Source organism: Helianthus annuus, chromosome 2 (assembly GCF_002127325.2).
Source record: "Helianthus annuus cultivar XRQ/B chromosome 2, HanXRQr2.0-SUNRISE, whole genome shotgun sequence".
In the NCBI taxonomy this organism is placed as follows: domain Eukaryota; kingdom Viridiplantae; phylum Streptophyta; class Magnoliopsida; order Asterales; family Asteraceae; genus Helianthus; species Helianthus annuus.
In genome coordinates this window covers 68080110-68224288 of record NC_035434.2, presented here as the reverse complement: position 1 = coordinate 68224288, position 144179 = coordinate 68080110, and the positions used below count along the sequence as shown (strand labels likewise).

Here is a 144179-nt window from a genome sequence, read left to right as displayed (position 1 = left end):
GAATTGAGTGAGTTGTGCTCATTTTCGTGAAGAGGTGTCAATCAGCTTGAACCCTTGCTTTCAGCTACAGTTTGGAGGATGTTTTGAGAGTTTTTAGTTTTGCAAAAGTGGTAGGGAGGCTGGTTATAAGTGGTATTTATAGGGGGAAGGATTAGGGTTTCAATGGGTTGGGCTTTGGAAGTGTTTAGAAGGGGGTTAAACCTTGAAACAAGCCCACAAAACCCAACCATATGGGGCTGAATTTTGCTGAATTGGGGCTGCCATATTTCTTTATTTTTTTATTTTTAAAACATTATAATGAGTAATTTTGTTAATTAAGTTGTGTAATAATATGCAACAATATTTCCCCTAACTTGTAACAAGGTAAAATATGAAATAAAACATGATTTAACTAGGTAAAAAGTGTAATGTATAAGTATGTAACATGTTTGTAAGTGACAAGTATATGTCAGATATTAGATGATTAATCGTTGTATAAATAAGCATATTATTAGGGGTTTTTAAGTGTCAACAATTTAAGGACAAGCATGGACATGTATCGTGAATAAGTATCGTATGAGTATGAATTACAAATAAGGATTCGATGTACAATGAATTCGAACATATGAATATGTATGAATATGTAGAAGGTGAATTTAAAGAAATACGAATTTTATTTATGATCCAAGTCTCGGATTTTACAATGAAAAGACGACTACAATAATACAAGATTTCCAAAAATAGCATTACAAGGCGAGCTTTCTAATTATGGAAAGTATAAAAAAACAGGGCGTTACACAAAAGATCAACTTCACGAGGCTTTGCGTTCTATATCGCATCGAAGATGGGATATACAAACCAAACCCTCCAAAAATATGGATGATATCTATACTTGAAAACCCAAAAACTTGTAGATAATGTCGCACCAAGATCCCTTCATCTTCCTGAAATACATGTAAGTTGAAAAATCAACAAAAGTTGAGCGAGTTCATGCGTTTTATGTGTATGCGCATCAAATAAATCTTAAAACATTTGAAAGTTTAGTTGTAAGTAGGTATGTAAAGCGTCTATGAACGTGTTGATCGTTAATGTTTGGCAAGGACATTACATATGTGACGACATAGGAAGTACTCAACCCGAGTAGACGATTTTTAGTGTCGAATCACCTCGACTGGGACACAACAGCACTCTAAGTGGTCACCCATGGACCGTGAGTGGGGCTCGCCTGTACCAATTAGATCTAACCTTTGTTCCGTGGTCCTTAAAAGGATTAATGGCACTTCAGTTTCAGCCTATGCTCACATGATTTAATAGTTCATTCCTTAGCTAAATCATACCCAAATTGACATGTATTTCACCCCCGATAGTTATAAATCCATAAACAGTTAAGAGAAAAGGGGGACATGAACTCACAAATTTGTGTCAGTAGCCTCATGTGCTCAAAGTCTCTATCCACGTGTCGTATCACTACCTATGCACGTGCTATGTTTTATTAGACACTTAGGTCGTGTAACGACTCTTAGCCTTAGCTATTTATTAAGACTTATTTTGGAATTTTGGTATACTTTGAGTTACATCTTTGGTGTATCTTGTATATGTAATTGTATAATTCCAAATTCTTATAAATATTAGTTAAAATAAGGATATTTTAACTTAAATTACTTCCATACAATTATTCGGAATATTGTTAAAATTAATATATTTGTAACTTGTTTTGTCACATGGTTCTCACATACGTATTTTCAAGTATAGATATACTTGTATTATGTGTATGTTATTTTGGTATTTTCGTATTTGTGCATAATACTTGTATATGTGTATTTTACCAAGTGTTGGTAGTGTATGTCGGTATGTATTTATACGTATAGGAATACGTATTTTTCTTGTATTTATTAAGTATTCTATACTTAATTTATGTATATTTTTTCCGGAATATTGTTTTTGCGTAGTTTAAAAATTACCAATTTTGTATTCTTAATATATATATATATATATATATATATATATATATATATATATTTTAAGAGAATTTTATAGAAAAATGTCTATAATTTTTATTTGGTAAAAATATGTATGCATCCCCATATATCTTAAAAATAATATATTTTTAAGATCAAGCTAGAAAAATATATATTTTTAGTTTTCACAAAAAAAATATATTTTTGAGTTGTTTATGAAAATATATAGTTTCTTCCACTTCAAAAATAATATATTTTCTATTTTGACAAAATATGATATATTTTATAATAGTTGTAAAAAATCATACTTTGCCGTTTCTTCGTTTCAAAAATACCGTTTACCAAATTTGTCAAGATACGAATTTATTTCCGGAATATATATATGGTCCAAAGTGTCCATTGTCCGAATCGTCCAATATTTATGTGTAAGTTATATATTTATTTTCTTGTGATTTTTGTAATATTTCAAATTACATTTTTAGTATTTTGGTGTGGTATATTATTTTTCAAGTTCCTAATTTTTAGTATAACTAATACAAGTAATATACATGTAGCACATAATTTTGTGACTTCTAAATATATATTTTCCTAAATATATACTTAGTCATTTTTATTCTTGAAAATCAACCTCCAATCCAATACTTGTAATTTTTATAACAAAAATTATGGCAATTTTATATTTAAAACTATGATAAAAAATCACTTGTAAAAACCTGTTTAAAAAAATATTTTTCTAAGTGTTGAATTTTTACAAAAATTTTGCCATAGTTTCCTTTGAAAATGGAGGTTTCCATGCTTATTAGCATATCATTTTCTTTTTCAAAAACTCATCATCAATCATCAACAACATTCTACAACTTACCATGAGCCATAAACATATTTCTACATGAAGGTATGAACTTGAAGATTTATAAAATCTTATGGTATTTTAACATAGTGTTTAACATGATTTACTAATACTAAAACCATTGTTTTTATTTCATAAAACTCATTTTACAAAATTTCCATCTTCACAACTTGTAACTCACTTTTACAAAAATTCATCTTCTTGAATTTTTCATGTTTTCCATATTTTAATGGTTCCATTTTAACACATGAAGCAAGTTTATTTTCTCTTAAAACTCAAACAATGTTAATCTTTAAGTAAACTTGTTTCTCTTGAAACTTTCATGTTTGAAATCCCATACTTTTAAGACCTACAACTTGTAAGAACCATCATCCTACACAAGATCAAGTTTACTTTCAAGTTCATACTTAACATAAAGGGTGATTAACATAGATCTTTCAAGATTCATCCTCATACTTGCTAGATCATGTTTTAAATCATCATCTAGCAAGCTTTTATGTGGTGATCTACACCATACACTCAAGAAATCAACAAACAAGTTCATCACATACACTAAACAACTTAGATCTTCATGATTTTGAGCTTTATACTCATGTTCATCTTCTTGTTTTGGTGTGATCTTTAGATTTTAAGTTACATATACTCTTTAACCGCTAACATAAAATGTAAAATCATGATCAAGAAGACTTACTACTAGCACAAAGGCTAGGGATGAACAAGATGCAAGATGAAGAAAAAAAGTGATGGTTAATAGCTCCTCAAGATGGTCCTTCAAGTTTCCTTGCTTGCACCTTCTTAACTATGCTTGATTCACCTTAGAATGTGCTTAGATTATGTAGAAATGGATTGAAAAATGGAGATGAGGAGAGGGGGTGTTGGACCGTAAGTTTGTAGGGAGAGGGAGGAGGTGTTTTGTGAGTTTGAATGATATGATGATAAGAGATGAAGTGTAACAACCCGACTTTCCAGAAAGTCAAAGTCAAGGTCAAGTCATGTCAGTATTCAGATCTGACATTTCTTGCTTAATTATTGCTTAATTGACTTGTATTCTCGAGATTCGATAAATAGTTAACCCTTTGCGGTAATCGATATATTAACTATTTTAAACTATGATTTACTAAAAAAGTGAAGTAACAATGGGATGTCATATGGATAACAAACGCACGCATTTCCAAAACACGGAAATCAAAACTAAACGTTATGTTACTCCATGCTATCACAACGCAACGCAACGCAAACTCGAAACGCAACTACTGGTATTGTTCCGTGTCGCAACCCCCGACCCCTACCTCGGGAGGCGGGCGATCGTGACCTACTCAGAGATGGTGGTATCGATGTTTATCATTATTTGGCAGTGGAATTTACATCAGGACCGTAGTTAGGAAATATTTTATCAGAGTAAAATACCACATTTTTATAATATTAAACACATGGGAAATTCTCAAGTTTCCATTACACCCATTTTATAGGGGTAAACCCTATTTTATTAAATGAAAACATCTTCTTTATAATATTAAACACATGACTGCTGAAGCTCCCAATTCATAGGAGCTGATTCTGGCTTTCTCGCGGCCCGCGTAAGAAACATAAGGGGCCTTCGCACCCCGCGACGTAGGCCGGGTAGGCCCTAGCTTGGTCAGGTCACCGATCTAGCTTCAACACGTGTTGACACATGGCGGCTCCGGGGCGTGCCTCATGTCCACTCGCTCGCGGCCCGCGTAAGATGAAGAATAAGTCTTCGCAGCCCGCGAGAGACTTTAAAAACTGATTTTTATTTAATTTTTATAAAAATAAAAGGATTCAGGGCCATTTTACGTACACGGGGTGTATTTTAGGACGTGTAGGGATATTCTAAATATATTAGGGGTGTCGGAAATATTTTAGGAGGGTTGTTATATCCTCCCCACCTTGTTTTAGAACTTGTCCTCGAGGTCTACTAGAATAGGTGTGGGTATTTCCTTTGCATCTCTGATTCAAGCTCCCATGTATATTTTGGTCCTCTCTTGGAATCCCATTTTACTTTGACTAGAACCAATCTCTTGTGTTTGAGATTTTTAACTTTTTTGTCTTCAATTTTTAGAGGTCTTTCCACAAACTTTAGTTTCTCATTTACCTCTATGTCCTTAAGAGGTACTACTAATGATTTATCGGTTAAGCACTTTTTGAGATTGCATACATGAAATACATCATGTATTCCTGCCATTTCCTCTAGCAGTTGTAGCTGATAGGCTACAGGTCCTATTCTTCTAATAATCTCAAAAGGTCCAACATACCTGGGGCTTAACTTTCCTCTTTTGATGAATCTGACTACTCCTTTCCATGAAGAAACTTTTAATAATACCTTGTCACCTACCTGAAATTCTAACGGCTTTCGCCTGTTATCAACATAACTCTTTTGTCGACCACGTGTTGCTTTCAGTCTTTCCTTGACTTGAATGATCTTGTCCGTTGTTTTTTGTACTATTTCTAGCCCAGATAGTTGCTTTTCTCCAATTTCTGCCCACAAATTGGAGTTCGACACTTTCGTCCATAAAGTGCTTCGAATGGTGCAGCATTGATACTGGTATGATAGCTGTTTGATGTGCGTTAGGTGTAATATAATTTAGGTGTATATTTTAAGCCCTTTTTACACTTTTTAGCGAAGTTTTAAATTTATAAACACGATATTTACTAACACTAAACACACATATGGGCAAGTGCACCCATCGTGGACGTAGTATAGTGTTGGTAAGATACCGAGGTCGTCCAAGGACGCAAGAGCTTTTAGTACCGGTTTATCCTCAACGTCTAATCAAATCAAAATGTTAGAAAAAGATTTTTAAACTAGAAATATAAAACTAACTAAAATGCTGAAAAAGAAAATAAAAGTAAAAACAGATAGACAAGATGAATCACTTGGATCCGTCTCGTGTGTAGTAAAACCTTTGATTACTTTCGCACTTTTGCACTTGTTTAAGAGATTATCTTAGTTATTGTAGTAGGCCCCTCTTTTGAAGGTGACGTTACCCTCAACCCAGTAGTTTGAGTCAGCAAGGATACAATCCTAAAGGGTCGGATTATTGAAAGATAATTAATTAAGTTATTAATGCATAATGTGGTAGACCCCTTTTTTGAAGGCGACGTTACCCTCGGCTAAGTAGTCTGAGTCAGCAGGGATACAGTCCTAAGTAGCCGGGTTAATGTTTTAATAGTAGTTTAACTTATGAGGGGATCAAAGAGTTTGGACCCCCGCCATCCAATACCGTTGGTATTGAAGGAGGTCCTACTAAATTTGACCCAGGTCCTTTGCAGGATCTGTACACTGAACAATGGCAAGACTCTTACCAAACCGTTCCCTTAACCCCCGACCAGGTAGCCAACATACCTCCATATAGACCTTGGAGATATGAATGGTGAAAATCTTTTATTTTATATAGACAGTAAATAATGCCAAGACACCACGGACAAACGATAAGGAAGAATCACCTTCAACATAAGAAACTAGTAATTAAAGTCATTAATACAAAACCAATTAAAAAGTGCAAAAGATTAAAAATAAAAAGTATTACACTAAACAGTTGTCTTCACCAAGTGATGTAAGAGACTTAGGCAAACATGGCCTTTGATTGTCAAGAACTCTTACGATCAATCTTGGATCCCGAGACGACTCACACACTCTATGATGGACAATGGATGATGGTGGTGGATGATGGTGTTGTGATGGTGGTGGGTGGTGGGTGAAGTGTGAGAGAGGTGGTGTGCCAAGGGATGAGTTGCAAGAGTTCCAAGCACTCCTATTTATAGGCTAAACAGAAGCCTGGGCACGGCCCCGTGTCCACTGGGCACGGCCCCGTGTCCATCCGAGTCTCTCTCTTCATTAATTGCAATTCGCAATTTCATTAAATGCGTCTGCAACAGTTGACCACGCCCCCGTGTCCGCTGAGCACGGCCCCGTGGTGGGCAGTAGAAGCTTCCATCACTTTGTCTTTTCTGCTGACACTTGGGCACGCCCCCGTGCTCACTGAGCACGGGGCATGTTCAGCCTTCTGTCTTCTTGTTTTGCTTTGGGAAGATGCTGTCGGGGGGTCGGGCATGCCACGTTTGTTCCTTTTCTTGTATTTATGTTAAATTTAGCTGTATTTTTGCCTCTTTTGTTCATTTGAGCTCATTTAATCCTAAAAATACAAAAGGAAGACAAAAGCACACTTTTTCCAACATTAGTACTAAAAAAAGGGTTAGTTTTATACCACAATTGATGTAATTTATATGTTGCATTTTGTGCACATCAAATACCCCCACACTTGAATCTTTGATTGTCCTCAAGCAAAACTCTTTATAATGTGGCTTTTTCACTCCCAAATGGAATGGGTAGAAGAGAAGGTTTTTGGACTTGTCATAGAGTGTCGGGATTTCCAAGATTCTTTATTTAAGTTTTATTTTTATTTTTATTTATTTACAATCCTATTCGTCATGATTTATTAAAAACGTTTCATAAGATAAATTACTTATTAGGGCATAACATGCCTTTTTAAAATTCCATTTATATACAAGTTCACATACCTCACGGGGGATCACTCAACACTCGGCCGAAGATGTATTTTTAGTGAATCACTCGAGAGCGGCATGGAACTTACTCCTACCATAGGCTTGCCAAGCAATCAATCCTCATCCTTTTTAACTATATAGCTTTGTAAATATCAAGAGGACTTTTTGGGTGAAGGGTTAGGCTTGGGCTAAAGGTGGGTGGTTGGGTTAGTGGTTAAAAAGGCGAAAAGTGTAAAAAGCATCGGGTTTTTTAAAGACTTTTTATTTTTATTTTTTTATTTTGATGAACCATTTTTTTCAAACAAGGTTAATTTTTTATGAACTTGTTTGTTTATATGGTTTCATCTAAACTTTTTTTTGAAAAAGTCATAAAAAAACGAGCTTTGTTACTAAAAGAAAAGGGTTAAAATAAAAAGGTTTAGGTGGGTAAAAAGGGTGATTGTTTTGGGTTAAGAAATGAAAATGTTTAGGCTCAAAGTGTGACAACCCGCAAAATTTCAGGTACTGTACAAATTAATTAACCCTAATTATGTGCTTAATGACTGTGCTTGACTACATCTGACACTTTAAACTACTTACTGATTTATGTTATATACATACATGTGCATTCTTTACATACAGTCACTCCAATTATTTCATACAGACTCTTAGTGACAAACCGGATGCACAAAGCACAGTTAGCACCGTAAGCGGATAACTCAGACACATGCTGACAATGCCAGCACTTAGACAGATACTATTTTTAGGCCAGTATGGGCCAGAGATAAATCACTACACCAGTATGGAGTGTAGGGAAGTGAGAAATATAAGACTATGTCACTAGGTGATAGTTTGAGTGTCGGAAAGTGCCTAAAACGCAATTTAATTACAGAATTCCACATTTTTAATAACAATTCAGTTCGTGACACACTCATATTATACAGAGTATTGACTAAATGGTCCTGGACACTTTCCTAAGTGTTGGAATTAATTTCGTTACAAAAAGATGCACAAAAGACGCTTTACGGGTCAATTAAACGCTTTAACGGAACGATGCGAAACCGAACAACCAGACATTACCCGGGACATGAAAATATTGTTAGAAATATTATTTTATTATTTTAAATTAATCATGATCACAAAAACCCCCATGCACCATGCAAACATGACATACACCCACTATACTTGTAAATACCCTTAACCCTTTTAGTAATTACCTACTAATTAACAAAAATCTTACACTTTACCCCCCCCTAACCGAATTCAGCCCCATCATTACAAATATATTTTGTTTTGATTTTGTAAACATCTCCTAATTTGTGGATTGGCCAAGAGATTCCAATCATAACCTAGATTAGGGTGGCTCTTTGATTTCCAAGAAATTTATCATCATTCCTCAAGATTTACCACTTCTCTCTCCCTCCTCCCTCTAAAAATCGGCCCACATACCCCTCCCCCTCTCACCACAACTGAATTTCATCATCATCTTCCTTCACAACTTCATCTCTTTCACTAACAAACCCTATTCCAAGCTCCAAGATCCTCCATAGAAGCAAGAAGTTGAAGTGCTCTCAAGAAGCTTTGTTCAAGGCTTTTCTCACCATCATTTCTTGTCATCTCATCCTAAGATTACAACCCTAGCCTTGTGCTAGTCGTAAGTCCATTCATACTCTTGTCTCACTTCGATTCTTGTTCGATTGTTGATTGTTCTTCACACACAAAAACTCAAACAGCTTGCTGAGTTGGATTTCCAGCCAACTTCAACAGGCTGTAACGGGGTCATTTTAAGTCGAAAAACGGATTTTCAAAAGCCTAAAATGAATGTTTTGGAATAAGTAAACAAATGGCACTGGAATCATAATTTTTCGAGACCGTTTACTATTTTTAAAAGGTTATTTTTGGACAGCAGCTCAAGCTGCATTTTTACTGCAGAAAAAGTGGGTTACTTTCGGAGTCATAACCTAAAACCTGGATAAAATCAACTCATGAAATTTTTACAGTAGATAGACACCATTGTCAGGACGACCCTCCAACTGGAATTTCGTCAAACGGACTTACGGTTGATTTTTAGCGAATATTTCCGTAAACTGTGATCAGAAGGTAACAAATCTGATTGCAGTCAAGAAAATGATTTTTTATAAAATATGGGTAACGAATTGGACTTTGATATTTTTACACAATAAACTTTGGAACATATGTCATATTCTGTAAAAATTTGGTGATTTTTAGAAAAGGGTAACTATTTTATAAAAATCCTCGAAAACAGCCCTGTTTCGAGTAATAAAGCTGAAATGAAGTATGTAAAGTTTTGTATGTCTATATGTTGGTTTGATTATTGTAAATGAACTATTGGTTTTATACAAAAGAAAATGATATGCTATTAAAGCATGGACACCTCTATTTACAGAGGAGACTCTGCCGAAATTTTCCGAGAATCCGAACACTTAGTAAAATATTCGAGAAAATAGATACGAAATAGTTGTCTAACTATTTTTCTACGAACGCTATTTAAGTTAAAATAATTATTATTGTTTTAACGAAATAATACCAAAGTAACATAAATCAAAACACTAAACTCTAAGCCAAGGCACGGCCCGTTCGTCTAATAGACATTAGTACGTTGTAGGTTGTCGTGTAGCGGGAAGAGTTTAAGTTCGAGTCAAGAAGCACTACGGTGAGTTCATGACCCCCTATTCCTTTACTGTTTTCAGTTTTATACTTCGGGGGTGGAATACATGTTTACAAATTATTTCAGACTTTTATATACATGGTATGGATAGCTTAGGGAGGGTTTTACACTACTAGATCATGTGAAGGGTGGGCACAACACTTGAGGCCATTAATCCTTGTTATAGGACCAAGGGACACAAGAGTGATAGATCTATTTGGGTGTAGCGAGCCCACACCCGTGAGGCCGGGGCGGCCCATAGTGGTGACTGTGTCTTCCAGCCGGAAGCCCGGTAACAAATATGCTAGGTTTGAGTTTCCCTGCACCTTTTCACACATACCAGTGGCTTTGCAAACCATTGGTGATCTCTATTTCCTTATTGCTACATACCAGGGACAAATTTTACTTACAGACATACTAAACGGTTTTATATACACAAGACTTACTCATGAACTCGCTCAACTTTTCGTTGACTTTTTTAAACTACATGTATTTCAGGAAATTAAGTTGGATCTGGCAAGTGATGCATGATTAGCTGCGTACTAAATAAGGATGTCATCCGGAGTCGTAGGTTTGGGAAGTGTAACTCTTTCCTGGACGAGTTGCATTGTCTCAAATCCTTGTGTTGTTGGTAGCTTTTCGTCGAGTCTTATGAACTCATTTTTTTTAAACAAGTCATGTTTTGTAAACGTATCGTGTGGTTGATGTTTTTGTTTCAAGACAATATGTTATGCATTTTCAATTATTTTAATGGATGAACATCAAATATTTTATCATATAGCATGTTGTGATTGTTGCTATGGTATTAAGAAGTCACACCAAATAAACCCACGCTTCCGCAAAAGCCAGGGTGTGACAGCTTGGTATCAGAGCCTCGATCATAGCGAACTAGGATTCATTCTCGAGTCTAGACTATGATCACTAGGGCTCTCACGAAAATGTTTTCAAACGTTTTTACAGTTGCATACACTAAAAGTCCAGATCCAGGGCACAAACATTTTTACGGACAAAAGGTCACAAATACACTTTTCAAAATTTTTGTATCAGTCTTAGAGACTGAGGGAGTTCAGTCTTAGAGACTGAGGGATTCAATCTTAGAGATTGGGGATGTTTAGCCTTGGAGGCTGGGGGAAAATTTGAGTCTTAGAGACTGGGAGGTTGGTCTTAGAGGCCAGGGAGTTAGTCTGAGAGACTAGGGAATTCAGTCTTAGAGATTGGGTGGAATAGCCTGGGAAGACTAGGATGCATACATGACTTCATTATTATTTGTTTACATGCTTATCTTACTTGTGTGCATATGTTGTGGATGTGTTACAGACACCATGGCATCATCCGGTAGCGGAGTATCCGATGCGAGTGACCCGAGGACTTTTACCTCTGACGACGAGATGGCTACCGATTCGGGAGTTTTCACCTCAGACTACACAAGCACTGATGAAGACGACTTTCAGCCTTTTGCCCTACCAGACTTCGGAGATGATGTGCCTTTAGCTGACGGCCCACCTGGAGAGGACCTACCTCTTGTTCCCATCCCTGCCCCTCTCCCCTTCGCTGCAGTTCCTTTTGAGGAACAACTTCTCGACGCGATACCTGATGATGACATCGACCTACTCATCGAGGGTCCCCCGGAGGGAGACCAGGATGGTGGGGCCCCGATAGAGGGCGGTGTTCAGCCTGTTGATATCCCAGTTGTTGATCATATTGTTCCCATGGTCGAGCTTCCTGGCATGGAGGTTCAGTCCGATTCGTCCGCTTCTGATTCCATGGAGTCGATCGCTTCTCATATCCCACCGTTGGGATTTGGTTACATTCCTCGCATGAACGCTGATGAGGAGATGGAGATTGAGCAGCCTGCTGAGGCTCCTGCTCACCCAGATGATCCGATTCCAGCCGTGCTTGCCGATTATCAGCCCGCTCCAGTTGTTTCCGAGCCTGTTCCTGACATTGACCCTATTCCTGTCACTGATGCACCCGTTGTTGCACCACCAGCCATTGAGATACCCGATCCCATGGCTATCTTTGATGACCTTGCACCATTTGCTACACACATGGACCCGAGGTACGCCAACTCCAGCAATGGATGGATTGAGGATGATGACTACCCTTCGTACGTAGTCCCAGTCACTCCCCCTCCCGCACCTACCGCTGTACCCTTCGATGCTCCCTTGTTTCCTCCGTCCACATCCGATACTCACCGCACTGACCTTCCTATCACATTCCTTCAGGACATTCCTCCGCCCCAACCTGGGGAGGGATCGTCGAGCCAGCTTTTCGGGCACACCCCATTCATGCCAGAGGTTAGCCAGTTTTTACCGCAGGTCCCTCATTCAGACTTTGTTCCACCAGTGTCACTTCCTGCACCTTTCGAGACCCAGTTACCTCATGTCACTTCACAGTTTGTTTTTACCCCACACATTACACTTCCGGTTTCAGCCCCAATGGGTGAACCATCCCTATGGTCAGCACCCCAGGTCATGCCTACATCTGACACTTATCATCCATTTTATGATGGATTCTCTGTGGAGGACACGCTCATGTCGCTGCAGTTACGGCGGGACGCCTTGAGACAGTGTGTCCAGCGATTGGAGAGAGCTCCACATCCTCACTGTCCCTGTCAGACATAGTTTTCAGCATCGCACACTTCTTTTCCCTCATTTCAGGATACAGACGTTCATTTCCTCCCTCTCGATCGACAGGTTGCCTTCGTGCTACGTTTTGCCTACGCACTTGAGGAGGACTTGGTGCAGTTGCGCCGATTGGTTTTCTCTCATTTCCCACCTCCTCCTCCACCGTCAGCTTAGGGGTATACTCGGCAACAGGGATTTCAGACCATCGACAGACCAGCTACGCTTAGTGGGAAGACAGCGCTAAAGTCGTGATTATGAAGACTTTTTTTTGGAGACCACGATTTTGATTTTTGGTTTATTTGTTATTGTACACAGACATATATTTTGGCACATGGTAAAATTGTGAAACTCTATTGATGGTTTGTTTATGAAACATTAATCGCAAGTCTTTTAATTTCATGCATTGTTGATTATTTGTTATGGTTATGACATGAGATGTTACGTGGATGATGAATGTTACAATATATACGTATAATTACTATACCTACTATGACCTGACCAATATGGAACATCCTCTAGGAAATGCCTCCTCGACGTGACGCGCGCATGCCGACTAACCAGGCAGAACTACAAGGAATCATCGCTGCCGCTATTGCGCAGTATGCTGCTTCTCAAGGAGAAACAAGCGGCAACATTCCGAACAGCAACAACAACCCTCCCAACGGTTGTACCTACAAGCAATTCCTGGATTGTAAACCCTTGAACTACGACGGCACTGGGGGTGCTGTTGCTTTCGTTAGGTGGACAGAGAAGACGGATTCTGTCATAAGGATGAGCAAGTGTGCTCTCGAGCACCAAGTTACGTACATCTCAGGGCTCTTTCTTGACGGTGCCCTATCTTGGTGGAACCTTCAAGTACAGACCCTGGGGGAAGCAGCGGCGTATGCTATGACATGGACTGAGCTGAAAGAGCTCATGAGGAAGAAATACTGTTCTCGGGCCGAGATACAGAAACTGGAGACTGAGTTCTGGCACCTCAAAATGGACGGCCCAAAGATTGCTGAATATGTGCAAAGGTTTCACGACTTGTCACGCGTTGTGCCGTATATGGTTGAGCCTGAGTTTAAACGCATTGAGCGTTTCATCTGGGGATTGGCACCCCAAATCATGAGCATGGTAACGACGTCCAAACCCCCAACGATTACCGAAGCCATTGATCTCAGTGTGGCACTTACAGAGGAAGCCATCAGATTGGACAAATTTTCAATCTCTGAACCGAAAAAGAAGGAAACACATGTTGAATCATCGCCAAGTGAGAACAAGAGGAAGTTCTCAAATTTCAAAAAGGGCACCAGCAGTGTTAGCAAGAGGGAAGAAGGAAGCACACCAGCCAGGGCCGGAAATGGTACCGAAAACAGAGGAAGAGGATACATGGGCACTCTGCCCAAGTGTGGTACATGTCAGTTCCATCATCCCGGCCCGTGCCGACTCAGAAAGTGTGAATCTTGCGGAAAGACAGGCCATTCGAAGGAAACATGTTGGGTTGGATCAGGCCAAGGTGGCCAAAGGGGTTACAATAACAACAACCGCGGTAATGGAAACAGGCCGCAAGGAAATAATGGGGGAAACGGAAATCGCGGGAATGCCCCGAATCAAGCTGGTAACCGGGGAACCAACGGAAATCGAAACGGGAATGGCAATGGCAATGGCCGAGGGCCAGGATGCTTCAACTGCGGGGACGTTGGGCACTTCAAGAGGGAATGCCCAAAGTTAAATCAAGCTCAAGGCCGAGTTTTTAACATTGGTGCGAGGGAAGCACGCCAGGATCCGAACGTTGTCACTGGTACGTTCCCTATAAATCAAAGCTATGCATCTGTGCTTTTTGATACTGGTGCCGATTATAGTTTCGTATCGTTAGACTTTAAGAACATGCTTGGGTTAACTGCTAGTAAGTTAGACGTTCCGTACTCTATTGAATTGGCGAATGGGAAACTAGTAGAAACGGGTGAAGTTATTAGGGGATGCATGATAGAACTCGGAGGACACGAATTTACGCTAGACCTACTGCCAGTCGAGTTGGGAAGCTTCGACGTGGTAATAGGGATGGATTGGCTGTCTAGCAACAAAGCCGAAGTGGTTTGTCACGAGAAGACCATACGCATCCCAATGGCCGATGGAGAGACGATTGTAGTTCACGGAGAGAAGCGCGATACGCCACTGAGGATTATTAGCTGCTTGAAAGCTAGGAAGTGTTTGAAGAAAGGATGTGTTGCCTTCTTGGCACATATCGTTGATAAGGAGGCCGCTGAACCAAAGATCGAAGACATTCCTGTCGTAAGGGAATATCCTGAAGTCTTTCCAGAAGACTTGCCAGGATTGCCGCCTCCAAGACAAGTCGAGTTCCACATTGACTTAGTTCCAGGCGCCGCGCCTGTTGCTAAGGCACCCTATCGACTTGCACCTTCAGAGATGCAAGAACTGTCAACGCAACTCCAAGAGCTGTTAGATAAAGGATTCATCAGACCAAGCTTCTCACCTTGGGGAGCTCCAGTTTTGTTCGTTAAGAAGAAGGATGGAAGTTTTCGCATGTGTATAGACTACCGCGAGCTTAACAAGTTGACTGTCAAGAACAGATACCCTTTGCCAAGGATCGATGACCTGTTCGATCAACTTCAAGGTTCAAGTTTTTACTCAAAGATCGATCTAAGATCAGGTTATCACCAGTTGAGAATACAAGAGGAAAGTATTCCCAAAACTGCTTTTAGAACTCGATATGGACATTACGAGTTTCTGGTTATGCCGTTTGGGTTGACAAACGCTCCAGCAGTTTTCATGGACTTGATGAATAGAGTCTGCAAGCTGTACCTCGACAAGTTCGTAATCGTATTTATTGATGATATTTTGATCTACTCGAAGACGAAGGAAGAGCACGAGCAACACTTGCGAGCTATTCTAGAGCTGCTTAAGAAGGAGAAGTTGTACGCTAAGTTCTCGAAATGTGAGTTTTGGTTACGCGAAGTCCAGTTTCTTGGACATGTGGTTAATGGAAGTGGAATCCATGTGGATCCCACAAAGATCGAGGCAATCAAGAATTGGGAGTCACCGAAAACGCCAACCGAGATTCGACAATTCTTAGGTTTGGCTGGGTATTATCGTAGATTCATTGAAGATTTTTCTAAAATCGCTCAACCTCTCACCGCACTTACACAGAAGGACAAGAAGTTTGATTGGAGCGATAAACAGGAAGAAGTGTTTCAATTGTTGAAGAACAAGCTTTGCGACGCACCAATTTTAGCTCTACCCGAAGGCACGGACGACTTCGTGGTATATTGTGACGCCTCACGTCAGGGTTTAGGCTGCGTGTTGATGCAGCGACAGAAGGTTATAGCTTATGCTTCGCGCCAGCTGAAAGTTCACGAGAAGAACTACACCACGCATGACTTAGAGTTAGGCGCCGTAGTGTTTGCATCGAAGATCTGGCGACACTACTTGTATGGAACAAGATGTACAATCTTCACTGATCATAAGAGTCTACAGCACATCTTCGATCAAAAGGAGCTTAATATGAGACAGAGACGCTGGGTTGAACTGTTGAACGACTACGACTGTGAAATCAAGTATCACCCAGGAAAGGCGAATATAGTTGCTGACGCCTTGAGTCGAAAAGAAAGGATTAAGCCCATAAGGGTTAGGGCTTTAGAAATGATTGTCCAGACAGACCTCTCGTTGCGCATTCGTGCCACGCAGAGAGAAGCTTTGAAAGAAAGCAATATTGAGGATGAGTATCTCCATGGAATGGAGAAACAATTAGTGCCAAACAAGGAAGGAACCTTGTGTTTTATGAGACGAATTTGGGTTCCTCTGTTTGGAGGATTGAGAAAGGTTATTTTCGATGAGGCTCACAAGTCACGGTACTCGATTCATCCAGGAGCGGATAAGATGTACCAAGATCTTAAGGATTTCTATTGGTGGCCTAGGATGAAAGGCGATGTTGCAGTATATGTCGGCAGATGTTTAACGTGCGCCAAGGTTAAAGCCGAGTACCAGAAGCCTTCAGGACTCCTGCAACAACCTGTAATACCCCAATGGAAATGGGAACAGATTTCCATGGACTTCATAACGAAATTGCCAAAGACGCCAAAGGGCCATGATATAATTTGGGTAATTGTAGACCGACTGACAAAGTCTGCGCACTTCCTGCCGATCAGGGAAAAGGACAACACAAGTAAACTTGCTGAAATATACATGAGGGAGATTGTTGCACGCCATGGAGTGCCTCTCTCGATTATCTCTGATAGAGATGGACGCTTCATATCAAGGATTTGGCAGTCCTTCCAAGAAGCTTTTGGTTCTCAGTTAAACTTGAGTACAACATTTCACCCACAAACGGACGGCCAGAGTGAACGAACGATTCAAACATTGGAAGATATGCTGAGAGCATGTGTAATGGACCTGGGTGGTAGCTGGGACAAACACTTACCCTTGGTCGAATTTTCATACAACAATAGCTACCACACCAGCATTGGAGCAGCACCGTTTGAAGCTCTTTATGGGCGCAAGTGTCGATCACCGCTATGCTGGGCTTATGCGGGTGATAGACAGCTGGTTGGCCTCGAAATGGTTCAGGAAACAACCGACAAGATCTTTTAGATTCGAAAACGCATCGAGGCAGCTCGCGACAGACAAAGAGCCTATGCGGATCCAAAGAGGAAGCCCCTGGAATTCCAAGTTGGGGATATGGTTTTGTTAAAAGTTTCACCCTGGAAGGGTGTGGCACGCTTTGGAAAGCATGGGAAGTTGAATCCGCGTTACATTGGTCCTTTTAGAATCCTGCAAAGGATTGGGCTTGTAGCCTACAAGTTGGACCTACCTGCTGAACTCAATGGTGTTCACGATACATTCCATGTATCAAATTTGAAGAAGAGTCCGACTCAAGAGACAGTTGTCATTCCTGCTGACGAGGTTCATATTGACGACACACTCCACTTTGTGGAGGAACCGGTTAAAGTTACGGATTGGAAGATTAATAAGACACGTCGGAGCAGTGTCAAGCTAGTCAAAGTTCGATGGAATGCACGACACGGCCCAGAATTCACGTGGGAGCGTGAGGATCGTATGAAGGCCAAGTACCCACATTTATTCCCCAAGACCCCTGCAACTAGGAGTAGGACATAAAATTTCGGGACGAAATTTTCTTAACAGGGGGAGAATGTGACAACCCGCAAAATTTCAGGTACTGTACAAATTAATTAACCCTAATTATGTGCTTAATGACTGTGCTTGACTACATCTGACACTTTAAACTACTTACTGATTTATGTTATATACATACATGTGCAATCTTTACATACAGTCACTCGAATTATTTCATACAGACTCTTAGTGACAAACCGGATGCACAAAGCACAGTTAGCACCGCAAGCGGATAACTCAGACACATGCTGACAATGCCAGCACTTAGACAGATACTATTTTTAGGCCAGTATGGGCCAGAGATAAATCACTACACCAGTATGGAGTGTAGGGAAGTGAGAAATACAAGACTATGTCACTAGGTGATAGTTTGAGTGTCGGAAAGTGCCTAAAACGCAATTTAATTACAGAATTCCACATTTTTAATAACAATTCAGTTCGTGACACACTCATATTATACAGAGTATTGACTAAATGGTCCTGGACACTTTCCTAAGTGTTGGAATTAATTTCGTTACAAAAAGATGCACAAAAGACGCTTTACGGGTCAATTAAACGCTTTAACGGAACGATGCGAAACCGAACAACCAGACATTACCCGGGACATGAAAATATTGTTAGAAATATTATTTTATTATTTTAAATTAATCATGGTCACAAAAACCCCCATGCACCATGCAAACATGACATACACCCACTATACTTGTAAATACCCTTAACCCTTTTAGTAATTACCTACTAATTAACAAAAATCTTACACTTTACCCCCCCCTAACCGAATTCAGCCCCATCATTACAAATATATTTTGTTTTGATTTTGTAAACATCTCCTAATTTGTGGATTGGCCAAGAGATTCCAATCATAACCTAGATTAGGGTGGCTCTTTGATTTCCAAGAAATTTATCATCATTCCTCAAGATTTACCACTTCTCTCTCCCTCCTCCCTCTAAAAATCGGCCCACATACCCCTCCCCCTCTCACCACAACTGAATTTCATCATCATCTTCCTTCACAACTTCATCTCTTTCACTAACAAACCCTATTCCAAGCTCCAAGATCCTCCATAGAAGCAAGAAGTTGAAGTGCTCTCAAGAAGCTTTGTTCAAGGCTTTTCTCACCATCATTTCTTGTCATCTCATCCTAAGATTACAACCCTAGCCTTGTGCTAGTCGTAAGTCCATTCATACTCTTGTCTCACTTCGATTCTTGTTCGATTGTTGATTGTTCTTCACACACAAAAACTCAAACAGCTTGCTGAGTTGGATTTCCAGCCAACTTCAACAGGCTGTAACGGGGTCATTTTAAGTCGAAAAACGGATTTTCAAAAGCCTAAAATGAATGTTTTGGAATAAGTAAACAAATGGCACTGGAATCATAATTTTTCGAGACCGTTTACTATTTTTAAAAGGTTATTTTTGGACAGCAGCTCAAGCTGCATTTTTACTGCAGAAAAAGTGGGTTACTTTCGGAGTCATAACCTAAACCCTGAATAAAATCAACTCATGAAATTTTTACAGTAGATAGACACCATTGTCAGGACGACCCTCCAACTGGAATTTCGTCAAACGGACTTACGGTTGATTTTTAGCGAATATTTCCGTAAACTGTGATCAGAAGGTAACAAATCTGATTGCAGTCAAGAAAATGATTTTTTATAAAACATGGGTAACGAATTGGACTTTGATATTTTTACACAATAAACTTTGGAACATATGTCATATTCTGTAAAAATTTGGTGATTTTTAGAAAAGGGTAACTATTTTATAAAAATCCTCGAAAACAGCCCTGTTTCGAGTAATAAAGCTGAAATGAAGTATGTAAAGTTTTGTATGTCTATATGTTGGTTTGATTATTGTAAATGAACTATTGGTTTTATATAAAAGAAAATGATATGCTATTAAAGCATGGACACCTCTATTTACAGAGGAGACTCTGCCGAAATTTTCCGAGAATCCGAACACTTAGTAAAATATTCGAGAAAATAGATACGAAATAGTTGTCTAACTATTTTTCTAGGAACGCTATTTAAGTTAAAATAATTATTATTGTTTTAACGAAATAATACCAAAGTAACATAAATCAAAACACTAAACTCTAAGCCAAGGCACGGCCCGTTCGTCTAATAGACATTAGTACGTTGTAGGTTGTCGTGTAGCGGGAAGAGTTTAAGTTCGAGTCAAGAAGCACTACGGTGAGTTCATGACCCCCTATTCCTTTACTATTTTCAGTTTTATACTTCGGGGGTGGAATACATGTTTACAAATTATTTCAGACTTTTATATACATGGTATGGATAGCTTAGGGAGGGTTTTACACTACTAGATCATGTGAAGGGTGGGCACAACACTTGAGGCCATTAATCCTTGTTATAGGACCAAGGGACACAAGAGTGATAGATCTATTTGGGTGTAGCGAGCCCACACCCGTGAGGCCGGGGCGGCCCATAGTGGTGACTGTTTCTTCCAGCCGGAAGCCCGGTAACAAATATGCTAGGTTTGAGTTTCCCTGCACCTTTTCACACATACCAGTGGCTTTGCAAACCATTGGTGATCTCTATTTCCTTATTGCTACATACCAGGGACAAATTTTACTTACAGACATACTAAACGGTTTTATATACACAAGACTTACTCATGAACTCGCTCAACTTTTCGTTGACTTTTTTAAACTACATGTATTTCAGGAAATTAAGTTGGATCTGGCAAGTGATGCATGATTAGCTGCGTACTAAATAAGGATGTCATCCGGAGTCGTAGGTTTGGGAAGTGTAACTCTTTCCTGGACGAGTTGCATTGTCTCAAATCCTTGTGTTGTTGGTAGCTTTTCGTCGAGTCTTATGAACTCATTTTTTTTAAACAAGTCATGTTTTGTAAACGTATCGTGTGGTTGATGTTTTTGTTTCAAGACAATATGTTATGCATTTTCAATTATTTTAATGGATGAACATCAAATATTTTATCATATAGCATGTTGTGATTGTTGCTATGGTATTAAGAAGTCACACCAAATAAACCCACGCTTCCGCAAAAGCCAGGGTGTGACACAAAGGGGTTAACTAGGGGGATTTTGGGTAGGTGGTAAAAAAAATGAAAAATAATGGTGTAGAAAGAAAAAAGGTTAGTCCTAATGCCTCCATCATTTACTTACTCGGGTTTAAGTTGGTAAGGACCGGGAATGCATTGTCGTGGCAAGTTCTAGAGTCGTATGAACCAAGCGGCTATTCACACAAGAAACGAAAAATGAGAATTTAGTGTAAAGATATGTATTTGTATGCTCAATTAAAGGCTCAAAACTCACTTTTGTGGGAATGGGTTTTATGTGATCATGTATATATAATCAAATTTTAATTAAGCTTGTCATGCCGTTTCATAATTTTCTTATGTTGGTTCTTTTTATCACGACGCTATCGGTTGTAAACTTGTAAAAATATAACCTTGTTAGAACTTGAAATTCCCAACTTAAACTTAGACAAGTAAAAAAAAATGAAAAATATTTTTGAAAAAAATTTGGGGTGATTAGCGGTTCCAATAGAGTTTTGTGTAAGGCTTGTTAATTAGGACTTGCAAGATTCAAAGTTTTAGCATCCCCCCACACTTAAATTACACATTGTCCTTAATGTGTCCCAAAAATAATTTTTTAGGTTGATTGAATGTGTAAAAGGGTGTTAAAAGCAAAATTTTATGTTACTGGCACTCTGGACACGGCCCCATGGTGACCGGGCACTGTGACACCCCAGGAAAACCAGTAACGATACAACTTACCTAGCTTCCTCAGTAACCGCATGCTCTAAATTTCGGGACGAAATTTCTTTCAAGTTGGGGATAATGTGACAACTCGAGTTTCCGAGATTTCCACCTTCGCATTTATTGCACGTTAATTGTTTAAGTGTTTGTTACACGACTTGTTTGTTTTACAACTGTACAAGTTGTAATTTGTGAAATCGTACTGTGATTGATAGGTTATATTTGTGGTGTGCCTTATATTTGAAGTGTAGATTAATGTTATACTCGGAATTAATATTTTGCTGTTTAATTGAAGCATGCCAAGCACCCCCTCACGAAATCACCCTTAGCCGAAAACACTAGAGTGTTTTCGTCCGTTTAATGTCCGGTGAAAACAGGTTGGGCTTCGGCCCAGTTATGGTTACGTTATAAGTGTGAGATTGTTGGTTAGAATGCTTTTAGAAAACCCTACCCCTTCCTCTTACTTGCGACGGCAGCCCCCTTCCTTCCTCATCTTCGAGAACCCTTATCCGCAAACCTTCTATTCCGGTTAGTATTGTAATTTGTTAATTAAAATTCTTGAACGTTTGTTGTGTTGTGATTATTCCATATTGTTTATGTTGAATTGATGTTGACTTGCAATCCACTACAAGAAAATAGGTCCAATAGGAGAATATGTTGAATATAGTTGTCTGCTACAAACTCCCATGTGCATGTGATGGCATAATAAACTGTCAGCTAGTTTGCATGTAATCACCATATTCATATTCGGCTAGATTATTCTTGGTCATTGGGTGTGATGAGTGTGCCACTAATTGTTATTGAATAATATCATATATGTGTACATGTTAATAGTATGATCATTGGGTGATGAAAAGGCTATGATCATTGGTTGATGAAACGGCTGATATAAATGATAATAATTATTTGTTTTGATCGAGTATTTGTAAAGAATTACATAGAGTCCGAGTATTATACTTTGTATCTTGTCCGAATTATTTGAAGACTACACATGATGTCCGAGCTTTTAAACAGGCACATGGGTCCGAGTTTCTATATGTTGGATGGTCCGAGTTTTAGGTCCCAACCCAATGGTCCGACTTTTTGTTAACCACCTGTCCGAGTTTTTAAGAGCAGTAGTCCGAGTTTTATTGTTGTGGGTTGTCTGACTTTTAAACCCCCACACCCCTTGGTCCGAACTTTAACCCCCATACCCCCCTAGTCCGAGTTTTGAACCTTTACCTATGATTATCCGAGTTTTAACCCCCCATACTTCTTATCAGACTTTTAAACAGGGGAAGCCCCCCCCCCCCACACACACACTTGTCTGAGTTTTAAGAAGAGCATGGCTCTGTCCTACTTGTGCGGGATTTAAATTGAAGCTAAGTTGTATGATAAAAATATGTCGACCTGTTAACGGAACCAAGTTAATATTAAATGAAATATGATGATCCTATCACCACTATATGCATGTTACTAAATGCTACTTATTGTATGATGTCTGTACATTACCGTATGTTACTGTAATTGCTGCATATAACTGTATGACTCCATATGTGATTGTATAATACTAAAGGCAACTGTATGATCCTGTATGTGTGAACATCCTATGTGATATTTACATGTACACAATAAACACACAAAGCACAGTTGCATGAAAATCAAGGACTTGTAAACCCTAATTTGACGCAATCACTTACACCATATCATGTGCAACATATCCTAGGTCGTGTGTAACAGACTTAGACGTTTGATAAATCCTAGAGCATAGCATACCGAGCAAACCAAGGTGAGTTCACACTCTTACTAAGGCATGGGATTCCCAGGGCACGGGAATTGGGATTGAAGGATTGAGATTGAATAGAACTGTACTTACACTGTTACTAGACTACCATACCATTGTCCTCGGTTGTGCAGGACACATACTTAAGCTATTCACTGTCCTCGGTTGTGCAGGACATACACTTACGCTACTCACTGTCCTCGGTTGTGCAGGACACATACTTATGCTACTCACTGTCCTCGGTTGTGCAGGACACATACTTATGCTATTCACTGTCCTCGGTTGTGCAGGACACATACTTACAATCTACGTAGACTTATACTTACCACTATCCTCGGTTGTGAAGGATACTCACGTAAAACCTACGTGTAATTATACTTACTACTATCCTCGGTTGTGAAGGATACTTATGGTTACGAATAGTCTAGTGGTTATACAACATGGGAAGCCCCCACCAATAGAACGTACTATCGGCCCAGTAGAGCCACCTGTTACAAACAAACTTACTCTTACGCATTTACTTTCTGTGAACTCGCTCAACAAATTGTTGATCCTCTGTTACATGCCTTGCAGGTCGTTAGATACATGGAGCTTGCACAGGGAGGAGCTGGTCGTTGTGGGCTTGGATCGTGATCGTTTTGTTAAACACTTATGACATTTGATACTTCATTATGATGGGTTTTATTTATACGTTTCCGCTAAACAATGATAACTTACTTATGATTTGGAACACCTTTCATATGGATTTGGTTTGGTTTAAATGACAATTACTTTTACTATATGTATCGTTCTATATGATTGGTGGCTTGATCCTGGTCAGTCACGCTCCCAAGCGGTGATACTCCGCAGGTGGATTTTGGGGGTGTGACAGGCACGGCCCCGTGTTCAGGTGCCAGTGACAAAATTTAATAAAGAGGAACAGAAGCCTGGACACGGGGGCGTGTTCAGTGAACACGGCCGGTGTCCAGTTACCTGAACTGGGCGATTGCTACAGATTGTGCAGCACGGGGCCGTGTTGGGCGGACACGACCCGTGCTGAACTTGCTGTAATGAAGAAATTTTTGTCGGATGGCCCTGTTTTCGTGCATGGGGTGATGTTTCTCGTTTCCCTTGTTATCCTTGACCATCCCGAGTGTGTTTTATTTATTACAACATCATCCAAACATTAAAACCATCATTTCATTGAAGTCATAGAGAGAAATACATAATCCTAGGAAGTTAATATTTTAGATAAGCGAGCACAAGAAGCTTAAACCAAGGAGTTCTAGCCTAAAAGTTATTCTAATTAGCAAAATTTCCAAAGAGATAATTCTCTCGGTTAGATGGGGCTTCAAAGAACTCCTTCCTCCGGGCATGGTTCCTCATACGTCGGCGAGCCACTCCTCTATCTCTCTTGGGTGGAGGAAGGCGGGCTCGTTGGCGTTGGTTTAAGGAGGTGCAACTTCCACCGGGACTTCTTGTAGATCTTCAAGGGGAGGCTCAGCTGGAATGTCATCCCATCCGGTAGGGTTGTTGACTCCAAGTGCTAGGTTCCAATCCTCTTGAGGGAGGTTTAGTTCCATGGGAGGTGTTACAAGAATATTTAACCTCTGGTGCAAGAGGTTAATTTCTTGAAAACTATTTTCCAGCCCCACCGTAAGATAATTTATACGGTCTATTAGGACCTCCTCCACCGAAGTCATTTCATCGAGAGCTTCCCGTAGTGCCATGACGTAGTGTACAAGGGTAGCTTCAATGGAAGGCCTTCTCCCTCTTCGACTGTTTCTTGAATGTACAGAAGATGTTCCACTGTTTTCACTTGACATTCTACGAAAACAAACCAGAAATAGCTTATTTTAATGAAACAGTACCTTGGACATGGCCCCGTGTGTCACACCCCCAAAATCCCACCTGCGGAGTACTACCGCTTGGAGGCGTGACTGACCAGGATCCAGCCACCAATCATACTGAACAAGCATATAAGTAATTATAAAAGTTTAACCAATACGATTGGTGTTCCAAAACAAATAAGTTTAAGTTGTAAGCGGAAGCATAAGTTTAAAGTTATAACATAAGTTCCAAAAGTTTCAAGTTTAACATAGTCTTGTAGCAATCCCTGTCCCACAACGATCCTCCTCCATGCAAGCTCCCACTGAGTACCTATGGTCCTGCAAAGCATGTAGTAACGAGTCAACAACTAGTTGAGTGAGTTCACGGGTGGGCGTTCGTTTTAGTTGTTTCGAAAACAGTTTACATTATCTGGCATCCTGCCGTGGGGGTTACCCCATAGTTTTAAAAAAACGTGACCAGTTCGTTCCCAGTTACTCCGGCACTCCGGCCGTGGGGGCTACCCCATGTAGTTATCAGGCATTTCGGCCGTGGGGGCTACCCCATGTACATCATCTGGCTCTCCAGCCGTGGGGGCTACCCCATGTGTATACTAGACTCGTTACCGTATCGATTGCTGACTGTAGTCATGTTTATGTGCCCTGAAAACATCAATGTCTATCATCATTGACGTGCCCCAGATCCATTAGTTCACGCCCGTCCTCTGCGGCACGGTGTGAGGCTTGTCAGACCTAAATAGCGCTATCTAACTAATGACCCGCTCGCCATTGGCCCGGCGATTAGTCGATACAAAAAGGAGGGACTTCGTGATAGAGTTTTAGTCTAGTACGTTTATCCGTCCATCCGGACGAGGAATCACATTCCTGAACCACTGACGTCCTACCCAAAGGTAGACGAGGAACCCACGTTCCTGAATCCCGTTCCCAACCCAGGGAATCCCATGCTTTGTAAAGGGTGTGAACTCACCTCGGTTTGCTCGGCAGTTAATCACAGAAAGTCAATCAAGTCGCAAGTAGTCAATAACGTCCTAACATGGATATCACGTATAATCAGATTCGAACCAAGTAGTGTACAAATGTTCAACACGCATGGAAATCACGTATAATCAGTAACAGTTCTCAGTTAACAGTCAGACATAATCCAAAGTCCAAGTGTGAGGCCCAAACAGTTGGGCTTGTGATAACAGGCCCAAATAACACGTTAACAGTAGCACAGAAGTTCATATGTCCGGCCCACTAACTTAGGCCCAAAGTGTGGTCTCGAGTCGCAACCGGACTCGCAAGCATGGTCTCGAGTCATGCTGTGTGTTGATCATGGATGGTTGCGAGTCGCAACCGGTGTCGCAACCGTAGTCTCGGTTCATCATGCTGAGGTCTCGAGTCGCAACGGGACTCGTAACCTGTGGTTTCGGCTTGTCCTGTTATGGTTGCGAGTCGCAACCGTGTGGTCTCGAGTCATCACGCTGTGGTTGCGAGTCGCAACGGGTGATTGCGAGTCGGTAACAGTCGTTTTCAAGTTCACGTGTTGATGCAGATGTAGTCAGATTAGTGGTACAGTATAATCAGGCCCAAATCCGGAAATAACCAATAGAATTCCACTAACATATTTCCTAATCAGGTTATTAGTCAAAGATGGATCAAAATCACAAGGGTTTTCAATCTTCAACTATCATTCAAAGTGTTCTTCCTATGTTCAAACACATATTCATCAAGTATTCATCCTTTATTCAAACAAAACTATGAACAAGCATCAAAACACTAAACATAGCACACAACTCGGTTTTTATATATGTCCGATTTCATGAGAAATGCAAATCCGATTTCATGTATCATCAAGATCTAGTAGTTTAACTCTATTTAACACAAGATGTCATGAGTTCTTTAGCAACACATTCCAACACTATAACTTGTTAACATACATAAAACTTCATCTCATTCATGCATCCATTTAAACACAAACATAACATAAACTAATCAATAATCATCAAGAAATACTAACAATAAACATCATCTCATGCATTTTATCATTTAACATGATTAACATAAATCCATAAACATTAAAAGCACTAACCGGTTAATGAAGTGTGTGTGTGTGTCGATCCGAAGTTCCAAGCCCGAGAGTTCTTGTGCTAACCGATTAGATCCGAGAGTCTTGGAGGTGGGTTTGTGTGCTTAAGGCTTAGAGAGAAAAGTAGGAGAGTGTGTGTGTTGTATTGTTCAACAAATGGCAAAAACTAACTAAGGGTAGTTTATATAGTCAAGTTCCAAGAGTGTGCACCCTTAGTGGGTTTCGAGTGGGGGTTCACGGCCCAATGGCCCAACCGGCCACAAGGTTCTCGGCCCAAAGGCCTATTCGGTCACTATTCACTCGAGACCTCTTGGTCTCGAGTCGGGTCCGTTGTTTCGTGTCGGGTTCTCGGTTCACATATAACACGTACACATATATATATATAATACACACGCAACAAAGCACTTATCATATAAAAAGGTTCACGTTATCATTTTAACTAGTCACATAACGTACAAGCAAGTTACAACGAAAGGTTCTAAATTTCGAGTTGTCACATCATCCCCAAGTTGAAAGAAATTTCGTCCCGAAATTTGATGGCACTCACTGAGGAAGCTAGTTAAGTTGCATGGTTTTCCCGGTTATCCTGGGGTGTCACATCCACCCCCCGTTGATCTGGAATTTCGTCCCGAAATTCCGTAGCTTCAACCTCATTAGCGTTTGTACTGTTCTCAAACAGTTGGGGATACTTTTGTTTCATTCGATCTTCGCGCTCCCAGGTAAACTCTGGGCCGCGACGTGAGTTCCAACGAACTCGTACAAGAGGTATTCTAGAGCTCTTGAGGACCTTAACATCCCGGTCCGTGATTTCGACAGGTTCTTCGACGAATTTCAACTGTTCGTCGATCGTGAGTTCCTTCAGAGGAACTACGTGCGTCTCATCTGACAGACACTTCTTCAGATTTGACACATGGAAAACGTTGTGAACTGCACCGAGTTCTGCTGGTAATTTCAGTCTGTAGGCCACCTTGCCTATTTTCTCAAGGATTTCAAAAGGTCCAACGTACCGTGGGTTGAGTTTGCCGCGTTTACCAAAACGAACCACACCCTTCCAGGGTGAAACTTTGAGTAATACCCGCTCCCCAACCTGGAGCTCAAGTGGTTTCCTGCCCTTATCGGCGTAGGCCTTCTGACGGTCACGAGCCGCCGCCATGCGTTGTCGTATTTGAGCAATCCGCTCAGTAGTGTCTACCACATGTTCTGGACCAGTGATTTGACTATCCCCCACCTCTGCCCAACAGAGGGGTGACCGGCATTTACGTCCGTACAATGCCTCAAACGGAGCAGCTTTAATGCTGGTGTGGTAGCTGTTATTGTACGAGAATTCTACGAGTGGCAGATGCTTTTCCCAGCTGTTGCCAAAGTCGATTACACAAGCGCGAAGCATGTCTTCTAGTGTTTGGATAGTACGCTCGGACTGCCCGTCCGTCTGCGGGTGGTACGCTGTGCTCATATCTAAACGTGAGCCAAAAGACTTGTGCATTGCCTGCCACAGTTCCGAAGTAAAACGTGCATCTCGATCAGAGATGATAGAAGTGGGCACCCCGTGCCTCGAAACAACTTCCTTGAGGTATATTTCCGCTAGAGTGGAGAACTTATCCGTTTCCTTGATTGCCAAAAAGTGTGCGGATTTTGTGAGTCGATCCACGATCACCCAGATAGTATCGTTTCCGCGCTGTGATCTAGGTAAGCCAGTAACGAAATCCATGGAAATTTGCTCCCATTTCCATTGTGGTATCTCTGGTTGCTGAAGTAGGCCTGAAGGTTTCTGATATTCCGTCTTGACTCGCGCACAAGTCAAACACTTGCTGACGTACGTTGCTATGTGGGCCTTCATGCTAGGCCACCAATACGTGGTTTTAATATCGTGGTACATCTTGTCCGAACCAGGGTGTACCGAGTAGCGAGATTTGTGCGCTTCATCCATCACAAGTTCTCGTAAGTCGCCATAGAGTGGGACCCAAATGCGTCCTGTTACATAATAAGCACCGTCTTCCTTCTGTTCTAAGCGTTGCCTTGACCCGCGTAGAGCTTCTGCTCTAACGTTTTCTGGTTTCAGTGCTTCTATCTGAGCAGCTCGTATTTGCGAAGGTAGACTAGAATGTATCGTGAGTTGTAAAGCTCTTACGCGCTTAGGCGTAGTGTCCTTCCGACTCAGGGCGTCTGCCACAACATTGGCCTTGCCCGGGTGATACCTGATAGAGCACTCGTAGTCATTCAGCAGCTCGACCCATCGTCGCTGCCGCATATTCAGTTCCTTCTGCTTGAATATGTGTTCTAAACTTCTGTGGTCGGTGTAGATGGCGCACTTGGTTCCGTACAGGTAATGCCGCCATAACTTAAGTGCAAAAACAACAGCTCCCAGCTCTAAATCATGCGTAGTGTAGTTCTTCTCGTGAACTTTAAGTTGTCGTGAGGCGTAAGCTATGACTTTATCTCGTTGCATCAATACACAACCAAGACCTTGAATTGATGCATCACAGTAAACCACAAAATCATCTGTGCCCTCTGGCAGTGAAAGGATAGGTGCACTACAAAGTCTATCCTTTAGATGCTGAAAAGCTAACTCTTGTGCATTTCCCCAATGATAAACAACGCCTTTCTGTGTTAACAAGGTGAGAGGCTGCGCGATCTTAGAAAAATCCTTAATGAATCTCCTGTAATAACCTGCCAATCCCAAAAATTGGCGAATTTCCTTTGGTGTGCGAGGCGCAGGCCAGTTCTTAATAGATTCCACTTTGGATGGATCAACGTGAATCCCATCCTTGTTCACCACATGCCCTAGGAAATGGACTTCACGAAGCCAGAAGTCGCATTTCGAGAATTTTGCGTAAAGCTGTTCCTTCCGAAGGAGTTCCAAAATAAGTCGTAGATGTTGTTCGTGCTCTTCTTTGCTCTTGGAATAGATCAGGATGTCGTCGATGAAGACTATAACAAACTTGTCCAGATACGGTTTGCACACTCGATTCATCAAATCCATAAAAACTGCCGGTGCGTTCGTCAGCCCAAACGGCATGACCAGAAACTCATAGTGCCCATATCGAGTCCTAAAGGCCGTCTTAGAGACATCCTCTTCCCGAACTCTCAGCTGGTGATATCCCGATCTCAGATCGATCTTTGAATAGTAGCTCGACCCCTGCAACTGGTCGAACAAGTCGTCAATACGCGGTAGAGGATAACGATTCTTCACAGTCACTTTGTTGAGTTCGCGATAGTCGATACACATTCTGAAGGTACCATCCTTCTTCTTCACAAATAACACTGGAGCTCCCCAAGGCGATGAGCTAGGACGAATGAAACCCTTATCCAAGAGTTCTTGTAGTTGCGTGGAGAGTTCTTCCAACTCTGATGGCGCTAAACGATAAGGTGCACGGGCTACAGGCGCGGCTCCAGGAGCTAGATCAATCTGAAACTCGACTTGGCGATGGGGCGGAAGACCAGGTAATTCCTCAGGGAATACCTCAGGATAGTCGCGTACAACCGGAAAATCTTCTAGCTTCTTCTCTTTCTCTGTGGTATCAGTAACTAAAGCCAAAATCGCAGTGTGGCCCTTTCGTAAGCATTTCTGAGCCTTAAGAAGAGAGATGATGTTCTCAACAGCACTTCTCTTGTCGCCACGAATCATGAGAGGTTCACTACCTAAACCAGGAATACGAACGATCTTCTCGTTGCAAAGAATCTCTGCTCGGTGTTGGGATAACCAATCCATCCCAATGACAACGTCGAAACTACCCAAGACAATAGGAATAAGATCGATAGAGAAAGTCTGGTCATCGAGGATAAGCTGGCAACCCTTGACTACGTGTGAGGCTTCCAAACTCTTACCATTAGCTAGCTCGACAGTGTGCTTGTCGCTCAGGGGTGTAGGAATACGCTTAAGCATCTTACTAACTTCTAGTGACACATAACTAGTATCGGCACCCGAATCAAATAAGACTGTAACATAAAAGTCGTCGAGAAGGAACTTACCCGTCACCACGTTGGGATCATTCCTTGCTTCTCCTTGACCAATCACGAACACACGTCCCCTAGCACCATTGTTGTTGTTGTTCCCATTGTTACCATTCCCCTGATTGTTGTTGTTCTGGTTCAGTTGGGGACAATTCTTCTTGAAGTGGCCTTCAGCTCCGCACTGAAAGCACCCTTTGTTGTTACCCTGCTGCTGTCGCTGGTTCTGCTGAGGTTGCTGACGATTCTGGTTGACGGGGTATGCGCTTCTGCAATCCTTTGCAACATGACCAGGCTTGTTGCATCGATGACAGTTGCCCCTGGTGCATGGCCCACTGTGGTGTAGGCTACAACGATTGCACTTGGGGTGATTTCCTTTGTACCCACCATGACTTTGACCACCAGACGATTGCTGACTGGGGCTCTTGTGATCGTCCGTCTTTCTCTGCTGAGACTGAGTTTGCACCGAAGTTGAACCCCTGCTTGAAGTTCCATCCCATTTCCGTTTATCCCCACTAGAAGCACCAGAAGTAGTTGCAGCACCTATGCGCTTCGGTAACTTGTTCTGCTCCACCGCTTGGTCAGTGAGACGGTGAGCCAACTGTACAACCTGCTGGATAGTAGTCAACCTCGCTGAAGTCACATGACTTTGGATCTCTGGCACCAAGCCCTTGAGATAGAGTTCAATTCGTTTATACGGAGGATCCACCATAGTAGGACACAACAAGGCAAGCTCATGCGATCTCTTAGTGTATGCCTCGATTTCTGATCCCGACATCTTAAGATTGTAGAACTCATCTTCCAGTTTGTGAATGTCGTCACGACTGCAGTATTCCTCCCTGATCATTTCCTTGAAGTTTTCCCATGGGGTGGCATTGGCAGCAACCAACCCTAACATCTGCACTTGAGCATTCCACCACGTGAGAGCCAAACCCTCGAGAGTACCAGTAGCATACTTCACCCTGCGCGCTTCAGGGCATTCACACATTTCGAACACAGACTCCAGTTTCTCAAACCAGTGTAGGAGACCTACTGCTCCCTCAGTTCCGCTAAAAGTAGTGGGTCGACAGTCCATAAAGGTCTTAAAAGTGCACACCGGTGCCTGAGCATACTGACCTAAGGTAGGTGAAAGAAAAGACAGAGTTTAACACAAAGGTTGGTTCACGAGAGTAGGATCCAAATGATCCTAGAACAATTTCGGACTGCAGGATATACCTCCTGCGTGTGCAGCTGCGAGCGCTGCGGCAACTCGCTCGTTGATCAAAGCCGTCAACTGGGCTTGTGTCATGTTAACGCGTCCAGACATGGTTCTTCATAATAAAAGCAATACGTGTGAGAGAGGTTCGCGAAAGCACGATAGTAGGACAGAGTAAGCACACACGTGTTCAAACAACAGTAGTTATACTAATCAAGCATACCATGAGCAATGTACTACGTAACTAACAAGTAGGCAATATACATACATTATATTACCTAGAACGTCGAGCCTTGCATGAGGAGCGAAGTGTCGTTGTGGACCGTTGAGCACTAAACCGGTTATAGTCTGGTTTTAACAAAAACGTTTCTCCTTTATTAAAACCAAGTTCACTATAACCAATGGCTCTGATACCAATCTGTCACACCCCCAAAATCCCACCTGCGGAGTACTACCGCTTGGAGGCGTGACTGACCAGGATCCAGCCACCAATCATACTGAACAAGCATATAAGTAATTATAAAAGTTTAACCAATACGATTGGTGTTCCAAAACAAATAAGTTTAAGTTGTAAGCGGAAGCATAAGTTTAAAGTTATAACATAAGTTCCAAAAGTTTCAAGTTTAACATAGTCTTGTAGCAATCCCTGTCCCACAACGATCCTCCTCCATGCAAGCTCCCACTGAGTACCTATGGTCCTGCAAAGCATGTAGTAACGAGTCAACAACTAGTTGAGTGAGTTCACGGGTGGGCGTTCGTTTTAGTTGTTTCGAAAACAGTTTACATTATCTGGCATCCTGCCGTGGGGGTTACCCCATAGTTTTAAAAAAACGTGACCAGTTCGTTCCCAGTTACTCCGGCACTCCGGCCGTGGGGGCTACCCCATGTAGTTATCAGGCATTTCGGCCGTGGGGGCTACCCCATGTACATCATCTGGCTCTCCAGCCGTGGGGGCTACCCCATGTGTATACTAGACTCGTTACCGTATCGATTGCTGACTGTAGTCATGTTTATGTGCCCTGAAAACATCAATGTCTATCATCATTGACGTGCCCCAGATCCATTAGTTCACGCCCGTCCTCTGCGGCACGGTGTGAGGCTTGTCAGACCTAAATAGCGCTATCTAACTAATGACCCGCTCGCCATTGGCCCGGCGATTAGTCGATACAAAAAGGAGGGACTTCGTGATAGAGTTTTAGTCTAGTACGTTTATCCGTCCATCCGGACGAGGAATCACATTCCTGAACCACTGACGTCCTACCCAAAGGTAGACGAGGAACCCACGTTCCTGAATCCCGTTCCCAACCCAGGGAATCCCATGCTTTGTAAAGGGTGTGAACTCACCTCGGTTTGCTCGGCAGTTAATCACAGAAAGTCAATCAAGTCGCAAGTAGTCAATAACGTCCTAACATGGATATCACGTATAATCAGATTCGAACCAAGTAGTGTACAAATGTTCAACACGCATGGAAATCACGTATAATCAGTAACAGTTCTCAGTTAACAGTCAGACATAATCCAAAGTCCAAGTGTGAGGCCCAAACAGTTGGGCTTGTGATAACAGGCCCAAATAACACGTTAACAGTAGCACAGAAGTTCATATGTCCGGCCCACTAACTTAGGCCCAAAGTGTGGTCTCGAGTCGCAACCGGACTCGCAAGCATGGTCTCGAGTCATGCTGTGTGTTGATCATGGATGGTTGCGAGTCGCAACCGGTGTCGCAACCGTAGTCTCGGTTCATCATGCTGAGGTCTCGAGTCGCAACGGGACTCGTAACCTGTGGTTTCGGCTTGTCCTGTTATGGTTGCGAGTCGCAACCGTGTGGTCTCGAGTCATCACGCTGTGGTTGCGAGTCGCAACGGGTGATTGCGAGTCGGTAACAGTCGTTTTCAAGTTCACGTGTTGATGCAGATGTAGTCAGATTAGTGGTACAGTATAATCAGGCCCAAATCCGGAAATAACCAATAGAATTCCACTAACATATTTCCTAATCAGGTTATTAGTCAAAGATGGATCAAAATCACAAGGGTTTTCAATCTTCAACTATCATTCAAAGTGTTCTTCCTATGTTCAAACACATATTCATCAAGTATTCATCCTTTATTCAAACAAAACTATGAACAAGCATCAAAACACTAAACATAGCACACAACTCGGTTTTTATATATGTCCGATTTCATGAGAAATGCAAATCCGATTTCATGTATCATCAAGATCTAGTAGTTTAACTCTATTTAACACAAGATGTCATGAGTTCTTTAGCAACACATTCCAACACTATAACTTGTTAACATACATAAAACTTCATCTCATTCATGCATCCATTTAAACACAAACATAACATAAACTAATCAATAATCATCAAGAAATACTAACAATAAACATCATCTCATGCATTTTATCATTTAACATGATTAACATAAATCCATAAACATTAAAAGCACTAACCGGTTAATGAAGTGTGTGTGTGTGTCGATCCGAAGTTCCAAGCCCGAGAGTTCTTGTGCTAACCGATTAGATCCGAGAGTCTTGGAGGTGGGTTTGTGTGCTTAAGGCTTAGAGAGAAAAGTAGGAGAGTGTGTGTGTTGTATTGTTCAACAAATGGCAAAAACTAACTAAGGGTAGTTTATATAGTCAAGTTCCAAGAGTGTGCACCCTTAGTGGGTTTCGAGTGGGGGTTCACGGCCCAATGGCCCAACCGGCCACAAGGTTCTCGGCCCAAAGGCCTATTCGGTCACTATTCACTCGAGACCTCTTGGTCTCGAGTCGGGTCCGTTGTTTCGTGTCGGGTTCTCGGTTCACATATAACACGTACACATATATATATAATACACACGCAACAAAGCACTTATCATATAAAAAGGTTCACGTTATCATTTTAACTAGTCACATAACGTACAAGCAAGTTACAACGAAAGGTTCTAAATTTCGAGTTGTCACACCGTGCTCAACGAGCACGGCCCCATGTTCGCCTTTCTGCAGAATTTTGGATCAAGGAACCTTGAAGTTTTAAGTTATTTTTCCAATTTGTGAAGCCTTTTTGAGCAATAATAACTTAAAACAATGTTATGCAAGTCATTTTTAACAAGATTCCTTGAACAAAACTTCAACAATCCTTACAATAAAGCTTGAAATCTCAAGCTTTAATGGAGGTTTTGGAGAAAGATGAAGAAGAAGGAAATGGATAAAAGAGAAAAGGACAAGATGGTTGTTGGAACCTTCTTTTAGAACATACCTAGGATGGTAGGAGAGAATATCCCTTCAAATCTCTGTCCGTGGATGGTCCAAATGTGCAGGATTCTTGGCTGCATTTATAGAAAACGACAGCATGCTGGACACGGCCCTGTGTCCGCTGGACACGACCCCGTGTGCAGGCAAGATCCTGACACATTTTGTCCGTATTCTGACGTAAAGTCAGAAGGGAATCTTTTGGTGGACACGGGGGCGTGTTGGCTGGGCACGGCCCCGTGTCGAAAGGCTGATTATGAAGATTGTCTATTTTCAAGGAACTTATCCGGATCGGTGGTTCCTTACTGGATGGAACAACCCCAAAGTGCCTAAGATACCTTAATTGTTCTAGATTAAGACGAGAACGCAAGAGGTTGTCGGTGAGGGTGATTCCTATGCTAAATGTAGGTGGACAAGTCCAACCCTTTTCCGGGCTCTTGTTAAAGAAGGTGTATGCCGAATCACTCAGGTCTATGTATGCATCGAACGAAGTCGATGGGGAGTCCTTCACGGCACAATCGGCACAGGGACGACTATCGTCCAAGTCCTTGCTAGAGTGGAAGGTATTGTTGGGAGCAACGAGGTTGTTTTTATTTGAATGCGAACCCAACGATTCTTCTTGGTCATTGTCTTGAGATGAATTAAGGAAATCCATCTTAAGTTCTTTTAACCAATTAAGAACTAGATCTTTTAGTTGAAATAGTTCGTCGAGGAGCATTTCTCCTAGAATATCTGGTTGAGCGCATTCGAGGGAGAGATACGTATTATTTTTACTTTCACCCCTCTTAAGGCTACAGGAAAATGATGGGTCCATATAGTGGGGCTTATAGTTTAGAAAATAGCATTCTAATTCTTTATGACCGCCACCACATAATTGACACCACGTACCATAAGAGTGCCGAAAGTAAAAAATATCATTATCACTCATGTTTGTGTCAGAAATTACCAACCGTCGGGATCTTACGGTTCTGTTTTCAGTAACTGAATCTTGGGCACGGGGGCGTGTTCACTGGGCACGGCCCCGTGTTCAGCTTACTGTCTGACTTAAAACAGGATTGCCAGTTCCAATGATTGGGCACGGGGCGTGTTCAGCGGGCACGACCCATGCTGAGTTCTGTAGAAGCTGAAAAACTAAGAAAATCCCAAAAAAGTAAAAATAAAATAGAAAAAAAAATGATTAGGCCACTGATTCCTAACTTTCTTAAAATCCTTGTGTCCCCGGCGACGGCGCCAAAAACTTGACGTGCGTTAGGTGTAATATAATTTAGGTGTATATTTTAAGCCCTTTTTACACTTTTTAGCCAAGTTTTAAATTTATAAACACGATATTCACTAACACTAAACACATATATGGGCAAGTGCACCCATCGTGGATGTAGTATAGTGTTGGTAAGATACCGAGGTCGTCCAAGGACACAAGAGCTTTTAGTACCCGTTTATCCTCAACGTCTAATCAAATCAAAATGTTAGAAAAAGATTTTTAAACTAGAAAAATAAAACTAACTAAAATGCTGAAAAAGAAAATAAAAGTAAAAACAGATAGACAAGATGAATCACTTGGATCCGACTCGTGTGTAGTATAACCTTTGATTATTTTCGCACTTTTGCACTTGTTTAAGAGATTATCTTAGTTATTGTAGTAGGCCCCTCTTTTGAAGGTGACGTTTCCCTCAACCCAGTAGTTTGAGTCAGCAAGGATACAATCCTAAAGGGTCGGATTATTGAAAGATAATTAATTAAGTTATTAATGCATAATGTGGTAGGCTCCTCTTTTGAAGGCGACGTTACCCTCGACTAAGTAGTCTGAGTCAGCAGGGATACAGTCCTAAGTAGCCGGGTTAAAGTTTTAATAGTAGTTTAACTTATGAGGGGATCAAAGAGTTTGGACCCCCGCCATCCAATACCGTTGGGTATTAAAGGAGGTCCTACTAAATTTGACCCAGGTCCTTTGCAGGATCTATACACTGAACAATGGCAGGACTCTTACCAAACCGTTCCCTTAACCCCCGACCAGGTAGCCAACATACCTCCATATAGACCGTGGAGATATGAATGGTGAAAATCTTTTATTTTATATAGACAGTAAAATAATGCCAAGACACCACGGACAAACGATAAGGAAGAATCACCTTCAACATAAAAAACTAGTAATTAATGTCATTAATACAAAACCAATTAAAAAGTGCAAAAGATTAAAAATAAAAAGTATTACACTAAACACTTGTCTTCACCAAGTGATGTAAGAGAATTAGGCAAACATGGCCTTTGATTGTCAAGAACTCTTATGATCAATCTTGGATCCCGAGATGACTCACACACTCTATGATGGACAATGGATGATGGTGGTGGATGATGGTGTTGTGATGGTGGTGGGTGGTGGGTGAAGTGTGAGAGAGGTGGTGTGCCAATGGATGAGTTGCAAGAGCTCCAAGCACTCCTATTTATAGGCTGAACAGAAGCCTGGGCACGACCCCGTGTCCATCCGAGTCTCTCTCTTCATTAATTGCAATTCGCAATTTCATTAAATGCGTCCGCAACAGTTGACCACGCCCGCATGTCCCCTGAGCAGGGCCCCGTGGTGGGCTGTAGAAGCTTCCATCACGGTCTTTTCTGCTGACACTTGGGCACGCCCCTGTGCTCACTGAGCATGGGGCGTGTTCAGCCTTTTGTCTTCTTGTTTTGCTTTGGGAAGATGCTGTCGGGGAGTCGGGCATGCCACGTTTGTTCCTTTTCTTGTATATATGTTAGATTTAGCTGTATTTTTGCCTCTTTTGTTCATTTGAAACTCCAGTATCTGATGAAGGCATGATGTCTGTAACACAAACACACATATGCACAAACAATCAATCATACAATCAAATAAACATGTTAGTCACCAATAAGCAATCAAATAGTTCTCCTAGTCCCACTAGTCCAACCTCCCAGCCTCTCAGACTGAACTTCCTAGTCTCTCAGACTACCCTCCCAGCCTCTCAGACTGAACCTCCTAGTCTCTCAGACTAATTCCCTGGTCTCCCCGACCAAAACCTCCCGAATCTTAAAGATTGGCCCCTCAGTCTCCCTGACTGAATCCCTGGTCTCCCGACCAACCTCCTAGTCGATAAGACTGAATCCCTGGTCTCCCTGACCAACCTCCCAGTTGATAAGACTGAATCCCTGGTCTCCCTGACCAACCTCCCAGTCGATAAGACTGAATCATAATTTTTGAAAAAGTTCTCATACTTTTTGTTTTTAAAAATGTTTTGTATCCGGGATCTGGACGTAATGTATGCAATGTAAAAATGTTTTCGTGAGAGCCCTAGTGATCATAGTCTAGACTCGAGAAGGAATCCTAGTTCGCTATGATCAAAGCTCTGATACCAAGCTGTCACACCCTGGCTTTGCGGAAGCGTGGGCTTAATTGGTGTGACTTCTTAATACCATAGCTTAATCACAACAAAGCTATATGAAAGTAAAACCATGATGATCATCCATTGATTCAAGTTTTAAAAGTAAAATACGACAACATTGTTTTCAAACGTCGACACATGCAACAGAATTACAACACACAAAAAAAAAACATTTTTCATAAGACACAACAACATAACATGAAATAACATAGTTTAAGACTTGTGACTCGTCCAGGCAAAAGTCACAACCCCTAAACTTGGATGACATCACTCCTCCTACGCAACATGAAGACATAGCATACCACGCCAGATCCCTAATTCCCTGAAATACATGTAAGTTGAAAAATCAACAAAAGTTGAGCGAGTTCATGTTGAAGTGAGCATGTAAAAACCTTTGTAATACATTTGTAAGTATAAAAATCCCTGGTATGTAGCAAATAAGGAAAAAGAGATCACCATTGGGTTGCAAAGCCAATGATATGTGTGAAGTGCAGTAGGAAGACTCAAACCTAGCAGATTTTTGCGTCGGGCTCAAAGTCACCCCGAGGTCCGTTCAGTTGGGCCTGGAGTTGGGCTCGCTACACCCAGATAGATCTACCGCTAATGACCCTCGGTCCTACAATGAGGATTAATGGCCTCTAGTTTCCGCCTACCCACTCACATGATCTAAGTAGTAACCCTCCTTACGCTAACCATACCATGTAAGAAGTATTCGTAATCATAGTAACATGTATTTCACCCCGAAGTTTAAAAACTGAAAACAGTTAAGAGAAAAGGGGGACATGAACTCACAGAAGTGCGTCTTGAAATAGTAAATCCCAATCAACCTGCTGCGTGACGACCTACACGTACTAACTTCTATTAGACGGACGGCCGTGCCTTGGCTTAAGGTTTAACGTTTTTGGGAAATAGTTAGACAACTATTTCGTATTTACACTTCTTAATTATTTAATAAGTATTTTTCCTTCCCAAGGATGGGGGTATTAATACATGTGTATTTTGTAATTCCGAAAATATATTTTTAAGTCTCACTTAATAAAATATATTTTAAATCACGTGTCTAATATATTCCATCTCCAAAATATACATATTTTTTTCCCAAAAATATTATATTTTACTTCATACAATTTCCAAAATAATACTTTATCAAAATACACACTTAAGAGTATTTTCCGAAAATACATAAGTTACATTTTAATGTTCGTGTGATAATAACAGTACCGGTGTAACTTAAATATTTATTTGTGAGGGCTTTGGTATTATTTTGGAGTCGTATTTTCATGATATTCCAAGTAATATTATTTTTATTCTAAAAATAATATATCTCTAGTTCACAAAATAATCATATCATCACACAAGCGTTTTACCATGAAATATATATTCTAAATATATATTTAACAAGTTTTATTTACGAAAATCCACCTCCGACACTTGGTTATTTTGTAAAAAAAATCATGGCGAATTTTATTGGGAAAAACAAATTAAAAATATTTTTATAAACACTTGTCACAAAAATATTTCTAAGTGTTATTTTCTGGAAAAATTTCGCCAGAGTTTCTCTGTAACTGGAGGTGGCCACGCTTACTAGCGTATCATTTTCTTTTCAAAATTCAATCAACAATTTATCAATCATCAATATACAATATTTAAACATCAAACTTGTCAAAATAAGTCTAAATCGCAAACTCATGAACTTGTAAGTCTTGTAAAAATACGTAGTTACTTTCCAACGTATTTAGTAGGTTTCTCTATCTTTTAAAATAACTTTATTTTCTTAAAAACCTTACTTTTAAAGAATTTGAAGTTTTACAACTTCTAGTCAATATTTACGAAAATATTTCTTTGTTAAATCTTGTTACACAAGTGTTTACACACTTGTTTATTCACTAAAATGCTTGTAGTTTATGTAAAATCCGGGTTTTAAACAAGACTTGCATCTTACACTTGGTTCTTCCGAAAAACCACTTGTAGATCTTTAGATCTACTAGTTTAGAACTCTATTTTACAAGAAAAATCACTTTTACACAAGTTCATGTTTTGTGAGTGGAAGGATTCATCATCTTACAACTTTTACACTTAACATATTACTAGTTCATGTTCCATGAACATGATCTAGTATGGTTAGATGATGATCCGTTAAAGTGCTAAATAAGCATTTAAAGTGTCTTTTATAGTGTTTTTAGTGACACAATAAATTCCCGACACTTTGGAAAGTGTCTAGTATTATTTTCCCAAGTTTTTGCACTTTACTAGTTAAGTTAAATGCTGAATTTTGTAATAAAGTGCAGAATTTTGTAGTTAACATCCGGTCACTATAACTATCACTTAGTGACGCAGTTCTACAATTCTCACCTCCCTACACTCCCTACTAGTGTAGTAATCTATTCCCGGCTCATACTGGCCTCAGAGACAGTGTCTGTCTAGTGCTGGCTATGTCAGCATGTTTATTGGGTTTTCCGTTCACTGTGCTAACTTTGCTTTTGTGCATCAAGCTTGTCACTATAGTTTTGTGTAATAAATGGAGTGACAGTAATAAAGTATGATGCATGAATATGTATGTATCAGAAATCAAGAAGCAGTTTAACCACAATTGTAAGCAAGCACAGTAATTAAGCATTAATTAAATATTAATTAATTTGTACGGATACCTGGTTTGGGGAAGGTTGTCACATTCTCCCCCCCGTTAAGAAAATTTCGTCCCGAAATTTTAGGTTCTGCTTCTGGTTGCAGGGGTCTTAGGAAATAAATGGGGGTACTTTTCTTTCATTCGGTCCTCACGTTCCCAGGTGTATTCTGGACCATGTCTTGCATTCCAACGAACTTTGACGAGTTTAACACTGCTCCTGCGGGTTTTGTTTATCTTCCAATCTGTAATCTCAACTGGTTCTTCAACAAAATGGAGCGTGTCGTCAATATGAATCTCGTCTGTGGGAATGACAACAGTTTCTTGCGTTGGACTCTTTTTCAAGCTTGACACGTGAAATGTATCGTGAACACCATTAAGCTCGGCAGGTAAGTCCAACTTGTATGCTACTAACCCAATTCTTTCCAGAATCTTGAATGGACCAATATATCGCGGATTCAACTTCCCACGCTTTCCGAAGCGTGCCACACACTTCCAGGGTGATACCTTTAACAAAGCCATGTCTCCTACCTCAAACTCCAGAGGTTTCCTTCTTCGGTCCGCATAGCATTTTTGTCGATCGCGAGCCGCCTTGATGCGCTCTCGGATCTGTGCAATCTTATCCGCGGTTTCCTGGACCACATCAGGACCAACCAATTGTCTATCACCTGCATCAGACCAACAAAGTGGTGATCGACACTTGCATCCATATAGAGCTTCAAATGGTGCGGCTCTAATACTGGTGTGGTAGCTGTTGTTATACGAGAATTCGACCAGTGGTAAATGTATATCCCAACTACCACCCAGATCCATAACACATGCTCTCTGCATATCTTCTAATGTCTAAATAGTTCTCTCGCTCTGGCCATCAGTTTGCGGGTGAAATGCCGTACTCAGGTTCAACTGTGAGCCAAAAGCTTCTTGGAAAGACTGCCAAATCCTTGACACAAACCTTCCATCTCTATCAGAGATGATCGAGAGAGGCACTCCATGGCGTGCTACAATTTCTCTCATGTATATTTCAGCCAACTTGCTCATGTTGTCCTTCTCTCTAATAGGTAAGAAGTACGCAGATTTTGTTAATCGGTCCACTATTACCCAAATAGTGTCATGACCTTTTGGCGTTCTTGGTAACTTTGTTATAAAATCCATTGAAATCTGTTCCCATTTCCACTTGGGAATCTCAGGTTGTTGCAGAAGTCCTGAAGGCTTCTGGTATTCAGCTTTTACCTTGGCGCACGTTAAACATTTGCTAACATAAACAGCAACATCACCTTTCATCCTAGGCCACCAATAATAATCCTTAAGGTCCTGGTACATCTTATCCGCTCCTGGATGGATAGAGTACCGTGATTTGTGAGCTTCATCAAAGATAAGCTTTCTCAAACCACCAAACAGAGGAACCCAAATCCTTTTCATGAAACATAACGTTCCTTCCTCGTTTGGTACTAATTGCTTCTCCATTCCACAGAGATATTCCTCTTCAAGGTTTCTTTCCTTAAGAGCTTCTTTCTGCGTGGCACGAATGCACAGGGAAAGATTTGTCTGGATAATCATCTCTAAAGCCCTAACCCTTATAGGCTTGATCCTTTCCTTTCGACTTAGGGCATCGGCGACCACATTCGCCTTCCCTGGATGATACTTGATCTCACAGTCGTAATCGTTCAATAATTCGACCCAGCGTCTTTGTCTCATATTTAGCTCCTTCTGGTCGAATATGTGCTGCAAACTTTTATGATCCGTGAAGATTGTACACTTCGTACCATATAAATAATGTCTCCAGATTTTTAACGCAAATACCACTGCGCCTAGCTCTAAATCATGCGTGGTATAATTCTTTTCATGAACTTTCAATTGGCGTGACGCGTAAGCTATAACCTTCTGGCGTTGCATCAACACGCAACCCAAACCTTGACGCGAGGCGTCACAGTATACCACGAAATCATCTGTTCCTTCCGGTAGCGATAAGATCGGCGCATTGCAAAGCTTGTCTTTCAGTATCTGGAATGCTTCTTCCTGTTTGATTCCCCAATCAAACTTCTTGTCCTTCTGCGTGAGGAATGTCAATGGTTGAGCGATTTTTGAGAAATCCTCAATAAATCTTCGATAATAGCCAGCCAAACCTAAGAATTGTCGAATCTCGGTTGGCGTCTTTGGAGTCTCCCTATTCTTTATTGCTTCGATCTTTGTGGGGTCCACGTGAATTCCGTCTCCATTAACCACATGTCCAAGAAATTGGACTTCACGTAACCAAAATTCGCACTTCGAGAATTTGGCATACAACTTTTCCTTCTTCAGCAACTTCAAAATAGCTCTTAAATGCTGTTCGTGTTCATTCTTTGTCTTTGAATAAATCAAGATGTCGACAATAAACACAATCACGAACTTGTCGAGGTACGGTTTACAAACTCTATTCATCAAATCCATAAAAACAGCTGGCGCGTTTGTCAACCCATACGGCATTACCAAAAACTCGTAATGTCCATAACGAGTTCTAAAAGCGGTCTTAGGAATACTTTCCTCTTGTATTCTCAGCTGGTGATAACCTGATCGCAAATCGACCTTCGAGTAGTAGCTTGAACCTTGCAGCTGATCGAATAAGTCATCAATCCTTGGCAGAGGATATCTATTCCTGATAGTCAACTTGTTCAACTCCCGGTAGTCAATACACATACGAAAACTACCGTCTTTCTTCTTGACAAACAGAACTGGAGCTCCCCAAGGTGAGAAGCTTGGTCTGATAAATCCTTTGTCTAGCAACTCTTGAAGTTGTGTCGACAACTCCTGCATCTCTGAAGGTGCAAGTCGATAAGGTGCCTTAGCCACAGGCGCGGCGCCTGGAACTAAGTCAATGTGGAACTCCACTTGCCTTTGGGGTGGCAATCCTGGAAAGTCCTCTGGAAAGACTTCAGGATATTCCTTCACGACAGGGATGTCTTTGATTTTCAGCTCAGCAGCTTTCTTATCCACGATGTGTGCCAAGAAGGCAACACATCCCTTCTGTAGACACTTTCGAGCTTTCAGGCAGCTGATGATTCTTAGAGGTGTATCGCGCCTTTCTCCATGAACTACGATCGTTTCTCCATCTTCTGTTGGGATGCGAATGATCTTTTTGTGGCAGACAATCTCGGCCTTGTTGCTCGATAACCAATCCATCCCTACTACCACGTCGAAGCTTCCCAACTTGACTGGTAGTAGATCCAAAGTAAACTCACACTCTCCCAACTCGATTACACAACCTCTGACAACTTCATTAGCTTCAACCAGCTTTCCATTAGCCAGTTCAATTGAGTATGGGATATCTAATTTACTAGCAGCTAACCTAAGCATATTCTTAAATTCTAACGACACGAAGGTATAGTCGGCACCAGTATCAAACAAAACGGATGCAAAGCATTGGTTTATAGGGAACGTACCAGTAACAACATTGGGATCCTGGCGTGCTTCCCTCGCCTCGATGTTAAAGACTCTTCCCCGTGCTTGGTTTCTTAAAATGTCCAATGTCACCACAGTTAAAACAACCCAATTTTTGCCCATTAACACCTCCGTTCCCAGCTTGAGTGTTGTTTTGATTTCGATTCACATTACCAGCTTGATTTGCATTGTTTCCTCGGTTTCCATTGCCTCCATTATTCCCTTGTGAACGATTTCCATTACCACCACGGTTATTGTTCCTATTACCAAAACCTCCTTGGCCTCCCCGGCCAGCATTAACCCAGCAAGTATCCTTCAAATGGCCAACTTTTCCACAAGCTTCACATATTTTTGGCCCACACCGGCCAGAATGATGACACTGGCAGGTGTTACACTTGGGCTGTGTACCCATACAACCCTTCACTTTCTTCTCAACACCGGTTGCAGCCTTCGCCGGTGTGCTTGATTCTCCTTTCTTGCCAACACCACTTGTACCCTGCTTGAAGTTCGAGAATGTCCTTTTGTTCTTGCCAGATGACTCTACGTGAGTCTCCTTCCTTTTCTGCTCAACATTCAAAAACTTGTTCAAGCGGATAGCTTCCTCAGTAAGAGCCACACTAAGATCCATGGCTTCTGTGATTGTCGCAGGCTTGGAAGTAGTGACCATACTCATGATCTGAGGTGCTAAACCCTAGATAAAGCGCTCGATTCGTTTGAATTCTGGTGTAACCATATAAGGTACCACACGAGACAAATCGTGGAATCTTTGAACATACTCCGCAATTTTGGGACCTTCCATTTTCAAGTGCTAGAATTCAGTTCCAGCTTCTGAATCTCCGTACGTGAGCAGTACTTTCTTTGCATGAGCTCCTTCAGCTCATTCCATGTCATTGCATAAGCAGCAGCTTCTCCAAGAGTTTGCACTTGTAAGTTCCACCAGGATAGGGCTCCGTCCAGGAATAGCCTAGAAATGTAGGTCACTTGTTGTTCTGGAGCGCACTTGCTCATTCTGAGAACAGACTCAGTCTTTTTAACCCATCGTACAAAAGCAACAGCACCTCCGGTGCCGTCGAAGTTCACGGGCTTGTAGTCGAGGAACTGCTTGTAAGTGCACCCTGCACATACGTTAGAATATACAGATGGTATTAGCGAACATGCTATAAATATCCAAATGTATCGTAGTATGTCTCAACGACTTAACATTACCATAAGGTGGATTGTTATTGCCGTTGTTGTTCGAATTGCTTCCACTGGTTCCTCCTTGTGAGGCTGCATACTGTGCAATGGCGGCAACAATATTTGTTGGAGTTCTGCCTCGTTGGTGGGCATGCGTGGTCCACGTCTCGGCGGCATCTTCTAAAAGACGGTTCACGTTGTTCAGGTCATAATAAGTAAATGAATCATACGTATACCATTTATCAAACACATAACATCTCATGTTATAAATACCAAACACATAACATCACATGTTATAAAATATAAACAATCAATCCAACATCATGTATAATGAGAATACTGTGATTGCGCTATCATAAATCAAGACCACAATGTAAGGTTTACAAGTTCATAACTGTATCGTACATCATCAGTGACTAAGGGCCACATCGCCCTAGTCCAAACTATCTAATCAGTGTCAACAACAACCAAAATACAAAACATCAAAAGTCATAATCATCAAAATGCGGTCTCTAAAAAGCTGTGTAATCTGCACAATCGCGGTCGTCTCATCAAAAGTCTACCTGCGTCAAACAAAAAGGCCTATGCTAATGGCGGTGGAGGGGGAAAACGAGAAAAGAGTAAACGTCGCATATGAAGCCAGTCCTCCTCCATAGCGCGATGAGAGCGCATCAAGTATGCTATCTGCTGCTCAGGAGTCCAAAAGCGAGCGGCAGAATCGGGTGAAAGTGGACACGGAGGGTGTGATACTGCAGGTGGGGTCTGGCAATGGCACGGCGGTCGCTGAGCTCTCTCCAGCTCCTGTATGCGACGGGTCAGCGCCTCCTGCTGTATCATGAAAGATGTGAGAATATCCTCCGTAGAATACCCCACGTGGTATGGGTGATACGGATCAGATGGTGGCATAATGGGGGCGTAGTCCAGAGGAATGGCTCATTAGATGGAGCGAAGGATGGTACAGTAAATGGTGCAACAGTGGGAACAACAGTGGGATGAGAAATCTGAGGTACAAACTGATCTCCAACTGACATGAAAGGTGTATGACCAAATGGCTGTCGTGATGAACGATCCCCAGGACGTGGTGGAGGTATGTCCTGAAGAAACGTGATAGGTAAGTCAGTGCGGCGAGCATCTGTGGTCTGTGTGGGAAGCAAAGGAACATCAATGGGAGCTGAAACAGGGGCTGAAACCGGGACTACAGGTGGTGTAACTGGTATCACGAAAGGTGGGTAATCATCGTCATCGTCTATCCACCCATTGCGGGTGTGAGCGTATCGTGGATCAATATGGGTCGTAAAAGGTGCACGGTCGAACATCACCGGCACTGGATCAGGAAGTGGTGCAACAACAGGATCCTCTAACAAAAGTGGAGCACTAACATGAGCATTAGCAACGTGATCATCCACCAACAGTGGAGCAACAACAGGATGATCGTCTACAGGTATATCATCAACAAAAAGAGCAACAGCAGGTGCATCGACATGAACAGGGTCATGCTCTAATGCAGGGTCAGGAGCAACGACTGGCTCAGGGGCCACAACAGGCTTCGGATCAACAAACTCCATGTCAAAATCAGTTGGATCAGCAAACAAAGGATCGGCAGGGGCTACAGGATCCTCCAGGGGCTGGTCTAAATGAATGAACTCAATATCCTGGTCAGGATCAAAACCTGGTGGAAAACAGGATCTGTATCATCATCAACATCGTGATCGAACTCAAAACTGTGTGCGGGAACCGGTGCAGCTGATGACGCCATGTCTGGGTCGGCGTCGTGTGAGTGGTGCTGCACTCCCTGAGTGTGCGAAGGTGCGGATGCCACAGATTCAAAGGAGTCTGGAACAAGTAAATAAACAGGAGCCTCCTCTGCTGGAGCATCAGCAAGGAGTAGGATATCCTCAGCAGCAATAGGGACCTCACCCTCAAGGTCATCCTCAAGTGGGTCCTGCTCAAACAAATCGACGTCATCGTCGGAAACAATATCGAGGGGCATATCAACAACGGGATAAGCAGCAAGGGGCACAGGAGCAGGGATCACCGCGAGTGGTAAGTCCCCAGCGAGATGGCCATCAGCAGGCTCGGCTACGACATCAGGCAGCACAAAGGGCTGGAAGTCGTCATCGTCTGTGCTGGTAGTATCGGAAGTGTGAACCTCATGCTCCGATGAAACTCTGTCATCTGATACTATCGCCATGGTATCAGTAGTGTCTGAAACTCCAGTATCTGATGAAGGCATGATGTCTGTAACACAAACACACATATGCACAAACAATCAATCATACAATCAAATAAACATGTTAGTCACCAATAAGCAATCAAATAGTTCTCCTAGTCCCACTAGTCCAACCTCCCAGCCTCTCAGACTGAACTTCCTAGTCTCAGACTACCCTCCCAGCCTCTTAGACTGAACCTCTGTTGGTGCAGTCATCTGTCGTCTTCGTCTTAATATCGAGTCTCGGGTTCGTTGTGGTTTTGATCACAGATTATGTCATCATCTTTGATGATGACATCATCATTGCATCATCATTTGAAAGATTATTACACATTTCAGAATGTATGTTCACGCGAAAGTCAAGATGAATGAAGACAAAAGATAATTTGGTCCAATAAGACACATCCGTTTGAAGGTCCAATGAGAAGGTTTCGTTTGAAGGCCCAATCATAACATGTAGGTTTCGCTTAAATGTAATTCATGTGTTTCGCTTGAATTGATTTGAGAAGTTTCGCTTGAAGACAAAAGAATTGAAAGTTTCGCTTGAGAGTAATTTGTTGGTTTCGCTTGTATTGCTTATGTAGCTTCAAGCGAAACTAGTTTAGTATATATAGGATAATTGTCATTTCATTTGGAACAGAATTTCTCAAGTGATACCGAGGTGCTGCCGGTATTTCCTTTGACTGTAAACACTGTAAAATCAATATACAAGAGGATTAAAGTGTGAATCAAGCTGTTTTTACATCTGTTTCTTAGTTTCCGCCTCTGAAACGGATTTGAGCTCTTCCGAACGACTCGTTTAGGTCACAATCCGATCCTACAATTGGTATCAGAGCTCAGGAGGAGGAGATCTTGCCAAAGCAGCCTGTTTACGTCACTTTTTCTGATTTCTACACCATTCTTTTCAAAATTAAAAATTTTTCACGGTTAAAATCGGCTCAAATTCACACATCTTATGCGTAATCATGTATTAACAAATCCTGGAAAGTTTCAGCACTAAAATCGACTTAAAATTGGTTAAAATTGAACTTTCGCTTGAAATTGGTCCGTATTGGCTGATGTCATCTAGCTTTCGCTTGAAAAACAGTATTATTTGAAGCGAAGCCGGATCTTTCGCTTGAATTTACATGATGTTCAGCTTAAAAAAAGGACCTTTCGCTTGTATGTCATTCCTAAAACACTAGTTCTGCTTCAAGGACACCCAATATTCTTAGTTTCGCTTATATTACAAGTGAGTAGTTTCGTTTGTAGATTCATTAAAGTTCCGCTTATTCGGTCAAATAGTCTTTCGTTTGAGTTTACTTCGTAAGTCTCGCTTGAAACTGACACACCGCTTTAAAACGTGATGACCGCTTGAAAAATAGCTTCGTGTTTTGTGTATATCATTAAACGAGGTTGTCAGTCGGTTTGAAAAAGAAATCATGTGAATGACAAGTTGAATCAGTGGATCAGTTTTTGCATGTTCTTTGTCTGAACATGTATATTGCTGTTCAATAGTTTGTGAAGTATCGATTTATGTGACACATTAAACAAAGATTGTCAGCTAGTTGGTAAAGGATATCACGTGTCTTGGATAAGTCTACATATGTGAAAGGTCCAATGAGCATTTAGGGTTGATCAGGATTGTCGGTTCATTAAAGTCTTTATGTGACACATTGTCAGCATTTAGGTTCAACTTCCGATACAGCTCATGTGATTGTGTTTATTGTTCAAAGCTCTCGGCCTAAGATCCATGAAGTGTTTGCCAGATATTTGCTAGAGTTCGGCCCAATCAGAAGTATCTTAGCATTGTTTGTTAACTATTCTCGGCCCAATCATAAGTCATTTATCAACAATTGTTGTCGGGTTAATGAGCCCTTTTCGTGAAATAATATAATTCAAAGTGTTTTTGTTAGCAGACATTATATTAGCCCACTACATTGTGTTCGACCCATTGAGTATTATTTGAGGTTCAACCTGAATTAAAGTTGATCATTGGAATTGAATTGTTGTCGTGTGGTTTGTCATTGATATCAGATAAAATCAAATTCACTTAGTACGAAGTCCGAATTTTCTATCCGCACAGTTTGGAATTCAAAGGTTACAAAGGGTCAGGTCGTTTGAAATTGATCCGGGTCATAGCAGTCTGCATAGTGTGTCAACATTCAGTCTGCACAAAATATCCACCAGTCTGGATATCAGTTCGTTTCAGTTAATTGATAAGTGATTAAACTGATTGTGTTTTGTTTGTGTGTTGATAGGTATTTCCCGAAGTATCATCTAATTATTGAAACATGGCTGAAGAGTTCTACAATGCGTTCGCGACACCCGTTGCCCCAGTAACCGCTGCTGAAGCGTTGTATAATGAGAATGAGACGGGAACTCATCAAAAACCACCGAAACTCATGTACATTGAAGATTTTCAAGGCTGGAAAAACCGATTCGAGAACTGGGTTCAAGCTTACAGATTCGATGCATGGTGTTCATTGCTAAAAGATTATGAGAAACCAAAGAATGAACGTGGATTAGAGAAGGGTTTTAATGATTTTACAGAAGTTGACAAGTTAAAATACACAAGTGAAAAGATGATGACCAGCATCCTTCAGCAAGCAGTTAAAGAAGACATCTTTGTCTTACTTCAACATAATGGTACAGCTAGATCAATCTGGGAGGCTTTGATTCACAAATTCAGAGGGAGTGCTGACATGATCAAAAACAAAAAGGCGTTATTGAAAAAATCATTCGATATGTTTACAGCTTTCGACCATGAAACTACAAAACATACCATTGATAGGTACTGTCATCTGGTATTGGAAATGGGTAGGTTGGACATCAAGAAAGAGGACGATGAGTGGGTCGACAAACTAGCTGAGGCGTTACCACAGAATAAATGGGGAACATATTTGATGGTTGTGAAACTTATGAGAAAGTCCGAAAGCATGAATTTGGCTCAGTTTATCTAGAAAATCGAAGAACAAGAGCTGGATATTCAAAAGACAGCTATCATAACAAATCCAAATGCAAAGCAAGATGTCAGTCTGTACTATCGAGGGAACAAGTTTGAGGCCACTCCCAGTCAAAGTCCAAAGATTAGTACTGCATTCAGTGCTGATGGTTCTGCAAGTCCAAATGCAAGTACTACAACTCAAAGTGGTGGATCTACTTCATCATTCTCAAGCTTTGATCCAAACAGCAACACACCTAGCTCTCAAAGCAAAATTCTACAAATCTGCAGTGCAATGTGACCTTGAACATTCAGAATGGTCAACATCTTTCTCCTGAGGTGGCAAAGCAACACTTGGCATCTCTTTTCGCCATGTTAGAGTCGTATGAAAGTTTGATTGCTGGAAGAATGGGTAATCCGATGCTCACAAAGGAAGATTACGAATAAATCGATGCAGAAGAGCTTGAGCTGATGGATGTGAAGTGGTGCTTAGCTAGTGCCTGCAGGAGAGCTGAAAAATTTCAACAGATTACTGGCAGAGACGAGTTCCGAGGAATGGCTGCTTCTCCACTTGGTTTTGACAAGTCAAAGGTTACCTGTTTCCGATGTAAAGGAAAAGGTCACTTTAAACGGGAATGTAAGAACCAAGAGTCAACTGGTAGTCAAGAAAAGAGCAATTACTATCAGAAATCAATCTTTCATCAAATCGATCAACATCCTAAACAAAAGGAATCGCAAACTGCTCATGGAAAATTTATTGAAGAAGCCAATAGGAAAGCTTATTTTGGGATAATAGATCAAAGTGATGAAGTTGTTGCACAGGGGTTTAGCTGGGACAAGTATATACCTAGTGGAACTAGTCCTAATGTGGCACTTGTTACCAGAATTTTGGATCAAAATGAGGATTGTCAGAAAAGGATTCCGATATTTCCAGATCTTGGAAGTGATGTTGATACGGATGATGAGGAAGAGTATCTTAACAAATGTAGAAAAAGCATTGATCCTGACAGTTTTAATTTTTTCTATGCAGATAAAGTTGAGATGCTGAATCAGAAGAAGATTGCTCGATTGCAGAGAGAGCTAGAAGCAGCAAAGCTACTCGCGAACGAAAAGGCGAAGACTGAAGCTGTAGAAACAAAAGATGAAGCAACTGCTGAGATTGCAATAGAGAAGATTGTTGAAGTAGAGAAAGTAGTGGAGAAAATTGTCGAAGTCGAGAAACTCGTGGAGGTTGAGAAAATAGTTCAAATTGAAAAGATTGTCGAAAAGATTGTTGAGGTCGAGAAACTTGTAGAAGTTGAAAAGACTGTCGAATCGAAAAGATAGTTGAAAAGGTGGTTGAAGTTACTAAGCCTTGTGAGAAATGTTCAGAATCTTGCAAAGAGTGTAATGAAAAAGCTAAAAAGATTGTCGACTTAGAGAAGATTAAGGAAGATTTACTGTCAGATGTGAAGTACGTGAAAGAGTCATACGATGTATTGAACAGGACAGTTGACAGTTTAAAAAGAACGAATGCAGAAATTGAAAAGGCAAATGACAAAATGAGTGAAACTTTGATGACAAAGCAAAGTGTCATAAATGATTACATTGAAGATTGTGCAAATTTGAAGAAGGAGTTGGAACTTGAGAGAATCGAGAGTGAAAGAATCAACCGATTACTTTTGAGTTATACTACTTGTGATTATCTGATTGATCGTGTTTATCCTACTGTCGCAGGTCTTGAAGCTTTCAAGAAGAAAGGAAAAGAAGAGGATACTGGTAAGAAACCAAGTGTCAAGTATACCAGATGTCCGCCTCCTATCTTTGAGAGTTATTCCCCCAGGAAACCAAATGAGGAACAAGTAGACAAGGCTCTAAACATCAAATTAAAGTCTGAATCACTGATGAATTACCAGACAATATTGATGTTACATTCAAAGCGTCTGACACTGATCATGAGTCTGAGTTAGTTAAGAGAGTTGTCGATCAGGTGTTGGATATGGATGAAGAGTCAAAGTTGGAGTCTATGTCAGATAGTTCAAGTTCGTCTAAGAAAAGTCCGAGTTCGCCGGTTAACAGGGTTTACAATAGAGAATTCCTGCTATCAAAATCTAATTTGAATGACGGGTCTATCAAAGTGGCATATACTTTGATTGATTCAGACAAATTATATTCTGATGAGGAATTTCCAATAAGAAGTGTCAAAACGGAAATGATCAAACAGGTTTTCAAATTAACAGAAATTAATATTTCTGAAATAAAAGATGTAAATCTTACTGAAAAACCTAAAAAGTACACTTCAAGAATTCAACAGAGATTGAACAAGAAAAAGGGTTACGGTTATGGTTCAGGTTATCGAAAGAAACCAAACCATAATGGTAATCTCAAAAAGAAAGGTCTTGGTTTCAATTCTTCAGAAAATTATAAAAATTAGAAAACTTATAAACCAAAAACAAAATTTGTTTCAGGAGGAAGTTCAGAGGATGAACAGAAGAAACCGTTCTGGAAACAATCGAATCAAGAGTTTCTTGCTGAAGTAAAGAAGAATGTGAGAAAATCTGCTCAAAGAGTTGGCAGAAGAACCTGTTTCAAATGCCAGGAAGTTGGACACATAGCATAGAATTGCCCCAAGACCAACTACCAAAAACAGGGAGTTTCTTCTAACTCTGTTTTGAGAAAAACTTGTGTTGATAAGAAAGAACAATCTGTAAAAATTGTTAAAAAGTTTGAAAATTCTACTTCTGAGGAAGGAGAAAGTTCAAAAAGGTTTTACAAAAGAAGAGGTGATTTAAGTAAACAAAAATGGGTTGTTAAATCTGAGAGTAATTCTGACAATGAATGTGATTCAATAAAATAAGAGGAGTCACTGGTTGATAAAAAGATTGTGAATTCTGTTCCAGTGGTGAACGATGAAAATTTTCCGTCACTATCAAAGGAAAATTTGATGAAGAAAGTTGGAAAGGTTGAGATCTCAAATCAATTCTTCGCTGATAAAGGAGAATTTGATGTTGATAAGGCTTTCAACGGGAAAGTCAAACATATTTTTGGGAAGATGGTTGATAAGAAGGTAAAGGGTGCTAAAGAATTTTATAAATCAAAATGTTGGTGGGACAGAGGTGTTCCAAAGTCACCCAAGGCTGGTGAGGCTTGGGTGGACATTATGTTTGAGTAAAACACCGGACTTGCCGGAGATCCCAAGTTGGTAATCGTGGATCAGGAATCGGCATCTTTCATGTTTAATTAGGATAATTTGAAAGTGTTTGAAATTGTTAAAAACTTTACAGGTTAAAGGACTTTGCCGGAGCTTCCAGGTTGGTAAGCGAGGAGCAGGTATCGGCATCTTTCTTGAGGAATTTTCTACGGTAATGTCAATCATGCAAACGGTAAAAAGGTTTGTTTGTGTTTTGTTTACAAGTGGTTAGAAGATTTGTTTGTGCATAACTTGTGCATATGGTAAATCAAGGACATTAATTTGTACTTGCATTTTCCTACAAGTGATTGAGAGACAAGATGATGAACCACATCCCCGAACTTAGTATTGATATACCTACAGGTGGTAAAATCAACCAAACTTATTTTCCGGAAAAATCATTTTGATTAAAACAAACTTAAGTGTTTTGAAATCTAAATGAGAAAATAGTTTGTTGATAGGGGGAGTTCTGATTGTTTACGCCAAGTGAATGGTGAATTGAGGCGATTTAATATCGGTTGTCATGTTTCTGTACAGTCTGTTTTCAATTTTCGTTAATGTGTTTGCATTTTAGGGGGAGTAGAAATTTTCAGAAAATCCAAAAACATTAGAAAATTTGAAAAAGACAAAAACATGATAAAATCCAAAAATGAGTTTGTTGTGAAAAAGAGGAAATGATAGTAGATCAGCGGACTATCACAACATGCTAAAGAACTGGAAAGTTTAAATGTGATAAACAATCTTACTGCGGATGTGTCAGTAGATTTTTACACATTTAGTAAATTGTGAAGGGATATAAACTGTAAAAATTCAAACTTGCTTGTTCTGTGGGTTAACACAAACTTGGATATATAGGTAACCCCTGAAATCTCGTTTGAAAGATCCCTTATTCTGAGATACTAGGTCTTTATGCTCAGTGATATCTGGGGTATTATCCCGGGACTTCTGCTGTATGGACGTACTGACCTAGTCCCCGGATAATACTTTCTGCAAATGCTTGAAAAAGCGCCGCCCTCAGCAAATCGATGAAACAATAAAATTGATAGTCATTGTTGTTGTAAAAAAGATCCTCTAAAGGGGACCCACCAAAAGTCGAGCCGTCATCTCTCTGCTGAACGGAAGTTCTGACCTGAGCTCTCACGGTTTCGCACCTAACCCCTTACAGATATCATCTGTGGTATACTCACCTGTAAGACTGAATATTGGGATCTGGATACGGGAGTATATTCAAGTAGTGCGACACACGGATAAGTTCTAGTTTCTAAGACATTAATATCGTATCTCGGATCAGTTGAACTTTGTGTGAAAATTTAAGTGGACCAGTATACTGACAATCTAGGTAAATTGTTTAGAACTTAAAATGAAATCAAGCTTAACGGTGTTAGTGATTTGTCTCATAAGCTGATATGATCCTCTTACACAAACTCACAAAAATATTGTTTGTAAATATTTTTTACTGCATTTTATTTCTCTTATGTCAAAAATCCAAAAAGATTTTCAGTGTGTTTTAGCATAAATTTTGAAAAATTCAAAAAGATTTTCGACAACTGATATTGAAAAGTTGATTTTCAAAATTCCGAGTGCTAAACATGATGAACAGATGGTTTGGGAGAGTGTGTTGTTTTGAAAATAAAAATGATATATCTTCAAGTAGTTCATCAAAGATTAACATTGTAAAATCATTCTTTGAATGAATAATGTCTACAAGTGATTCATTAGATGGTGAGATTGTTTTTTACATGTTATCCTCAGAAAATTTATTGTGAGGTAGAGGATGTGCAGGTTTCTAAGAGATAGAAAGCTAGGTTCCGATACCTGAAGACTTTGGGATTTCAACGTGCCAGACTGCGATCCCAGCATATCGAAAGGGGGAGTCTGAAGACATCCGAGTAGAGATTGTTTGAGGAAGAGTCTGTTGGTGATAATGAAAAGAGAAGAGAAAGATTTGAGGATGCTTACACTGTGAGATATTTCAGAGAATGTTCAGACTAATAAAGACTGAAGTCGTTGAAGACTCGACACTTAAGACTCGTCAACATCTGAGGGGGAGTCTGTTGGTGCAGTCATCTGTCGTCTTCGTCTTAATATTGAGTCTCGGGTTCGTTGCGGTTTTGATCACAGATTATGTCATCATCTTTGATGATGACATCACAATGATGACATCATCATTGCATCATCATTTGAAAGATTATTACACATTTCAGAATGTATGTTCACGTGAAAGTCAAGATGAATGAAGACAAAAGATAATTTGGTCCAATAAGACACATCCGTTTGAAGGTCCAATGAGAAGGTTTCGTTTGAAGGCCCAATCATAACATGTAGGTTTCGCTTAAATGTAATTCATGTGTTTCGCTTGAATTGATTTGAGAAGTTTCGCTTGAAGACAAAAGAATTGAAAGTTTCGCTTGAGAGTAATTTGTTGGTTTCGCTTGTATTGCTTATGTAGCTTCAAGCGAAACTAGTTTAGTATATATAGGATAATTGTCATTTCATTTGGAACAGAATTTCTCAAGTGATACCGAGGTGCTGCCGGTATTTCCTTTGACTGTAAACACTGTAAAATCAATATACAAGAGGATTAAAGTGTGAATCAAGCTGTTTTTACATCTGTTTCTTAGTTTCCGCCTCTGAAACGAATTTGAGCTCTTCTGAACGACTCGTTTAGGTCACAATCCGATCCTACAACCTCCTAGTCTCTCAGAATAATTCCCTGGTCTCCCGACCAAAACCTCCCCCATCTTAAAGATTGGCCCCTCAGTCTCCCTGACTGAATCCCTGGTCTCCCCGACCAACCTCCCAGTCGATAAGACTGAATCCCTGGTTTCCCTGACCAACCTCCCAGTCGATAAGACTGAATCCCTGGTCTCCCTGACCAACCTCCCAGTCGATAAGACTGAATCATAATTTTTGAAAAAGTGCTCATACTTTTTGTTTGTAAAAATGTTTTGTATCCGGGATCTGGACGTAATGTATGCAATGTAAAATGTTTTCATGAGAGCCCTAGTGATCATAGTCTAGACTCGAGAAGGAATCCTAGTTCGCTATGATCAAAGCTTTGATACCAAGCTGTCACACCCTGGCTTTGCGGAAGCGTGGGTTTATTTGGTGTGACTTCTTAATTGTCACAACCCTCACAAAACCAGGTATCCGTACGACTTAATTAACTATTAATTGTTGCCTAATTACTGTGCTTAACTGAGATTTCTGATAAACTGCTACTTGATTGTTAATACTTGTACATATCTGCATCATACTTTGATTTCCGTCACTACATATTTACTTACGGAACTCTAGTGACAAACATGATGCACAAAAGCACAGTAGCATTTGAACGGATAACCTATTGAACGTGCTGATATAGCCAGCATCAGGCAGACACTGCCTCTAAAGGCCTGAATGAGCCAGAAATATTTTACTACACCCATAGTGTGTGTAGGGATACAGAGGTTGTTAAACTGCGTCTCTAGGAATAAGATACAGAGATTGGATGTGCCTAAAACGTACTCTAAGCACAAGACACAGCACTTTTATCAACATACTAGCTTCTAGCTAATTAATAAAGTGCCAAAACATGGGGAAATATTCCTGACACTTTGCAGAATAAATTGTGTAATATTATTTACGACGCTTAAAAGATTACTTAAGCACTTTAACGGATTACTATCCAACCGAACAACCGGACTATACCCGGAACATAAAAATATTGCCAGAAATATTGTTAGCCTTTTTCTGAGCCAGTTAGGGTCCCTGATTACCCTAACACCCGCTTTATAACGCGTCACGCAACTAACGGGGTTAATCTCTAAAAGTAACCAACTTAATGTAACTGAGCACTAACTGAACAATCGAGATCCAACCGGATACCCCCCCCCTTTTGGGCCGGTTCCATCCTCATGGAATTAGAAGTACATATGATGATTATTTTAATTGATTTCGTGGATATCTAGAGAGCTTGAAAAACCGTTGGACGATGATTAAATTTTTGTCTATAAAATCAACCTTAAGCACAAGAGATTAACACACACACTTAAACCACTTCACTCTCTCTCCCTCTTGCTCTCTCTCTCTCGGCCGTGACTACACACACACACACATCCATTGCCGGTTTTTGATCTTGCCATTCCAAGCTTATACAAGGTGTTCGGGTCACGTATAAGGAAGCTTGAAGCAAGCGGAAGTTGAAGGACCTCACCCATTTGCTTTTATCCACGCCATTTCCGACTAGATTCTTCCCTAGCCCCGAGCTAGAGGTATAACGTTTAAAACTCGCTCTTGATCGTATCTAAAGTGGTTAATATGATTTCTAACGGTTAAAAGTCGGAATCATGCGTTTTGAATCTTTAAAGGCTACTAAAACTCGAATATTGCTGGTTAAAAGCTTATAACGCGTGTAAAAGTCGTAGTATTCGAATATGTTGATTATTGAGGCCCGATCTACGATGTGGTGGCTCTTATCATCGTTTAACCCGACTTTGTTAAGATCACGAATCTTGACATACGCTTGTTTCTTTTGGTACAAGGGTTAAAAGGTGAAACTCCACCACACGAGAAACATGAACTTGTGTAAAAGTATTTTGACTTGTAAAATAGTATTTAAAACGAGCCGATCTACGTATGTACAAGTGGTATATTCGTAGAACCAAGTGTCGAGAAAATCATGTTTTATAAAAGTTGGATGACATGTTAACAAATATGATTTTTACAAACTACAAGTGTATAAACACTTGTGAAACGAAAGATCCGACAAAATAACAATTTTTACAAAAGTTGTCGGGAAGTTGTAAAGAATGATTTGTTCCAAAAACGGGGTTTTTACAAGACTAAACTATTTTATACATAGATCCACTAAATATAAGGTGATCTACACTATGACTTTCGGAAAAACTACAAGTTCATGTAACAATGCGATTTTACATACTAGTCTACAAGTTTAATGTATTGAAACTGGTTTGAAGTATCGGAACTTGATTGGTTGATTAAAGAAATTGTTGAAGTGATTTTGTAAAAGAAAATGATACGCTTGAAAGCGTGGCCACCTCCAGTTACAGGGGAAACTCTGGCGAAATTTTTCTAAAATCTAACACTTAGAATTATTTGCAAGTGTTAGACTATTGTTGATACATTTTCAAATATATTTCGCCATGACTTTATTTATTAAATAATCGGAGGTGGGATTTTTCACAAAACTAAACGTGGTAAATATTTATTCGATAAATATATTTTTCACCACACTGTTTATGATTATTTTGTGAAAATATATAAATATTATTTTTAGAGTAAAAATAATATTTACAAACTTTGTCGAACCCAAAATAATACCAACGCCTACAAACATATAAGTTACAACGGTAATTACTATTACCACTAAATCGCCAAAACGTAACTTACGCCTTATCCGGAAATATTCATAAATGCGGATATTGTCAACGTATTATTTTGGAAAGTATTACACGAAGAGAAAATATATTATTTTTGAGAAAAATAATTATATTTTGGAATGAGAAATAAAATATATTAAGTGAGACTTAATATTATAAACGCACATGTATTAATTCCCCCATCCTTGGGAAGGAAATTAACTACCATATATATACAAGGAACAGTTGTCTAACTGTTTCCCGAAAATTTAACTATAAAGCTAAAGCACGGCCATCCGTCTAATAGAATTAGCACATGTAGGTCGTTGCACAGCTTTCGGACATTTGGAGTGCTTGATTTAGCTACGCACTGACTGTGAGTTCATGTCCCCCTTTTCTCTTAACTGTTTTCAGTTTTCTAAACTGCGGGGGTGAAATACATGTTACAATGATTATGAATATGTTTATACATGGTATGATTAGCGTAAGGAGGTTTGTTACTTAGATCATGTGAGTGGGTAGGCGGAAACTTGAGGCCATTAATCCTCATAGTAGGACCGAGGGACAGGAGCGGTAGATCTATCTGGGTGTAGCGAGCCCAGCCCCAGGTCCAGCTGAACGGACCTCGGGGTGACTTAGTGCCCGACGCATAAATCCGCTAGGTTTGAGTCTTCCTACTTGCACTTCACACATATCAATGGCCTTGCAAACCATTGGTGATCTCTTTTTTCCTTATTTGCTACATACCAGGTTTTTGATAAAGATAAAGGTTTATATACTCACTTTCGCATGAACTCGCTCAACATTATTGTTGATTTTTCAACTTACATGTATTTCAGGAAACTAACGATCTGGCGCGGTATGGCTTGTTTTCCGCTGCATTAGGCCCGAGGTCATCCAGGGTTCGAGACTTGTGACTCTTTCCTGGACAAGTCACAGTCCCTGAACCATGTTTACTTTAAGTTTGCATTTGTAATGTTTAGACAAAGTTATGGTTGTTGGGTGTTAACCCGTTAAGAAAATGTTTAATATTTTTATCAATGGATGATCTTGCATATTTTTAATTCATATAGCTTGTTATGATTAAGCTATGGTATTAAGAAGTCACACCAAATTAACCACGCTTCCGCAAGGCCAGGGTGTGACAGCTTGGTATCAGAGCTCTGATCATAGCGAACTAGGATTCCTTCTCGAGTCTAGACTATGATCACTAGGGCTCTCACGAAAACATTTTTACTGCATACCACTTAAGTCCAGATCCAAAACGTTTTTACAAACAAATGTTGAGCATATTTTATTATTTTTAGGCTCAGTCTGGGAGGCTGAGGCTCGGTCTGGGAGGCCGGGGCTCGATCTAATGGATCGAGGTAGTTGTCTAGTGGGACTAGGGAGTCAGTCTGGGAGGCTGGGAGAATTTGTCTAGTGGGACTAGGGAGTCAGTCTGGGAGGCTGGGAGAATTTTCTAGTGGGACTAGGGAGTCAGTCTGGGAGGCTGGGAGAATTTGCTAGTGGGACTAGGGAGTCAGTCTGGGAGGCTGGGAAAGTTTGCTAGTGGGACTAGGGAGTCAGTCTGGGAGGCTGGGAAAGTTGGCTAGTGGGACTAGGAAGGACAGTCTGGGAGGCTGGGAGGCTAGTGGGACTAGGAGGATTATGTGATTATTACTTGGTAACTTGTGTGATTACCTGATTTACTGATTTTTGTGTATGCTTGTGTTTATGTTACAGACCCATGGACTCACCAGCCACGGGTGATTCAGATACCACCGGACCTTTATCCGTAGTATCAGACGACATTGTGTCTTCAGAGCACGAGGTGCATACCTCCGATTTCACCAGCACCGATGATGATGACTTCCAGCCCTTCGCTCTGCCCGACGGCGCTGATGAGCATATCGATGACCCACCTGCTGAGTATCTTCCCTTGGTAGCGATTCCAGCTCCTATACCCCTTGCTTCTTATCCAGCATACGGCTTGCTACCTGACGCCGAGGCTGACGGCGACATTGATCTCTTTGAGGACGAGCCTTACGAGGATGAGATTCCTGATGCATCCCCTCTTCCCGCTGGCGATCTTTTGATGATTGCTGGTGCTCCTGTTGAGGACTCGCCCGCCCATTCGCCAGTCCCAGACTCCCTTGAGTCTGTGGCATCTGCACCGTCTCACGAGGTGAGCACGCAGCATTTTGTACATGACTCGGACCCCGATCAGGCATCTTCTGCCGCACCCATCCCGAGCTTTGTGTTCGAGCACGACGACATTGAGGATTCTGATCCCGTTTTTCCTCCAGGATTTGATCCTGACCGCGATATTGAGTATATTCCTATGGACCAGCATATGGAGGACCCTGTTGATCCCGTCGATCCTATCGATCCCTTTGATCCGGAGTTTGATTTCGATATGGCTTTTGATGACCCAGAGCCTGCCTTGGCCCCAGAGCAGGCAGTTGCTCTAGATCCTGTGCATGAGCATGACTTGGTACATGCTGACGTTCCTGTTGAGCCCGTTTTGGCTGACCCACCTGTTGGTGACGTTCCTTTGATAACTGATGATCTTGTTACTGATCCACCTTTTGTTGATCCCCCTTTGATTGCTGATATCCCTGTTGACCACCCAGTTGAGCATGTTGCACCCGTTGATCCTGTCATTGCTCCGTTTGATCCTGTACCCCTCGAGCCTGAGCACGCTCTGTTTGCAGAGCATATGGATCCACCCGACGAGGAGGCTCAGCACGGTCGGATACCTGCTGACGAGGATGTTCCACCGCTTCCCCCACATCACACTGATGCACATCATACTGATTTTTCATTTCAGATCCCACCGTTTGTACCTCCAGCGGGGCCTGGAGAGGGCTCTTCAGCCCACCCTTTTGGGCACATACCGATGCCTATGCCTTTCATGCCCCAGATGACATCTGTTCCATCTTCTGTTTCACCTATTCATGTAGCACCATTCGATCCCACCAGCACGCCACTGCTTTGGTCATCTTCCTCTCCGATGCCACCCACTGATCCATATCATCCATTCCTATGGGGTACACCATAGAGGACGTCTTGATGTCCTTTGTCCATCAGCATGAGTCCCATACACAGCGACTCCAGGAGCTCGAGAGAGCTCAGCTATCACTAGGCCCATATCATGGTCAGACATCTTCATCTTTTCAGCCTTTTCGATCATTACCCCCGGACTTTGCTGCCCGACTTTCGACTTTGGAGCAGCAGATCGCTTCTGTTATTCACACTCAGCAGGCGATGGAGGAGGACTGGCTTCATCTACGCCGCTTACTCTACACTCACTTTCCCCCTCCTCCACCCCCATCCGCATAGAGCTCATCGGTGCCATAGTGGTAGACGATGGTGAGACGACAGCGATTGTGACTGCACAGCCTTTTGGAGACCATCTGATGATTTCTGACTTTTGTTGATACCTATTTGATGTACCTGATGTATGTGATACTGATATGATATAGTTTTGTACAGGGGTGATGTAGCCCCTATTTGATTGATGGTTGTATGACACACTTACTACACATTATGGTCTCGATATATGTAGCAATCGCGGTATTCTCACCATATCTGATGCACTTGATTTCTTATTTATATTTTTGATGACATGGGATGTTGGGACATGGGATGTTGTGTATATAATACTTGTGACATGGGATGTTGGGACATGGGATGTTGTGTATATAATACTTGTGACATGGGATGTTGGGACATGGGATGTTGTGTGTATAATGATTATGACATGGGATGTTGTGTGTGATATATTGATAACATGAGATGTTATGTGCTATTACTATTACCATAATCGTATGCTTACTATGGCCTGACCAACGTACACATCTTTAGAAGATGGCGCCAAGACGACAACCTCAGCCAGTGCCTACTACTCAGGACGAACTACAGCAAGTCATTGCTGCTGCTATTGCTCAATATGCTGCCTCTCAGGGAGGAATGAGTGGAAGCAACTCTGGCAACACGGGCAACAACAACAATCCACCGCATGGGTGTACTTACAAACAATTCTTGGACTGCAAGCCCATAAACTTCGATGGCACAGGGGGTGCTGTTGCTTTCGTCCGCTGGGCTGAGAAAACCGAGTCCGTACTTCGCATGAGCAAATGCGCGCTGGATCAACAAGTCACTTACATCTCAGGGCTATTTGTGGATGGAGCCCTATCCTGGTGGAATCTACAGGTCCAGACCCTTGGCGAAGCTGCGGCTTACGCACTGACGTGGACTGAGTTGAAAGAACTCATGCGCAAAAGTACTGTTCTCGCGCTGAAATCTAGAGGTTAGAGACCGAATTCTGGCACCTGAAGATGGAAGGTCCCAAGATAGCTGAGTATGTTCAGAGGTTCCACGATTTGTCGCATGTGGTACCCTACATGGTTACACCGGAGTTCAAGAGGATTGAACGCTTCATTTGGGGATTGGCCCCTCAAATAATCAGCATGGTGACTTCTTCCAAACCTGCAACTATCACTGAAGCCATTGATTTGAGTGTGGCTCTCACCGAAGAGGCAATTCGGTTGAACAAGTTTGATGAAGTTGAGCCAAAGAAGAAAGAGACTCATGTGGAGTCGTCAGGTGGAAACAAGCGAAAATTTTCGAATTTCAAGCAGGGCACCGGGATGGTGGTTAAGAAAGGGGAATTGAATGCGCCAGCTCAAGATACAGCTGGTAGTAAAAAGAAAGGGAAGGGATACATGGGTGCACAACCCAAGTGCAACTCATGCCAACGACATCACTCTGGTCGTTGCAGCCTAAGAGTTTGTGAATCATGTGGGAAGACTGGTCATACGAAGGACTTTTGTTGGGCTAGTGCTGGCCGGGGAGGCCAGGGAGGATCTGGGAATAGGAATAACCGTGGTGGTAATGGGAACCGCCCACAAGGAAACCAGGGAGGTGATGGGAACCGTGCCAATAATGCTAACCAAGCGGGCGCCATGAATCGGAACCAGGGAAACCATCAAGCTGGAAACAATGGTGGAAACGGCAGAGGCCCGGATGTTTCAATTGTGGAGATCAAGGGCATTACAAGAGGAATTGCCCAGAATTAAGCCAGGCACGTGGAAGAGTTTTTAACATGGAAGCCAGGGAAGCGCGCCAGGATCCCAATGTTGTCACTGGTACGTTCCCTGTAAACCAACGCTATGCATCCGTTTTGTTTGATACTGGTGCCGATTACAGCTTTGTGTCGTTAGAATTTAGAAACATGCTTGGTTTAGCCGCTAGTAAGTTAGATATTCCATACTCGATCGAATTAGCGAATGGGAAGTTAGTAGAAGCTAACGAGGTGATTCGAGGTTGCGTAATCGAGTTGGGAGAGCGTGAGTTCGCTCTGGATCTACTACCAGTCCAGTTGGGAAGCTTCGACGTGGTAGTAGGGATGGATTGGTTATCAAGTAACAAAGCGGAGATAGTTTGTCACGAGAAGATAATTCGAATTCCGACCGATGATGGTGAGACCATTGTTGTTCATGGGGAGAAGCGTGAGACGCCGTTAAGGATGATTAGCTGCCTGAAAGCGAGGAAGTGTTTGCAGAAAGGATGTGTTGCTTTTCTGGCACACATTGTGGATAAAAAGGCTGCTGAGCCGAAGATCGAAGACATCCCTGTCGTGAGGGAATACCCAGAAGTCTTTCCAGAAGACTTGCCTGGCTTGCCACCTCAAAGGCAAGTGGAGTTTCGCATCGACTTAGTTCCAGGCGCTGCGCCTGTGGCTAAGGCACCCTACAGACTTGCTCCGTCTGAGATGCAAGAACTGTCGACACAACTTCAAGAGTTGTTAGACAAGGGTTTTATCCGACCAAGCTTCTCGCCTTGGGAAGCTCTAGTTTTGTTTGTAAAGAAGAAGGACGGTAGTTTCCGTATGTGCATTGACTACAGAGAGTTGAACAAGCTGACGATCAAGAATAGGTATCCCCTGCCAAGAATCGATGATCTGTTCGACCAGCTTCAAGGTTCAAGCTTCTATTCAAAGATCGATCTTCGATCTGGATACCATCAGCTACGGATACAGGAGGAGAGTATCCCGAAGACAGCCTTCAGAACTCGATATGGACACTACGAGTTTCTCGTTATGCCGTTTGGTCTGACAAACGCACCTGCTGTGTTCATGGATTTGATGAACCGAGTTTGTAAGCCGTACTTGGATAAGTTCGTGATCGTATTCATCGATAATATTTTGATTTATTCAAAGACGAAGGCTGAGCACGAGCAGCATCTGAGAGCTATTCTGGAGCTGCTGAAGAAAGAACAGTTGTACGCCAAGTTCTCTAAGTGTGAGTTTTGGCTACGAGAAGTGCAATTCCTTGGGCACGTGGTGAACGGTGATGGAATTCATGTGGACCCGACCAAGATCGAGGCAATCAGAGATTGGGAAACGCCAAAGACGCCAACTGAGATTCGGCAATTCTTGGGTTTGGCTGGCTATTATCGAAGGTTCATCGAGAACTTTTCAAAGATCGCTCAACCGTTGACACTCCTCACGCAGAAGGATAAGAAGTTTGATTGGGGAATCAAACAGGATGAGGCGTTTCAGATATTGAAAGACAAGCTTTGCAACGCGCCAATCTTAGCTCTACCAGAAGGCACTGACGATTTCGTGGTATACTGCGACGCATCGCGTCAAGGATTGGGATGTGTGTTGATGCAACGTCAAAAGGTTATCGCCTACGCATCACGCCAACGGAAAGTGCACGAAAAGAACTATACCACTCATGATTTGGAGCTAGGCGCAGTGGTTTTTGCTTTGAAGATCTGGAGACACTACCTTTACGGTACAAAGTGTACAATCTTCACAGATCACAAGAGCCTCCAGCATATATTCAATCAGAAGGAGTTGAATATGAGGCAAAGGCGATGGGTCGAGTTGTTGAACGATTACGACTGCGAGATCAAGTATCATCCAGGGAAGGCGAATGTGGTCGCTGATGCCCTAAGTCGTAAAGAGAGAATCAAGCCCATAAGGGTTAGGGCTATGGAAATGATAATTCAAACCGACCTTTCCTCGCGCGTTCGTGCAGCACAGAAGGAAGCTCTCAAGGAGGGAAACCTTGAGGAAGAATATCTCCGTGGGATGGAGAAGATATTGGTGCCAAACAGGGAAGGAACGTTGTGTTTTGAGAAAAGGATTTGGGTTCCTCTGTTTGGTGGTTTAAGAGAGGTTATCTTTGATGAAGCTCACAAGTCGCGGTACTCTATCCACCCTGGAGCGGATAAGATGTACCAAGATCTTAAAGATTATTACTGGTGGCCCAGGATGAAAGGCGATGTTGCTATTTACGTGAGCAAATGTTTAACTTGCGCCAAAGTTAAGGCGGAATACCAGAAGCCTTCGGGACTTCTGCAGCAACCAAAAATTCCCCAGTGGAAGTGGGAAGAAATCTCCATGGATTTTATTACAAAGTTGCCAAGAACGCCAAAAGGCCATGACACTATCTGGGTGATAGTGGATCGCTTAACAAAGTCAGCACACTTCTTGCCTATCCGCGAGAAGGATCATACAAGCAGATTGGCTGAAATCTACATGAGAGAGATTGTTACACGCCATGGAGTACCTCTCTCGATTATTTCTGATAGAGACGGGATATGGTTTTGTTGAAGGTATCACCCTGGAAGGGGGTGGCATGCTTTGGGAAGCGTGGGAAGTTGAATCCGCGCTACATTGGTCCTTTCAAGGTTTTGGAAAGAATTGGGACCGTAGCATACAAGTTGGATCTACCTGCCGAACTGAATAATGTTCACGATACATTTCATGTATCCAATCTGAAGAGAAGTCCAACTCAAGTTAACGTTGCCATTCCTACCGACGAAATTCATATTGATGACACGCTCCACTTCGTTGAAGAACCTGTCGAGGTCACGGATTGGAAAGTGAACAAGACCCGCCGGAGCAGTGTCAAGCTCGTCAAGGTTCGCTGGAATGCTAGACATGGTCCTGAATTCACCTGGGAGCGTGAAGACCGAATGAAGGAGAAATACCCCCACTTATTTCCTGAGAACCCTGCTTCTACAAGCAAAATTTAAAATTTCGGGACGAAATTTATTTAACGGGGGGAGAATGTGACAACCCTCACAAAACCAGGTATCCGTACGACTTAATTAACTATTAATTGTTGCCTAATTACTGTGCTTAACTGAGATTTCTGATAAACTGCTACTTGATTGTTAATACTTGTACATATCTGCATCATACTTTGATTTCCGTCACTACATATTTACTTACGGAACTCTAGTGACAAACATGATGCACAAAAGCACAGTAGCATTTGAACGGATAACCTATTGAACGTGCTGATATAGCCAGCATCAGGCAGACACTGCCTCTAAAGGCCTGAATGAGCCAGAAATATTTTACTACACCCATAGTGTGTGTAGGGATACAGAGGTTGTTAAACTGCGTCTCTAGGAATAAGATACAGAGATTGGATGTGCCTAAAACGTACTCTAAGCACAAGACACAGCACTTTTATCAACATACTAGCTTCTAGCTAATTAATAAAGTGCCAAAACATGGGGAAATATTCCTGACACTTTGCAGAATAAATTGTGTCGCTAAAAATATTATTTACGACGCTTAAAAGATTACTTAAGCACTTTAACGGATTACTATCCAACCGAACAACCGGACTATACCCGGAACATAAAAATATTGCCAGAAATATTGTTAGCCTTTTTCTGAGCCAGTTAGGGTCCCTGATTACCCTAACACCCGCTTTATAACGCGTCACGCAACTAACGGGGTTAATCTCTAAAAGTAACCAACTTAATGTAACTGAGCACTAACTGAACAATCGAGATCCAACCGGATACCCCCCCCCCCTTTTGGGCCGGTTCCATCCTCATGGAACTAGAAGTACATATGATGATTATTTTAATTGATTTCGTGGATATCTAGAGAGCTTGAAAAACCGTTGGACGATGATTAAATTTTTGTCTATAAAATCAACCTTAAGCACAAGAGATTAACACACACACTTAAACCACTTCACTCTCTCTCCCTCTTGCTCTCTCTCTCTCGGCCGTGACTACACACACACACACATCCATTGCCGGTTTTTGATCTTGCCATTCCAAGCTTATACAAGGTGTTCGGGTCACGTATAAGGAAGCTTGAAGCAAGCGGAAGTTGAAGGACCTCACCCATTTGCTTTTATCCACGCCATTTCCGACTAGTTTCTTCCCTAGCCCCGAGCTAGAGGTATAACGTTTAAAACTCGCTCTTGATCGTATCTAAAGTGGTTAATATGATTTCTAACGGTTAAAAGTCGGAATCATGCGTTTTGAATCTTTAAAGGCTACTAAAACTCGAATATTGCTGGTTAAAAGCTTATAACGCGTGTAAAAGTCGCAGTATTCGAATATGTTGATTATTGAGGCCCGATCTACGATGTGGTGGCTCTTATCATCGTTTAACCCGACTTTGTTAAGATCACGAATCTTGACATATGCTTGTTTCTATTGGTACAAGGGTTAAAAGGTGAAACTCCACCACACGAGAAACATGAACTTGTGTAAAAGTATTTTGACTTGTAAAATAGTATTTAAAACGAGCCGATCTACGTATGTACAAGTGGTATATTCGTAGAACCAAGTGTCGAGAAAATCATGTTTTATAAAAGTTGGATGACATGTTAACAAATATGATTTTTACAAACTACAAGTGTATAAACACTTGTGAAACGAAAGATCCGACAAAATAACAATTTTTACAAAAGTTGTCGGGAAGTTGTAAAGAATGATTTGTTCCAAAAACGGGGTTTTTACAAGACTAAACTATTTTATACATAGATCCACTAAATATAAGGTGATCTACACTATGACTTTCGAAAAAACTACAAGTTCATGTAACAATGCGATTTTACATACTAGTCTACAAGTTTAATGTATTGAAACTGGTTTGAAGTATCGGAACTTGATTGGTTGATTAAAGAAATTGTTGAAGTGATTTTGTAAAAGAAAATGATACGCTTGAAAGCGTGGCCACCTCCAGTTACAGGGGAAACTCTGGCGAAATTTTTCTAAAATCTAACACTTAGAATTATTTGCAAGTGTTAGACTATTGTTGATACATTTTCAAATATATTTCGCCATGACTTTATTTATTAAATAATCGGAGGTGGGATTTTTCACAAAACTAAACGTGGTAAATATTTATTCGATAAATATATTTTTCACCACACTGTTTATGATTATTTTGTGAAAATATATAAATATTATTTTTAGAGTAAAAATAATATTTACAAACTTTGTCGAACCCAAAATAATACCAACGCCTACAAACATATAAGTTACAACGGTAATTACTATTACCACTAAATCGCCAAAACGTAACTTACGCCTTATCCGGAAATATTCATAAATGCGGATATTGTCAACGTATTATTTTGGAAAGTATTATACGAAGAGAAAATATATTATTTTTGAGAAAAATAATTATATTTTGGAATGAGAAATAAAATATATTAAGTGAGACTTAATATTATAAACGCACATGTATTAATTCCCCCATCATTGGGAAGGAAATTAACTACCATATATATACAAGGAACAGTTGTCTAACTGTTTCCCGAAAATTTAACTATAAAGCTAAAGCACGGCCATCCGTCTAATAGAATTAGCACATGTAGGTCGTTGCACAGCTTTCGGACATTTGGAGTGCTTGATTTAGCTACGCACTGACTGTGAGTTCATGTCCCCCTTTTCTCTTAACTGTTTTCAGTTTTCTAAACTGCGGGGGTGAAATACATGTTACAATGATTATGAATATGTTTATACATGGTATGATTAGCGTAAGGAGGTTTGTTACTTAGATCATGTGAGTGGGTAGGCGGAAACTTGAGGCCATTAATCCTCATAGTAGGACCGAGGGACAGGAGCGGTAGATCTATCTGGGTGTAGCGAGCCCAGCCCCAGGTCCAGCTGAATGGACCTCGGGGTGACTTAGTGCCCGACGCATAAATCCGCTAGGTTTGAGTCTTCCTACTTGCACTTCACACATATCAATGGCCTTGCAAACCATTGGTGATCTCTTTTTTCCTTATTTGCTACATACCAGGTTTTTGATAAAGATAAAGGTTTATATACTCACTTTCGCATGAACTCGCTCAACATTATTGTTGATTTTTCAACTTACATGTATTTCAGGAAACTAACGATCTGACGCGGTATGGCTTGTTTTCCGCTGCATTAGGCCCGAGGTCATCCAGGGTTCGAGACTTGTGACTCTTTCCTGGACAAGTCACAGTCCCTGAACCATGTTTACTTTAAGTTTGCATTTGTAATGTTTAGACAAAGTTATGGTTGTTGGGTGTTAACCCGTTAAGACAATGTTCAATATTTTTATCAATGGATGATCTTGCATATTTTTAATTCATATAGCTTGTTATGATTAAGCTATGATATTAAGAAGTCACACCAAATTAACCACGCTTCCGCAAGGCCAGGGTGTGACATTAATACCATAGCTTAATCACAACAAAGCTATATGAAAGTAAAACCATGATGATCATCCATTGATTCAAGTTTTAAAAGTAAAATACGACAACATTGTTTTCAAACGTCGACACATGCAACGGAATTACAACACAAAAAAACATTGTTCATAAGACACAGCCACATAACATGAAATAACATAGTTTAAGACTTGTGATTCGTCCAGGCAAAAGTCACAACCCTAAACTTGGATGACATCACTCCTCCTAGGCAGCATGAAGACATAGCATACCACGCCAGATCCCTAATTCCCTGAAATACATGTAAGGTGAAAAATCAACAAAATTTGAGCGAGTTCATGTGAAAGTGAGCATGTAAAAACCTTTGTAATACATTTGTAAGTATAAAAATCCCTGGTATGTAGCAAATAAGGAAAAAGAGATCACCATTGGGTTGCAAAGCCAATGATATGTGTGAAGTGCAGTAGGAAGACTCAAACCTAGCAGATTTTCGCGTCGGGCTCAAAGTCACCCCGAGGTCCGTTCAGTTGGGCCTGGAGTTGTGCTCGCTACACCCAGATAGATCTACCGCTAATGACCCTCGGTCCTACAATGAGGATTAATGGCCTCTAGTTTCCGCCTACCCACTCACATGATCTAAGTAGTAACCCTCCTTACGCTAACCATACCATGTAAGAAGTATTCGTAATCATAGTAACATGTATTTCACCCCCGAAGTTTAAAAAACTGAAAACAATTAAGAGAAAAGGGGGACATGAACTCACAGAAGTGCGTCTCGAAATAGTAAATCCCAATCAACCTGCTGCATGACGACCTACACGTAATAACTTCTATTAGACGGACGGTCGTGCCTTGGCTTAAGGTTTAACGTTTTTGGGAAATAGTTAGACAACTATTTCGTATTTACACTTCTTAATTATTTAATAAGTATTTTTCCTTCCCAAGGATGGGGGTATTAATACATGTGTATTTTGTAATTCCGAAAATATATTTTTAAGTCTCACTTAATAAAATATATTTTAAATCACGTGTCTAATATATTCCATCTCCAAAATATACATATTTTTTCCCAAAAATATTATATTTTACTTCATACAATTTCCAAAATAATACTTTATCAAAATACACACTTAAGAGTATTTTCCGAAAATACATAAGTTACATTTTAATGTTCGTGCGATAATAACAGTACCGGTGTAACTTAAATATTTATTTGTGAGGGCTTTGGTATTATTTTGGAGTCGTATTTTCATGATATTCCAAGTAATATTATTTTTACTCTAAAAATAATATATCTCTAGTTCACAAAATAATCATATCATCATACAAGCGTTTTACCATGAAATATATATTCTAAATATATATTTAACAAGTTTTATTTACGAAAATCCACCTCCGACACTTGGTTATTTTGTAAAAAAAATCATGGCGAATTTTATTTGGAAAAACAAGTTAAAAATATTTTTATAAACACTTGTCACAAAAATATTTCTAAGTGTTATTTTCTGGAAAAATTTCGCCAGAGTTTCCTCTGTAACTGGAGGTGGCCACGCTTACTAGTGTATCATTTTCTTTTCGAAATTCAATCAACAATTTATCAATCATCAATATACAATATTTAAACATCAAACTTGTCAAAATAAGTCTAAATCGCAAACTCATGAACTTGTAAGTCTTGTAAAAATACGTAGTAACTTTCCAACATATTTAGTAGGTTTCGTTATCTTTAAAAATAACTTTATTTTCTTAAAAACCTTACTTTTAAAGAATTTGAAGTTTTACAACTTTTAGTCAACATTTACGAAAATATTTCTTTGTTAAATCTTCTTGTTACACAAGTGTTTACACACTTGTTTATTCACTAAAATGCTTGTAGTTTATGTAAAATCCGGATTTTAACCAAGACTTGCATCTTACACTTGGTTCTTCCGAAAAACCACTTGTAGATCTTTAGATCTACTAGTTTAGAACTCTATTTTACAAGAAAAATCACTTTTACTCAAGTTCATGTTTTGTGAGTGGAAGGATTCATCATCTTACAACTTTTACACTTAACATATTACTAGTTCATGTTCCATGAACATGATCTAGTATGGTTAGATGATGATCCGTTAAAATGCTAAATAAACATTTAAAGTGTCTTTTATAGTGTTTTTAGTGACACAATAAATTCCCGACACTTTGAAAAGTGTCTAGTATTATTTTCCCAAGTTTTTGCACTTTACTAGTTAAGTTAAATGCTGAATTTTGTAATAAAGTGCAGAATTTTGTAGCTAACACATGTTTTAGGCACATCCGGTCACTATAACTATCACTTAGTGACGCAGTTCTACAATTCTCACCTCCCTACACTCCCTACTAGTGTAGTAATCTATTCCCGACTCATACTGGCCTCAGAGACAGTGTCTGTCTAGTGCTGGCTATGTCAGCATGTTTATTGGGTTATCCGTTCACTGTGCTAACTTTGCTTTTGTGCATCAAGTTTGTCACTATAGTTTTGTGTAATAAATGGAGTGACAGTAATAAAGTATGATGCATGAATATGTATGTATCAGAAATCAAGAAGCAGTTTAACCACAATTGTAAGCAAGCACAGTAATTAAGCATTAATTAAATATTAATTAATTTGTACGGATACCTGGTTTGGTGAGGGTTGTCACACTGACTTAGTTAGCCTGTCTACGATCACCCAGATTGTATCATTACCTTTTCTTGTTTTGGGAGATTTGGTAACAAAATCCATTGTTATCAATTCCCATTTCCAAGCCGGCATTTCTAACTGCTGCAATAAACCTGAGGGCTTTTGATGTTCAGCTTTAACTTGTGAACAAGTTAGACACTTGGCAATATAAGCTGCTATATCCTTTTTCATTCCTATCCACCAAAAATTCTTCCTTAAGTCTTGATACATCTTATCACTTCCAGGATGCATCGTATACTTAGACTTATGGGCTTCCTCTAATATACGGTGGCGTAGGTTTCCTAGTTTGGGTATCCATATCCTTTTCTTATGGAATCTCCAAATTCCATCTGTTCCTTGTTCTAATTCCTTAATCATTCTTTTCAATTTCTCAGTATCATTCTTGATTACTGATTCTTGTGCTTTCCTAATCTGTTCATTTAAATCTACTTGTATATTTAATTTAAGATAACGTACTATTTTTGGCTTTTCGTGATACTTTTGACTTAAAGCATCAGCAACCACATTAGCTTTTCCTGCATGATACTGGATATTACAATCGTAATCACTAAGAATCTCCATCCAGCGTCTTTGTCTCATGTTTAACTCCTTTTGCCCGAAAACATACCTTAAACTTTTATGATCGGTAAAATTGGTAAACTTACTACCATAAAGGTAATGTCTCTAAATTTTCAGGGCAAAAATTATAGCTCCTATTTCTAAATCATGGGTTGAATAATTTTCTTCATGATTCTTAAGTTGTCTAGACGCATAGGCTATAACCTTTTGACGTTGCAACAACACACATCCATAACCTAACTTAGAAGCGTCACAATAGACTACAAAGTCTTCAGTTCCTTCTGGTAACGCTAATATGGGTGCGTTGGTTAATCTTTGCTTAAGACTTCTAAAGGCTTCTTCTTGTTTTGGTCCCCATTCAAACTTAACAGATTTACAGGTTAACTTGTAGGACCGGTTTTGACGCCGTTCGATTGCGTAACGAACGTTTCACGTGCGGAATCCGTGAACGTGCGTGACCGAACACACAATAACGTACTACTAACGTGATTTTATTGAAAAATACGACTTGTACGGTACAAAATCACGTTTACAACTACTTTCTCTCTCTAGACTTTCTCTCTCTAGAAGTCTTCCAAGTCTCTTCTTCTAACTCTCCCAAAAATCTCTTCTAAAAATCTAACTAAAATCATGACATAACCTCCTATTTATATGGTCAAGGCAACTTAATGAAAGTTCTCATTAATTACAAGTTTGCCACCTTGCCATTTCTAACTAAATATGACAATATGCGCTTGATTTCTTCCGGCTTCTCACTACGACTCGGATTGACGAAGGCGATAGACAATAAATGCATCAACAATCTCCCCCTTGGATATTGCCGTAGTCAATCTCGTAGTGAAACTCGTAGCGACTTGTCCTTCTCTCTCTCTAAAACTCGAACAAAGATGTAGTCGACAGACAACTGCACTAACAAACTCCCCCTTGGATGTTGACGGAATCTTTAGTGAGAGTCTTCAAATACTCTTGCTTGAACAGAATCCCGGTGGATTTGTCTTCAGCTTCCGTTGCTCTTTTTCTTCAGACTCTTCAGGCTCCCCCTTTCGTCAAGCTTCCGTGCTTTTGGGATCGACACCTGGCTTTGCGTATCAACAGATTAAGAAACCTGCACATCTCAAACACACAATTATAACAAACAATATTGTGATTCAACTTAATGAATCAACTAAACATTTGAGAATCATTTTCATTTAAAAATGATCAAAAATTTGAAACATTCCAAATTCTGATTCAAATTAACGAATCATCTTAAACATTTCAAACCAATTAACCAACCTGTCTGTTCATCATGTTTAGCCTTTGAGATTTTGAATATCAGCTCTCCAACATCAGTTATCGAAAATGTTTTTGGATTTTTCAAAATAAGAAACATAAATGCAATAACAGAAATTAAATGCAGAAATGAAATATGTACAAACATATTTTTGTGAGTTTGTGTAAGAGGATCATATCAGTTTTTGAGACACATCACACGCACCGTTAAGCTTTTAGACATTTTAAGTTCTAAACGATTCACGTTGATTAACGATATAGTTGTCCTCTTAAATTTTCATACAACTTTCAATCTATTCAGGATACTATTTAAGTGTTTTATTAACTTAGTTCGATTCATGTGTCCCAACTCTTGAATATACTCCCGTATCCAGAATCCCAATATTCAGTCTTACAGGCAAGAATACTACAATGATATCTTTACATAAATTAGGGGTTAAATGCGAGAACTGAGGGATCTCAGGTCAGAACTTCCGTTCAGCAGAGAGATATCAGCTTCGACTTAGCAGTGTGTCCCCTTTAGAGGATCTTTTCAGCTACAACAGATGATTATCAATTTTATTGTCTAATCAGCTGAGGGCTTTATGCTATGTTTCAAGCATTTTGCGGAAAGTATTAGCCAAGGACTAGGTCAGAACTACCGTTCAGCAGAAGTCCCGGAATAATACCCCAGACATCATAGAGTATAAACACCTAGTATATCAGAATACGAGACCTTTCAAACGAGATTTCAGGGGTTACCTATATATCCAAGTAGTGTTCCCCACGAATTTCACAAGTTTGAAATTTTAGGTTTATATCCCGAATAAATCTACTAAATGTACAAAAACCTATCGTCACATCATCAGTGAGACCGTTTATTACATTTGACATTACATTTCTTTAGCGTGCTGTGATAGTCCACTGATTTACAATCATTTCCTCTTTTTCACAACAAAACTCATTTTTAAATTTTTCAATGTTTTTGACATTTTCAAATTTTCTAATTTTTTTTTAAAATCTTTCTCCCCCTAAAATCAAAATATGTTTCAATTTTGATTTTCTGGGAAAATTTGAAAACAAACTATACAGATAAAGTGACAACATGATATCGAATCGCTTCAATTCGCCATCCACTTGGCGTAAACAATCAGAATTCCCCCTCACAACAAACTATTTTCCCATTATGATTTTAAAACACTTAAGTTTGTTTTAATCAAAATGGTTTTTCCAGAAAATTAGTTTTGTGTGTAGTTTCATAAACATGGGATTTCATCACATTGTTCTTCAAATTACCACTTTGTAGGAAAGATGAATCAAGTACAACTTAATGTCCTTGATTTATCATTTGAAAGACGAAAAATCATCAGAGTGAAATTTCTCAAGAAATGTGCCAATTCATGTTCCACGCTTACCAACCTGGGAACTCCGGCAAGTCAGGTTTTTCATTTGAACAGTTTCACCCAAGCCTGACTGTCCTTGGGTGATTTTGAATTCTTGTTTAGCAATGGAGGAAAGTTTGTATCATCCATTGTTAAACCTGAATTCTCAGATTTTACCTCAATAACCGACTCTTCTGGTTTTACCGAACCAGAATCATTACCTGAATGTGGCTTGTCTGACTTTGATAAGCCAGATTCATCGCCGACATGTGGCTCCTTTGTTTCTGAAGAAACAGATTCATTGCCACAAAATGTTACCTTCTTCTTTATCTCCTCTTTTGTCCTCAGATTTGTATCTGATGAATTTGACTTGCTTGACTTTGCAGTTGAGGGAGTTGATTCATCAGCACTCTTATTCGATCTGTCGGGTGAACCTGAGGACAAAATATTCTCTAGATATTCTCTGGCCTTCTTCCTCTTCTTTCTCAGTTTGTCTTTTTGCCCTTGAGAAAGCTTCACTTTCTTTTCTTGAACTTTAGGTTCTTTGACTTTCTGTTCTGAAACTTTCAGTTCCTTGGGCTTGACATTGACTGGTTTCTTTGCCAATTTCTGAGAATTAACCCTCAATCTTTCATTTGATTTCCTTGGGCAATCTCTAGCAATGTGACCTTTGATTTGACAGTTAAAGCATCTTCTCGTCTCAAATCTCTGTCTCTGGCAGTTAACAGCAATGTGTCCTTGATAACCACATTTGTAGCACACTCTGTTATCGTACCAATCACCATCTTCATACCAAACGCTCAGATCAAAGCACTGTTTGGCTTGGTGATACTCTTTCCTCTTCTTGATTGTTGGATTTGTCTTTTGAGCACTGTGGTCTGACCTGCACCACTTATTACCAACAGTTTTTGAGTTTTCATTTTTCAATTTTTGTACTTTTTAATTGCGATTGGATGATCGATCTGATGAGCTTTTATTTTCTTTTTGAACAATTTTCGACTTTTTAACAATTTGTTTTTGTTCTACACTCTTCTTAAAAGGTTTCTGCTTTGAGCATTCACCTATTTCAGTAGATTGCAAAACAGTATTTTTGAATTTTTCTTCTAATTCTAAAAACAATTTTTGTTTTTCAATTTTTGTATTTTCATCATCAGATTTCTCATCACAATCTTCAACTTTGACATTGTCAAAGTTTGTGACACAGTCACTTATTGGAACTGCATTGATCGGTTTTGGGCATGAAATATTCACATACGCTGAAGAAGTCACAAAACCTTTCAATTTATTTTCAAGCTCGTTGATTTTCTTTCGAGCTTGCTCTCCTTCTTTTTCAAGTTGGATAATCTTCTGAAGATGAGAATTTATCATTTTTTGCTTTTCGATGTTATTTTTGCTAAACACATTTCTCCCATCTTCAAGAATTTTTATTTGACTTTGAAAATCTTTTTCAATTTTTACTTTTTCATTTTCTAAATTTTGTTTTTGATTTTTCAAAACATTTTCTGATTTTTTAAGATTTTCGTTTTTTAATGTCAAACTCTCTAAATCCCTCAAGAGTTGGCATTTTCGAACTTCAGATTTTCACAGTTTGAGCACTTCTCGATCGTTTTTACAGATTCAGCTTTCTTCTCCACCTTAATAGCTGAAATTTCTTTAACCTGCTCCTCTTCCTCTCGAACATTTTCTTCAGATTTGAATTCTACTTTATCAGTTGCTGCTTTATTCTTTCGGAGTTCAAGTTCTCGTTCTTCAATCTTCTCGATAAAGAAGGTCAAATTCACGTCTAAATATATCTTCCTCAAATCTAACAAATATGTTCTCCACCTATCACCCGGTAAAGCATTTGCCAACTTGTCAACCCATTCCTCATTAGTCTTGGTTATCGTCAATCTCATCATTTCCCAATACAACTCGATATACCTTTTGATCAGTTCTTCAGTTGATTCTCCCTTGATACCTGTAAAATTTTTGAACTTGTTCAGTGTAATATAAATTTCAGAATCCATTTTCGATAATGAAGAATTTACGAAACCAATTTTCGAATGATACAAAAATTCACACTCGTTCAATATCCTTTTCAAAACAAATAAACCAGATGAAGATCCGATTGAGTGATGAAAATCCGGCGACAACAGATTTAGCGTGGATTAACTCGAGTGAATGTGCGAACTGATGATGATTTTCAACCGACTTGGGTGTTAAAAAAAATTTCAATTTTCACAAAGCCCGCTAAACGTTTGTAACCAAGAAGTTTACGATCTAGCGACCCACTAATTCAAAACCCATTTACATTAGAAGCCCAAATTTCAAAACACTATCCTCGGCCTACTTATCAAATCGGTTTCACACTAAAAGCTCAAATTTCAACACACGGTCCGAATTATGCAACACACTCCAAAATCTTATCCAATCCAAAAATTTTCAACTTGATCTCAATAACTTCGGCCCAAATGATCAATCCACAATACTAGATTAAGCTCCAGTCCAAGCCATACACAACCCACTAATTCTGTGTTGAGATAAAACCCAAATGACACAGCAGAATGTTCTTCTTATTTTATCTATATCGAACAACAACAATTAAAAGGGCGGCACTACTACCACTATCACATGGGTTAGGGGCGGCAACAAACAAGCTGATTGGGCTTCACAATTAGTGGACTGTGCACATGGAACGACAACAAGAAAATGATTGGGATTAGGCCACCGTATGTTATAAGATCACTGATTGGGTCGTTTTCAAATACATGTGATATCTTGGACTGACAAACTGACCGCAATTATCCTGATAGCAATCTTTAATGCTCCAACCTAATTGGGCCTTCAAGTTATAGTGGGACGGTGCCTTTGACTTCCTAAAACTTAGTGTAACGAACCACCACTTACAAAAACAAACGTTCACATGTAAACAAAACAATCATTTACTGACAATGACTTCACGTGCAAACAAAAACAACCATCTGCCACAACCTTACTGATTTGGCCGATGACTTTTAATGGGCGGCGAACCTGGGCTGGCAATTAACCTGTCGACAATGACAACAACCTCCCGACAGTCTGTAATGATCAGACAATTACGTGAAGAAGATGACTTATAAGCGAACCATACTGACACACATTTGGAGCGGACCACATCAGGCACAATGAGCGAACCACAAAATAAGCATTTGGAGCGGACCTATTATGTTGATTTTTGAGCAAACCTGATGTAATTCCAATGAGCGAACCTGATCTAATTCCAATGAGCGAACCAAATCAATTCCAAATAAGCGAACCTGTATTACCAAATGAGCGAACCTGTCTGATCTGATCGTATGACGCGAATTCGACCCGAAAAACCCCGATTTCTCCTAAACGACTTGGAGTTTCGAGCTGAAACTTGGTAGGGTTTTAGATCAGGTCTACACGCACAACATATCCAAAAATAAGACGAAACGGACCATGAAAACCCGTTCAATTTGACTAATTTCAGTGAAAAACGTGAAAAGTAGGTAGAAGATGAAGAAATAGATGAAATCAGATCTGAATCGGCTGAAATCTGGTACGAAAACGATGTGTTTGATCGTGCAATCAAGCTCCTAGCTCTGATACCAATTGTAGGACCGGTTTTTAGACCGTTCGATTGCGTAACGAACGTTTCACGTGCGGAATCCGTGAACGTGCGTGACCGAACACACAATAACGTACTACTAACGTGATTTTATTGAAAGATACGACCTGTACGGTACAAAATCACGTTTACAACTACTTTCTCTCTCTAGACTTTCTCTCTCTAGAAGTCTTCCAAGTCTCTTCTTCTAACTCTCCCAAAAATCTTTTCCACCAAATCTAACTAAAATCATGACATAACCTCCTATTTATATGGTCAAGGCAACTTAATGAAAGTTCTCATTAATTACAAGTTTGCCACCTTGCCATTTCTAACTAAATATGACAATATGCGCTTGATTTCTTCCGGCTTCTCACTACGACTCGGATTGACGAAGGCGATAGACAATAAATGCATCAACATAACTTAGTTAAAGGAATTGCTATTCTAGAAAAATCTCGGATAAATCTTCTATAATAACCGGCCAATCCTAGGAAACTTCTAACCTCGGTTGGTGATTCATGGGTTTTCCATTTAGTAATTACCTCAATCTTATTCCTTCATGATTGACTAAATGCCCAATAAACTGTACTTCTTCTAACCAAAACTCACATTTCGAGAATTTTGCATAAAGCTTTTCTTTTCTTAATAAACTTAGGAGTGCATATAGATGCGCTGCATGTTCCTCTTTACTCTTATAGTAAATGAGAATATCATCTATAAAGACAATAATGAATTTATCCAAATATGGCTTACATATTCGGTTCATCATGTCCATAAATGCGGCTGGGGCATTGGTTAAACCAAATGGCATGACAGTAAATTCATAATGGCCATACCTTGTTCTGAAAGCGTTCTTTGGAATGTCCTCTTCCTGTACCTTTAATTTATGATATCCTGAGCGTAAATCGATCTTAGAGAAAAATCGAGCTCCTTGCAATTGATCGAACAGATCATTGATTCTCGGTAATGGGTACCGATTTTTAATCGTGACCTTGTTCAATTCACGGTAATCAATGCACATACGCATTGACCCGTCTTTCTTTTTGACAAATAAGATTGGTGCTCCCCATGGCGATGAGCTTGGCTGTATGAATCCTTTTTCCAAAAGATCGTCCAGTTGTTTCTTTAACTCTTGCATTTCTGGTGGTGCCAAACGGTAGGGTGCTTTGGCAATTGGTGCTGTTCCTGGTAGCAAATGAATTCTGAATTCAACTTCTCTGTCCGGTGGTAGTCCTGGTAATTCTTCTAGAAAAACATCTGGAAACTGAGATACTACCGGAATATCTTTTAATTCCTTTCCTTTAGTGTTAATGATTATGGAAATCAAATACACTATTGATCCTTTTCTTGCATAACTGGCTGTTTTCATCACAGAGATGAATTTTGTGGATATAGATGGCTTATCTCCTTTAATTGTGATCTTTTCACCTTTTGGTGAATTTACTTGGATTGACTTTTGATCACATAGAATACTGGCTTTATTGGCTACTAACCAATCCATTCCTAATACAACATCAAATCCTGCCAGATTCATTGGATAAAGGTTTGCAATAAACTTTTGATTTAAAATTTCTATTCTTACTCCCTGTAAGATTTCAGTAATTCAATGGTTTTCCCATTTGCTGTCTCTACTAGACATTCTTGTTGAAGTTTAGTTAATGGTTGATTGAGAAGTTAGCAAAATGAAGTATTAATAAAACTTTGGTTCGCACCAGAGTCAAATAATACTTTAGAAAAAACATCATTAACTAAAAACGTACCGGCAATCACGTCCGGAATCATCTTGGCTTCTTCTGCAGTCAAAACAAATGCTCTAGCATTCTTAGTAGTTTTGTTGTTCATGGCTGGAGCTAGTTTCGAATAGTTCGGCTTGATATGCCCTTTTTCTCCACAGTTGAAGCACACTCCATTACTGGGTTTCTTCTTACAATCTTCTTCTTAGTGTCCTGGTATCTTGCAGAAGTTGCAGTAGGTGGAGCATCTTCCTGAATGCTTATTCTTGCAGGCCTTACAGTAAGGTGCAGAGGTAGAACCTATGTGTTTCCCATGGTTGGAATTTCCATAGCGAAATTCTTGGGTAAGCCTTTGAGATAGGTTCCTCCTCTGGTTCTCTTCTTGTGTACGCACTAATTCATCAATCAAGGTGTTTGCTAGTTCTACAGCTTTTTCTATAGTTTGTAGTCTGTGACAACTTGAATTTCCAAGATTCTTATTACGCATTTATTGCACGTTTATGTGTTGTTTAGTTGTTTGATTCAATATAACGTTTTGACACAATGAAGTGTATTGTGTGATTATGCATGGTTATGTGTTAATTGTGAAAGACTTGTCAAATATGTGAACTAGGTGGCAAAATTGTGGAATGGTTATGAGATGGTGTAATTGTGTAAAATAAAGTAGTTCAGGGTGTATTGTGCAATTAGTGAAAAGTTAATTATACTTAACCCTAATTCTTCACTAAATCACACACACAAAAATCCAAGCACGTAGTTCACAATTCTCTGGCAATCATCACCGAATCATTGGCAAGACATCACAAGTTTGATTCCTCTCTTCCTCTAAAATTATTCAAGGTAATTGTTATTGATCATTGTACTATTTGTAAACCCTAATTGATTTCTTGATTATTATCAATCCCTAATTGTTGATTAAGTTCTCATAAAAGAACCCTAGTGCTTCATATAATACGCTACAATTCTTGATTTGATTCGGATCGTGATGATAATGATATTGAATGGTGGTTTAATCGGTTGCCTGTGAATGATAGAATAGTTGGATGTCAACTGATGTTTGCAATGCAATGAAATCTAGGTTTCCAGATCGTAGAATATGAGAACGTAACTGATGGAATGTATGTGTGTGTAACTGTTACGATTGTGATTATGTTTGTCTGAGTTTGATTTGATATGTTAGTCCGAGGATTGAATAAATTAGTCTGAGTTTCATAGAATGTTTAGGCCGAGGTTTCATGATACACTTAAGTCCGACTTTCATTACCATATAAATGCCCGAGTTTCATTCATGAACTATGATCCGAGTTTCATTCATGAAGCATGGCCCGAGTTTCATCCAAGAAACTCTTGTCCGAGTTTATTACTAAGACTAGTCCGAGTTTTTGAACTCCCCTACCCATGTCCGAGTATATTTTGATGTTCCTTACCCGAGTTTAATAAGAAACACAAGTGTCCGAGTTTAAATGATTGTGCAATGTCAGTTTTATCAAGGTTCTCCTGTCCGAGTTTACAAGAGGACTCAAGGTCCGAGTTTTGTAGTCTTGTGGTTAAGTCCGACTTTTATTTACAAGAGGGGGTCCGACTTTTTATTAATGTTACATGGTCCGACCTTGTTGAGAGTATCTAAGGACCGAGTTTCTTTTTAAAGATGTTGAAGTGTCCGAACTTTATCCACATGTATATGTGAGGTCCGAGTTTAATAAGTAAGCTCCATGTCCGACTTTTAAACATTTCATATGGTCCGAGTTTCTATTACAAGTATAGTCCGACCTATATGATATATTGTGTTTGATCCGAGTTTTGTGATCAATCCCTTAGGTCCGACTTTGTGAAAGGGGTTTCTCCCAGGTCCGAGTTTCAGGGCAGCCCCCCCCACCTTTATCCGAGTTTTGTAAGATGATGGCATGTCCGAGTTTTAAAGCATGAACTTGGTCCGACTTTCACTTGTATAAGTGTTAGGTCCGACTTTTATCCCTCATAGTTATAGTCCGACTTTTATACATCATGTGCATGATCCGACCTTGGTAGATTAAGTAATGTCTAACATGATAAGTCACATGCTTGTTAACCTAATCCGAGTTTCGTTATCTGTTTGTATGTTAATACTGGTGATATGATAACACTGTTACGTATGTAAACTCTCTTATGCTTGCTAGTTCTGTAATTCTGAGCAACGATATAACACGATTAAAATTACTAAGACTGTTGATGAATAACTGAGTTAAAACGACTGAGAACAACCCTGATTGTAAAGCTTAAGCTGCATAAATGTGATTAGCTGTTTATGTGGTACATGATGATAACTATCAAACGCCGTGTGACATAGATGTCATGCGAATACGATGAACTGATTACATAATGTATGACTATATATGCGTATAATCGTATGATACTGAATGCAACTGTATGATTCTGCATGCGTGAACATTCTATGTGATATCATCATGTACACAATAAACACACAAGACACAACTGCTTGAATGTCAATGATTTGCAAACCCTAATTGGATGCAGACACTTACATCGTATCATGTGCATCATATCCTAGGTCGTGTGTAACGGACTTAGACATCTGATAAACCCTAGAGCATAGCATACCGAGCAAACCAAGGTGAGTTCACACTCTTACTAAGGCATGGGATTCCCAGGGCACGGGAATTGGGATTGAAGGATTGAGATTGAATTGAACTGTACTTACACTATCGCTAGACTACCATACCATCGTCCTCGGTTGTGCAGGACACATACGTGCAATCTACGCACACATATACTTACTACTATCCTCGGTTGTGAAGGATACTTATACTTACTACTATCCTCGGTTGTGAAGGATACTTATACATACTACTATCCTCGGTTGTGAAGGATACTTATACATATTACTATCCTCGGTTGTGAAGGATACTATTACTTAATTACTATCCTCGGATGTGAAGGATACTTACGTAAGACCTACGTGAACTTATACTTACTACTGTTCTCGGATTGTGAAGAACACATATGGTTACGAATAGTCTAGTGGATATACAACATGGGAAGCCCCCACCAATAGAACGTACTATCGGCCCAGTAGAGCCACATATTACAAATGAATTTACTATTACGCATTTACTTTCTGTGAACTCGCTCAACTAGTTGTTGATCCTCTGTTACATGCCTTGCAGGTCGTTAGATACATGGAGCTTGCACAGGGAGGAGCTGGTCGTTGTGGGCTTGGATCGTGATCATCTTGTTAAACACTTATGATACTTGATACTTTATTACGACGGGTTTTATTTATACGCTTCCGCTAAACAATGATAACTTACTTATGTTTTTGGAACACCTTTCATATGGATTGGGTTTGGTTTGATAGCAATTACTTTTACTATATATATTGTTCTGTATGATTGGTGGCTTGATCCTGGTCAGTCACGCTCCCAAGCGGTGATACTCCGCGAGTGGATTTTGGGGGTGTGACAGATTGGTATCAGAGCCATTGGTTATAGAGAACTTGGTTTTAATATGGGAAAAACGTTTTTATTAAAACCAGACTATAACCAGAACAGTGCTCTCAACGATCCACAACGACGCTTCGCTCCACGTGCAAGACTCGACATCCTAGGTAATAAGGTTTATGTTTATTGCCTACATGCTAGAATTGCATAGAACTTTGCTCGTAGTATGCTCACATTACTTTGCTCACTACTTGTTATTGCTTGAGAACACCTATGTGCCTACACTTTTCTGTCATCGCACTACTCGCGAACCATTCATACTTATGCTACCTTTACTATTCGATCATGTCTGGACGTGTTAACATGACTCAAGCCCAGTGGACGACTCTCATTAACGAACAAGTTGCTGCGGCGCTTGCAGCCGCACAAGCAGGAGGTATAACCTGCTAATCCAGACCTATCCTAGGATGTTAGATCCTACTCTCGTGACCCAACTCTCGCGCTTAACCTTGATCTATCTTTCTCGCGCAACGGGTCAGAACGCATAGCAACCTGTCTGCACATTCAAGAACTTCATGGACTGTCGTCCAAACGCATCCAGTGGCACAGAAGGAGCAATGGGACTACTCCATTGATTTGGGAAGCTCGAGTCAGTATTCGAGATGTGTGAATGCCCTGAGGCACGCAGGGTCAAGTACGCCACTAGCACGTTGGAAGGGATCGCGCTAACCTGGTGGAACCTGCTCACGCCACCCCTGGAACGAATTCAAAGAACGCATTAAAAGGGAAAATTGCATGCGTGATGACATCCACAAGTTGGAAGTGGAGCTTTACCATTTGAAATGACGGGGTCAGAAATTGAAGCTTATACGAAATGGTCAAACGAACTGGCCATCTTGTGTCCAACCACGGTGGACCCTCCAAGCAAGCGTATCGAATTGTACCTCAAGGGTCTAGCCTCAGAGATGCAGAGCCATGCTACATCGGCTAACCTCGACAATATCCAAGACATTCAGCGTCTTGCTCATCGCCTCACGGATCAGGCAGTGGAACAGAACAGGCTGCCTAGTTGTATCAGCGCTATTACTACCGCTATCACTTCTGCTACTCTCGCTACTCCTAGTGACAACAAGCGGAAATGGGATGGGTATTCCAGCAAGGGTTCCGCTACCGTCCAGTCTCAAGCACAGCAGCAGCGCAAGAATAGTGATCACCAGAGCCGAGTCAGCCAACTTCTGGTGGTCAGGGGCAGGGTGGATATCGGGGAATTCACCCAATGTGTAACTAATGCAACAGACACCACGGTGGTTAGTGCAACGAGGGACGTTGCCAGAGGTGTCTCAAGATGGGCCATGAAGCTAAGGATTCAGGAGCCCACGGCCTGCAAATCGGAATCGCCAGCAGCAACAGCAAGCAGAAATCCTATGCAAAGAAAAGATTGTTCGCATTCCTCGTTCTGGTCAAGAACCTCTCGAAGTTCAAGGCGACAAGAGTGGTGCTGTGGTTGGCATCACCTCTTTCTTGAAGGCTCAGAAATGTTTGCGGAAGGGCCACACCGCAATTTTGGCTCTCATTATTGACACATCAGTGAAAGAAAAGAAGTTGGAAGACCATCTAGTTGTACGCGACTTTTCTCAGGTGTTTCCTAAAGATTTACCTGGTCTACCGTCTCATCGTCAGGACAAATTTCAAATCGAGCTCGCTCCAGGAGCAGCACCCATAGCTCGAGCACCGTATCGCTTAGCTCCACCAGAATCGGAAGAATTATCGACGCAGCTACAAGAAATCTTGGATAAGGGATTTATCCGACCTATCTCTTCGCCTTGGGGAGCTACAAGAACTATTGGATACCAATTATCGGTGAAAAGAAGGATGGCACCTTCAGGATGTGAAATTGATTACCGTGAACTCAACAAGGTTTGGCGGGTTACTACAGACGGTTTATCAAAGATTTCTCAAAGACTGCTCAGCCACTTACACTGCTGACACAGAAAGGTGTTACCTACCGTTGGGGAGATTCCCAGGAAACCGCTTTTCAGTACTTAAAGGATAGGCTTTGCAGCGCACCTATTCTCTCATTGCCAGAGGGCACAGACGATTTTGTAGTATACTTGATGCATCCATCCAGGGTTTTGGATGTGTGTTAATGCGGCGCGACAAGGCCAATGCTTATGCTTCGCGCCAACTCAAGGTTCACGAACGGAATTACACGACGCACGATTTAGAGCTGGGAGCTGTTGTTTTCGCGCTTAAGATATGGCGGCACTACCTGTACGGTACCAGGTGCACGATTTACACCGATCACAGGAGTCTCGAGCATATTCTTAAGCAAAAGGATTTGAGCATGCGACAACGAAGATGGGTTGAACTACTGAACGTCTACGAATGCGCCATCAAGTATCATCCAGGCAAGGCCAATGTTGTGGCCGACGCCCTCAGTCGGAAAGACACTCTACCTAAGCGCGTGCGAGCGCTACAGCTTACTATTCAGTCCAGTCTTCCTGCACAGATACGAACTGCTCAGATAGAAGCATTGAAACCCGAAAACGTCAAAGCTGAAGCTTTACGCGGCTCGAGGCAACGAATGGAACAAAAGGAAGACGGCGCCTACTATGTAACGGGGCGTATTTGGGTTCCACTTTATGGCGGTCTACGAGAGCTTGTGATGGACGAAGCGCACAAGTCTCGCTACTCAGTACACCCAGGGTCGGATAAAATGTACCACGATATCAAAGCCACATACTGGTGGCCAAGTATGAAAGCCCACATCGCCACCTATGTTGGCAAGTGCTTGACCTGTGCGAGAGTCAAGGTTGAATATCAGAAACCCGCAGGCCTACTTCAACAGCCTAAGATACCTCAATGGAAATGGGAAGAAATTTCCATGGATTTCATTACAGGCCTACCTAGATCCCAGCGCGGGAATGACACTATCTGGGTGATCGTTGATCGACTCACAAAGTTTGCTCACTTCTTGGCTATCAAAGAAACGGATAAGTTTTCTACCTTAGCAGACATCTACTTGAAAGAAGTTGTTTCGAGGCACGGAGTGCCAACCTCTATCATTTCGGATCGGGATGCACGATTCACGTCAGAGCTATGGCAAGCGATGCACAAAGCGTTTGGCTCTCGTTTAGACATGAGCACAGCATATCATCCTCAGACGGATGGGCAGTCTGAGCGCACGATTCAAACTCTAGAAGACATGCTTCGAGCGTGTGTTATCGATTTCGGCAACGGCTGGGAAAAACACCTCCCGTTAGTGGAGTTTTCATACAATAACAGTTACCACACCAGCATTCAAGCCGCTCCATTCGAGGCATTGTACGGACGTAAATGCCGGTCACCTCTCTGTTGGGCAGAGGTGGGGGATAGTCAGATTACGGGTCCAGAGATTGTAGTGGACGCCACAGAAAAGATTGCGCAGATACGACAACGCATGGCGGCAGCTCGCGACCGTCAGAAAGCCTACGCGGATAAGCGTAAGAGGCCATTGGAATTTCAGGTCGGGGACCGGGTTTTACTTAAAGTCTCACCCTGGAAGGGTGTGGTTCGATTTGGTAAACGAGGCAAACTCAATCCACGGTATGTTGGACCGTTCGAAATCACTGAAAGAATAGGCCCAGTAGCCTACAGACTGAACCTACCAGCTGAACTCGGTGCAGTTCACAATGTATTTCATGTGTCGAAGCTGAAGAAGTGCCTGTCAGATGAGACCCTCATAGTTCCTTTTAAGGAACTCACTATCGACGAGCGGTTGCAGTTCGTCGAGGAACCAGTTGAAATCACGGACCGGGATGTGAAGGTCCTCAAACACAAGAGAATCCCTCTTGTTCGAGTTCGTTGGAACTCCAAACGTGGCCAAGAGTACACATGAGAACGCGAAAACCAGATGACAGAAAAGTACCCCCAGTTACTCGAAACCAATGCAACCACTACTGAGGCTGAAGCTACTACTACTGAATTTCGGGATGAAATTCCAAATCAACGGGGGGATGATGTGACACCCCAGGAAAACCAGTGAACGATATAACTTACCTAGCTTCCTCAGTGAGTGCGTACCAAATTTCGGGACGAAATTTCTTTTAAGTTGGGGATAATGTGACAACTTGAATTTCCAAGATTCTTATTACGCATTTATTGCACGTTTATGTGTTGTTTAGTTGTTTGATTCAATATAACGTTTTGACACAATGAAGTGTATTGTGTGATTATGCATGGTTATGTGTTAATTGTGAAAGACTTGTCAAATATGTGAACTAGGTGGCAAAATTGTGGAATGGTTATGAGATGGTGTAATTGTGTAAAATAAAGTAGTTCAGGGTGTATTGTGCAATTAGTGAAAAGTTAATTATACTTAACCCTAATTCTTCACTAAATCACACACACAAAAATCCAAGCACGTAGTTCACAATTCTCTGGCAATCATCACCGAATCATTGGCAAGACATCACAAGTTTGATTCCTCTCTTCCTCTAAAATTATTCAAGGTAATTGTTATTGATCATTGTACTATTTGTAAACCCTAATTGATTTCTTGATTATTATCAATCCCTGATTGTTGATTAAGTGCTCATAAAAGAACCCTAGTGCTTCATATAATACGCTACAATTCTTGATTTGATTCGGATCGTGATGATAATGATATTGAATGGTGGTTTAATCGGTTGCCTGTGAATGATAGAATAGTTGGATGTCAACTGATGTTTGCAATGCAATGAAATCTAGGTTTCCAGATCGTAGAATATGAGAACGTAACTGATGGAATGTATGTGTGTGTAACTATTACGATTGTGATTATGTTTGTCTGAGTTTGATTTGATATGTTAGTCCGAGGATTGAATAAATTAGTCTGAGTTTCATAGAATGTTTAGGCCGAGGTTTCATGATACACTTAAGTCCGACTTTCATTACCATATAAATGCCCGAGTTTCATTCATGAACTATGATCCGAGTTTCATTCATGAAGCATGGCCCGAGTTTCATCCAAGAAACTCTTGTCCGAGTTTATTACTAAGACTAGTCCGAGTTTTTGAACTCCCCTACCCATGTCCGAGTATATTTTGATGTTCCTTACCCGAGTTTAATAAGAAACACAAGTGTCCGAGTTTAAATGATTGTGCAATGTCAGTTTTATCAAGGTTCTCCTGTCCGAGTTTACAAGAGGACTCAAGGTCCGAGTTTTGTAGTCTTGTGGTTAAGTCCGACTTTTATTTACAAGAGGGGGTCCGACTTTTTATTAATGTTACATGGTCCGACCTTGTTGAGAGTATCTAAGGACCGAGTTTCTTTTTAAAGATGTTGAAGTGTCCGAACTTTATCCACATGTATATGTGAGGTCCGAGTTTAATAAGTAAGCTCCATGTCCGACTTTTAAACATTTCATATGGTCCGAGTTTCTATTACAAGTATAGTCCGACCTATATGATATATTGTGTTTGATCCGAGTTTTGTGATCAATCCCTTAGGTCCGACTTTGTGAAAGGGGTTTCTCCCAGGTCCGAGTTTCAGGGCAGCCCCCCCCCACCTTTATCCGAGTTTTGTAAGATGATGGCATGTCCGAGTTTTAAAGCATGAACTTGGTCCGACTTTCACTTGTATAAGTGTTAGGTCCGACTTTTATCCCTCATAGTTATAGTCCGACTTTTATACATCATGTGCATGATCCGACCTTGGTAGATTAAGTAATGTCTAACATGATAAGTCACATGCTTGTTAACCTAATCCGAGTTTCGTTATCTGTTTGTATGTTAATACTGGTGATATGATAACACTGTTACGTATGTAAACTCTCTTATGCTTGCTAGTTCTGTAATTCTGAGCAACGATATAACACGATTAAAATTACTAAGACTGTTGATGAATAACTGCGTTAAAACGACTGAGAACAACCCTGATTGTAAAGCTTAAGCTGCATAAATGTGATTAGCTGTTTATGTGGTACATGATGATAACTATCAAACGCTGTGTGACATAGATGTCATGCGAATACGATGAACTGATTACATAATGTATGACTCTATATGCGTATAATCGTATGATACTGAATGCAACTGTATGATTCTGCATGCGTGAACATTCTATGTGATATCATCATGTACACAATAAACACACAAGACACAACTGCTTGAATGTCAATGATTTGCAAACCCTAATTGGATGCAGACACTTACATCGTATCATGTGCATCATATCCTAGGTCGTGTGTAACGGACTTAGACATCTGATAAACCCTAGAGCATAGCATACCGAGCAAACCAAGGTGAGTTCACACTCTTACTAAGGCATGGGATTCCCAGGGCACGGGAATTGGGATTGAAGGATTGAGATTGAATTGAACTGTACTTACACTATCGCTAGACTACCATACCATCGTCCTCGGTTGTGCAGGACACATACGTGCAATCTACGCACACATATACTTACTACTATCATCGGTTGTGAAGGATACTTATACTTACTACTATCCTCGGTTGTGAAGGATACTTATACATACTACTATCCTCGGTTGTGAAGGATACTTATACATATTACTATCCTCGGTTGTGAAGGATACTATTACTTAATTACTATCCTCGGATGTGAAGGATACTTACGTAAGACCTACGTGAACTTATACTTACTACTGTTCTCGGATTGTGAAGAACACATATGGTTACGAATAGTCTAGTGGATATACAACATGGGAAGCCCCCACCAATAGAACGTACTATCGGCCCAGTAGAGCCACATATTACAAATGAATTTACTATTACGCATTTACTTTCTGTGAACTCGCTCAACTAGTTGTTGATCCTCTGTTACATGCCTTGCAGGTCGTTAGATACATGGAGCTTGCACAGGGAGGAGCTGGTCGTTGTGGGCTTGGATCGTGATCATCTTGTTAAACACTTATGATACTTGATACTTTATTACGACGGGTTTTATTTATACGCTTCCGCTAAACAATGATAACTTACTTATGTTTTTGGAACACCTTTCATATGGATTGGGTTTGGTTTGATAGCAATTACTTTTACTATATATATTGTTCTGTATGATTGGTGGCTTGATCCTGGTCAGTCACGCTCCCAAGCGGTGATACTCCGCGAGTGGATTTTGGGGGTGTGACATAGTCTACCTGCCTTGACTACATGTCTAATCTCACTGATTAATCCTCAAATGTAACGGGAGATTAATACTGGTTCTGGGGATGCAATGGTTGGCACTATTCTAGCATATTCGAAGAATATAGTAGTGTACCCCTTATTATCTACTCCAGTCATTCTAAGGTTTAAGAATTTATTTGCTATCTGTTCCTTTTCATTGGGAGGACAAAATTTTCTTTCAAGCATGTTCTTAAACTCATTCCATTCCATATTGTAGACCCTGCCACTTCCCCTAGATTGGAGGATCGTGTTCCACCATTCTAATGCCGAGTTCTTAAACAAATTGGAGGCAAACATTATCTTATCCTCTTCTGCGCACTTGCTTATTTTTAAGACTGCCTCAGTCTTTTTTATCCAGCGTAGAGCTGCAATGACTCCTTCATTGCCCGAGAATTCTTTTGGTTTACAAGACCAGAATTCTTTGTAAGACCAACCATAAGACATGATTCTTCTTCTTTTTGGAATGGGCACTTGAAGTATTGGTCCATTGTTTACGCTGTGTTCTGGTTCAGTAGGTGGTCGTTTACTGCCATTATTACTTTTATTATTATCCGCTTCCTTAACCGTTTTGATAATATATGGCATTGCGTCTATAATCCCTTGTGCCACTATATGTTGGATGGCACTGTTATCTACTTGGTTTCCGTTATTATCGTTATTCTGGTTTTCTTGATTCACTTCGTTGTCCATCTGAATTTTAAACATTTACCACGTATTAATATCACAAGACAATACCCAATACAAACAATCACACCACAAGCATATTGATCCAAAATCGTCGTCATTACGACCTTTACTCTATTTTATATATGCATCTATATCTATTACAAATACAACTGGAATTGAAAATACAATACTAGTATGCATCAGTAGCTATAGAATTATCTATTCTAGTTGTTTATAATTTATTATATATATATTTTTTTCAAACTTACACACACACACACACACACATATATATATATATATATTATTACTATTACTGATAGGGGTTCATCCAGTATTGCATGTTGCGCTCGTCATATTTCCAGACGAGTCTCTCCCCTATCTGTCTCATTCTCTCACTTCATTCTAATATCTCCTCACCAAAGATGCGGAGTTCTTGCACATTCTCAGTGCTCATGGGTGGTGCGGGTGCTAGTATCGGGTCAGGGAACTGAGGCATGGGTTCTTCGTATGGGTACGGGTTTTCTAGAATCTTCCTAATATATTGGTCGTTATCCCAGTAGGGGTCTAGAGGGTCAAGGTCTGGATAGGGTGCTATTGGGTTTTGCATGGGTTCATCTTCTAGTGGGTAGCATTGTTAGTAATCCCTATGGTCGTCAAACCATGGGTCATAGTCTGGGAGATGAGGTGCTGGTACTCTAGGGATTTCAGCTGGGTCAAAAGCAGGTGCTGGAATTTGGTCTACTGGGTTTGGCTCAATTTCCATAGGTTGTGTGGGAAATAGTGGTAACAGCTGGGGTGCTATGAGTTGTTCTAGATTCGGGTCTACAACTGTAGTTGCTAAGATATGAAAATTTGTTAATCTCCTATTGATCATATCCTGTGTTTGAGCATTCATTTCTCTATTCGCGGTTGCTAAAGCTCGCTGCTGCTGAAGTTTTCTCATACTTTTTCTACGTTCATGAGCTCCTCTGCTGAACCATCCTCTCTTCTTGGGAGGGAATGGCTCTTAAGATTGTGATTTGAATACGAAAATCACTTCTTCGGTGTCAGCCGAATACCCCGAGGGGGTAGGCTGTGAAGAGGTTCCTTCGTCCCTAGGTGAGCTGGACAACTGACGGTAAGCGTCTGAAGGTCCTTGGTCACTCATACTGTAAACTAACAAATATTAGTTGAATACCATCTTCAGATATTTTAGTTTTCAAAAAAGAGTTGTATTCCAATTTCCAAGTCGAGGTTTTTGTTTACAAACACAAGTAGCAAACTATTAGTTGGATACCATCTTCAGATATTTTAGTTTTTTAGGACTTAACAATTGTCACAATCTCTAGTGAGAATTGAGAAGTCATTTACATTTTTCCAGAAAATATCGCTTAAAATGAAAACTTAAGTACTATTACAAGTTATAACGTATCTTTTTTCTTGCATAAATATAGTATGAATCTACTTGGGTGTTTGAAGCTAAAGGCTCAAGTATAAATTGATCATGTTTCCATGCATCACAAACTCAACTTGAGAAACCAAAATCCATATGTCAACATCAAAATTCAAATATAGGTACTGGCTTGATTGGTAAACTAAATATTTAAATAAATTATCATAAACCACTCAGTTTTGATCACAAAGAACACTAAAAATAGGCGTGTTCCAAGGTGTCACTCGTCATAAAGTCACAGTCGTCCCAGATGTTTTAGGCGACTGGCATGCCTATATATAGGAGTATTGGGTCTTGTCATAGAGAACTTTTGGTGGATCAAAAGGGAAACTCTATCCATTTGGTTTCGTGGTTTTCTAACTTCAAATATTCAATGGAAACCAGTTTAATTAGCTTGTTCTTGTGCATGTCATCTTCATACTCAGATTCCACACGAGATATGAAGCTTGTTCTTGTGCATGTCATCTTTCAAAGACCCGAAACGGTCCTCACAATCTACCATCATAGCTAGTGGCAAGGGTTATGTACTTATCATGACAAATACGTTTTCACGGTCTAGAATCATAACAAATACGTTTTCAAGGTCTAGAATCATAACAAATACATTTTCACGGTCTAGAATCATGACAAATACGTTTATGAAAAATAACGGTCTAAACAATGCCTATATTGGACTTTTATGAAAAATATACATCTTTTAATTCAATAATTAATGCTAATTATTAAAATTAAATAGGGATTTATTATTATTTTAAACTTTTTATAATTCACATGCACAGAGCTAAAAATAACCATAAATGCGACGACTCAGGTGACACATCAAATTTCAACATATCATTAAAAAACACCGATTTTATCTCTAATTCTACAAAAATTCTTACAAATCCTTACATTTTCGCATCATCGTATCTTTTTACATTTATTATTTATATTTAGAAACTTTTTATAATAAATATTTTTTTTAAATTCCTATTATTAAATCTATACTATATAATAAAAGAAACCAACTGACACTTGTCATCATATTAGGCCATGTCTTATGGATAATTATTATTTAAGTTTAATTTAAGTTTTATCTCTTTTTATTAATTATAAATAACCCTCCTACGAAATATTATTTAGTTTAATATCTTATGGATAATTATTATTTAATTTAATCTCTTCTAAATAATAATAGATAACTCTTCTACTAAATATTATTTTGTTTAATCTCTTCTACTTAACTATAGATAATTAGTATTTAATTTAAATTTAATCAATACTTCTCATTTATAATATTATTTTTTTTTGATTTTCTATAAACAAGGAATATACTAACAAATTACTAAAAGATTTTTTTTTTAAATAAATACGTTAGAAGGTTATAGATAGTTGAATACATTTCAATTGAAGTTCAACTCTTTGGTCATCTATTTGACTTGGATAATTTGTAGTGATTTTTGTTTGTTTAATCACTTACTGTTAAATACAACATGCATCCACTATGCCATCTTTAATTATAATTGATAATAACTAACCATATTTAATTAAAGTATGATAATATTTAATATTAATTTATTATTTATTTAATTAATAAAAGATAAGTATAGATTTGAAGATACCTTTAATAAATGACACGTATCTAAAAGTTGGTTTCTTTTATTATAGTAAAAAATAGATTTAGTATATAAATTAGATTTTTTACTATTATTAGTATTTTTATTATTTATCAAATATATTGATTACTTAAAATTTATATATAAGACTTTATCCAAGATTATATTCATTTGATACACTATTAATCCAAAATTATATTTATTTAATATACCATCAATCTATAATTACATTTATTCAACTCATGTAATACTTAGAGTTTTTAAAAATTTAACTTTTTTATTATTTGGTATGTAGATTACAATTTCTTAAAAATATAATATTTTTTTATTATTTAATATATAAAGTTACATTTATTCAACCCGTGTAATAAATGAGGTTTTTAAAGATATATTGTTTTATTATTTAGTATGTAAAATTACATTTTTTTCAACCCGTATAATACACGGGGTTCTAACCTAGTATATAAATAAAATAACTAATTATACTTAAAATAATAAAATATTATTTGCAAATTCCAAATTAAAGAAATAAAACATTAATACTTTAAAACCAAAGAAAATTCAAACATTACTATTTTATTATTTTATTATAGTATTATTGTTGTTGTAAGATTGTACATGTTCTTTCAATGGATGTTTAAGTGGTTTTAATGTTTTAATAAATTTAATTAATAAGTTAAAAGCGACAATTCACAATATAAAGGGTTTTATGTTGATAAAGTTAAAAGTGACAGTTCACAATATAACTCCATAACTAGTGGCAAGGGTTTTATGATAACAATTAATTTATTATTATTGAATGTTTTTAGAGTCTAAACAGTGTCTATATTGGACTTTTGTGATATATACATATTTAAATTCAACAAATGATGCTAACTAGCATTTTTAGCGGTTGCGTGTTGCGGTGGCATCGAAATGTATAATAACTTGAATTTATACCGTCGAATGAAATATATTATATATGACCATGGTTGCAAAAGTCGCTAGGCGCTCCCTAGTCGGTCGACCGGGGAGTTGAGAGTACTCGGCCTAGGCGGAGAGTACTCGGGGAGTACTCGGACATGTTAAATTATAAAGAAATTAGTTTTTGGAAATTAAATACATGTCAAATAACATAAATTTACTAATATCTATAATAAAATACGTGAAATAATATTCATTCTTTAATATGATAGGCATAAAAATTATGTTTTATTATTTTTTAAGTCAAACTCGGCCCAAGTTGACATACTAGATACAATTATGGCCTTGGTTGACCGTGTTTGACCGATTCCGAGTAATTAGGCGGATTCAAAGAAAGTCGCCTCGGCAGCTTACCTTGTAGCGACTACTCGGGGAGTACTCGGCCTTGGAAAACAGACTCATTTTAAAACAAAAGATATGTCAAATCGTAGACCAACAGAAAACCTATATAAAAATAAGCATGTAAACGTATTATGTTTGACCCGACTCATCGAAATGTAATCCAACATAAACTTATACTAAAACATACATAAATATAAGTACGTAAGAAATAGTGTTTTTTTTTTTTTAAGTTAAAGAATGAAAGTATGGTAGGAAAACGTTGAAAATTTAGAAATTCAAGGGGGTCAAAATGAAAATTTTCAAAGTTTTTAGAAACTTGAACGGGTGTTGGGTGTAAGTGTCATTACCGAAAGTTGAGGGGCCAAAGCAAGTGGGATAATTCAACACCAACTTTGATTGTTAGTATTATTTTAGACTCGCGTGTTACAGAGGGGTTGAAAAACCGAACCGAAAATAGAAGTAAAACACTAAAAGAGGCACAAATGTTGCGGGGTGTTAACTCACCAAGTTTAGATCGAAACGCAAAACATTATCGTAAAAAAGAATAACTAAGTTGAAATCAAAACAAAACCCATGTATAAAAACTGACATCGAAACGAAAATAAAAAGAAGCAATCTTTATCACAACCAAATAAGAAGCCACACAATTAAGTAAGACGTTTACATATAAATTTAGATTTAATTAGAGTTTAGGAGCTGTATAATTACTTTATTAAAGTTAGTAGGTATAACACATAAAATGATTATAAGAAAAGAAAAAAAAACCTAATTAACTTGAAGTGGTGTAAGACTGTAAGCGTAAAATCTAAACTAAAAAACACCATTGTTAAGCACCCTAAATTCTTATATTTGTTGTAAAAAACGGCCTGCTGGCAATCAATATACGTAGTATAAGAACATAAGAACAGGTAGCATAGGAACAGAGAGAGAACAACAAAATAGATAATTCTTATTCATTGAGAGTGTCCATTACAAATACAAGAACCCTCTATTTATAGGGTCTTTACATTAATACAGAGCAGGGCCGTCTGTGAAAATAAAAAAAACTGGTCCTGTGCGAGATAAAAATTTTGGGCCCTATTCACAAATTTCTATGTATTATAAACTCATCAATTATTTAATCACTAAAATTTATGTGAAGTTAATTTAAATAATTATTTTTAGCTAAGTTTAGTTAGTAATTTATTAATTAAAGGGAAGATGTAATTGATAAAATTAGACATTAAATGCCATCTACAGCTAACAAAAAAAAAAAAAAAAAAAAAAAACCAAAAAAAGAAGCTAAAGTTGAGAACTTGGAGACGTCGGGATTAGAACACGTGTCTCCTTGTTGTTTAAGCAAGGCAGTAACCACCCAGACAAGAGCTTGTTTGTGTCATCTATCGTTCAGTGCATATATATTCTTGATTATACAACACAAATTTTATATAAAATTAAAAAGATTTAGGCCCTCGGAGGGTTTGGGCCTTGTGCCGTCGCTCATCCCGCACCCCCTCCGGACCGACCTTGATATAGAGGCAACGAAGAGATGTGAGTTAGAATGTGGGTAGTCACTATAATATAATTATGTATAACAATATTAATAAATATCAAATTTTAATACAAATTTATTATTTTAAAACTAATATAAATTCACATGCAAAGAGCTAACAACAATCATAAATGCAACAAGTTTGATGACGCACCAATTTTCTCACACATGCAAAGAGCTAACAACAATCATAAATGCAACGAGTTTGATGACTCACCAATTTTTTCACAAATCATTGAAAAAAGGCTAAATTGCACTTTTCGTCCTTTATGTTTCAGGGTTTCTGCAGACGCTGTCCTTTAAGTTTAAAAATTACACTCTATGTCCTTTATGTTTGCAACCTATAACAAGCGGTGTCCTTTCTCATAAACCCAGTTATCTTTTAATGTTAAAACCCCTCGTCTCTCTCAACTTCAAACATGAGGGACCTTTTATGTAAAAAAGTGAAACATTAAAAAACAAAACAAAAGCATCAGCCGTCATCTTCTAGGTTTATCCGGCCGACAATTTCGCTGGATTCCGGCAACTTCGGAACCCCATTTCAACTAACCAAGCATTCAAATAGAACATATTACATGATCAAACAACATAAAAGAACATACTTTAATTAGTCAAAACCACTCACAGGTCTTTTAACAAAACCACTCGAATTTCGCGTTCTGGCATCACCGCTACCACTCACGGGGGCGGCATACGGTTGAAAACCAAGCTGTTTCGGACTCCACCGCACCGAACCGGAAGCAGATACCAACCTCTCATCTGCCACCACCACAGTGTTGACCTCATCCATGACCACTCCACCACAATTCACCACAAAATTCCACTAACCAAATGTTATTAAAACAACACATAATAAATACTCAAACTAAAACTAATCTACGAGAAGACTGCAAACCCAATATTATCATAATTAAAAACCCAGAGCCATCTTGACCAAAAACCCACTTTCAGATCCATCAAACCCACAAAATCCCAATTCTTGTTGACCCAAATCAATTGATCAATAATCTGAAAAGGGTATTTGGGGAAATTGAAAAAGATACTAAATTTAACAACAAGAAGTGATTAACGGTTGATAAAGATCAAGACCCGATTGAAATCAAATGTGTGTGAATTGGGTTTGTTGATGAAGATTTCAAGATTCGTTCGTCGGCACCGAAAAGGGGTTTTGAAGATTAACGTTCTCTGAAAGCGTAGTGGAGCATGACGGCGGTGTCGCCGGAGTTGAATTTGTTGTCGAAGAAGCTCCATTTGACGTGTTGCAGGACGATGGCGGCCCCGGTGGTGGCGTTGTCGATGATTGAGATCTCGTTGACGTGATTGGTGTTGATTAGGGTTTTGATGACGTCACGAGAGCGTCATATGGAGGGTTTGTGGTGGGAGAATTCGAAGCGGATGGTGGTGGGGGTGGGGGTGGGGGTGGTGCCGTTTTGGTCGTCAGAGTGGTGGTGGTCGGAGAGATTATTGGACGACATTGTGATATGTTAAGGGTGTGTATTAAGATAATAAATGAAAAGCAAAGAGTTCCAACTAATTTCCCTTTCGGTCCAACATAATTTGGATATTGCACATATGGTCCCTGTTGTTAACGAGTTTTACAAAGAGGGGTTTTAACATAAAAAAGATAACTGGGTTTATGAGAAAGGACACCGCCCGTTATAGGTTGCAAACATAAAGGACATAGAGTGTAATTTTTAAACTTAAAGGACAGCGTCTGCAGAAACCCTGAAACATAAAGGACGAAAAGTGCAATTTAGCCTTGAAAAAACACCAATTTCATCGTTAACTCTTACAAATCTTTATATTTTCGCATTATCACCTATTTTTATATTTGTGATCCATATTCAAAAGCTTTTTCAAAATAAAGTATTTTTTAAATTCAGTTATGAGCGCTTACATCCGACAAAGAGATCCTCTATCTCCATTCATTTTCATCCTTGTAATGGAGGCTTTTTCATCTTTTGTTATGAGTGCTTCTGATATGGGCCTTATCCATGGGATCCCTATTCCTAATGGGGGTCAGTCGGTAACTCATTTAATATTTGCAGATGATGTTCTCATTGCAGGTGAATGGTCTCAATCGAACGCGGGGAATATCAGAAGAATAATGCGATGTTTCACCCTCATCTCCGGTCTACGTCTAAACTATCGGAAATCAAGCTTACATGGTGCCGGTGCATTGAAAGAGGATATAGATAGTATGGCAGCAATGATTAGATGTCAAACGGGCATCTTTCCATTTGTATATCTTGGAATCAAGGTTGGAGCAAACATGAACAAGTGTTCGAATTGGTCCCCGATCATTGATGCATTGAAGCTCGACTATCGAAATGGAAAGCCGGCGCTCTTTCAGTTGGTGGGAGGCTAATTATCATCAAAAGTGTACTTGATAGTCTGCCTATGTATTATTTCTCTTTATTTAAAGCACCAAAATCGGTCCTGAATAAATTAGAGCAATTGATGCGCAATTTTTTTTGGGATGTACAAACGAAAAATCAAAGATGGCATGGGTTAAATGGCAAAGTGTGACATCACCTTGCGATAAGGTAGATTAGGACTGGGATCTCTTCATTATTTAAACCGAAGCTTATTGTCGAAATGGTATTGGAGATTCAAAGCGGAACAAAAAAGATTATGGAGATGAGTTGTACAAGGGCTTCACCACTCCACTAGAAGATGGGAGTTCTTACCCATCCAAAGCGGTAGATCCGGTATATGGACCAATATTAACAGGGCACACTAGGGATGGGGGAATCAATAAAGTTTTGGACAGATCAATGGGTCGGAAATGCATGCTTCAAAGAGTTATTTCCAGCTCTGTTCTGGCTGGAACAGTCTAAGTAATGCTCAGTCGGCAATTGGGTACTGTTCGAAGGTAACATGTTAATTCATTGCTGGAAATGGAGCAGGGATCCATCGAGCCCATAGAAGATTAATGAACTGCAGACTTGCATTAACAGTATCTACACGGTACAGCGAGTCAATGGCGATGATAAATGGACGTGGTCTATAAGCGAAGATGGTAAATTCTCAGTTAAATCTCTCAGGAATCTAATATCTGAGCAGGTTCTGGCTCCTGAGAAGCCTTGGTTAGCATGGAATAAATGGCTCCCGAAAAAGGTTAATATATTTGGATGGTGTATGGTTAAAAATCGACTCCCAACAAAGTTGGAATTAATTAGGAGAGGTATCCAGGTTAACTCTGTTGTTTGTCCATTCTGTGGGGGAAACGGAGGAATCTCTCGATCATATTCTGATCTCATGCAATGTGGCAACAGTGATATGGCAAGCAGTTTCATCTTGGTACATCATTCCTCCTATTTACACCTTCTCGCTGCAAGATCTATTTTCCATGCACCTAGGTGATGTCTCCATAGTCAAAAGGCAATTAATACAAACGGTAATTCTATTAGCGTGTTGGCTGATATGGAGAACAAGGAATGAAGTTATCTTTAAATCCAAAAACCTGGAAATTGGAAACATGTTAGCTGAACTGAAAACATTAGGATAACTATGGGTCAAGAATCACTCAAAGATCGAACCATTTGAATAGAAGCAATGGTGTAACTTTAGCTTCTAAAAGTTTCTTTGTATGTAAATTTGGGTTGACCGTCTATTGGTCGTTAACTTGTTGTAGAGTTTGGTTTGTTAATAAAATTTAACCTTTAAAAAAATCCATTTTGCTACATAACCACCTATGATCTAGCTCAGCGTTTCATTATATTAAATTATTATATTATATTGCTTCATACGCTTTGCATACATAAAACATCAAAACCTTTTTTTATATCAACTAGTGTTTTTCAATGACGCGCGTTGCGCGAAAGGCATTGGTGTTTTCGACCGACATCATCCTGCAACTCTTCTTTTAACTGTTTCACTTCTTGCAAAGATTGAACGTAGACCCTAACTCTTGTTTCACCACTCAATCACTGTAAAAATTATAGGATTCATGTTTGGGGCATGGGTTGACACGTGGACTTCGAGCCTCCCCGCTGGTGAGTGACGTGTTGGGTCGGTTAAGAAAAAAAAGCGTAAAGCGTTAGGTAGATTTCGAACAGGGCGAGCTTGTCAAACGGCTTCCGCTCCTTGCCCCGGAACTCGATGTTGGCCACCGCCACCCGGTTTTCGTGACTTATATCACCACCCGGGACGCTATCGTAGTAGGCTTTAAAACGGTCGAGCTTCGGTCGTAGCTCGCGCCACTTGTGTTAGCACGCGTTTAAAGTGTGCCAGTCGTTCCCCACGTTGGGCCGATAGCTAGCGAAAGCTTCCGGCCAGTAACGGGTCTCACTGGGTTGGCTGCCCTTCATCGCGTTGTGCCGGTATCAAGTGTGGGTAGCTGGTTCGGGTAGGTTGAGCGAAGGATTGGGGTAGCGATGTTGACAGGCGGTGGGGTTGGAGGGTTTTATAGTGACTTGGGTGAACCGTTTGGCTTGGCCAAACAGTTATTTTTTAAAATTTAAACCTAGCCACTATGGCCTAGCCAACCAAGCCAATGAGAGCCGGCCACGGAGGACCTAGCGCCAAACGGTTATTTTTTAAAATTTAAACCTAGCCGCTACGGCCTAGCCAACCCAGCCAATGAGAGCCAGTCACGGAGGACCGCTAGGCATGCCCAGCGCCCGGGGTGAAGCCAAACGGTTATTTTTTAAAATTTAAACCTAGCCGCTATGGCCTAGCCAACCAAGCCAATGAGAGCAGGCCACGAAGGACCTAGCGCTAAACGGTTATTTTTTAAAATTTAAACCTAGCCGCTATGGCCTAGCCAACCCAACCAATGAGAGCCAGCCACGGAGGACCGCTAGGAATGCCCAACGCCCGGGCTGAAACTCCCACCCAAGGGGCCACGCCGAAACCCAAACCCACCCGGGGTGGTGACTTGGGCATTTGTACCCAAACCACGGCTCAACCCTCACCCCAATATAAGCCAAACGGTTATTTTTTAAAATTTAAACCTAGCCGCTATGGCCTAGCCAACCAAGCCAATGAAAGCCGACCACGGAGGACCTAGCGCCAAACGGTTATTTTTTAAAATTTAAACCTAGCTGTTATGGCCTAGCCAACCCAGCCAATAAGAGCCGGCCACGGAGGACCGCTAGGCATGCCCAACGCCCTGACTGAAGCCAAACGCTTATTTTTTAAAATTTAAACCTAGCCGCTATGGCCTAGCCAACCAAGCCAATGAGAGCCGGCCACGGAGGACCTAGCGCCAAACGGTTATTTTTTAAAATTTAAACCTAGCCGCTATGGCCTAGCCAACCTAGCCAATGAGAGCCGGCCACGGAGGACCGCTAGGCATGCCCAACACCCGGGTTGAAACTCTCGCCCAAGGGGCCACGCCGAAACCCAAACCCACCCGGGGTGGTGACTTGGGCATTTGTACCCAAACCACGGCCCAACCCTCGCCCCAATATAAAAAAAATCACGTAATAAATAAAGAATTAAAAACCCACCCGGGGTGGTGACTTGGACATTTGTACCCAAACCACGGCCCAACCCTCGTCTCAATATAAAAAAAATCACGTAATAAATAAAGAATTAAAAAATGACTAAAAAATGACTGAATGAACTGTTCATTCAGTTTTGATTTTATCATATATTAATGGTTCAAAATAAACATTTTTTTTAGCAATTCGAGCTTGAAATATTAATATTTCAGATGCAAAGTTAGCAACCGGGGTTTGGCCGTTAATGATGGATCGAGGTATTGTTGGCAGTGGCGAAGACCTTTGGCCGTGGGCCAGGAAACTAATGAGCTGTTAGCGCTGTGCAGCAAGTTATACTCATTCGATTTAAAAAAGAAACAAAGACAACTGGACGTGGATCGGAGCTGCGGAAAAAGAATTTAGTGTGGGAGCTATCAAAAGGCGGCTAGATAAAAATAGAATCACTACCAGAATGGTGTAAATGGCTACCAATTAAATGCAACGTCTTTATTTGGAGGGCTGAAATGAGTAAAATAACGACTTTTGACGCGTTAACCAGACGGAATATAGACGTGGGTAACTCTACATGTGTGCTGTGTGGTAATAATAACGAGACAATAGAACATATTTTTACTTCATGCTACATCGCCTCGGTTCTGTGGTCTCTCATAAGTAGATGGTGTAAAATCCAGAACTTGTTCGTTTTCTCTTTCAAAGACCTATTAGAAGCGCATAATCACATCAGAATAAAAGGGCAGAAAAAAGAGATCGTCAAAGGGATAATAAGGATTGGATGCTGGAGCAGTTGGAGGCCGAGAAATGAAGCTAAGTTCAATAACAAAGCTTTCAAGATCAAAGGGATTCTAAGTGAGATAATGACGATGGGCTTTTTATGGTTAAAAAGTAGATCGAAAAAATACCACTATAGATTAGAAAGATTAGTGTAAATTCATTATTACACAGTTTCTTTTTTTTATGTTTTGTTGCCGTCTCATTTTGAGGTTTTGGCTTGTTTCTTAATGATTTACTTTTCAAAAAAATAAAATAAAAAAATAAACCAAACATTCGGCCCCATCATTTAATCTAACTTATAATAAAAGACTACAAATAATGCCACGTGGCATTATCTCCTTCAACCTAATAAATCTTATTTATATTTGTTTAATAATTTCTTTTAATATTAATATTAATTAATAACCAATATATAGATATTACTTATTTTTATCCTTATCTTTATCTTTATCTAAAATTAATAAATAAGTTCAATTTTGCAATTTAGACCCTTTGTCTTTTTATTTTTAACCCAAAGTTTTTCATCTTTTGCAATTTAATACCAACTTTTTTTTATTTTCAATTTTGGTCCACCATACTTTTCATCTTTTCCAAGTTTTTCGTTTCGTTCTAAATTTTGTGAGTTAACGCACCGCAACGTGCGTGTGGGGTTGAACATTTTTACATATATTTTTCCCGTTTGACTGGCCCGTCGCGTCACATCTATTTTTCTACGTTTGGCAAGTTCGTCCAACACGCGAGTCCTGGATGAACTTAGTTATTTTTTTCTATGTTTTACGTTTCGGTTTAATTTCTCAGCTACGAGCGTGCGTGATTCAAAGATTTTACGTCTGCTTTTCGTTCGGCGTTATTTTTTCCCGTTTTTATTTATTTTGTTTTTACGAGCTTTTCCTGTGTTGGTGATCGCTGACAGTGGTATAATATTACTACTACTTAATACACTTTATGACAACCACTGCAACGCAGGGGCTTAATACTAGTGTGATATAAAAACAACAGTTGTGTACAATTTACCTTCCATTGATTAGTTTCATCCACATATATTATATATATAAATATAACCTATGGAATATCACCCATTCTAGTTGTATGAGACTCTGAGTTTCTTCATCATGTTGAGTTCTCAATCTCTTTCAATAACCAATGAATCAAAACAAGATTCAGAGTACAACAAAATCTGCGAGGACTACAAGCACATGTTGAAAACCCTTCCCAAAGGCAATGGATGGAGGGTACAACACCTCTACAACTACAATGGCTTTTGGTTAGACTCTGACACCCTCAAAACAAACATGATTCTCAACACCTACTTCAAAACTCAACCCACTGATATCTTCCTAGCATCCTTTATGAAGACCGGAACCACTTGGCTCAAAGCCCTCATGTTCTCCATCATCAACCGTCATAGATATACCTTCTCTGACCACTATTTGCACCACCATGGCCCCCAAAGCACCTTCCCTTTGATCGACTCTGAAATCTACCCCGTTAATGACTTCACTCATATAAATGCCCCTAGACTCTTCGCTACCCACTACGCTCGCGATATACTACCTCTATGCATGACTTCCTGCAAGTTCGTCTATATCTGCAGGTAGGGTTGTAAATGAACCAATCCAAGTTAAGCCGAACCAAGTTCGGATGTGTTTTTCTTGTTTATCAAAACAAGCTAAAATATTGAGTTTGAACTCAATTCGTAAAAAACTCGAGCAACTGAGCAAGCTCATTTATTTAAAAAAAAACTATATACTTCTTTACATAAACATAATGCATATTGCAAAATGTATAAACACATAACTTAGAATATGTATATTAGGGGTGTGAACCGAAAAAACCAAACCAAATAAAAAACCGGTGGGTCGGTTAATTGTTTTTTTGAAAACCGAAGTAGCGGGTCGGTTCCCACCATAAGCGAACCGAACCGACATGTAATAAATCTTTGTAAGATTTAGGACTTTTCACCATATTTTTAATATTTTATGTTTTTAACCGAAGATTTTTAGTACTTATGAGTTTTTCATATCATTTTGTGGTTTAGTTGAATTTTTATTTGAATTTATGGAATATATCATATCACTTTATTTGGATATTTCATATTTGATAACAATTGGTATTAATATTATAGATTATATGTATTTTTTAATACTATGTAATAACAATTTATTCCATGCTAAAAAAATTAACCTATTTTTAGCTAAGCTAAATACACGGTTAACCATCTATAACCGACCCATTATAACCATCAAAACTGAATAACAATAACCACCATAACCGATCGATTATGGTTACGGTTATCCAATAACTGACATCGCGGTTATGGTTATGGTTTTTTGTCAAAACCAACTCATGCACACCCTTAATGTATATAATAAAATATGGGTTATACTTTTTAGGTTATATATTACTTAAATATATATTAAGATTTAGGCTTTAGTTTAAATGAGTTAAGTAGTTAACGAGCGAACCATCTAGCGAAGCTTACCTTGGCTACTCGCTATGCTCGCACTTTATTACTTATGCACTTGAGTTCAAGCAAGTTTGTCTATGTTTATAGGGACCCGAAAGATGTGTTGACTTCCAAATGGATATTCATGAGCAAGCTTAGATCAAAAGACTTGACTCCCTTGTTGTTGGGTGAAGCGTTTGAGCTATTCTGCCAAGGAGTTTCAGAGTACGGCCCATACTGGGAACATGTTCTGTCATATTGGAGAGCTAGCTTAGAATCTCCGGACAAGATTTTGTTCATGAAGTACGAGGATATGAAGAAGCAGCCAAAGGTGGTGTTTGCCAAGTTTATTATTTGATTTATCACCTATCCTTAAGTTTGTTTATTAGTACGAACATTTGGATAGTTATTGACGTTTTATTATTATCTCGTTATCTTGTAATTCCGTCACATCTCGGGTGAATCACATCTAATTATATATGAATTATTTTCAGGTGGAGTTAAAGAAGTTAGCGGCGTTCTTGGGAAACCCGTTTACCTTAGAGGAGGTGGAGAAAGGGGTGGTGGAGGAGATTGTGAGGCTGTGTAGCTTTGAGAATCTTAGCAAACTTGAGGTTAACAAGAAAGGCGTTGAAAGGTTCGGGAAGCTGGTGGAGGTGGAGAAGCGAGACTTCTTTAGAAAAGGAGAGATCGGTGATTGGAGAAACTATTTGAGCAAAGAGATGAAAGATCGTATTGATGGGATCTTCGATGAGAAGTTAAAGGGCTCGGGTTTGGTACTTACTTCAAGAGATTGAGTGAAGAAGGCCATCAATGGTAGATAGATACCTAATAAGGTTACATCTAGAGGGAATAATAAGTACTTTTAATTAACTTATAATGTTAAGTTCACAACCTTATCATATAAAAAGTATGAAAAGCATGAAAAAAAAAGTGGTTTGACATTTTTGTAATTATTTGCTCATAGGGTAATTATCAAAATTACTCTACAAATGATCCTATAGGGTAATTTTAATCTTGTATAAGTTAATTTTGTAAAATGTTCTTATAGGATAATTCTGTAACTTGCAGAGTAAGTTTGATACTCTACAAAATTACCATACAAGATCAAAATTATTTTAAAAGATCAAAATTAACATACAAGATCATTTGTAGAGTAATTATGATACTCTACAAAATTACTCTACAAGATTAAAATTACCCTATAAGAACATTTTACAAAATTATACTACAAGATCATTTGTAGGGTAATTTTGATAATTACTCTACGTATAAATAATTACGAAAATGACACCGTTTTTTTTATACCTTTCACCATATTCGTACGTTTTGTATGATAAGGGTATTTGTGTTTGATCTTTTCTTTATGTTATATATGTTGAATGGATATTTCAGTTTATCATTGATATAAGAACCTAAAAAATTGTGATTTGACATTTTTGCATATCTAATGCGATTATTCTAACGGATTGGTCAGTGGTGAATCTATAAAATCTTTACAGGGGAAACATCTCATATAAAAAGGGTAACGAAATCGAAAGAAACATCAAATTTTTCAAAAAAATTATACTATCACTGGAACGTTAAAGGTAACGGGGTCACCCCTAGTAATATACTAGATCCACCCCTGGGCATGGTGGTGTATATGTAAGGAGACAACGAAAAGATTTTCAATCTAGTTATAATCTCTCCTCCTGAGGTTATACCTGACATCAAGTCCCTCGTTATTTTATGACTAAAGGGTATAGCCAAGTTGAGACATTCGAAAGGGTGAATTGGTGCTCTTTTAATTTTGATTAGTTTATTTGTTTCTGCCCATGGGGTTTTATTGTCGTCTATGGTGGTTTTTCCACATGGGCTTTTTTTTATGTACTTTGTATGGTTTGGGCTTAGCTCGTTGCTAGGTCGGTTTCTAGTGAAATTTACTGCCTGCCGTTCACAACAAAAAAAAAAAAAGGAGAAAATTAAAGTTAATTGGTAAGAGCATTCACATCGGAAACTTTATACTTATCATTTATTTATAGTATGGAGGAAAAATAAAGAAAACAACTAAAACATTACTACAATGAATTCTCTATAATAGAGCATACTTTAAAGAAAACTAAAGTACATCTCTATATTTAGAGACTTAAAGCATTCACATCCAACCCCTAATTTTTTTTACCTTATATTACACTAAAAATCATTAATTTTTCTCTCTCCTTTTCAATTAAAAAAAATACTTTTTAATACCTTTATTATTACATTTTCTCTCTCTTCTACTCACAACGACTTTCAAAATATATTAAAAAATTATAAACGGTGAACAGTGTCCCCTCAAATTTACAGATGAACAGTAACATTTTCTATCTCGTCTACTCACAACTACTTAGCGTATTCACATTGGAACCTCTATATCAATACATTCTATCTAATATAGAGGAAGAAATAGAGGAAATAACAAAAACACCACTACATTGGAATCTTATAATAGAGAAAGTTTTATAAACATTAAAGTAAACCTCTATATTTAGAGGCTTATATACATGCCTCTATATTTTAATTGTGAGTGTGTAGGATAGAGAAAGAAGTAGTAAAATAAGTGATTGTGAGTATGATAGAGAAACCATCACCACAAATACAACCAACAGATGCTGGTACAACACATGTATCAGCAGATGTTTCACAAACCACTGCTGGTACAACAAATGTATCAGCAGATGTTTCCCAAACCACTGCCATGGTCATATTTCCCACACCACCAACAATACAACCACTGTCCACACCACCAAGAATTTCAAAACGCCCACCTTCACCTAAAATTAAATTCATACGCAAAAAAAAAAAAAAAACAAAAAAAAATCTTTTGTTGTGCAAGAAGATGATGAAGAGATTCAACCACCAACCCCTTATCATCTGCCCCCATTCAAGCCACACCACTCTCATCATTTATATTTAGATCCACGTCACTTCCACCCATTCAACCAAAACAACAAATCATTCCTCTGGCTGCTCAGTTTCCTCTAGAGATTCATGTAATCAAAGGTGAAAATTGAATCTTTTTATACAATAGAGGATACATCACAACTATCCTTCCCATCTCTCTATGGTTATCGCAAGCCTAAAAACTTAGATGAATATCTGAAGTTGAAAGCAAGACATGCTGAGTATATTGGAAAAGAGAAGTGTAAAGGGATGGATGACAGGACTGCTCAGGGAATCTTGTCACTCGAACTTAGCAAGGTAAGCAAGATAGAAGATTATGCTAAGGACCTGAGCAAGTCCATATCTGAGAAGCTAATAAATGCTGAGCTTGATAAGGAACTGAGACATGATTACCTTGATCAAATCATGCAACATAAACCATAAAAAGCAAACAGAGCACAATTCAAAGATTGACCAACAGATGCTCTCAAACAAGAAATAGAAAGAATTCAAAAGATTCTCAATGACCCTTCACAAAAGCCAACTCCACCAGACTAGAAGAAAGGCAAACAAGTTGATCAAAACAAGGCATTGAAGCTGAAGAGAATGAGAGGAAAGCTAGTTGCTGCAAAGTATGGTAATGCAAGGTCTGTTTCCAGATGGCCAGAGTCTAAAATTGTTGAAACATACAAAAGACTGGAACAGCTGAGAGAAAAGGATCCTACATTTCCTAAGAAGCCAATATATCCAGCAGTGGTTATCCCTCAACAGAACCTTACACTTAAAAAGCAGTCCTCGGTATCCGGCTTGTGCGTAGCTGCCTTGAATCAAGCAAAAAGGCAGAAGCAGATGTCTGAGGCTGATGAACTGATGTATGACTACTATAGGAAAGAGGGAGTCAAAAACCAAACTGTTATATCACACAGATCCTGCCAGTGACAAACTGAGAGAAACACTTGCAAATCTTGTAAGCAGGCCACAATCACCAAACTCATCAAGAATAACTCTCACCCAAGAAAAGCATTTGATTCAAAAATTCTAAAGTGGAAGTCATCCCCAGACACCCACGAATTAACTTTGCTCTGATAAGATGGTAATGTTCAAAGGCTAAAAATGGAGGATGCATATGGTCTGGATCAGGTGACCTCCAAGATCCGTTGAACGTTGAACTTGAAAGGGATTCTGAAGATATGATTTCCTTGAACTTTGAATTACAATGAAAGGCCAAATCAGGGAAATGTTGATGAGGAATAAAGATCAGAAATAAAGAAGTGTTTTGGCATCATCTGTTCTAGGGGGAGCTTGTTGGATCTAGTGGACCCCAATAAAGAACAAATGATTGGAAAGCCAAAATAGTCTACAACATTTGATCACAAATAACAGTGCTTTGAAGTTATTCCCCTCCCAATGGCAAAGACTCAACGTATGCTTTCTCTAAAGTCTGCTAAAGGCAAGGTCTGCCTAAGAGAATATTTGTTTGAAGAAAAAGTCTTTTGAACCAAAGGTCTGCCAAAGAGATCCTCTGTTGATGAAAACAAAGTCTGTTGAAGCAAAGGTCTGATCATCCAATGCTGAGAAGACTAAAGTCTGATGAAGCTAAGGTCTGCTGTGGATCAACAAATGTTAAAGTCCAACAGAGGAGTCTCAACAGATGATGATCAACAGAGTTTATCAATGTAACAGTGCTTAGGCTATAACAGATGTTAGGAGTTTGTTAGGCTGTTAGATATCGTTGTTTAGGTGACGTCAGCTTAGATGCTTCAGATGTTTCGTTTGTAATATAAATAGAAAAGTGCATGTACTGTTCTATTCATCACTTTCCTCTTGACATTTTTGTACGAACAAACAAGGAGTAATCAGGCCGAGGGCAGTTTCATGTGACACCTGTGTCACTTCAACCATCAAACAAATACCAAACCAATAAAATATTTTATTTCATACTTGGGATTTGTAAAAATATGTGTATCATTTGCACATATCAATTCTTGTTCGATTTCAAGCTTTAAATCGCATTCTAGAAGGTTATACACGCACCGATGCGTAAATATAACCAGTTTAGTGCAACGAACACTCCGGAATAGTGAAATAGGCTTAACATACCTTAAATAACCTTTACATAACTTAGAAATAAGTTTTGGAGGGTTTGGTGAGGCGAAATCAAGTTTATTCGCTTACAGGGACTAATTTCGACAAACTACGAAAGTATGCCGAATTGTACTGTAACGAACATTCCGGAACTTGATCATAAGTTAAATATGCCCTAAATATCCTTTACATAGCTTAGAAATAGGCTTTGAGGTGTTTGGTGCGCAAAAATAAACTTTTTGATCAACAGGGACTAAAAGCGTCAAAAAGTGCATAAGTTTGCATTTTCGCGCATATTTTACGTTCTGAATATATCAGGACATCCAAAAATTTATGTAAGCATTAAAATATTTTATTTTAGTGTTTGGCATGATAAAATTTCATTCGTCGCTTAATTTGGATCGTTTTTGCGTTCGTTACGACTTCCGTCGTAATTTACCGAACAATGCAACCGTACGACCAAACGAGCCGACATCCGAGATATTTTTGAGCACATTTCAAGTTCCCTATACTTTAACTTCATTTTAGAGCTTTGAAATGGGGTTAACGGGGTTTAAACGTGTCAAAAATACATCAAAAACCAAGTTTGGGCCTTCAGGGACTAAAACTGCCATTTTTGAAACTTGCCGACCTGCACAAGGCTTACGGACCGTAAGCACTAACCCATACGGTTCGTAAGGACCTCCCAGACTAGCAAAAATGCAGAAATATTGAATCTGGCCTTTCCCACCTATTCCCATGGTTTTCAACCCCTGGTTTGCACTCTATGGGCTGGTTTGTGTGATGAACAAGTCCCCCAATCATTCCCCAACAAGTGTATGGCCAAGATCTTTCCCTCCTTACCAAGAAATGATCTTAACGGTTTTGCGAAAACTATATAAGGCCATGCTCTTCACCCATTTTTTGCACATTTGGTCTGAGATTTCTCTAAGTGGTTGTGATTATTCACTACCTACCTGAGAATACTTGGAACCAAATCTATTTGGACCTTTTGTAAGTCCTCTTTCGTTTTTTTATCGCTTTCTAGCTTAAAAGTTAAACTCTGTTTGACTTTCTTCTTTGACCACGAGTTGGTCAACACGAAGTTCGTTTGAACTTCGCAACGTGAGCGTAATCCCGATGGTTATAGTCCCTAGTGACTATACCTACTGATTACCACGTTGTTTAGGTGTAGTGACGACTCGTAGTTTCGGCCAAAATGCGTGTTTATGCGTATTTTGTAACCAAACTACTCTTAGGTATCAAAACCGTTTGTTTTGATATCCAACTTATTTTCAAACTTTGTTAAACATATTTTAAACATGTTTAGCTCGTCACTTTTAGATTAGTGCTTATGTAGGATCGTAAGGTAAGCGATCTAAACAATCGCTTATACTTTCGAACCCAACCCGTTTGGTCGATCTTTAGGATCCGACCAAACACTTTAGGTGACCATAGTTGTATAGGGAATAACCTTCCGAGGTTATACCTTATGGTCACTTCGTTTAAGTAGTTGTATGATAGGTAGTTTATATGCCTTAGGAAAATGACCAAAATGCCCTTTTCATGCATAATTGATATTTAAGCATATGTAACCCAAACTTTTGTCATTTAAATGATTATGCAACATAATTAAACATGTTAGGGCATATAATACTTGTCGTAGGACTAGTTAGGCGGTCCGAACGCGTTTTACGCGAACGACGCGTTAAAGTAGCATAAGCTACCTAAACGGGTCGAAATGGGTCGTAAGCACTTAGGTTAGGTTTCCTTTTAGTATGTAGGCCTTGTTAAACCATATCATATGAGATCCCACACTCATTTGGTTTACGAGACCTCATCCTATCCGATCCTCCGATTTAGGTCCGGTTTATTTATGTAGTTACCTATATTAGGTGCCGTTTGATTTCCGGGACTCCTCTAGCTTGCTTGGTAGTTGTTCAAGACTTCTAAGCACTCTCAAGTGAGTACATAGTCCCCTCTTTTACTGTGGTTTTGGGGTGAAGCATGTGTACCTATTTGTTATTTTCATGATTTCAAAGTATAATTGATTTTACATGTTAATACTTATCTTTTGACAAACTGAATGATTATTTATGGTTTAAAAACTGATTTTACAAAGATTATAAAATTAATTGTTGGAATAGTACTTATTTTGTTCACCAGACCGGTTGGTAGTATGATATAGCGCTATAGGATTTGACACCCCATTCCTGTTGTCATGGAATGTCTGAAACCAATTTATTTCTCCATCCAAATAGGGATTGCCTTCGTGGTATTCCTATAGTCTCAAAGGTGTAGTTTGATGCACTAGGTCTGAATGAATTCTTAAATCACACTTTTATTGTATATTTTGATATACTCCCAAAAGTATAGTCTGATATACTCTCATGTGTGGTATTGTACAAAACCAACATATATTTTGTTAATAACCAAAACATAGTTTAATATGTTATTTATCAAATCTAAAGCATATTTTGATATGTTATTTACAAAACCAAAACAGAGTTTAATATGTTATTTATCAAATCCAAAGCATATTTTGATATGTTATTTATGAAACCAAAACATAGTTTAATATGTTATTTATAAATCCAAAGTATACTTTTGATATACTACTGAAAACTATTATTTTGACAACTAAAGTATATTTAATATACTATCTGTTTGACTATTTTGGAACTGAAATATATTTTAATATATTACTTATTTGACTTTCTTAAATCCAAGATATATTTTCAAATATACTATGAACCTTTTTATCAAAATATTGTTTTTCAACAATATATATATATATATACATACATATATACAAACTCATTTTTACCTAATTATTATTTATACATCTTTCTTTTATATCAATTGTTTTCTTATCGATTTTATATGATTTACAAAACAAAAGCATTTTACAAGGATCATGACTAACTTTTCTTAAACACTTTTTCTTTAAACTTATAAGTCATGAATCCTAATTACAATAAAATCTATGTATCTCACAGGCATTTTTATGCTGACGTACCTATTTTTACACATGTTTCAGGTGCTGCTTTGTGATGATTGTTGATATATGCTACACATAGGATGGACTCGTGTCTTAGCGACTTTAAAATTTGAAAGACAATATTTGTATTTATTTGAATTGTAATAAAACAATGAGTTCGATGATTCAATAAAACAAAATAATTTGATCCATGGTTGTGAAACAATGATTCTGTTACAACACTCCCCGATGTTTCCGCCACGTCTTGTTGTTTTACGAGGTCGGGGTGTGACATTGTAATTCTTCATGCATATGTAAATATTGTAATTGCAATTTTATAAAAGCATGATGATGAAAGCAATATCTCTATTGTTGTGATTGAAAAGTTAATTATTCCGCTGCACATTTCATCTCTGTTTTATCTTCATTCATTATTTCCATCTTAATTGTCACAACAATCAAACTCAGATCCTAACAACAGCTATGTTACATTGGAGAGCATCAACTGTTTGGTTTGAACTATAACTGCTTTGGTTTGAAGATTGTTGAAATGTCTGTTAAGGTGTTTGTTGAGGAGTATAACAAGAACCAACACTGCTGTACATTGATTGTGAAGACTATGAATAACCAGAACTACTACTGATAAAAGCATTTCCAACTGTTGATTTAACACTTAATGCTTTTTGTATTTTTGACTCGATGCAATCACCAGATCTGATCCTGTGACAACCGGCACAAAACCGGTAATTTCTGTACTATTTTAATATTATTTATTATCTGCAATTATGTGCTTAAATGTCAACATTGTCTGATTACATGTTATACATGTGAATTCGTGTACGTTTTATACCTCAAATATTGCTTTATGCATTACTTCAAGCGTTGCGTCAGAAAGACTAGTAAACTCGCCGGTAAGACACACCGTGTCAGTAGTTCTGCAGAAAGCAGTCAGACAATAGAATTAGGGCCTAGGAATAGGTCCAACATCTAAAATAACTTAAAACCCAAGTGTGGATACAAGGGTTAACATATAAACTTTCCGGAAGCTAATCTATGCACTAAAAGACACCCGAAACGCACTTTAAATGCAGAATTCTGCATAAATCAGTAATAGTTCAGCTATAATCAGTTTTTTAACACAATAATATCATGCAGAATTTATGTTTTATTGTCTAGAATAACTTATAAAGTGTCGGGAATTGAAACTGCCACAAAAGGGGCTTCATACTTAGTGAAACTGCGTAATTTATCACTTTAACGAACCGTAAGAAACGAACAACCGGACAATACCCGGGACATCAAAATTTGACTGGAAGAAATGTTTTTATGATATTAAACTAGTTTTGGTGCTAGAACACCTTAAAAATCATAAAAACATCTAAACACACTTAAACTAACTTAAACCCCCTCGTTTACACTTTAAACCCCCAACTTCCAAAATTTTACATCTTACCCCCCTTTCATCCTTGGCCGGCCCTATGGGTCCCACATGGCCTTGGAATATTTTATTCTTCTTTGCCCCCTTGGTTTAGTGCAAGATATCTAAAGTGAAAGATTATGTTGGATTTTTTTTTTATAAATAACTATGAGTTAGATAACATGTCCACCATTTCTCATTTTCACTACATCTCCTTCATCCTCATCCCTCTTGCTCTCGGCTCACTACTCCCACACACACACCACCATTTTCAAGTTTCAATCTCACAATCCAAGGTTACTAGGTGTATGGAGGCCATCTAAGAAGGTGTAAGGTGCTAGAAGTGGAAGGACCTCACTTTGGAGCTTTTAACCACTTGATTTCTTCCTTGGGTCATCTTCTTAATTCTTGTGCCACTTCCCTATCCATTAGAGCTAGTAGTAAGCTTCTTGATCACTATATTAGTCTGTAACACCCCAAAAATATAAAGCTCTGTATTATAATGATAAAGTATTAAATAAACAAGAACAAACTAACTAGGACTAAATAACCCAGTTAGTTACAAGTCTTGTAATGACTCATAAGTGGGTTAAAACACTCAAAATATGAACTAAGGAAAATTAGAGGGACTAAAAGTGTTAAACTTGAAACTTGATTTAATAAAAACAAAATAAAATACACCAAACACACACAAGAGTGTGTGTCTAGTCGATCAAACACAGGGGGCGACACAAGGGTTCCCACAAACCCTAGTTCTTCCAAAATTTCACCAAATTGGGAGCTCAAATCTGTTCTAAATCAAGTTTCAAACACAAATTCGTGATCACCTCGTTGAAGGGACCATAAGGTATGCTTAATTTTGTCATTTAGTTTCATAACAAATTCTTGATGATTTGTGAAATCGAAAGGGGAACTTGAAATTGTGATGAATAGATAGAGATTGTCAGGGAAACAAGTCTAGGAGTGAATCTTAGATGATAACTAGCTGTGATTATGATCAAAATTATGAAATTTATGAATGTTTATTCATAGGTTATATGGGTTTTACATGGTAGGATGAACAAAAGAATTGTGACCATCAAAAGTAGTAATTCTTGATTTCTCTATGATAATATTGATGATTGTATGCATGCATGACATGAAGAAATCGAAATATGTGATTGAAATTGGTAAAAATAACAAGTCATGAACTTGATTCTAGCTATGTAAAAATTAGACCCGCTAGGTGTTCGTTAAAATGCCTAAGTGAGGATTAAAATGTTAGAAATCGGATGGAAACGCATGTTTGATTTTATAGCAAATTATGCATTAAAGATTACAAAAAGAGTTCTAAATTGGTTGTGAATTGAACTCTTTAGGCAAAGAATCCGGATCGTCGAGTGGATAAGTCGGAGGGGATACACGCTTGAAGGGAGTGCTCTAAAGGTACGTGACTTTGGTCCCGTTGCATTACGAATAAACATTTGGTTTTTAGCTTGTTAATGGTGTCATATCGTAGTATAAGCGTTTGAAGTGTCATTGAAGTGGCGAAGTCCATTCGACACACAAACAGGTCAAAATATTGGTTACAAATAGTTTGGCTTGAAATAAATTGAGAATTTTCACTTGTCAACCAAACGGGTCAAAATTATGTCCTTATATCGATTTTGTGTATAAAAATTGAAAGATTATTATTGCGCTAGTGCTAAATAGCAATTTAGCAAAGATTGGTTATGCTAAGCTAGGTCTATGAATCCGTGTTATCGGGTTGAATGGTAGAAACTAGTTGTATGAATTGCATAAAGTGGCAATGCTTAAATTCGTAGAAATTAAGCATGAAATTCAAATATGAGTGTAAAGCCATGTAATGGTATGGATACGCCTGAATTTCCAAGCCCGGGGAATGGGTAAATAAGATTAGAATGCCAAAGAATGGATTGGCAAACAATTTGTATATATAGCTAATGGGTCGAATAATCGAAACAAGGATTTGGTGGACCATACGTTCATAACCCAGGTTTTGTAAGGTGAAGTTCACATGGTTAGTTCCGTAATTTTAATACGGACATATAGGAAAAAGAATCGGCTAAAACGGATATGTAAATAAAAAGTTATGCTAGTTTAAAGTCGGGAATTTTAGAAAATTCGGAGCTGGGCAAATATGCAGGTCCAGAAACTGGACCTGCTGGAAAACGTACTCCCCCGCGCCACGCGAAGGGGTCACCTAGTTCTGGCGCGACACGCGGGGCCGCCCGCGGCACGCGAAAGTCTGGATCAAGTCTGGCGTGTGGCGCGACAGACCTAAAATCAGAATTTTTATATTTTTGTTATGTATTTGTTATAGGGGCTTGTCTAGGCTCGTTTTAACATTGTCAAAACTAATTATTGATGTGGTTTTGACCTTAGGCGATGCTCATTTCATTTCGGATGCCGATCAAGCATGAAATCAAGAACCGAACACCAAATTTTGTAGCTTCCGCGCTAACCTAGTCTTGTCTTAAACAATGTCTGTTTTGTAAACACTGCTGATTGTCAAATGTTTTAAATAGCTAGTTGGTTATGTTAAACACTATGATGATGTGCATCTTAACTTATTAACTAAGTTTTGCTAATTACGCATTTGATTTAAAATAGTCCGTATTTTATGATTAAACAATGGAATAAATAGGACGAGTGTTACAAGTTGGTAATCAGAGCTCAAGGTTATTAACAAGGTGTGTTCGGTTCAAGCTTGATCAGACATCCAGTAAGAGTTAATTGTTTTAGTAGACTTATTAAAGGTAGAAAGGGAAGTATGAATTGACGTGCACGGGAAGAGCGTGTTAACACACTCAAATCCGGAAAGTGCACTAAATAAGAACGGTTAAAGCAAGTTATGAACTTGGCTAAGCCAAAGTAAATAAATCATATGTTATAGATGAAATGTTTAACGGTTGGTATAAACATTTCATTTTTAAAGATGACGGACGAAGGTAACGATAATGCGGTGATGATATTCACCGAGCAAATGAAGGAAGTGATTGCCAAGGAAGTAGGAAAGGCAATCGAAAATAGCTTATCCGGATTTATGGATAAGATCCAAAACATGGTACTATCGGTAGTCGATGAAAGAATCAAGAAGTTGGAAGATAGCACCAACATAGCTAAAGAAAAATCGGGAGAGCGCAAGGGCTGCTCATACAAGGAATTTATGGCATGTAAATCACCACTTTATAATGGAGAGGTGGATCCGATAATATGCCAACGATGGTTAAGCAATATTGAGGGGGTGTTTGAGAGAACCCACTGTGACACAAACGACTTCGTAGCCTATGGTACGGGTTAGCTTAGAGGTCAAGCAAAGGATTGGTGGGATAATAAGAAAAAGGAAATCGGAAGCGAAGCGGCTAGGGCAATGACCTGGGACGAGTTTAAGGTACCATTCCTTAAACACCACAGTCCTAAGGCGGTTATCAATCAAATCAAAGAGGAATTCATTCAGCTTAGGCAGAAAGGTGAATCTATTGATAAGATCACGGTGATCTTTCTCGACAAACTAAGGTTTTGTGATGAGTTGGTGACATCCGAAGAGTAGAAAGTGTATTATTACTATAATATGCTAAGTGCAGAGTATCGGGAGTTTATGACTCCCTCGAAGTACGAGACTCTCACTAAAATCATTAATACTGCTCGAGAGAGGGAGATTGAGCTGAAGAAGCAAATAGAGAGAGGTGAAAGAAGGGCACAAGTTGTTAATCCAAGCCCTATGAAAAAAGGCGCGTACAACCGAGTCATCTAAGAAACAGGATGGGAAAGGTGGGTCGCCGAGCTGTAAGGTTTGTGGGAAAGGGCATAAGGGCGAGTGCCGGTTTAAAGATAAGCCATGTCCTATATGTGGGAAGACAGGGCACACGGCTACATTATGCCCCGGGAAGGTGTCGGTGTGTTATAAATGCTACCAACCGGGTCACAAGAAATCGGAATGCCCGGAGCTAGTCGGGAAAAAGGATGGCAAGGATTCACATACAGAGACTCCAAAAGCAAAATCCAGATCCTTCCAGTTAACCGCAGCCGAGGCGAAGGTGGAACCCGATGTGGTCTCAGGTATATTTACCATAAATTCAATTCCCGCACATGTGTTATTTGACACGGGTGCGAATAAATCCTTTATTTCACATGGATTTATTCAACATCCTTCATTCGAACTGACAAAATTACCTATGCCTTTAGAAGTAGAAATAGGTGACAACAAAAGTTTTATCGTATGTGACGTGTGTTAAAATTGTAAGATGAGTATCGACGGTGAAGTATACTCAATAGATTTGATTCCAATGTCGATGGGAGAATTCCAAGTAGTGGTCGGGATGGATTGGTTATCCTGACATCACGCGAAGGTCGTGTGTTTCCACAAGGAGATTAAGTTAACATCTCCAAGTGGAAAACACGTTACTATTTATGGCGAAAAAGGGGGTAATCCCGTTATGTGCTCAATGCTGAAAGCTCACAAACTTATGAGGCATGGATGTAGAGCGTTTATGATATACGTAAACGAACCAGACAAAGGATCGCCAAAGATTGAAGACGTACCGGTGGTACGTGAATAAGCTGATGTATTTCTGGAAGATTTTCCGGGAATACCACCTGAACGGGAGGTAGAGTTTGGAATTGAATTGATTCCGGACGCGAAACCTGTGGCCAAGGCGCTGTATCGGCTCGCGCCATCGGAGCTACAAGAATTGATTTCTCAAACCCAATACCTGCTCGACAAGGGGTTTATTAGGCCAAGTGTGTCACCGTGGGGCACCGGTGCTATTTGTGAAGAAGAAGGATGGGAGCATGCACATGTGTATCGATTACCGGGAGTTAAATAAACTCACGGTGAAGAATCGATATCCGCTCCCAAGAATTGATGACCTATTTGACCAATTGCAAGGTGCAAGTTGGTTCTCCAAGATCGACCTTAGATTGGGGTATCATCAGTTGAAAGTCAAGGAGGAGGATGTACCAAAGACGGCCTTCCGTACACGGTACAGACATTACGAATTCCTCGTGATGTCCTTCGGATTAACCAATGCACCCGCGGCTTTCATGGACCTTATGAATCGGGTTTGCAAGCCGATGTTGGACAAGTCGGTGATAGTATTCATCGATGACATTTTGATATATTCAGAGAATGAATCAAAACACGCAAGTCATTTACGTGAAGTGTTGGAGACGCTCAGAAGAGAGAAATTATACGCAAAATTCTCAAAATGTGCTTTCTGGTTACGAGAAGTGCAATTTCTCGGCACATTATTAGTGCAAATGGGGTGTTGGTAGACCCGTCAAAAATAGAAGCAGTGGCGAGATGGAATCCACCGAAGAATCCTTCGCAAATCAGAAGCTTTTTGGGGCTTGCGGGATATTATAGGAGATTCATACAAGATTTCTCCAAGATTGCTATGCCGTTGACCAAACTAACCCGTAAGGACAAAAATTTTATTGGGGGCGAAGATCAAGAGAAGGCGTTCCAAATGCTTAAGGAAAAATTGACCCATGCACCGGTATTGACACTGCCGGATGGAGTTGATGATATGGTTGTTAGGGGAGGATTTTCCAATCCTAAGGATCATGGATCCTCAAGTACTGCCAGGATCATGGATCCTCAATTCTGTTTAAATTAAGGATCCTCAGAAGGTGTTGCAGAATCAGGATCCAGGATCCTCATTGTTATCCTTATACTAACGGTTGTCTTCATTATATGTGAGCTTATTTTGCAGGAGTATATGCATGGACCAAGTCTTACCGATATTCTTGGAGAATATGCCCTCAATATTCCGCATGTGCTTGGCCCTTGTGAACGTTATGGAGATCGTGGGAATGTTGCACATTTAGCGGATAGTTAGTTATCTAGTTATTTCTAATTTTCAAAGGGGATAACAAGCTTGAGTTATAACATTCGGCTAAGTTAGCTAACACACACACACACTCTTGCAAGCTCTCGGCAATACTTTGGCAATTTCATACACATTTGCACAATAGTGATCCTTGTAACAAGCTTGTTATTATCCCAACTTGTAATAACCATTTGTTTAATCATAGTTGGTGATCGGTAGTTTCTATCACCCGAGGTTTTTTATGCTGGAGATCAACTCTTGATCAAGGTCTTTTTCCTCGTATAAATCCTTGTATCACTTGTTCATTTGATTTGCAAGTTGTTCATACAATTGTTCATTGATTTAAGCATCACACCTCACAACAAAAGATTTGGTTGCATTATCCTTGCTTGATTTTTGACTAAAACAGTTTGGCGCCCACCGTGGGGCAATTGGTGCTTCATTCGTAAGAAATTTTTGTCTTTGTGATCATTTCGGTTCATTACAACCAAGCAGATGGCTTCTTCAGCAAAGAGCACTTCAAGTTCAATGCCGGCAATCACTTCTTCTTAGGGCGTTCCACCTTTGCCTCCACCACCTTTTGGATCTCAGAAGAATGCTGAGAATGCTGCGAAGAGACAGAGCCCCATTTTCTCAAAACCACCATCTTCTACTATTTCTTCTAATCCTACTAACAGTGATATTTTTACTTTGATTTTGCAGATGAGGGATCACATACAAGAGCAGGATAGAACCAACGATCCTCCGGGAGATTGGTGACATAAAGAAATAGAAGAAGTCAGTGGAGGATCACTCTCCATTGATACCCAGATCGCTGAATTTCGACACTCCGGCCATAACCTCCCAGCATTCTGCAGCTCCGGATATCCAATACCTGGGTGGATTAACAGGAATGCGTTCTGGATCATCGACAATGACTCAGGCCCTAGGATCCTACTTTCAACCTTCAGGATCCTCTGTTCAGCATCAGGGATCCTCCTTCCAGCATCAGGGATCCTTCACCAGTTCAGGAGGGTACATGGGGACACAACCAGTTCAAGGATCCTCTTAGGTTCAAGGATCCTCTCAAGTTCAAGGATCCTCTCAGGTTCAAGGATACTCTCAAGTTCAAGGATCCTCTCAGGTTCAAGGATCCTCTCAAGTTCAAGGATTCTCTCAGGTTCAAGGATCCTCCTTTCAGCCACAAGGATCCTCATTGCAGGTTTTCGGATCCATGGATTATCCTCCAAGACCCCCATTTACAACACATCAAGGATCCAACATCTTTCAGGATCAAGGATCCTTAAGAAGTGTGCAACCTGGAAGTTCAGATGTTCATCAAGGAGACTTCATACTAATGCAGACCATTGCTTCTTTTGGTCCCTCAGTTATACCAGAATCCCGCCAATATGGATTCACATCCGGAATTCCAAACTTGAATCCTCCAGGAGGTAACACTTTGAATAATTCTTATGCTGCTAACCATGGCTTCATGCAGGATACAGGTATCAACCAGGTTATGGCTAGGGAACTACAGAAGCTGAAGGATATGATATCCAGTGTACCAGGAGTGGTTAAGCCCATTCCTGAAATTCCAGATGGAAGCCACAAGATATCCCGCTTTGCACCACCTCTTTGTGATGCAGAAATCCCAAAAAGGTTCCAGATACCAACCATGAAGTTATATGATGGTTCAACGGATCCAGAAGAGCATGTGGCTTAATATAGAGAAAGGATGGAGATCAATCCAATTCCTGAGAGGTTAAAAGAAGCATGTCTATGCAAGGGTTTCGGATCCACACTCACAGGATCAGCTCTTAAATGGCTGCTAAGTCTTCCCCCTTACTCTATTACTTCATTTGCTAATCTTGTTAACCTGTTTAATAGTCAATTCTCATGTAGTAGAAAATTTGAACGATTAACTAGTGGTCTATATAAGTGTTTTGGTCAAAAATCACACAAGGATAATGCAACCAAATCTTCTGTTGTGAGGAATGATGCTTGAATTGATAAACAACAATAAGGATCACTCAGAAATGAATTGCACAAGTGACACAAAGATTTATACGAGGAAAAAGCCCTTGATCAATGAATGATCTCCGGCATAAAAAACCTCGGGTGATGGAAACTACCGATCACCAACTCAAATTAAATAATTAATGTATTACAACTTCGGATGATAGTGAGCTAAGTACAAGGATCACTATAGTGTATCGTGTAAAAGTGTATGAAAAATGCTAAGTGTTTTGCCGAGAGCTGGTGAGAGCAGTTGTACGAGTGTGTGTAGCCAAAAAAATAGCCAAGTGTTCTCTAATTAGCTCGCTACCCCTTTTAAATTAGAAAATAACTATGCTAACTAACATTCTGCAATTCATGCAAGTCTTCCCACGACTCCATAACGTCCATTTTCAGCCAAGCACGTGCGGAATAAACGCGGAATATTCCTCAGGAACATTGCCAATACCAAGTCCAAGCTGGTACTCCTGCAAAATAATACCGAATTCAAAGTAAACAATCGTTAGTATAAGGATCCTTTGGATGATCCATGATCCTGATCCTGAAGCACTTCTGAGGATCACTAATTGTCACAGAAGTAAGGATCACCAAACAGGATAATAAGTGAGGATCACAGGTCATTAAGAAATCCTCCCCTAACAATTGCCCCCAAAATATAAGGAGTAATTATGTAAAATAAACGAGTTGTATTTTGTTGATCTTATCCGCAACTAGCTTACGGATAACTAGCCGTCGAACACGGACTAGCCGTTGCAAATCTGACGTCACTGAAGTGACCATCCTGCAAATCATCATTATAAATAGGAGTTAGAGATAGGATCAATTTGCATTTAAATCCAAGAGAAACTCCCTTTAAATTCTCATCCGAAGATCAATCAGGTATTCTCTTCTCCTCTTCTTCCTTCTCTTACTCTGCTTTTCTTTCTTTACCATCATCTCGTCAAAAATGATGCTCCGAAACTCTCCCTCCAAGGATCATCAGAAGAACAGCCCTTTGAAGAGTCAAGGGATCATCAAAGATTCAGCGACTGAGAGGTGTTGCTTTACTGATCCACAAGTTGATAGAATCCGGCACTGCTTTCCGGCGAACATCTTCTTCAAACCTTTCGATCCTACTGTTCTGAGTGACTATATCTCTGAGACTTGGGTAGCTTTCCCGGTCACTCCTTTCATGATAGGATATTCGTATCCTTTCCCTCAATTCACCCAATCCTTCTTTTCCCTCACCGGCATCTCCTACATCCAAGCTATGCCAATGATCTGGAGGGTTTTATATACCCTTGAAAGGATCATTGAGCAGGAAGGGATTGACTTAGGAATGTCGGAATTGGCTGAGATGTATGATCTCACAACGTTTGGATCCCACCGATATCTGTTTAAGCGAAAACCCGGTGAAGAGCTCCCCATTTTTAAAGCCACCAAGAATGATACAAACTGGAAACGACGCTTTTTCTTTGTCAGAAGAGATTCTATCCCAAACGGAAAGGATCTACCAAGAAACTGGACCACCCATGGTAGGATAGAGGATCCTGAGAAGGATCACCAGATAACCTTGTTGTTGTATAAGGATCACTAACCCCCTTTTGTTTTATGTTATGCAGCTGTCTCTGTTTCACACCTTATACCATCACCTGTCACTGAGGAAAGGCTTGCTGCCTTTAGAAGACTCGGTCCTGAAACAAGATCATTCAAAACAAACACCCAGGATTCACAAGAGGTATCCTCAGGTTCACTCACCATGTCAAGTAAGTATCCTGTTTTTTGTATAGTTAAAAACTTAAATAAATAGTTAAATAGGAATAGGATAAGGATACTTATCTTGCTTTGAATGTGTAGGTGCCGGAAAATCCTCCAGGACTGCCTCCAAGTTCAGCCTCGCGGATCTTGATACTGTAAGATCCACCAAGAAGAAGGCCACTGCAAGCCTGAGCGTCTCGATCCCCAAAGCACCCACCAAAGGAAGGGGTGGCAAAAAGAGGAAAACTTCTGAGGTTGATGATCTACAAGGCCTGCCACTGATCCGCCACCAGTTCCTCGAATACTTCAATGACGTAAGGATCACTGACTCTGCTTAAATATCCTGCTTATTTGAGGATCACCTGATCTTGAACTGCCTTGTTTTTTTTGCAGAAATTTGCTGAGATTGAAGACTACGTGGGCAGCGTTGAGGAGCTGGACAAGAAGATTGCTGACCTCCAAAAGGTTGCAGTGCTCAAGGATCACAAGATCGCTGATCTTGAAAAAGCCCTCCAAGCTGCTAGGACCGAAACAGCCAAAATCCTGATCGACATCGACTACGAGAAGCATGAAATCGTGGAAGGTGCAAAGGTCTCTACTGCCATCACAATGTACAAGACAAAACTACAGATGGCCCAGGAAGCTCAAGATCCTGACTTCGACAGAAGCAGCTGGGATGTTGAAAACTGGAAGGCAAGGCTAGCTGACCTGGAGGATGATGAAGAGGCTGAGGAGGTTTTGGCGCTTGAGGCTGGAGGTAGTGGAAAGGATCAGGTGAAGGATACTGGAGCCGGAGGGGATGATGAAGCAGCGAAGGTGTAGGCTGCATGATTGGGCGATGATGGACACTTCTAGACATAGCCGGTGCCCAATTTTTTTAGGTTTGGTGGTAGTTTTTTGTGGTTGCATTGTTTTAAAACAATTATGGTCTGTATTTGAACAATTGGTTTTAGGGTTAAGGATCTAGGATCCTGTGAATAATAGGTAGGATTACAAATGGTGGAGGGAACCTCTGTTTGGGGGATGAAGCCATTGTGATCCTGCCGCCTTTAATTTCCTGCACTTGCTATAACCACATAAACAATGGATACCCTTTGCCAACCCATGTGGACGGGCCACGTTTTGCTGGTAGAAACGTGGGTTGGCAATTTTGACAACCTTAAATGGTTAAACTTTTGTTAATAATATAACTTTAATCTTTTTGCTTATTTTGTGTTGATATCCTTGTTAACATTTTTCTTTCCAACTGTTGTAATGTTTAGTTTGTTCAAACTTATCAAGCCTTGAAAAATTATCCAAAAAGTTGAGGATATGATCAAGGATCACATATCCTATAACTGGTAAACTTTAAAAAAGTGATATAGTTTAAGAAACGTAGGTTCAATTGTCAAGGTATAAGGGTCATTCAAATAAACAATAAATAAAATCAAAATAGTTAAGGATCATACCTGAGGATCCAAGTTAGGATCCTAACCCTTAATACTATAATCATGATAACCATAAGACAAACCTTATGAGAAGGTGATCAAGGATCCTTAAATGTTTGGCTTCAAAGACCTGAAATAGGATACAACTTGGGACCAAGCAATATAAGATAAAAGTTAGCAACTGGGGACAAGCCCAAAGGATAACTGGGGACAAGCCCAAGGATAACTGGGGACAAGCCCAAGGATAACTGGGGACAAGCCCAAGGATCGTATGCAAACTGGAGTATGGCACTTACTAGCGACTATCCAAGCTTAGTGACATGAAAATGCCAAAACCTTAGCTAACGTGAAAACGTTAGAAACCTTAGGAACGAATGTATGGTACGTCTACCATTATACGTAGGATCCTAGGTATAGCCAGTACAATGGAATTATCAGCCCCTAAAGCGAGTACTGGTCCCACTGCCATGAACTATACCAGGATCATCGTGCGCTACTGGCGAAACTGGGGTCAAGCCCAAATGACTGGGGTCAAGCCCAAGTAACTGGTTGCTTCCAACATTTTTCTAAGGATACCTGAACCTTCAAAACTCAGAATCACGTGAAAGGTGGATAGAGGATGCATGATCCTTATCCTTATGTGAGAAAGTAAGAAAATGAAACAGTTTGAGTTTAGGATATTACCAAAGTAAGGATCATCTGTGCTCTAGGGATCCTTCAAGGATACTTATCATGCGAGGGTCATGGATCCTTATCACATGAAGTATTTCTTCAAATGGACAGCATTCCAGGCTCTAGGTAGCAAATCACCTTCCATTGTTAGCAATCGATATGCCCCCTTTCCTGCCTCAGCTTCAATCAAGTAAGGTCCTTCCCATTTTGGTGCCAACTTCCCATCAGCAGGATTGGTGGTATTTTGAAATGCTTTCCTCAACACCAAATCACCAACTTGGAACTTCCTGATCCTGACATTTTTGTTGTAAGCACCAGCCATCCTTTGCTGATAACTGGCCATCCTTATCCTTGCCAAATCCCTGATTTCTTCTATAGTATCCAGGTCTTGAACCAAGTTCTCATCATTTTCTTCAGGATCACGAATACTTGTTCTAGCAGTTGGATCCACCATTTCTGTAGGGATCACCGATTCTGCCCCAAATACCAAAGAGAATGGAGTTTGGCCTGTAGCATTCTTAGGAGTTGTCCTATCAGCCCAAAGCACATAAGGGAGTCTTCTGCCCATTTCCCTTTCTTGGATCCAAGCTTCTTCTTCAAATTGTTGATGATGATCTTGTTGGATGATTCTGCCTGACCGTTAGCTTGTGGGTGGACTGGTGTTGATGTTATCATCTTAATCCCCCAGCTGTCACAAAAGTTAGTAGTTCTGCCCCCAATAAACTGGGAACCATTATCACATATAATTTCAGAAGGAATACCAAATCTAGTTATAATATTTCTTTTAATGAAGGATATAACTTCCTTTTATCTGACTTGGGCAAAGGCTTCAGCCTCTATCCACTTGGAGAAGTAATCAGTCATAGCAAGCATGAATACTTTCCCACCAGGTGCCTTAGGGAGCTTACCAACTATATCCATACCCCATCTCATAAATGGCCAAGAGGAGGATATAGGATGCAAAAATTCAGCCGGTTGATGAAGGATATTGCTGTGTCTTTGACAAGGATCACACTTCTTAGCATACTCCACAGCATCCCTCTTCATAGTTGGCCAATAGTATCCAGTCCTCAGGATCCTTGAGAATAATGCCCTGCCCCCAGTGTGGTATCCACAATCTCCTTCATGGAAATCCTTTAGGACTTCTTGGATTTTAGGATCCTCAAAGCATCTTAAGTATGGTCCTGCAAGAGATCGTTTATACAACATATTATTTAAAATTTTGAATTGAGATACCTTGATTTTGAAAGCCCTAGGGTTTTCTCCTGTAGGAATCTCTCCATGTTGTAAGTGTTAGGGCTGGATTTTTATGACCTATGATCCTTACTCGGTATCCTAACAAGTGATCCTTGTTTCTTTGGCAGATAGTGATCCTCAGAAGAGCTCCAGGGTCAGGATCATGGATCATCCTAAGGATCCTCATACTAACGATTGTTCTCTTTGGATTTAATGTTGTTTTGCAGGAATTACGAGTTGGACCTGGTCTTAGCAACGTAAACAAGGAATCTGTCACGCTAATTTCGCACATGCATAATCAAAGATGGACGTTATGGATAATATGGAAACTCAGCACAATTCAAGGGAAATTAATTAGGCTAAATTTACTTCTATTTCTAAAGGGGTAACGAGCTAGTAGTTAGGTGATTTGCCTAAAATAGAACCACACACACTTGTATAAATGGCACTCTTGAACATTCGGAAGACACAACACATTTCTCACACGCTTTAGCACACGATACTATAGTGATCCTTGTACCTAGCTCGTTACCATCCGAAGTTGTAACCATTATTTGTTATATTGAAGTTTGGTGATCGGTAGTTTCCATCACCCGAGGTTTTTTATGCCGGAGATCATTCATTGATCAAGGGCTTTTTCCTCGTATAAATCCTTGTGTCACTTGTGCAATTTTCATTGTTCATCATACCAAGCATCATTCCCTGTTTACAAAGAGTTTGGTTGCATTATCCTTGTGTGATTTTTGACCAAAACAGTTTGGCGCCCACCGTGGGGCAATTGGTGCTTCATTCATAAGAAAATTTTTCTGTTGGTGATCATTCTGGAAGCGTTGCATGGCTTCATCGTTGAAAAATACTTCCACAGCGATGTCTGCAGTCAATTCATCTAATGGCATTCCACCTTTGCCTCCACCACCAGCTGGATCTCAGAAAAATGCTGAGAAGAGACCAACTCCTATCTTCTCTAAACCTTCATCTTCTGCTCTAACTTCTTCTGCTCCCAGTACTAGTGATATATTTACTTTGATTTTGCAGATGAGGGATCGTATGCAGCAGCAGGATGAAACTAATGACAGGATCCTCAAGGAAATCAGAGATCTCAAAAGGCAAAAGAAAATGGCAGAGGATCATTCCCCACTAATGCCCAAATCTTTGAATTTTGATACTCCGATGATTACTTCTCAGCCATCAGAGGCCCCAGACATTCAACATATGGGTGGATTAAGAGGAGTGCATTTCGGCCCAGCAGCGGTGACTCAGGCATCAGGATCATATTTCCAACCGACAGGATCCTATACTCAGCATATGGGATCCTTCATGAACTCAGGATCCTCCTTCGTTCCAGGATCATCCCAAATTCAAGGATCCTCCTTCATTCCAGGATCATCCCATGTTTAGGGATCCCTCTTTGGTCCAGGATCATCCCATGTTCAAGGATCCCTCCAGATGCCAGGATCCTTGAAGAATTTGCAAACAGGAAGTCCAGATGTCCATCAAGGAGATTTTATTCCTATGCAGACCATTGCTTCCACTGGTCCCTCCATCATCCCAGAATCCCATCAATATGGATTCACACCCAATGTTCCTAACTTGAACCCGATGGGAGGTAAGGACCCGGGCGCTCAGGTTCATCCGGCTAGAGGATGACAAGAGGATCCAGGAGAGACAAGTAGGATCCTCAAAACAAGAAAAGCAAGGATCCTCTTTCAAAAGCAACAAATTCAAATCCTATAACAGAACTGACAACCAGAATGTGCATGCTGTTGACCAAGAAGAGGATGATGAAGATTATCCTCCAATTTCGGAGTACTGTTTTTCCGTTGATAACCATGAACTAATCCTTGCAATGCAGAATCTCGGAGAAAAGGCCAGATGGCCCAGAAAAAATGACAAACCAGCCGCAACTAAAGATAAATAAAAGTGGTGTGCATACCATGAGGATTTTGGGCATTTGATAGAGGAATGCATCGCATTACGAAAGGAAATTGGATATCTGCTGAGCAAGGGGCATTTGAAAGAATTGTTGGGAAGAAAAAAACAAAGGACTCAGGATCCTGAAAGGATCCCTGAAAGAGCTCCAGCCCCTCCGGCAGATGCACAAGTGATCAACTTCATTTCTGGAGGGTCAGACATCTGTGGTACATCCTTCTCAGCAGCTAAAAGGCATGCAAAGGAGCTAAAATGGATAACGGAGAAAGACCTATACGAACATCAAGTGTCTCGGAAGGAAAAGCGATAACCTTTGATGAGGATGATCGAGTTGACATCCAGGATCCTCATCATGATAGTTTAGTTATTACTCTCTTTATTTCTAACCACTTTGTCTGCAGGATCCTTATTGACGGAGGAAGCTCAGTAAACATTATCCAGCTTGATGTTCTGAAGAAAATGGGTATCCCTGAATCAGATATCACACCAAGATCCTCCGTGCTTGTGGGATTTAGTGGCGAAACTAAGAAAACCCTGGGGGACATCAAACTCCCAATTTATGTGGAAGGATTACATAATTATCAAAAATTTTGTGTTATTGACTGTTTGTCTTGTTGTAATGTTATCCTTGGCAGGCCCTGGATACAAGATATGAAGGCAGTCCCATCCACCTACCATCAGTGTGTGAAGCTCCCTAGCCCATGGGGAATAATCAAGATCGATAGTGATCAGCAGGAGGCTAAGGATTGTTACACCTCATCAATGAAACCAACCTCGAAATCAAGGGAGCAATAGCAATTAAAGTATCCTCCAAGGGGTGTCTTGGAGGCAAGAGAGCAGGATGTGGACGAAATCCTCCTGGATCCTGATGATCCTGAATCCAAAATCTATATCGGATCAGGGATCCTTGGACAAATGAAAGAAGACATAGTATCCTTCCTCAAAAGAAGAAAGTCTACCTTTGCATGGAAACATGAGAATATAACAGGTATATCTAAGGATATTATCACTCATAAACTTGGCATTGACAGGTCAGTTAAACCAATCCATCAAAAAAGGAGGAAGTTTGCACCAGAAAGAAATGCCATTATCCAGGAAGAGGTAGAAAGATTACTACGAGCAGGTATGATTAGAGAAGTGAAGTATCCAAAATGGTTGGCCAATGTGGTTGTTGTTCAAAAGAAAAATGGAAAGTGGAGGGTATGTGTCGATTTCACTGACTTGAATAAGGCATGTCCCAAGGATCCTTTCCCATTACCCCACATTGACTCCATGGTGGATGCAACAGCGGGTCATGAACTGTTAACCTTTATGGATGCATCATCTGGATTCCAACAAATCCAGATGGAACCATCTGACCAAGAGGATACGGCCTTTATGACCCCAACCGGTTTATATTGTTATATTGCTATGCCTTTTGGATTAAGAAATGCAGGTGCAACATATCAAAGGCTAGTGAATATGATGTTCAAAGATCAAATTGGACAAACTATGGAAGTGTACATAGACGATATGGTGGTGAAATCCAAAAAAGCTGAGGATCACCTAAGGGACTTGGAGGAAGCATTTGATATCCTTGATAATTATAACATGAAGCTTAATCCTTCAAAATGTCACTTTGGTGTTAAAGCAGGTAAATTCTTAGGATATATGGTAACCCAGAGGGGCATTGAAGCAAGCCCGGAACAAATCAAAGCATTGGTGAATATCAAATCCCCTGCCAACGCTAAGGATGTGCAAAGACTAACAGGTAGGATAGCAGCTTTAAACAGATTTATATCCAAATCCTCAGAAAAGTGTAAAGAATTCTATGATATCCTAAGAAAGAACAAGAAATTCGAATGGACTGAAAAGCATGAGAATGCTTTACAAGCCCTAAAAGAATACATGTCCTCAGCACCAGCATTGATGAAACCAGAAAAAGAAGATGTGTTATCCTTATACCTTGCGGTATCCTCAAAAGCAGTAAGTGCAGTCCTTGTTAAGGATCATGAAGGTACACAATATCTTGTCTATTATGTAAGTAAGAGTTTACTTGATGCTGAATCCAGGTATTCACACCTTGAAAAACTTATTCTTGCACTGATTATGGCATCTACTAAACTAAGACATTATTTTGAAACCCATGTTATTGTTGTTAGAACTAATTTTCCAATTAAGAATGTCCTCAGGAAACCAGAGATGTCCGGCAGAATGGCTAAGTGGGCAGTAAAGCTTAGTGCCCATGATATAAGATATGAGCCTAGAACAGCCATCAAATCCCAAGCATTAGCAGACTTTGTGGCTGATTTCAGTAGTGATTTACAAAAGGAAGCCGAATTGGAAGTCCAGCAGCTGGATGAAACCAAGGATCCTTGGATACTACATACTGACGGATCCTCAAATGTTAAAGGCACGGGGCTTGGTATACTACTAAAATCGCCACAGGGGGACATAATACCCCATTCCATAGCTTTGAGTTCCAAGCCACTAATAATGAGGCTGAATATGAAGCCTTAATCGCTGGTTTGCAAATTGCTAAGCATATGGGGATCAGGTATCTTGAGGTATACGTGGATTCATTGTTAATCACTAATCACTTTAATGGATCCTATGCTGTTAAAGGTGAAAAACTAACCAAATATTTAGAGATAGTCAAAGAATTGGCACTCTCCTTTGTTTCCTTCAGTTTGACACAGGTACCAAGGGAAGAAAATACAGAAGCTGATGCATTGGCCAATCTAGGATCATCTTTGAAGATCCCAGAGGATATAAGTATCTCCATCATCCATATCCTGGCTCCTGCTATTGAAAATCAGGTGGCCATGGAAATAGAAGAGGATTCTGCAATGATCCCCAGTGAGGATACTCAATCTTGTTCAGGATCATGGATCTCACCAATCTTGAGATACTTACAACACGGGGAGATTCCTATGGGAGAAAATCCCAGGGCTTTCAGAATTAAGGTATCTCAATTCACAATCTTAAATAATATGCTGTATAAGCGATCTCTTGCAGGACCATATTTGAGATGTATCGAGGATCCTGAAGTTCAAGAAGTTTTAAAAGACTTCCATGAAGGAGATTGTGGAAACCACACTGGGGGCAGGGCATTGTTCTCAAGGATCTTAAGGACAGGATACTACTGGCCAACCATGAAAAGGGATGCTATGGAGTATGCTAAGAAGTGTGATCCTTGTCGAAGACACAACAATATCCTTCATCAGCCGGCTGAATTTCTATATCCTATATCATCCTCTTGGCCATTTATGAGATGGGGGATGGATATAGTTGGCAAGCTCCCTAAAGCACCTGGTGGGAAAGTGTTCATGCTTGCTATGACTGACTACTTCTCCAAGTGGATAGAGGCTGAAGCTTTTACCCAAGTTAGAGAGAAGGAAGTTATATCCTTTATTAAGAGAAACATTATAACTAGATTTGGCATTCCTTCTGAAATTGTATGTGATAATGGTTCCCAATTTATTGGGAGCAGGACTACTAACTTTTGTGACAGTTGGGGGATTAAGATGATAACATCAACACCAGTCCACCCACAAGCCAATGGTCAAGCAGAATCATCCAACAAGATCATCATCAACAATCTGAAGAAGAAACTTGGATCCAAGAAGGGGAAATGGGCAGAGGAATTGCCTTATGTGCTTTGGGCTGATAGGACAACCCCCAAGAATGCTACTGGTCAAACACCCTTCTCTTTGGTGTTTGGGGCAGAATCAGTGATCCCAACAGAAATGGTGGTTCCAACTGCTAGAACAAGTATCCGTGATCCTGAGGAGAATGATGCAAACCTGGCTCAAGACTTGGATACCATTGAAGAAATCAGGGATCTGGCTAGGATAAGGATGGCTAGCGATCAACAAAGAATGGCTGGTGCTTATAACAAAAATGTCAGAATAAGGAAATTCCAAGTTGGGGATATGGTCTTGAGAAAAGCATTCCAAAATACCACCAATCCTGCCGATGGGAAATTGGCACCAAAATGGGAAGGCCCTTATTTGATTGAAGCTAAAGCAGGAAAGGGGGCATATAGATTGCTTACCATGGAAGGTAATCTGTTACCAAGAGCCTGGAATGCTGTCCACTTAAAAAAATATTTCATGTGAGTAGGATCCTTCTGGCACATATGATCCTTACATTGGAAGTATCCTTCAAGGATCCCTGAAGCATCAATGATCCTTACTCTGGTAATGTCCTAAGCTTGAACTCTTATTTACATATCTTCTTATTTAAGGATAAGGATCATGTATCCTTCATCCTTCTCTCACGAGATTTTGAGTTCTGATAAGTCCAGGTATCCTTAGCACAATGTCGACAATCTTCAGAAGCAACTCAGATCCTTGGGTTCAACCCCAGTTATTTGGGCTTGTCCCCAGTCATCCTTGGGCTTGTCCCCAGTTTTCGCCTGTAGCGCACGATGATCCTGGTATAGTTCACGTCTTTGGGACCAGTACTCACTTTAGGGGCTGATAACCCCATCGTACTGGCTATACCTAGGATCCTACGTATAATGGTAGACGTACCATACATCCGTTCCTAAGGTTTCTAACGTTTTCACGTTAGCTAAGGTTTTGGCATTTTCATGTCACTAAGATTGGATAGTCGCCAGTGAGGGCCATACTCCAGTTTACATACGATCCTTGGGCTTGTCCCCAGTTATCCTTCGGGCTTGTCCCCAGTTATCCTTTGGGCTTGTCCCCAGTTACCCTTCGGGCTTGTCCCCAGAGATCCTTTGGGCTTGTCCCTAGTTACTAACTTATCTATGATATTGGCTTAGTCCCAAGTTGTATTCTGTTTTTTAGGTTTTCGAAGTTAAACAATTAAGGATCCTTAATCCTTATTACCCATTAAAGTTTTACTTATGGTTATCCTGATTAAAGGTTAGGATCCTAACTTGGATCCTCAGGTATGATCCTTGACTATTTTTAATTTCATTCATTATTCATTTGAATGACCCTTAGACCTTGACAACGGAACCTATGATCCTTAACATGAACTACTTTTTGGAAGTTTTCAGCTATAGGATATTTGATCCTGGATCATATCCTAAATTTCTTAAACATAATGTGCTTAACCTTTTTTACTCAGACAAGCATAAATCAAAACAATTGAAAGAATAAAAGATATACAAGGATAACATCACAGGATAAGTCAAAAGTTAAAAGTTTTATTTATTAAATATTTAACCCTTTCAAAAGTTGTCAAAATTGCCAACCCACGTTTCTACCAGCAAAACGTGGCCCGTCCACATGGGTTGGCAAAGGGTGTCCATTGTTTGTGCGGTCATAGCATGCAGGAAATTAAAAGGCGGCAGGATCACAATGGCTTCATCCCCCAAACAGAGGATCCCTCCACCATTTGTAATCCTACCTATTGTCTGAAGGATCCTGGATCCTTAACCCTAAAACTATTGTTCAAGTTACAGACCATAATTGTTTTTAAAAAAAACATCAACAACCACCAAACAAAAAATTGGGCTCCGGCTATGTCTAGAAGTTTCCTTCATCGCCCAATCCTGCAGCTCAATCCTTTGCTGCACCATCACCACCAGCTCTGCTTGCCTCTCCAGCATGATCCTTGCCAGCGCCTCCACCCTCAAGCATCGGGATCTCCTCAGCTTCTTCATCATCCTCCAACTCTGCCAGCCTCGCCTTCCAACCCTCTACATCCCATGTGCTCTTGTCGAAGGCAGGATCCTAAGCCTCCATAGCCATCTGCAGCTGGATCTTATCCATGGTTATTGCAGCAGAAACCTTGGCATCCTGGGTGATCTCATGCTTCTCATAGTCAAAGTTGATCAGCATCTTGGCAGCATCATCCTTGGTGGCCCGGAGCTCCTTCTAAAGGTTAGCTATCTTAAGATCCTTCAGCACACCCATTTGTTGAAGGTCAGCAATCTGGCGGTCTTGATCCTCGACGTGGCCAACATACGTCTCTATCTCAACAAATTTCTGCAAGGAAAACAAAGCATAACATCAGAAACAAGTGATCCTCAAAACTGTCAGGATACACAAACAGGGGCAGTGATCTAGAAACTGTTGGCGGAGCAGGGGCAGACCTTGCAAATCCTCAGAGGCCTTTCTCTTCTTGCTTCCTTTTCCCCTGATTGGTGCTTTAGGGGCTGAAGCAGTTGGGCTAGCAGCAGGAGTCTTCTTCCTTGCAGATTTAACATTAGTAAGATCATCGATGCCGAACTTTGAAGCAGACTTAGAGGATTTTCCAGCACCTACACAACCAAAACAAGATAAGTATCTTAATATTATTTGACTCTCATTATATAAATACTTCTTAAATAAGGATACTTACTTGACATTGTGACAGAGGCAGAGGATACTTCCTGAGAATCCTGGGTGGTAACCTGGAAAGTTCTTGTTTCAGGATCAAGCTTCTTAAAGGCCAGGAGCCTCTCTTTTGCAGCAGGAGTCAACTTCAGGTGTGAAACGGAGATAGCTGCACAACAAGAAAACAACAGAACATCAGTGATTCTCATGCTACAGGACAAGTTCTACGGTGATCCTTCCAGGATCCTATATCCTACCATGGGTGGCCCACTTCTTGGGCAAATCCTCCCCATTAGGGATGGTATCTCTCTTTACAAAAAAGAACCGCCGCTTCCAGTTCACATCATTTTTGGTAACCTTGAGAACAGGGTGCTCCTCTCCAGCTTTTCGTTTGAACAAGTATCGGTGGGATCCAAAAGTTGTGAGATCATACATCTCAGCCAACTCTGCCATACCAAGGTCTATCCCTTCTTGTTCGATGATCCTTTCAAGGGTGTATAAGACCCTCCAGATCATCGGCATAGCCTGGATATAGCAGATGCCGATAAGAGAGAAAAAGGATTGGGTAAACTGAGGGAAAGGATACGAGTATCCTATCATGAAAGGAGTGACCGGGAAAGCTACCCAAGTCTCAGAGATGAAATCACTCAAAACGGTAGGACTAAAAGACTTGAAAAGGGTTTCCGCCGGGAAACAATGACGGATTTTATCGATTTGAGGGTCGGTAAAGCAACACCTCTCGGTGGGGGAATCCTTGATGATCCCTTGACCCTTCAAGGGGCTGCTCTTCTTAGGATCCTTACAGGGAGAGTTCCGGAGCAACATCTTTCGCAGAACGATGGAAAAAGAAAAGAAAAACAGAGCAAGGAAGAAAGAAGATAAAGGGGAATACCTGTTCAATCCTCTGGTCGCGGTTATAAAGGGAAGAGTTCCTGAATTTAAATGCAAACGATCCTATCCCTATTTCTATTTATAATGATGATTTGTGCAGGGCTGTCATCTCCATGACGTCAGATCGCAACGGATAGTTCGTTCTTAACGGCTATATATCCGTTGAGTTAGTTATAGATAAGATTCGGCAAAATATAACTCATTAATATTACATAAATACTCCTTATATTTTTGGGGCAATTGTTAGGGCTGGATTTTTATGACCTATGATCCTTACTCGGTATCCTAACAAGTGATCCTTGTTTCTTTGGCAGATAGTGATCCTCAGAAGAGCTCCAGGGTCAGGATCATGGATCATCCTAAGGATCCTCATACTAACGATTGTTCTCTTTGGATTTAATGTTGTTTTGCAGGAATTACGAGTTGGACCTGGTCTTAGCAACGTAAACAAGGAATCTGTCACGCTAATTTCGCACATGCATAATCAAAGATGGACGTTACAGATAATATGGAAACTCAGCACAATTCAAGGGAAATTAATTAGGCTAAATTTACTTCTATTTCTAAAGGGGTAACGAGCTAGTAGTTAGGTGATTTGCCTAAAATAGAACCACACACACTTGTATAAATGGCACTCTTGAACATGCGGAAGACACAACACATTTCTCACACGCTTTAGCACACGATACTATAGTGATCCTTGTACCTAGCTCGTTACCATCCGAAGTTGTAACCATTATTTGTTATATTGAAGTTTGGTGATCGGTAGTTTCCATCACCCGAGGTTTTTTAGGCCGGAGATCATTCATTGATCAAGGGCTTTTTCCTCGTATAAATCCTTGTGTCACTTGTGCAATTTTCATAATAGTGATCCTTATCTTTGTTCATCGTACCAAGCATCATTCCCCGTTTACAAAGAGTTTGGTTGCATTATCCTTGTGTGATTTTTGACCAAAACAATAAGTATCTCATGATTGGGAGGATCCATGATCCTGAATGAAATTGAATATCCTCACTAGGGATAATTGCAGAATCCTCTCCTATTTCCATAGCCACATGATCCTCGATGGCAGGAGCCAGGATATGGATAATGGGGATACTTATATCCTCCGGGATCTTCAAAGATGATCCTAGATTAGCCAATGCATCAGCTTCTGTATTTTCTTCCCATGGTACCTGTGTCAAACTAAAGGAAAAAAAAGAGAGTGCCAATTCTTTGACTATCTCCAAATATCTGGTTAGCTTTTCACCTTTAACAGCATAGGATCCATTAAAGTGATTAGTGATTAATAATGAATCTACATGTACCTCAAGATACCTGATCCTCATATGCTTAGAGATTTGCAAACCAGCTATCAAGGCTTCATATTCAGCCTCATTGTTAGTAGTTTGGAACTCACAAGCTATAGAGTGGGGTATTATGTCCCCATGTGGCAATTTTAGTAGTATTCCAAGCCCTGTTCCTTTGACATTTGAGGATCCATCAGTATAGAGTATCCAAGGATCCTTGGTCTCCTCTAGCTGCTGGACTTCTAATTCAGCTTCCTTTTGCAAATCACTACTGAAATCTGCCACAAAGTCAGCTAATGCTTGGGATTTAATGGCTGTCCTAGGCTCATATCTTATATCATAAGCACTAAGCTTCACTGCCCACTTAGCCATCCTTCCTGACATTTCAGGTTTCCTGAGAACATTCTTAATTGGAAAATTAGTTTTGACAATAATGGCATGAGTTTCAAAATAATGTCTCAACTTAGTAGATGCCATGATTAAAGCAAGGATAAGTTTTTCTAAGTGTGAATACTTGGATTCAGCATCAAGTAAACTCTTACTTACATAATAGACAGGATGTTGTGTACCTTCGTGATCCTTAACAAGGACGGCACTTACCGCTTTTGAGGATACCGCAAGATACAAGGATAACACATCTCCTTTTTTCTGGTTTCATCAAGGCAGGAGCCGAGGACAGGTAATCCTTGAGAGCTTTGAGAGCGTTTTTGTGACGACTCGAATTTCCAAGATTTCTATTTCGCATTTATTGCACGTTCTTGTGTTATTAATTGATTATTTGCACAATTATTTGCTATGGAATGATATACGTTTTGATACAACGAATTGTATTGTGTGATTATGCATGGTTATGTGTTACTTGTGAAAGATTTGTCAAATAATGGAATGTGGTGTTGAAACTGTAATAAATATTACTTAAGGGTGCTTAGGGTTGATAGTGAAACTTTAACAACTAATAACCCTAATTCCCTTCCCTAATCATTCTCTAATCATTCCCAAGAAACCAAAACACGTACTTGCAATCCTCTAATTCTCTGGCAATCATCATCACCAAGATACTCATCACTTTTGATTCCCCTCCTTCTCTAGAATCATCCAAGGTAATTGTGTTATCATTTGTTATTAATCGTTTGATTGTTAGCAATGCTTAATTCTTGTAATGCGTGTAAACCCTAGTGTTCACATGATGCTTCTGTGTTTTTGATTGATGTTGGTTGTTGTGTGATGAAGATGATTAGTCAGATAATCAATGCTTGATGATTGTGATGCGTGAGATGTAGACATAGTGGTCAATGCTTCGATCAGTGTATTGCAAACGTATGAATTTAGGGTTTCATGTTCGTATGATAGCAAAACGTAACTGTTACGATCTCAATTGAATAAAACATTCGTATGACTTTTGTTGTCTGAGCTTTGTGAACATGATTTGTGGTCCGAGTTATGTACAAGTGTTTTGGACCGAATTTATTGAATGAGTATGTGACCGAGTTTCTTAAACGAAAACATATAACCGAGTTTCTTAAACTATAGAGTGTCCGACCTCTAAATCATGTTACAAGTCCGAGTATATTAGTCTATGGTGGTCCGAGTATATTAGTCTATGGTGGTCCGAGTATATTAGTCTATTGTGGTCCGAGTATATTAGTGAATTGTGGTCCGAGTTTCTCACCCCACACCCTAGTCCGACTTTGATAGGGGGAGATAAGGTCCGACCTTAATGATGATATATTGTCCGAGTTTAATGGATTATCTATTGGACCGAGTTTAATGGATTACCTTGTGGACCGAGTTTAATGATGGTGTTGTGTCCGAGTTTAATATGATCATCCATGTCCGAGTTTAATATGATCATACATGTCCGAATTTGTATGTTGATTATATGTCCGAGGTTGTATGATATGTCATGTGTTATCCGAGTTTCAAACAGGGGAAACCCCCCCCCCCCCCCACACTTGTATGATATTGTGTAACTGTATGATGCTGTGTAATTGTCAATTTGAAACAAGTAGCTGCATGATATATTATGTTAATCCTGTTAAGCCTGTATGACACTTTGATTCCCTGATTTAGTTAAACATGTGAAGTATTTACACTGTTAAAGGTATAAAGAGTGTTAACAGTGGCCACTAGAATAATGTACACGTAGGATTAAACCATGAAATCAGGGACGCTACGCATGAATTATGTGAATAGAATTGACTGCTTGTATGACGTATGATTCTATGTGAATAATTGTGTGCAACGGTATGATTCTGCATGTGTGAACATTATATGTAATATCGTCGTGTACACAATAAACACACAAAGCACCGTTGTTTGAATATTGAGGATTTGTAAACCCTAATGGAACGAATCATGTGCAATATATCCTAGGTCGTGTGTAACGGACTTAGAGATTAATAAACCCTAGAAGCAATAACATACCGAGCAAACCAAGGTGAGTTCACACTCTTACCAAGGCATGGGATTCCCGGGGTGTTGGGAATGGGATTGAAAGGATAAGGTTGAATAGATACACTACTGACACTATGACTAGACTACCATATTACTATCCTCGGTTGTGAAGGATACTTATACTGATCACTATCCTCGGATGTGAAGGATACTTATACTGATCACTATCCTCGGATGTGAAGGATACTTATACTGATCACTATCCTCGGATGTGAAGGATACTTATACTGATCACTATCCTCGGATGTGAAGGATACTTATACTGATCACTATCCTCGGTTGTGAAGGATACTTATACTGATCACTATCCTCGGTTGTGAAGGATACTTAAACTGATCACTATCCTCGGATGTGCAGGATACTTATACTGATCACTATCCTCAGTTGTGAAGGATACTTATAGTTACGAATAGTCTAGTGGTTATACAACGTGGGAAACCCCCACCAATAGAACGTACTAACGGCCCAGTAGAGCCACCTGTTACAACGAACTTACTATTACGCATTTACTTTCCGTGAACTCGCTCAACTAGTTGTTGATCCTCTGTTACATGCCTTGCAGGTCGTTAGGTATATGGAGCTTGCACATGGAGGAGCGGGTCGTTGTGGGCTTGGATCGTGATTATCTTATTGAACACTTATGACATTTCGTACTTAATTATGTTGGGTTTTGATTTTACGCTTCCGCTAAACAATGATATTTTACTTATGATTTGGAAACACCCTTCATATGGATTTGGTTTGGTTTATATTGCAATTACTTTTACTTTATACAATGTTCTATATGATTGGTGGCTTGATCCTGGTCAGTCACGCTCCCAAGCGGTGATACTCCGCAGGTGGATTTTGGGGGTGTGACAGA

General features: G+C 39.8%; 1 protein-coding gene across 1 annotated transcript; it reads left to right on the top strand.

The window, feature by feature from the left end:
• Positions 1-106832: 106832 nt before the first annotated feature.
• LOC110917675 (flavonol 3-sulfotransferase) lies at positions 106833-109372 on the top strand. Its single transcript, XM_022162151.2, has 3 exons — positions 106833-107360; positions 108321-108543; positions 108707-109372. The coding sequence occupies exons 1-3, from the start codon at positions 106879-106881 to the stop codon at positions 109007-109009; spliced, it is 1008 nt and encodes a 335-aa protein (XP_022017843.1). The 5' UTR covers positions 106833-106878; the 3' UTR covers positions 109010-109372.
• Positions 109373-144179: the final 34807 nt, after the last annotated feature.

Excerpts from the sequence above, each read along its gene's own strand:
- LOC110917675 (XM_022162151.2), top strand. The coding sequence starts at position 106,879 with ATGTTGAGTTCTCAATCTCTTTCAATAACCAATGAATCAAAACAAGAT. Across the intron at positions 107,361-108,320 it reads AAGTTCGTCTATATCTGCAG|GGACCCGAAAGATGTGTTGA; the intron begins GTAGGGTTGTAA and ends CTATGTTTATAG. Across the intron at positions 108,544-108,706 it reads ATATGAAGAAGCAGCCAAAG|GTGGAGTTAAAGAAGTTAGC; the intron begins GTGGTGTTTGCC and ends AATTATTTTCAG.